This window comes from Cervus canadensis, chromosome 23 (genome assembly GCF_019320065.1).
Source record: "Cervus canadensis isolate Bull #8, Minnesota chromosome 23, ASM1932006v1, whole genome shotgun sequence".
Classification (NCBI taxonomy): domain Eukaryota; kingdom Metazoa; phylum Chordata; class Mammalia; order Artiodactyla; family Cervidae; genus Cervus; species Cervus canadensis.
In genome coordinates, this window is record NC_057408.1 from 21,012,902 (window position 1) to 21,156,126 (window position 143,225).

The window sequence follows — 143,225 nt, forward strand, 5'->3', positions numbered from 1 at the left end:
AAGAACTGCAGCCAGAAGGCTGGCTCCCAGTTTTGCATACTGGAGCCCAGGTACGTTTGTGCTCAGGTGTGAAGTCATGTCCGACTCTTTGTGACTCCAGGGACTTGTAGCCCGCCAGGCTCCTCTGTCCAAGGGATTTCCCAGGCAAGAATACTGGTGTGGGTTGCCATTTCCTCCTCCAGGTCATCTTCCTGACCCAGGGATCGAACTCGCATCTCCTGCGTTGGTAGGCAGATTCTTTACCACTGAGCCACCAGGGAAGCCCAGGTATGTTTAGGCTCTAGCAGTTTCTCAGCAATGACAAGAGACGGAGAAAGGTGTTATCTGACAAAGCACTGATATTCTTAGCGTGTCAGAACCAGTTGGCCAGTGAGGCTAGGTTAGTACCTAGACCTTGGAGCCTGTCCAAAAGATGGAGGGTTGAGAGAGGCTGGAAGGTTATCAGTTGCAAACAGGAGGGCAAGGCTGCTTACACACCCAGAGGTCAGGGAAGTTCTGTGCTCTTGGAGCTGAGTTTGATTAACTTCTGCTAGTTACTCTTTATCTATGCCGAGCTGCAGTATCTCTTGACTTCAGCAAAGCCACCCCAGACCTGAGCCTGTAGACTCTCCCAAGCTGGTAAAGTTTACTTGGCAGTAAGCCCTCCCTAAAAGCTTTCCTTTTAACAAAAACCTGTAGGTCTTAAGGGCCCTGACTGACACTCTCCTTCTGGGAAAATCGTGATTATTTCAGTATTCAAGACTTACCACTGAGGCCAACGATAACTAGAGAAAGCATATTTCTCTTTCCTCTTGGTGTGAGATTGGTCACTGATTTGCCCCTAGACACTGAAACACTGGATATCTCATAGGAGAATTCCCAACAGATACAACTGGGAACAGCTCAATGTTTTTGGCTAAAATCCCTGAAGACAATAAAGAATCTGCCTGCAATGGAGGAGACCCAGGTTTGATCCCTGGGTCAGGAAGATCCCCTGGAGAAGGGGAGAAGGGAATGGCTACCTACTGCAGTATTTTTGCCTGGAGAATCCCATAGACAGAGGAGAGTGGTGGGTTACAGTCCATGAGGTCACAAAGAGTTGGACGCAACTAACGCTTTCACTTTTTATAAATTAGAACAAAACGCTTTAAGGGAAATCATTGCCTTTATCTCCAATGCTGTGACTGCTTATTATTTTTCAGAATCATCTCTTCTGCTCATTATGCCCATTCTTGATTGCTTCTTTACTTTTCAAGTTCAAACTGGATTCCATAACACTTTGATTTCTCTTCTCATGAACCTGTTCCCACCAGAGTCATTGTGTGGCCCTCTTCACTTATGTCCCTCTTCTGTTTAAAGCTGAGTTGTGTCCAACTCTTTGTGACCCCATGGACTGTGGCACCATCTTCCAGAGTTTGCTCAGACTCACGTCTGTTGAGTAGGTGATGCTGTCCAACCATCTTATCCTCTGCCATCCCTTTCTCCTCCTTCCCTCAGTCTTTCCCAGCATCAGGGTCTTTTCCAGTGAGTTGGTTCTTCACATCAGGTGGCCAAAGTACTGGACTTTCATCTTCAGCATCAGTGCTTCCAATGAATATTCAGGACTGATTTCCTTTAGGATTAGGTGATCTCCTTGCTGTCCAAGGGACTCTCAAGAGTCTTCTCCAGCACCACAGTTAGAAAGCATAATTTCTTGGGCATTCAACCTTAATGGCCCAACTCTCATATTTGTACATGACGGCTGGAAAAACCATAGCTTTGACTATTCAGACCTTTGTTGCAAAGTGACATCTCTGCTTTTTAATACACTACCTAGCTTTGTCATAGCTTTTCTTCTAAGAAGCAAATGTCTTTTAATATGCTTTTAACTATAACCCTGGGAAACACAATTCAAGAGCTTCCAGTAACAAAACCTAGATCTGTCTCTTAGGAGACCAGCCTCATCCTTCTCTATGATATGATATGGGTAGGATTGACCCAACTCCTAAATCCAGGATGATTAATTTTCTTGAGCTAAAAAAAAAAAAAAATCCTGTCTCTTGGCCATAGTGGGAAAATATTTTGCACTATCAGAACCAAAGAGGCAGAAGAGCTGTTTGCCAGTGATAATGGGAAAGCGAAACTCCTTCCCTCCTCTGTGTGAGCACACACTTCTGTGTGACCACTTCTCTTCTCCTGAATGATAGATGTAAAAGTGTATGTCATGGGCTGCTGTAGCCATTTTGGCATCATGAGGTATCTTGGGTCCTACTGGGGTGGAGACTCATGAGGTCTGGAATTGAGCCTGTGCCCATGGAAGAAAGACTGAAAGGACTGAGAAAATCTCCATTCTCGGAGACACTGGCTGAGTTGCTGGATCATGCCTCTCTTTCAGATCTATCATGGGGCTTTTCTTGAGGTTGGAAGCCTATGATATTGCTGATAAATTGACAGATGTTGACCTATAAGAATGGCAGTTTCTTTTGGTTCAGCGTGAGAGTTGACATTCGTAAATCCCTTTGAATGTCTAAGTCAGTCTGAGGTGAGCTGTAGCTAAGACAGGCTGGAACTCAGAACCTCACAGCGAGGAGATGCCGGGTGCTGACCACTCCAGGACACCTGGTGGCTGTTGCTGCCACCAGGCCCCCTACTGCTGATGCCCAGGTGACACAGAGATGCACTGTAGCAGCGATGGCCACGGGCTGCTTGGCTGACGCCCAAGGCGGGTAGATGAGGGGCAGGCTCGCACTAACCGACCCCAGGTTTCCGAGAGCCCCTGCCCAGGAGAATTTGATTCAGAGCAGATCTCAGCCCAGCTCAGCAAGTCAGAGTGAATTCACTGGCAGGGTCCTCCTCCATTTGGGGAATGTCCTCAGACTCAGAGGACGAGGGGGACCACAGCTATCTTCGAGAAGAGTTGTCTCTGCCGTGAATGTTGCCTCCTCTTAAACATCTATGTGGCTGAAAACAAGCATGCATGCATGCTAAGTCACTTCAGTCATGTCCAACTCTATGACCCCATAGACTGTAGCCCACCAGGCTCCTCTGTCCATGAGATTCTCCAGTCAGGAATACTGGAGTAGGGAGCCATGACCTCCTCCAGGGGATCTTCCTGACCCAGGGATCGAACTTGCATCTCCTGCATTGGCAGGCTGGTTCTTTACCACTAGCACCACCTGGGAAGCCCAGTTGAAAACAAGTGCCTTCCGGAAATGTATTAGGATGGATGGCGGGGCCTCCAGGTGCCTGCAGCTGTTTGGATTTTTAACTTTAAGAGAATATTTGGGAGAAGCCAGAAGGGATTTGGGTGCAGTGAGGTAAGTCGGACCAACGCCAAGCTTGCTGGCTGAAGGAAGGTTTTTGTGAGTTAGAACATGCATACTTCAGACAGTTGATCGTTTCTCCTCATATTGCTCAGTAACTTGAGACCATAGTTTATCAGTGTTATTAACCCATGGTGTTTCCTCAGGGAGCAAGTATTTGCTTAACTGGGGGAAGAGGAATTAAGTCAGAGTCTAACCTGCTGCTCCTCTGTCGCGTGTGTCTGTTTTACCCATTTCTCCCGACGGCGCCTCCTCTGTTCCTGGCCGAGCTGACGGGGCCCCGGGCAGGTGGGATACCCTGAGGGGCGCTGCACCCCGGGCCTCTTCACTTCTGCCCCTCGCTGGGGTAGGAGCTGGTGTTCAGGAGGGACGATGCCTGCTCCATAAGCCAAAGAAGGCAAGTCCTGGGCTTTTCTCAGTCCAGCCAAGGTCTGTGAAGGTTCTAGCACTTCTTGCTCTCCCAGTCATCAAAGGGTGGCTTGAACACAACCACAGGGTGAAACACATTGTTGGCAAAGCCGCCGAGCCCAAACATTTCAAATCAAGGGTTCTTTGGTTTCACGATTTCATGGTTCTTTCTCTCAAGACAGGGAGATTGAATTAAACTCGTTTATTATTATTTATTATCATCGAAGATGGTCCCCTTGCTCTCGATGACATCAGTTTGTCTGTTTCTACACTCTGTCTCCAAAAAAATTTGCCCATGCTCCTTACTGAGCCAAAGCAAACAGGAGACAACTCAGCTTGTCGGTGCACCTTCTGGTGGGCAATCTCTTGCATTGCCAGGGCCGACAACCGGGGGACTATTAAAGTCCTTAACCACCTACTCCTGTGCATCGTACTAAGTTGCTCAGTCGTGTCTGACTCTTTGCGACCCCACGGACTGTAGCCCACCAGGCTCCTCTGTCCATGGAATTCTCCAGGCAAGAGTACTTGAGTGGGTTGCCATTTCCTTCTCCAGGGGATCGTCACAACCCAGGGATCGAACCTGTGTCTCCTATGTCTCCTGCTTTGGCAAGCGGGTTTTTTTTAACCAGTAGTGCCACCTGGGAAGCCTAGTTTATTCTTAAGGAGTCAAAACAAAGAATTGCACAGAATTATACTATTAAAGTGAGAATCAGATTCCAAGCATCTCTCAGTGTTCCCCTTTCCGAAGTGGAGACAAGTTCCCAGAATTCAGCAGTGTTTGATACTCACATGAGGTGAGTCTTCTCCTTGTAACCTTTTCTCCTTAAAAGCAGAACCAACTCCTTCCCTTGCACTGCTTAAGCTGCCTTTGATTCTTGTGTGAGCAGAAGAGAAGAAAATGATGTATTTAATACCCAGTGTTCCTGCTCTAACAGTTGGCCTTAAGTATAACCAAATGAGAAAATAATAAAGCGACCCTGCAAACTGTAGCTTGCCTGGCTCCTCTGTCCATGGAATTCTCCAGGCAAGGATACTGGAGTGGGTTGCCATTTCCTTCTCCATGGGATCTTCCTGATCCAGGGATCAAAGCCAGGTCTCTTGCATTGCAGGCAGATTCTTTACCAACTAAGCCACCAGGAAAGATCCTATATATATATATATAAATGTATATTAATGTCATGTATACATGTGTGTGTTCGTATCTTTCTCCCAGCTTCCAGCGGCTTGCCGGCTCTGATGGTCTTGCTCTGCAGAGTCATCCCCCGTTTCTGCCCTTATCTTCATACTGTTTTCCATGCATGTGTCCTCCCAGGCCATCTGGTGAGGACGCCAGCCACACCGGATGGGGTGCCAGCCTGCTCCAGCTTGACCTTGCCTTGACTAATTGTTTCATTTCCAAACAAGTTCACACTGGGGGTTAGGACTTCAATATATGAAGTTGGGGAGAAATCACTGCACCCTGAGCCATTGGTAAAGTTAATATTGGGCCAGAATTTCAGGGAAAATGTGACCCAGGGCCCATGTTTTTAACTTTTTAGAGCAGAAAAGTAATGTGCCAGAAATTGGTTTTACCTCTCATTGGGGGAAGAAAAGCAATGAAAATGAAATGGCTACTAGATCCAGACGGGCTTGTCTGTCCTGGGAAAGTGGCCCTGGGGCAGTGCCCAGAACCAGCTCGTGCAGGGGCACGGCGGGAGGCAGCCAGTCTGGACGTCGTCTGGGGAGGGACGTGTATAAAGCTCTTTAATGTGGGCACTTCGGAGGTCATCCCACTCTTTGGGCTCCCTCTGCTCCTACATGTCCTCACGAAAGCCAGGGGGGCGGAGAGCAAGGCCAAGAGAAGCACAGGACCCTGGTGTGAGCTGTGATGGGGAAACAGCTCCCAGGCGAGCAGAGCACTGTGTGTTTTGCACGTGGTGAAGCGCAAGGACTTGGCAGTGATGTCAAAGTGAAATTATGCCAGAGTTATCACAGCTCAGGCGTGCAAAAATGGAGTCAGACCACCCCTGAGGATCTGGACTCAGACACATCTCTGCACCGCTGAGAACCTCAGCTGTTTTCTGTGAACGGTACCAAGGACACCCCCAGTCACACCTGCCAGCTGCCACCTGGCAGTCTCAACGTCCCCTCTGGTAACTCCGCAACCACTGCAGCCCCCCACGGGCCCCGACTTAACAAGCACCCTCACTTCTTGCCAGATCCAATGATAATCCTTAATAAATAACTCTTGCAACTGAAATCTTGTGGTTTTTGCCTTTATAGACAACCCCGCTTTTTTTAGTCTGGCAGAACGCAATCCAGGTGCTTCTTGAACTTGTGTATCCATGGCTGTGGTCCTAACAAACTCCAAAAACAAACACCTTTTTATTTCAATAAGGTCTCAGTTTCTGAAATGTTGGTTACCAGCAGACAGGAGCCCAGCATGAAACCCTGTGCCCATCAGGGATGGTGTGCGCCTCAGGTGGTTGTGTCAGGGTCTGCTCTTCCTTCTCAGTTGAAAACCTCCTCCCAGCTTGGCGGTGGCCTTCCCTGCCTTCCCAGGGCACATGACTCAGCACACCCTGGGAAGAGAGCTCGGCCAAAGGTGCTGCGAGGCTTGTGGGCAGAGTCAGGCAGGCCTGTGGGCACGCCTGCTCTGTGCAAGCCCAGTACACGTGGGTGCCAGCTCCAATCCCAAGGTCACGAGTCTAGTGAACTGAATTTTCAGTCTTTACCTGGGAAGAAGGGGCGTTTGCAATGGATACAATGCGGTGTAAATAGAGCCTCAAGCTCTATGTTGAGTCTGTGATGAACAAAGACTTAGAAGCCATACCTCCTCACCATCACTTCTCAGGCCAGCACTGCAGCGGGCTCAAACAAACAGGCCTCACCAAAACTTCCTTTCCTCTCCAGGCTGACGCTGAGGGGCAGGAGCTGAGTCAGGGCACCTCAAAGAGAGGGCCGGGAAGTGAGTGCACAGGATGGGGCCCGGGCTGAGAGCCTGGAGCAGGATCAGAGATGTCTCCAGGGGACCGCGGCTCCCTGTTTAATTCTGTCCTGTTGTCTCTTTGGGGCCATTATTTGCCCAGTGAGTTTGTCCGCAGCCCTTGTCTTGACTTCTGGACCGTCTGCTTTGCGTTCTCCAGTACAGATGCTGGGAGGACCTGTGTGCCTCTGCTGACTGTCGACTACCGTCTCTGCAGATCATGAATGAGCCCTCCTGGGTCGGGGGATCTCTGTCCAAACCATGGCCCTGGTTGCGGAGAACAGCCCTAGTGCTTCTTGGTGGCAATGCACTGCCGCCTCGCGGTACTTCGGCCATGAGAGCAGACCCTTTTTTCTTCTGGCAAAACTGTCCTCAAGCATTTCATGTATTGAAATAAATATTACTGTTTAATTATGAAGTGCTTCCATTTTATTTTCCCTTCATATTAGATTGAGGTTGTTATGATGATTCTTTCCGAGAGTGTGTAAGTGCTATCATCTAGGGATTACTTCAGATTAAGATAGCATCACAAAATCTTAGTTTTAAAAGGGTGCATAGGTGCAAAGGGTCTGATTGAAGAAGGAAATAGTGACCCACTCCAGTATCCTTGCCTGGAAAGTCTCATGGACAGAGGAGCCTGGCCGCTACAGTCTGTGGAGTTGCAGAGAGTTGGACATGATATAGCAACTAAAACCACAACTTGGGGTCTGATAGCATTGAGAACCTGTAACTCCCGTGTCTCCTAACATATAAATGTAAATCATTTCATTCCAAAGAACAATTGCATCTTTCCTCATGTTTCAGGCGTTGACCCTAACTTAGAGACACCTGTCAAGTTTTAGGGAGATTCTTCCACCAGAATCAACATGGAAGTAGTGAGCCTGTGTTCATGTACAGTGGGTGCAGGTGAAAGGTGCAGGTGTGGGATGTGAGACAAGCTCCTTGCAGCCACTCTGCTGAGCTCAACTGGGGAAGCGTGCACCCGGGGCATTAAAGAGGAGCTGGGTGAGCCAAGAGCCTTTGGCAGAGACTGCATGCCCGTTTGATTTTATCTTATCTGCTAGGTGTTTATTTGCTCTGGATTTCTGCTCTGCCATGTAGACCTTGGATAGAACCCTTGGTCATGAATTATCACGACTTCTGGTTCAGAGTGGGTGTGATTTGCTGGACTGGGGAAGAGCCGCGGAAGCATCTGGTGCAGAATTCAGTCCCTCTGCTACATGGCATTCTTACACTTGCATTCCCAGAGCCTTCTCGCTCATTTCTGCGTGTTTGGGGTAATGATTCTATGGAGCAACATGCGTCAGTCCCTGAGCTGAGCACCCCTCCCCTTTGTGACGACCCCCATCTGTGTGCTCCAGTGGACACCTGCACCCCCGGTCCTCAGCCGCTCGAAGACAGTGCTTGCTTCCTCCCCTCCTTGCCCCAGAGACGAGACTCTTGGCGGGCAGGAATATCACTGCCGGTCATCTCACCTCCCTGGGAATGCCACAGGGTACCCTTGGGTCACATTTGCTTTCTCCACATCTCTCCACAGAGCAGTTTGTGTCAAAGTTTACCCATGCACACCGAGGTCGAGGTGCTACTTATGTGAGCCACAAGCTTCCTTCCTGTTGGTCTGAGGTCAAACCACCCATGACGATTCTCTAAGCCCCAAGCAACCCTGTTGGGTCAGCCTTGTGGGGTGGCCCCTCTGCCCCCCAGAGCTTGCCTCTGAAGTGCACGCGTCACCCTGACAAGCCTGCGAGGAAGCAGGAGCCCAGACAGTCCCCAGGGAGTGCAAGTCCTTGGAGTGGGTTCCAGCATTTCCTCTGTGCCCTCTGTGCCTGGCGGAAGCAGGTGGCCATACCTACCGTTTCCTGACTGCTGCCTGCTAAGCATCACGCCTCCATCCTTTCACTCCAGCCTCACAGCAACCCTGCAAGCCCAGTTAGCATCTCACAGAGAAGGAAATGGAGATTCAGCAAAGCTCAGTGACTTGCAGAAGGTCCCTCAGCTCAGAGGACCCACGCGTGTGTGTCTAATGTCATCGCTCTGGCTGCGTTCAGGCTTCTGGACCCGGCTCTGCTCTTGGCATCCTGCCCCCTCCGGTTCCCAACATCTCTGTGCTCCTTCCACCCTGGCCTGGCTCATAGGAGCTCGTACATTTATTCTTTACTGGTAAAGGAACTGTGATGAGCTGCTATCTAGAATAGCGGTATCATAAAGACCTCCAGAGCTACAGTCCAAGGGATCACGAGAGAGTCGGACACGACTTAGCGACTAAACAACAACAACAACAACAGAAGATCTCCAGACACTGCTGGCCTGGAGAGTGTCATAGGTCAGTCTGGATAGGGCAGATGTATGATTTTAAGTTGTGGGGAGCTTGATAGTCTGTGCTTTGTTGTAGCTACAACTGTGTGCTTATTTATATTGAAATTATATGTGAGAGAAGAATGTGATGGGTTAAAAACTATGTCCCCCGGAAAAGACATGTTGGAGTACAAAGTCCCAGCACCTGAGGATGTGACTTTATTTGGAAATAGGGTGGTCGCAGGTGCCATTGTTAAGATGTGGTCTACTGGAGAAGAGTGGGCCCTAATCCAGTACGATCTGTGTCCCTATAAGATGCTCTCGTGGAGACAGACCGAGGGAGAATGTCTTGTGCTAATGAAGGGAGAGAGAAAGTGATGCAACCATAAGCCAAGGAAGACAAATGCTGCGGCAGTCTCCCGGGCTGGGAGGGGGGGCCCTGCCCTGCTGGGCTCAGACGGAGCACAGCCCTGCCCACACCTCAATTTTGGACTTTTGGCCCCCAGTGCTCCAGGCTGTCCGTGTCTGTTGTTTTAAGCCCCTTTGGTGTGTGGCCTCTTGTGACGAGCATCTCCAGGAAACTAGATCAGGGAGAAACGGGGCGGTGTCCCGTTTGACTCACCTGGTTAAGAGAGGCCGACCCGCCCTGGTTCTCCAGAAGGTTAACCGGTCATGCATGCCTGTGTGCCCACGGACCTTGGCCTCATAGCATACCCAGATATTTACACAGTAGGAAAGATTCGAGTAAGCCTGTTAATTAAATAAGAATGCACATTGAAAGGCAATTTGAAAGAGCATTCAGGTTTGTTTGAAAGGTTGTAAAATGAACTGAGGTGTGTTTTTGTTTGTTGACGATAAGAATGGTGGTAATGTGATGCTTTCTGTAATATGAAGCACCACAGAGAGGGCAGAGGATCAGAAATGCAGGCTGGCAGCCACACGGTAGAAGCTCATGGAAAGGCCCTCCCTGATAGCTTTGGAAACGAGGACTTGGGTTTTCCTGTGATCAACGTGCACCAGTTCCTTGGTGCCCACCTGTCAACTACCTGCTGGGACCGCCTTCTTTCAGCTGAACCCACATCAAATTCCTAGAGTTAGGAATGCCTCTTTCTTCCTGCCCCTTTGTCTGGGCCTTTCTCACCTGCTGAATGGCCCCCATGTGCCCTTTGATCATACTTCTCACCACCATGTCACCCACTGGGTTAATCACGCATCGGGTTGCTGGGTAATCTCTCCTGGACTAAATGTTTCTCATATATTAAGAGCTAATTTGGCAATCAGCCATATCCAAGATGTGGGAATTTCTATAAGAACCCAGTTTCTTCAACAAGTAAATGGGATTAAAAAGGAAGGGGAACTATCATGGGTTAAAACACTCGTAAGAGATAGACTCGTCATGTTCGCTTAGATCTTAATTTAGATCAACTATGAAAAGACACTTTTGGGATAACTGGAGAAGATTAAGCATAGACTGTGTGTGTGTGTGCTATGTTAAGTTGCTTCAGCCATGTCCGACCCCTATGGACTGTATGTAGCCCGCCAGGCTCCTGTGTCCTTTAGAGTGGGTTGCTAAGCCCTCCTCCACGGGAGCTTCCCATTGACTGGGTACTATTAGGTAATCAGATTATTGCTTTTTGTTTTGTTGGAGATGATAATGGTGCTGTCCTTAATTTTGGAGATGCATATGAAAATATGTCTAAAGTGTGCTTGAAAATTTTCTTGCTAGAAAGTATAAGGGAGCAAGGCGTGTGGACAAACTAAGAACGGTGGGTAAGATCACACAGGTTCTTGCGTGGTTGTGTGTGCCTGAAATTTTTCAAAAGACAGTGGTTTAAAAAGCACACATGAACCGTGTGATTTTTTTTTAAGGTTTTCAAAATAATATTTATTTCTTAGAAGTTAACATGTGCACAATAGGAAACCAAAAACACAAGAAGCAAACAGCAAACTCACTCATAAGCACAGCAGTTTGCCATCTGGTGTGTCCCTCTAGGGCTCACGTGTGTATTTTCACAACTAAGCATCCATTTTTATGTAATTAAGACCACACAGTTATGGACCATGCTGTTTCACGTATTATGAATATTTACCATCTCAAAGCCCCAAAGCTGTGAGTATCCTGATAACCAAGAGTACTCTTGGAGCTAGGTCCAGTCCTTACTCTCTGAAATGCTGGAGGGGAGGTAAGAGGAAGGCGAGGGGAAGGGCTCTTGGCTGATATTCCCGCATCTAGAAGACACTTTAAGGCTGCAACCATAGGTCTGTACGTGCATTTTTGTAAAGTGCCTATGTTTATTGCGGACAAGGGCCACATGCTCTTTGGTGCCAGGCTGCCGCAGAGCGTGCGTGGGCATCCTTGAACTCATTTCCTCGATGACGGCAGAGCGCTCCCTATGGTTTCCACGAGTGTCCCAGAAGGTTCACTGCTCTGTGTTTTAGTTAAAAGATGCTGGTGGCTTGCTGTCCAAGGTCACAGGAAAGATTCAAACCCTAGTGACCCGTACGGGGGTTCAGATATTGATAGCTCCATCCCGGAGGGATGTTTGATCCTGGCGATACCTGCGCAGAGCCATGCTCTTTGCACCAGAAACCCAGTCCTTTATCACAGTGTCTGTATTGATTTTCTCCTCTTCGCCTGAACTCTAGGACTCTGTGTTCCTGGGAGAGAACCGTGTTTTATCATGCTGGTTCCGATAAAAGCTGACCCTTGGAAAGGACATCCCCAAGATAGAGATGCACGAATTTGTCCAGTCGTTCAAGACATTGTTGAGCACTATGTCCACTGAAAGACCTAGAAGCAAGTACGCCTCGAAGCAATGAGCACACCTGCACCCAGACCTTGGTGTCGAGTACTATTTCCCACCAAGAGGAGCCAGCCGGACTCCTTGTAGAAATGGCTGATTTCAGAGCTATGACAGCGTAGATTGCATGAGTGTGGGGTACCTTATGCCACAAAATAAGGAGCGATTAAAAATCAAGATGGGTCATGTCGGAAGGACTTGGGAGCCTACTTGATGGGATTTCATTGGCCAAATCTAGCTCGGTTTCAGTAGCCAATTAAGCACAGTAGTGACTTATTAACTGTTTTAAAAATAGCAACCTTCAGGCCATAATGATAATTAAAGGATAAATAAATGGGAGAGAAAGGAGGGTTGCAGGAATGCCCAGTGCTGGCCAGTGACGTGTGAGGAGTGTCAGCCATGGGCCATCGTGTGCAGCCATCATGGTAAAGACGGACTCAGGCAAGAATTCCTGCTGGATGCTGAGTCTAAGGGGAGGTTTGTGAGGATCAGCACACGTGCACCCATTGCAGGGGAAACCAGTGGGACCATGTGTGTGTGCTAAGTCACTCAGCCGTGTCCGACTCTCTGTGATCCCATGGACCAAAGTCCCCAGGCTCCTCTGTCTGTGCGATTCTCCAGGCAAGAGTACTGGAGTGGGTTACCATTCTCTCCTTCAGGGGATCTTCCTGACCCAGGGATCAAACCTGGGTCTCCTGAGTCTCCTGCACTGGAAGGCAGGTTCTTTACCACTGAGCCACCTGGGAAGCCCGCAGGGGAACCCTGCTATGGGGAGCCGGGTGACGCCTGATGGGTGTTGTCAGAGAGGGGCCAGTGGCCACTGCACGTCTGCAGTGAACACAGCACTGCTCATGTGGCTCACCGGCCAGAAAGGTGGCCAGCCTTAAATGAGAGCAATTCTATTCAAAAGGGAGGAGGAAATTATTCTTCAGAAACACAATACCGTAAAAGATTTTTTTTTTTTAAGCTACTGGAATGCTCCAGGGTAAAGGTGACTAAGGAGACACAGCGTATGGATGAAGTACCAGATGCTGGGTGCTTGCTCTGCTGGAGGGAAAAGTGCCATAAAGGGTGTCGGGGGTCTGTTGGCAAAATCAGAACACGGATGGCGCCCTGGCAGGCGAGGTGGTGGCAGAGAATGCAGTGTGTCTCCCGGTGGCTGCGGGATGTCACGGTGGGCCTGGGTCTGCTGCATGCTTGCCGGAGCTGCTGCCAGGAGGGGGACAGCCCTGTCCAGCATGGGTCCGCACCCCATGCTCTCCTCCTTTGACCCCCACCTCGTGTCTCTGTCCTTCCCAGCCAAGCCCGGCTAGGCCGCTCTGCTTCTCCAGGTCCCCATGAGCTGCCAAAAGGTGCAAACTGCTCACTCTTACCAGTTGGTGAGCTAAAGGATATTTTCTTCTAGCACATTTGACATTTCTTCAGTGAGTAGTTAATGATTTGCTTCCCTGGCTTTGTTTTTTATGATTGAGTCTTTTTCTTTTGGTGTCCTGGGTTCTCAACGTATTTGTTTCTGAAATGGCATTTCCGATGCAGAAAGTGTATATAATCAGAGTGTGTGGTTTTCATTAATAAAAGGGTTGTCTTTCAGTCATGTTGTCATCACAGGACCAGGCTACAGCACCCCTCACTTAGGGTGGCCACACCGTCCAGGGAAGCTGGGGCCTATACTTTCTGGAGAATGGCTGGGCATCACAGCAGATATTCACTGGTGAGGAGGCCTCCATGATACCCAAATCTTTGTAGAGGCCTGGGGCTCCCAAGCCTAGGAAGGGCAGAGGGCAGAGGGCAAGTATCTGACCATGTCCTCCTAACCTCCCTGGCCGCTTCTCCTTGGAGCTGTCTGTTTCCTGCATTCTCTGCCTCTGGGATGTTCTCTGGCTCTGCCTTGGACCACGGCTGGCCAGCTGCTGGGCAGGCTCGTAAGGCCTGGGAGGCAATCTCCTAGGAGCGGCTCCATCAGGGCCAGAGTGGGGCCCAGCACCTCCACCACCTCCTCTCGGCATGGGACGATGCTAAAGTGTGACGTGTGTCCTCGCTGAGCCCTGAGGCCCGCACCATGTCCCCACTTCACTGTCACAACCTTGGCTGCCTGCCTGCCGTTCCCTGGCTCACCCCCCCACATTCACTGCTTGTTCTCGTGGGCTCGTCCCAGGATCGACCTCCTGGGACCTCCTAGCCCAGTTTCAGATCATAGGCTTTGATGGCAAAAACCCAAGCTCACAAACTCAAGTTCCATCCAATCTGTGTCTGTGCCAATGTTCACCGAGTTGATCTTTTCATTTTCCTTTTTAGAAATAATCTTCTAAACAAACCGCTCAATAAAATCTTAATTCATATTAAAAAAAGATATCATAGGGCACATTAAGCTACTTAAGAAACATTTGTGAATTGAAAGCAAGGATGGAGCTTCCCTGGTGGCTCGGGAGTGAAGAACCCACCTGCCAACGCAGGAGACGCGAGTTCGATCCCTAGTCTGGGAAGATTCCACGGGCACCTGGGAGCCACCACCACTGAGCCTGAGCTCTAGAGCCCGGGAACCACCACCACTGAGCCCATGAGCTGCAACTACTGAAGTCCTGGCCCTCGAGCCCATGCCCAGCAACAAGGGAAGCCAGCTCAGTGAGAAGCCCGCTCACTGCAGCTGGAGAGCAGCCCCAACTCCCTGCAACTAGAGAAAAGCCCGCAGAGCAACGAAGGCCCAGCACAGCCAAAAATAAATAAAGAAAGCCAGAATGTTCATATGAGCCCTTTATACAGTGCCAAGGCATAATGCTATGTAATATTATTTTATGACAATGACAAGCCATCTGTAAATATTCTTCCAACAAATATTTTAGGAGCTATTCTTCTCAGCTGTTGGGTTATTAGAAATTGATTTCAAGGATTATTAATTTGTGACTGCTTCACATATATTGCCTGGTTGATGGAAGATGCCAACAGAACTTGACCACGTGACACATCACCTTTGGAACTATAGGAATCATCAGTCTCTAGAAAGCATGATGACTGACCAGCACCTTCTACTCCTTGGCGCTTTCATCTATTGAGCATGTATTTTTCAAGTGCTGCTGTGTGTTTGAACCTTTCGTTTCTAGAGACCCGGAGCTGTGAGCACCTCGCGCAGGTGGTGGGCGGGTGCAGGAAGGGAGGGCAGTGGCGTGGGACCCCTACCATCACAGATGTTTGCCCCGTGTTCCAAGAGAGCCCAGGATGAGAGGCAGATAGATCAATAAATGCGCGTGACACGTAGGATTAGAAATACTGTGTGCTTTCTTCCCAAACGCGAGCCTGGGTTGTCCCAAGTCTGGCTTCTCAAATTTTTCATTTGAAGTCCCATCTGTCGCAGTTGGGATTAATATTTCAAGCCCTCTTGCGACACAGCTTGGGCTGGCGCAATCGATCGCTTACAGGGCGGCCTGGCCTCGGGGGGCATCGGGCAGGACTAGAGGGCTGTTGCCTCATTGTAATCTCCTGGGCTTCAAGTGGGAGCACACATCTTTTTCTTGGCAACCGGCAATGGTTGAAACAGGAAGGAGTGCTGGACTTAGGAGCGAGGAGAGATGGGTTTTCAGTGTGGGCTTTGCCCTTGACCGTGTGACCCTGGGCAGCAAGCCACGCCCCTGTTTGGGTGCAGATTTCTTCAGTGGCAGAGCCCTGGGTGGTGATGAGTGCCCCTTGTTGCAGAAGGGCCTGTCTAGGGAAAACATGGCTGACAGGTCTCCTCTGCAAAAGAGAAGAAATGGCAACCTAAAGCCAGGAATCGCAACGCTCTGTGTGCCTTTGAATGTAACATTTGAGACTTCTTTCTCCTGAAGATAGACAGTATGTCACTTGTAGGTGGCTCCTTATTAGACGAGGTCACCCTAAGACCTCTTGCAGCTGATAAGTTTGACCTCCCCTCACCTCCCCAGTCTAACCTCTGGTAGTAGCAACGGTTTTTACTTGAGATACTTGGAATGTCTTGAAAAGATATGCAGAGGGTTGCAAAAGAGGTGCTTGGGATCGGCTTGCCAGGGCAAAGTTCTGGATGCACCTGTGAACTGGAAGGTGCGTGGGCGAGGGGGCTGGCTCATTCTACCTCTGCCTGGAGCAAGTCCACACTCCCCTCCCAGCTGGACTACAGGGATCCAGTGGACCCAGAACCTCACATCGGGAGTGGTGACCTCCTTATCTGACATGGGTATTTGCTTGTTCGATTTTACCTTTGCCGTGTTTTCTTTGCCCTTGACATTTATTCACATTCAGTAGTTCTATTTACAAGTCACAAGAGTTCATTTAGATGCATCATGGCAAGTCCTTGGGGTGGTTGCCCGTCAGAACCTGTTTTGTGAGCACGATCTGCATTACGTACCTGGGTTCTACTCACCCTAAGCCTGCCATGCAGGGTACGGGTCCTTGGCAGTTTTTGCTCTCAGATTTCTTTCTCATATGTTCCCTGTTCAGCTCTGTGTCACTTGGGGCTGACCCCGACTCCATTTCCCAGACTCTCAAACTAGTCAGTCAATCCTAAGGGAAATTAACACTAAATATTCATTGGAAGGACTGATGCTGAAGCTGAAGCTCCAATATTTTGGTCACCTGATGCAAAGAGCCAACTCATTGGAAAAGACCCTGATGCTGGGAAAGATTGAGGGCAGAAGGAGAAGGGGATGACAGAGGACGAGATGGTTGGATGGCATCACCAACTCTATGAACATGAGTTTGAGCAAACTCCGGGAGTGAGTTTTCTTCTTAGTGAAGAACAGGGAAGGCTGGCGTGCGGCAGTCCATGGGGTCGCAGAGTCAAACACAACTAAGCAACTGAACAAGAACAGCAGAAAGGTGATTCAGTCAAAGGGGATCAAGGTCGGAGACAGACTGAGCAGGAAGAAGGGACAAGCCACCGGGACTTTTCTCCCCATGTTTCCTTGTGTCTCAGGCAGTGGCTACACTTTCTGGCCCTGGCTTTCTGTTGGGCAGGCCTGCCATGGTTCCTACCTCTCTGGGCTAAACCATAACCTGTTGTTTGAGTTGGGATGCTGGTTGAGTTTAAGGGTTTGGGATACTAACTAGAGGCTACATTCCACTGATGTGCAGTAATAATGATCACGCAGATGGTGCTGGAAAGCTTCTGAAATGACTGTCCAGTTCTGAGCTGGAAGTCTTGGGTTAGGCACAAATCCAAGAGGTCACTCAGAGGTCAGCGTCAAAACAGCGGTTCATTTCTTGTAGCCATAAGGAGAGCCTGGCTGCGGATCAGGCCCAGTATCTAACTGTGTGGGCAGCAGAAATGACAACCAGGACTTCCCTGGGGGTCTAGTGGTTAAGAATCTGCCGGCCAATGCAGGGAACACGGGTCCGATCCCTGGTCTAGCATGTGCCCCCCTGGTCCACATGCCGGGGGGGCAACTGAGACAGTGAGCCGTAACTTACTGAGCCAGAGCGCCAGAGCCCGCGCTCAACAAGAGAAGCCCCTGTGGTGAGAAGCCCTCCAGTCTCAGCAAGAGAGCAGCCAGCCCTGCTCACTGCAAGCAGAGAAAGCCCGTGAGCAGCAACAAAGACCCAGCTCAGTCAAAAATAAGTGAATAATATATTTAAAAAAGAAAACCAAATGACAGCCACAGTAAATCCCTTATGTTAAATTTGGGGCACTAGTGGGAAGAGGAAGGACCCAGGGATTTGGGAGGGAGACATCTGAGTGGACTCAACCAAAAACCCTGACCACCCCTACTCCGATTCCTCCAGCCTGTCTCACTAGATTTCTCCCTGTCTGAGGAAAGTAGGCTTTCCTGCATAAGGACTGTGTGCTGAGGTCTGTTCTTGCCACCTGCCTTTGCCTCCAGACTTATAACCCCAGTGGGTCCCAGGATCTTTGTTCCCTGTAAATGCTTGTCAAAGGGTCTCTACTGCAGAGAAGACTCAGTAATAAGTGGACAAGATGGTCTGTGCTGTGGACCAGCATCCTCCTCCAGCTCCGTGGAGGCTCAATGGGCCAAGGGATGGAGGTTTACGACGGCTCAGCACAGACATCCTCTTTTTCAAGGCAACCTGGGTACCACCACCGCCAAGGGCCCAGTCTGCCAACAGGACAACCATGAATGGAAGCTATTGCCTGGTAACTGTTGAGGACAGGGATGAGAGGCATTGCCGGAAACCTAGCAGTGAGTTACTGATGTTGTGCTCAGCTCATCATGACTGGTTCTTCCCAAATGGAAAGGCATCCTTTCTGGGTATGGGTTTGTCCTCCCTGACTGAATTGCTTACGTGAACTTCAGACACCCCTTGCCCAAGGTCCTGGAACCCTGCATGGGGACCTTCCTTCTCCCGGTGAGGACATGTAGCCCTGGGCTCCTCTCTTCTCACCCTCCAGTCAATCATCACGTGGCCCTGAAAGAACAGAGCAGCCTGGCAGGCAGCCCCTTGGGAAGCTGGGTACCATCTGACAGGATATGGCAGATGTCTTAAGCCAGTAGATGGGTTGATGATGCTCTTTGGCCCTCAGTCTGGGAACCACAGGGTGGGACCTAATGACCCACAAAAGAGTTCTTGCTTTCTATTCTTACAGCTTTGAAATCTGCTGGTTTAGATGCTTCAGTTCTCATGTCAAGAGAGGAAAACTTCCAACAACAAGTGATAAACTGGGATAAACCATAGTGGAAAAGAATATGAAAAAGAATATACATAGATATGTATAACTGAGTCACTTTCCTGTACAGTAGAAATTGGCACAACATTCTTTGTTTGTTTTTATTTTAATTGGAGGCTAATTACTTTACAATATTATAGTGGTTTTTGCCATACATTGACATGAATTAGCCTTGGGTGTACATGTGTTCCCCATCCTGAACCTCCCTCTCACCTCCTTCCCCATCCCATCCCTCAGGGTCATCACAGTGCACCAGCCCTGAGCACCCTGTTTCATGCATCGAACCTGGACTGGCAATCTGTTTCATATATGATAATATACATATTTCAATGCTTTGGCCCATTTTTTGATTGGGTCATTTATTTTTCTGGAATTGAGCTGCAGGAGCTGCTTGCATATTTTTGAGATTAATTCTTTGTCAGTTGCTTTGTTTGCTATTATTTTCTCCCATTCTGAAGGCTGTCTTTTCACCTTGCTTAGAGTTTCCTTCATTGTGCAAAAGCCTTTAAATTTAATTAGGTCCCATTTGCTTATTTTTGCTTTTATTTCTATTACTCTGAGAGGTGGGTCATAGAGGATCCTTCTGGGATTTATGTCAGAGAGTATTTTGCCTATGTTTTCCTCTAGGAGTTTTATAGTTTCTGGTCTTATGTTTAGATCTTTAATCCATTTTGAGTTTATTTTTGTGTATGGTGTTAGAAAGTGTTCTAGTTTCATTCTTTTACAAGAGGCTGACCAATTTTCCCAGCTGCTGCTGCTGCTGCTGCTAAGTCACTTCAGTCGTGTCCGACTCTGCATGACCCTATAGATGGCAGCCCACCAGGCTCCTCTGTCCCTGGGATTCTCCAGGCAAGAACACTGAAGAGGGTTGCCATTTCCTTCTCCAATGCATGAAAATGAAAAGTGAAAGTGAAGTCACTCAGTTGTGTCTGACTCTTCGCGACCCCTTGGACTGCAGCCCACCAGGCTCCTCCATCCATGGGATCCTCCAGGAGTGGGTTGCCATTGCCTTCTCTGCACCACTTGTTAAAGAGATTGTCTTTTCTCCATTGTATATTCTTGCCTCCTTTGTCAAAGATAAGGTGTCCATAGGTGCATGGATTTATCTCTGGGCTGTCTATTTTGTTCCATTGATCTATATTTCTGTCTTTATGCCAGTACCATACTGTCTTGATGACTGTAGATTTGTAGTATAGCCTGAAGTCAGGCAGGTTGATTCCTTCAGTTCCAGTCTTCTTTCTCAAAATTACTTTGGCTATTCTAGGTTTTTTGTATTTTCATACAAATTATGAAATTATTTGTTCTAGTTTAGTGAAAAATACCATTGGTAGCTTGATAGGGATTGCATTGAATCTAGAGATTGCTTTGGGTAGTACACTAATTTTCACTATATTGATTCTTCCAATCCATGAATATGGTATATTTCTCCATCCATTTGTGTCATCTTTGATTCCTTTCATCAGTGTTTTATAGTTTTCTATATATAGCTCTTTAGTTTCTTTAGGTAGATTTGTTCCTAAGTATTTTATTCATTTCATTGCAATGGTGAATGGAATTGTTTCCTTAATTTCTTTTTCTGTTTTCTCATTGTTAGTGTATAGGAATGCAAGGGATTTCTGTGTGTTAATTTTACATCCTACAACTTTACTATATTCATTGATTAGCTCTAGTAATTTTCTGGTGGAGTCTTTAGGGTTTTCTATGTAGAAGATCATGTCATCTGCAAGCAGTGAGAGTTTTACTTCTTCTTTTCCAATCTGGATTCCTTTTATTTCTTTTTCTTCTCTGATTGCTGTGGCTAAAACTTCCAAAACTATGTTAAATAGTAGTGGTGAGGGTGGGCACCTTTTTCTTGTTCCTGACTTTAGAGGAAATGCTTTCAATTTTTTACCATTGAGGATAATGTTTGCTGTGGGTTTAGCATAACACTCTAATCAACTAGACTTCAGTACAATTTTTTTTTTAAAAGGAAAGGGGTCTGCATAAAACTGGACATTACCTCAATCACCACCTGACTGTCTTGAATTCCCTGTGCCACTCAGAGCTTCAGGTCACATCTCCCCTGTATCTGGCCTTACAGGAGAGATTCTAGATAAACTTTCTTGATCTACTCATTCACCAGTAGAAGGTTTCAAGGTGGACTAATACTATGTTTTGATCACCTGGGGAAGAGGGTTGAAATTAGGAAAACTATTAATAAGTCTTAGCATGAAAATACTTGAATGCAAAAGAGAAAGTAGGTTAATTAGTAATTAGCAGCAACAGGTGTTTAGAGCAGAAATGGGGAGAAGGTGGACACTTCTATTGGTTCATGTTTCTACAATACGGTTTGGAGGGAGGCAAACTTATATGCAGAGTACATCATGAGAAATACTGGGCTGGAGGAAGCACAAGCTGGAATCAAGATTGCCAAGAGAAATATCAATAACCTCAGATAGGCAGACGATACCACCTTCATGGCAGAAAGTGAAGAGGAACTAAAAAGCCTCCTGATGAAAGTGAAAGAGGAGAGTGAAAAAGCTGGCTTAAAGCTCAACATTCAGAAAACTAAGATCATGGCATCTGGTCCTATCACTTCAGGGCAATAGATGGGGAAAAGGTGGAAACAGTGGCTGACTTTATTTTGGGGGGCTCCAAAATCACTGCAGATGGTGATTACAGCCATGAAATTAAAAGATGCTTACTCCTTGGAAGGAAAGTTATGACCAACCTAGATAGCATACTAAAAAGCAGAGACATTACTTTGCCAACAAGGTCTGTCTAGTCAAGGCTATGGTTTTTCCAATGGTCATGTATGGATGTGAGAGTTGGACTGTGAAGAAAGCTGAGTGCTGAAAAATTGAGGCTTTTGAACTGTGGTGTTGGAGAAGACTCTTGAGAGTCCCTTGGACTGCAAGGAGATCCAACCAGTCCATCCTAAAGGAGATCAGTCCTGGGTGTTCATTGGAAGGACTGATGCTAAAGCTGAAACTCCAATCCTTTGGCCACCTCATGCGAAGGGTTGACTCCTTGGAAAAGACCCTGATGCTGGGAGGGATTGGGGGCAGGAGGAGAAGGGGATGACAGAGGATGAGATGGCTGGATGGCATCACTGACTCATTGGACATGGGTTGGAGTAGACTCCAGGAGGTGGTAACAGACAGGGAGGCCTGGCATGCTGTGATTCATGGGGTCGCAAAGAGTCAGACATGACTGAGTGACTGAACTGAACTGAACTGAATCTTCCTGATGTGTGGGAGGCCTGAGTTTGATCCCTGGGTCCAGAAGAACCCCTGGAGAAGGGAATGGCAACCCACTGCAGTATCCTTGCCTGGGAAATCCCATGGACAGAGGAGCCTGGCAGGGTACAGTCCATGGGGTTGCAAAGAGTCAGACACAACTTAGCGACTAACTAACAACTTGGAGCCAGGCTGCCTGAGCTTCGAAGTTGGCCCTGTCCCTTGCCAGCAGGTGACATCAGGTGATTTGTACAGACTCTGTCTGAGTTTCCTCTCTCATAGAACAGAGGTGGTAACAGCTCCCACTTCCTCATGTCGCTGTGAGCAGTCAGTGAGGGAGTTCATGTAATGTGTTTGGAACATCATTTAGTGGGTATTCAATAAATGTTTTGGTGGTAAGGTGATGTTCATATAGGCACAGATTGTGGGCTAGAATTGTCACATGTTCAGATTGATGAAATCTAAATAATGAACCATAGTTTAGAAAATAGTCCTTGAAAGTATGTATGATTTACCTGCAATTTTTGTTCATGTGTGTTTTGAACGTGGTACCTGCCCTATTTTAACAGCTTTATCGAGATATAGTTCACATGCCAGTGGATGCTCTATTTTGAGAGTGGAAAATATTCTAAATCTGGAGTCCTGGCTAAGATTGCAATAATAATACGGTTATTGGACATGCACATCTAAAAAAAGAATTTCTTTTCTATATCATTTCCCACAGTTAGAACTACGTCTGGTTATTTTGATATATAATTTCATTTTCAAAGGTAACATGAATTACACTGCAAGCACTAGTTCAATTAAACATTTTGTAATAATTCACCTTTATATCTCTCCTATGAAGATCTTTTATTTCTGAGTGCTTGCAGCATAATCAGGCTTCCCAGGTGATGCTAGTGATAAATAACCTGCCTGCCAATACAGGAGACATAAGAGATGCTAGGTCGATTCCTGGGTTGGGAAGATCCCTTGGAGAAGGAAATGGCAACCCACTCCAGGATTCTTGCCTGGAAAATTCCATGGACAGAGGAGCCTGGGGGGCTACAGTCCATGGGGTCATATACGAGTTAGACATGACTGAAGCAACTTGGCACACACAGAGCATAATACAATTATATCATCTTACTGATGAATGTTTATAAGAAACTAAGTAAAATCATTATTAAATATTCAGCATTTTTATTATCAAATGTGGGTATTCATTTTCTTAAGTTACTTTTGCTTCTAGCACTGAGTGGAATTGAGCCGACATGAATAGGAACGATTTCACAGTTCAGTGAACCAAACTAATGGGTCTTATCTTTTCCATGCTTTTTAATTTCTATCATTCCAATGACATGGTGCCCTCTTTTGATTATATGTCATGGACTTAGAAATAATATTCCCATTTCACACAAATGGTATAGTTTTTCTGATAGATGCCATTTCTCACTCTTCCATACCAATTTATTTTTGGTTGACTACTCAAGATCTTAAGACAATTGCTCTTTGGAAAAGCAAAACTAAATGTCTCACAAGTCAACTCCTGCTGATAACACCCTGGTGTCAATGAATCTGCTACTGTCCTCTGCCTCCTCCTCCCATTCCCCCAACCCTGCTGCCCTTTGCATGGAAGCATTTTATAGAATGGATTCCCAGCTACTCAGTCATAGCCAGTGAAAGATAAATTTTTTACTAGTCTCACAACTCTGAGAAAAAGTGAGTTGCTCACTCCCAGGAAAGTGAGTTGCTCACTCACTTAAGCATATGAGCTTTTAATCTACAGGAAACTTAGAGTATGGGTACTATGCCATGTGTCTCCTTGTTAAAAAGGAGAAGCTGGGTGTTAACTGTCTCAGTCACTCTGATGAAGAAACTGAAGTTCTGAGAGGCAAAGTCACCTGATGGCAGTATAAGAAGGTTCCCAGAAAGGACCAGGTCATCTGAGCAATGGATCCCCAGCACTAATCATAAGCCCTTAAATAAGCTAGGCATGCCTTGAATGACTGTTGAAGGAAAGATGTTTTTGAATCGCTGCTTTCAACATAGAACACTGTCAAATAAAAGGTCAAAAAAAAAAAAAAAAAGAGTTATGTATGATCTGACCCCCAGAAGTTGTCTTAAAAAAATAACCCCCCAAATCAGCTTACTTACTTGTCACTTGGATACCCATATGATGGATGTCTGTGCCTTGCAGGTGAGAACCATTCCCACCTTCACCCAACAACTTGCCATTTATTTGGGGGTGGTCCCTGCTCCCTGCCATTCCCATTCCAACCAAATGTCTCTGGCAGAATTGTTGGGTTCCCATTAGGGCCACACATGGCTGTTGTTGTTGTTATTATTACTGCTGTTCAGTCGCTAAGTCACATCTGACTCTTTGCGACCCCATGGACTGCAGCACACCAGGCTCCCCTGCCCTCCACCTCCCGGAGTTTGCTTCAATTCATGTCCATTGAGCTGAAGATGCTATCTGACCATCTCGTCCTCTGTCGTCCCCTTATCCTCCTGCCTTCAGTCTTTCCCAACATCACCGTCTTTTCCAAGGAGTCAGTTCTTCATATCAGGTGGCCATAGTGTTAGAACTTCAGCTTCACATCAGTCCTTCCAATGAATATTCAGGACCGATTTCCTTTAGGATTGACTGCTTTGATATCCTTGCAGTCCAAGGGATTCTCAAAAGTCTTCTCCAGCACCCACTTTGAAAGCATCAATTCTGCACTGCTCAGCCTTCTTTACGGTCGAACTCTCACATCCATATGTGAGTATTGGAAAAAGCATAGCTCTGACTACATGGACCTTTGTTGGCAAAGTGATGTCTCTGGTTTTTGATACGCTGACTAGGTTTGTCATAGCTTTCTTTCCAAGGAGCAAGCGTCTTTTAACTTCATGGCTGCAGTCACCATCCACAGTGATTTTGGAGACCAAAAAAGGAAAACCTGTCACTGCCTCCACTTTTTCCCCTGATGGGACCAGATGTCATGATCTTGGTTTTTTGAATGTCGAGCTAAGCCTAGGCCATCTCCTAGGACATTCTGCTGAGGAGAAGCCAGTCACCTGTGGGCGGGGTCGTGACCTCCCTCACATTTGGCTGTTCAAGCCTGGATTCCAGGCCTTTTTCTGTTTCTTTTGTGCCTAAGCTTGCTGATCTGGTTCCGGACATTCGAAGCTAAAGCCTAACTTGCACAAGATTAGTTACACACAGTGTCAGTTTATTCCTGAATAGCACCCATGCATGCATCCAGACACTCAAGAAACGAGTTAGCACTTGGGAGGTGAGCCGATATTGGGGGCTGGCGGGAGGTCTGAGCCAATATTGGGGGGCGGGCGGGGGGGTCTGAGCTGTGTGGTACCCTGGCCGCAGGGCCTCTGAGAACCCTGGTTCCCAGGCCTGCATCACTTGCCACCTTCCAGCATGCCTTTCTCTAGAATCTGTGCTGCTCACCACCCTCCTAAACACATTTCCTAGTGTAACAACAGCCTTCTTAATTTAGACATATTTTTAAAACATACTTTAATTTTTTTTCAGCTTTACAGCAGTGTAGTTGATGAAGAGGATTGTTAGATATTTAAAGCGTACACAGTAGTGACTTGATATCCATATACACTGTGAAAGGAGTCCCTCATCTAGTTAGTTCACCACCACCTCATGTATTTATCTTTTGTGTGTGTGAGACCATTCCAGCCCTACTCTTTCAGCACATTTCAATTACACAACAGTGTTGTTTAGTGTGGTCAGCATGTTGTACACTTGCTCCTCAGATCTCATTCATCTTATTAGCTGAAAATTTGTACCCTTTAAAAACCAACCTCTTCTTATTTCCCCCAACCCCCAGCCCCTGACAACCACTTTTCTGCACTGTTTCTGTAAGTTTGACTTTTTTATTTTTGATTCCACATATACATGATATCATGAGGTATTTAGGCTTAGACTTTACTTAACATAATGCCCTCAAAATCCATCCATGTTGTCACCAACAGGAAAAGGCGCTCAGCATCACCAACCATCAGAGAAATGCAATCCAAACCCCAGGGAGATATCACCTTACACCTGTATGGATGAATACTATCAGAGAGAAAAGAGGTAACAAGTGACAGTGTGAATGTAAGGAACAGGGAATTCTGCTGCGCTGCGGGTGAGAATGGATTGGTGCAGCGACTATGGAAACAGTGTGGAGGTTCCTCAAAAACGTAAGGATAGAGCTGCCATTCCAATTCTGGGTATGTACCTACAGGAAATGAAAACAGGGTATGGAAGAATTATCCGCACCCCACGTTCATGCTGTGTGATGCACAACAGGCAAGAAATGGAAACCTATTTTCCAGGGGATGAATGGATAAAGAAAATGTGGCACATATATACATACAATATTCCATTACCATCCATGGAGTTGCAACGGGTCGGACACAACTCAGTAACTAAGCACACAGCACATGTATGTAGACACGATAAGCATACACATAATGTAGAACATATACATAATATATAACACATTGTATAACATATATAATATATAACATGAAAAGTGAAGTGAAAGTGTTAGTTGCTCAGTCTTGTCCGACTCTTTGTGTCCACATAGACTGTAACCCACCAGGCTCCTCTGTCCATGGGATTCTCCAGGCAAGAATACTGGAAAGGGTTGCCATTCCCTTTTCTAGGGGATCTTCTTGGCCCAGGGATCAAACCCAGGTCTCATGCACTGCAGACAGATTCTTTACCATCTGAGCCATGAGGGGTATAATAACACATATTATATATAACATATACATAACATATACATGGAGAAGGCAATGGCACCCCACTCCAGTCCTCTTGCCTGGAAAATCCCATGGACGGAGGAACCTGGTGGGCTGCAGTCCATGGGGTCACGAAGAGTCGGGCACGACTGAGTGACTTCACTTTCCCTTTTCACTTTCATGCATTGGAGAAGGAAATGGCAACCCACTCCAGTGTTCTTGCCTGGAGAATCCCAGGGACGGGGGAGCCTGGTGGGCTGCTGTCTTTAGGGTCACACAGAGTCGGACACGACTGAAGTGACTTAGCAGCAGCAGCAGCAACATATACATGATACATAATAAATATAGTACATATATAATATATATTATATACATATATAATGTAATATTATTCAAGCATGAGAAAGAAGGAAATCCTGCAATTTGTGAAAATATATATTTTTATATTCAACTATTTAAATTATATTTTAAGTGAAATGATTGCTTCCTAAAGATATATAAGGAGATGTTAAACTTATCTTTCTTAGATAATTTTCTTTCAGAAATATTCTCAGAAGGTACTTGAACTTTTTCCTGAAATGTAGCTACATGCTAACTTTCTTCTCAGACTGATTCGTGGTTAAACCATTTCCAAACTCAAAGGAATCTAAAACTCCAACTTATCTGGATGTATTCTTTAATAGAAACTCAATATAAGGAGGCTCTGCCCTCATCAGTGCACGAGATCCACAAAGCTAAGCTGCCGCATTTAGAGATTTGCCTGTGTCCTGAATTTCAGTAACTTCACAGTTGTGACTTTTTGTCTCATGACTTTTGTTCATAAAAGAACTTTCTTTGGGGAAAACTTTCATAATTACAAACTATTTAACTACCACCAACTTGTGGAGGTGGTGGTGTTTTGGGGCTCCTGTGTGAAAATGTTAATCTCTCAGTTCTGTCTGCCTCTTTGCAACCTGGTTAGCCCGACGGGCTCCTCTGTCCATGGGATTCTCCAGACATGAATATAGGTGTGAGTTGCCATTCCATTCTCCAGGGGATCTTCCCGACCCAGGGATTGAACCCGGGTCTCCTGCATTGCAGGCAGATTCTTTACCATCTGAGCCACCAGGGAAGCCCCAAGACTTGGACTCCTGCTGCCGTGGAAGCCAGCACTTGAAGAGGACTTGGAGATCATTGGGCCAGCATCCCTCGTCTTACCTGTCACTGGAAGCTCGGAGGGGACAGGCCCCAGGTCCCTCTGCCATCACAGGAGAGGACAGTCAGCTCAGCAGCTTCCTTCGGCTCATCTCCAAACTCCCCGTCAAGCTGGCCAGGACTTGGGCCCATAGAAGCATCAGGCCACCAGCTCCAACCTGGACTCTCTCCCATAGGGAAAGCAGCATGGGAGAAGCAGCCAGCAGCTATATGTAACTTGTGCATTTTGGATGAGATTGCTCCAAGCCCGGAGCTCTCGCCTTTGAGTTCTCAGGTGACAGCAAGGCTATCAAAGTCCTCTCTGAAAGTATTTAGAGCCCCAGTCCCTGGGGGAATAGGCAAGAAAAGGGAAGTTGACACTCAGTAAACATTTAATTACGCAGTCACTGTTAATCCTCACACCCAGCCTGTGAACGAGGTCACTACATGAGTTTCTCACGGCTGCCCTAACAAAGTGCCCCAGGGAGGCTCACTCTTTCACAGCTCTGGAGGCTAAAGTCCCGAATCAGGGTGTCTTGGGGCCGGGCTCCCCCCAAGGCTCTGGGGAGGATGCTTTCTGCCTCCTCCACTTCTGGTGGCAAATCCTGGGTGATCCTAGGCTTGTAGACACATCACTCTGGTCTCTGCCTCCTCCTCTCCCTGTCTCTCTGTCTTCTCTTGTCATAAAGACACCAGTCGTTGGATTCAGGGCCCTCCCTGATCCAGCCTGATCTATCTTACATTGCATGTTAATTACATCTGCAGAGACTCTATTTCTATATAAAGCTACATTCATATATCCTTTTGGGAGACACAATTAACCTCCACAATTACCATCATTTTACAGGTGAGTAAGCCTCTGAGGGCTCCCCTGCTGACTCAGTGGTAAAGAATCCACCTGCAATGCAGGAAATCCACTTTCAGTCCCTGGGTTGGGAAGATCCCCTGGAGAAGGGAATGGCTACTCACTCCAGTATCCTTGCCTAGAGAATTTCATGGGCAGATGAGCCTGGCGGGCTACAGTCCACGGGGTCACAAAGAGTCAGACACGACTGAATGACTAACACTTTCACTTCACTTACATTAGATACTTGGGAAGAAAATCAGAAGATCTATGCATTTGAGTTTTGTGAACAAAGATAGAAGTGGCACCTACTGTCTCCCCTCAGACCCCCGGCCCCAGGGAAGACCCGCTAGCATTCTGCTTCCCGCTGGCCCAGAGCGGAAGGTGGAACTCCATCCCATCCACCCAGCCTCTGCTGTTTTATGGGGCAACCCCTCCCCCAACCCCCGCTCCTGGGCGACGGGGTCGGACCTTCTTCTTTCTCAGCACTTCTCCCCAGTTTCAGGGTCTTATCTCCTTTACAACCTGTCTGAGGTGCCTGAGCAGTACTGGCACAGAATCTGGTTGTTGTGAAATAAGATTATTACAACAAGACACGTTTTTCCTGTCTCCTTCTGCTGACTGTCACTCAGCACTCATGACTGAGATGACTTTTACTTCTCTCTCCAAGGAGAAAGTAACAATAAAAATGATTGCTGGCACTTGCTGAGCTGGGCGTCCTCTGACTGTGGCATACCTGCTCCCTCCTGGTCCTCCTCCCCAAAAGATTTGAAGCGATTGCAAATATCCTGGCTCAGAGATGAGGAAACAGAGACTGAGGAGCTTGTTCCAAGCTTCTTGGGTCATAAGACCTTCAGGCTCCATGCTTTTACCAGTACAAGGCTTCTTGTGCAGGAAAGTGACATCTTCCCAGCCTCTGAGGTGATATCTACTTCGTTCTCCTCCTCACTCCAGTAAAATAATTACGAGGGGATGTGTAGAGTTCGTTGTCTGGAGTTTTCCAGAATGGCATGCCAGTCGAGCTTGCCTTTTCCTGCACTCATTTCTGCCTTCTGGTTCTCCACCCAGACAATAAAAATCCCGGCTCAGAGCTCTGAAGGGAGCAATCTAGAGGAAGAGCCGACATCTCCCGCCTCCACCCCCAACCCAGGGCATTTGGATTTGAGAGAAGACAGTGGTCAGTGGGTCCAGAGTTCTCAAATCAGCGGCATGCATGTCAGCTTTGTGGGAAGCGGGCAAGACAGACACTGAAAAGTGAGGGCTCTGGCCCCCTTAGCTGCTCTGTAACCTTCACCTCAGGGCTTGCTCCTATCCTTCAGCCGTGTCTGACTCTTTGTGACCCCGGGGACTGTGGCCCGCCAGGCTCCTCTGTCCATGGGATTCTCCAGGCAAGAATACTGCAGTGGGTTGCCATTTCCTCCTCCAGGAGATCTTCCCCATCCAGGGATTGAACCCGCATCTCTTATGTCACCTGCATTGGTAGACATGTTCTTTACCACTAATGCCACCTGGGAAGCCACACAGCAATGGACTGGAAACGCTTCTGAAGGGTGCCCCAGGTGGGCCTGAGGCTTTTCCAGCTCTGCTCTGTACTTTCTAATTCAAATATTAGGAGTTTCCTTTCTTGGAACTTTTTTTTTTTTCAATTTTAGCTGCACTGTGAGGCATGTGGGATCTTAGTTCCCTGACCAGGAATCAAACTGACGCCCCCTTCATTGGAAACTCAGAGTCTTAACCACTGGGCTGCGAGGGAAGTCTCTCTTTTTAGAACTTGATTGCCCCAAAGTGGAGTAGAAATAGATGAAATATTAAAAACTAATCCCAGGAACAAAGAGCCCATCTTTAGAGGGATAAGGATGCTATTTTAAACCTTGGAATGTAGCTTCTAGCAGTCTCCATTTTCTCTCTTTGGCATCTAGCTCCATCACCAAAGTTTACCTCTGGCAGCCCTGGAACCTTCCTTATCAAGATGCCTGTTGAATATTAGACAGTCACACTCAACCATCATGAACTTGTTCATGGGATGAGCTAAGCTGAGCTTCCTTTAGGAGAGTGTCAGCATCAACGGAACAGATTAATGGTGTAAATACAATTTCAAAGGTGTTTCTAACACTGAAGAGATTAACGGAATGTTTGCAAGGGTGTCAGAGCATAGTTTATCATGGGGTGCCACTTGCCAGTGTATTCATCAGCTCCAGTCTCCTGCAGCTCTACTGGTAGGTATACCTTGATTTTAGTTATTACAGATAATTGACATGGGGCTTCCCAACAGCTCGGCAGGTAAAGAATCTGTCTGCAATACAGGAGATTCAAGAGACCTGGTTTCCATCCCTGGGTCGGGAAGATTCCCTGGAGGAGGACATGGCAACCCACTCCAGTATTCTTGCCTGGATAATCCCATGGACAGAGGAGCCTGATGGGCTAAGGTCCACGGGGTCACAGAGTTGGACACGACTGAAGTGACTGAGCAGATAGACATAAATGATAGTGATTACCCTGGATGTGTGCTTGACATATGTCACTATCATTCTCCGACTTTTTACTACTTCATATCACCTTTTCTCCAGTGCCTTGCCTTCCGTGTTTCCCAAACCGGACTCCTCTTTCACAATCTTGTCCTTCTTGTCCATATTCAAAAACTTGCTGACATTTTAAAATCAACCTTTAACTCTCCTGGTTTCTCAGAAACCAAATCCTGCTCCTTTAGCTGCTGAACACCTCCTCTTTGGGGGCGGGTCTCCACAGTGGCCACACCCACCGACCCTCCCGACCCCACCCACCTCCTACTCCAGACCCCGCCCACTGCCCTTCCGGCCCGCCCACCGACCCTCCCGACCCCGCCCATCGCCCCTCCTGTCCCGCCCACCAACTCTCCAGACCCCGCCCGCGCGAGAAGCACCCTCCTTTCCTGTCTCCTCCACACAATTGCATAACGGGACAAAGGGACACAAAAGGGACAACACGTGGATCCGAGTTTAAGGAGCGTATCTTCTGCATTGTGTCCAGAGAGATGCCCCGGACATAGGCCACCTGGGCCTCCCTGGCCCCCTCTGCCCACCGCCCCCCTCGACCCCCCACTCACCTCGGCCCTCCAGCTCTCCCCAGAGGGTGTGAGTGGTCTCTCTGGCAGGCCGGGGTACCTCGTGGCGAGGGTGGGAGGGGTCCCTTCCCAGCCCTTTCCCACCCCCCGTGGTGTCCACTGGCCCCTAGGAACCGCTTCCTGCCAGACTGAGTCATTCTGTCTGATCCCCTGGGCCACCTGTGTGCCTCTGGCTGCACTGGGGTCCTGGGGTCCCTGCGGGCTGGGGGCGGTGGCTCTTTGTGTCACCGCTGACATCTGAGCACTGCTGTGTGTGTGCTCAGTCATGTCTGACTCTGCGACCCCATGGACTGTAACCCTCCAGGCTCCTCTGTCCATGGGATTCTCCAGGCAAGAACACTGGAGTGGGCTGCGCTGCCCGCCTCCAGGGGATCTTCCCCATCCAAGGATGGGACCCACGTCTCCTGCATTGGCAGGAGGGTTCTTTACTGTCTTAGGCACCTGGGAAGCCACTGAGCACTAAAGCTGCGTGTTTATCTAGGTGACTGTCCCCAGGCCCTGCTCCCCAGGATGCGGGAGTTTCAGGCCTGAACACTGAGAGGAGTGCGCTGGGCCCAGCACTCACAGAGCTGGACTGTGCGCCCGAAGTCAGCCCCCTTGGGGACGCCCCTTCATCCTCATCAGCTCGGTGCCCTCAGATCCCTCCCTGTGCAGTCTTCAGGAGCAGGACCTGGGGGGCTCTGGAGGCTCCACCCCCACCTTGAGGGGCTTGGCCAGCATTTCTGCCACCCTTCTCTCCTGCTGAGAACCCAAATCCCCAGGGTCAGGAGGTGGAGAGGCACCCCAGCCCATGGCTTTGACAGATGAGGGCCAGAGCCTGACGTCAGACATGGTTTTCAGGGGCGTCTTCACCCCCAGGCCCCTCTGCCCCCGTTTGCCATTCTGGGAGCTCCTGGGGACAGAGAGGTTAGCTGATACCTCCCAGGGCTCAGAGCTGCCTTGATTGCCCTCTGATCAGAGCTGGCCCCGAGCCCAGGGCAGAGGTGAGTGGGACAAAGGCCAGCACCCGTTCTTTTCATTGGCAGGCATTTTATTTGTTCAACGACTTACCAGTTACCTCCTCATTAGTCCAAAGGGAGGAGAAGGCCTCCCCCTTCACCAAAAGGACCCAGCTTAACACCCACCAGATTCAGATTCCTCTGGCTTCTCAAAGTGGGAGGGGAGGGAGATTTTTAGAGAAAAACATGGCTTTTGGAGAAAATACATTTTGTTTTTATGCTTTCTTTAAAATTAAGAATTTTTTTTAAAGGGTTTCAAAAAGTTCCATTTCTTACAGTGCTTGGCAGGTCCCTTTAGATTTCTGATGCGGTCAGGTCTTGGGGATGACCCTGGTTTGTTGTTTGTGTGTTTACTCTGATAAATCCGATGAACAAGCCTCTTTGGGAGAGTGTGGGGGTGATTACAGACCCTCTAACTCTCAGCTGATAAACACTGGAGTATGTAGCTCACTCCACTTTGCACAGGAAATGCACGCACATTGCTTTCATGGGGTCATAGGTCATGTTCCCTCTTTGCTCCTGTCTTTAGCTGACTCCCCCCGCCCCCCATAACTACAAGCACTGACTCTCTCTCACGTGCACTGCCTTATCCTGGGTCTACCCTGACGCTCACCGTCCATTGCTATAGTGAATTCTTTATGCTTCTAATCTGTCTGCTCTCAGAGAAAAGGACTGAGTCTTGCTCAGTTTTGTGACCTCACTGTCCAGCACACTCTTACAGAATGCACACAGCGTTTAAGCATCTGTTGAGCACGTGGAGGCCGTGTAAATAGCTTTTGTTGTTGTCCAGTCGTGTCTGACTCTTGGCGACCCCATGGACTGCAGCATGCCAGGCTTTCCTGTCCTTCACTATCTCCTGGAGTTTGCCCAAACTCATGTCCATTGAGTTGGTGCTGCCATCCAACCATCTCATCTTCTGTCACTCCCTTCTCTTCCTGCCTTCAATCTTTCCCAGCATCAGGGTCTTTTCCGATGAGTCGGCTTTTTACTTTACATTTAATTGAACTTCCTAGGGGTTCTTAAGGTTGAAATGAATACTATATATAAAACGAATACTAGAAGAACAAACTCTTTAAAAGACAATCTAAAAACGGTTGTCTTAAAAGAATGCCTTTGTAATTATCAGTTTATTGTATTTCACGAAGCTGAGATTCATTTTGGTGGGTGTCTGTTGCCCTCTAGTGGCTCTAGAGGGTTAAAGCTCGGGAAACGGCCCTCAAGATGGCCGTTCCCAGGACACGTGGGCGAGAAGGACAGGAGAGATGGGGAGAGAGACGTTTGCAGCGGAACGGTGTGGTCATCTCACACAGTAACTTGGCCTTTTATACAGACTTCTTAACACTCTTCCTCTGCTTACAAAACAAAGAAACAGAGACCGCAGAGCCTTAGCTGCTGGGGAAGCAAAAACCAGAGCTCCCTCTTCCGGGCATACGAAATTCTGAACAGCTTGGGGCCGCTTCCGAAAAAGGGCAGCCCACACCAGTGAGGAGGAGTCCTGTCTTCACCGGGTGACTCATCTCGCCTCTGGATCGACAGAAAGGTAAAGATAAGAGTTACTACTCTGTGTGTGTCTGCTTATTATGAACAGTTTTCGGTTCACTTTCCATTTTCTATCATGTGGGGGTCATTATTTTTAAGCGGCTTATAATTCTGGGTCTGGGGAAGTTGCTTGTGAGAAATGGAATCTTTCCTGCTGTATCAATCATCAGTGTTCCAGCCGCAACTAACGATGAGCTGGTGAGCCCTGAGGGCACTCTGGAAGGAAAGAATACCTGCCCTCTAGCAGCCATCAGACTGCAGCCCCTCCCCTAAGGTGAGCCTCCGGGAAAGCAGGTTGTGAAAACAGAGTTCGCTGGCCCCGGATAGCTGAGGTGCATCTCAAAGGACTGATTTCAGAGAGCCCGGACTCTTGCATCTTCCCATACAGAGAAAAGTCTAAATTCCTTAGGCTCAGACATTTAGTTTTCTTTAGTTAACAATAATCTTTTGATGTTCTGACTACCTGCCCTTGAACATTCATTGGAAGGATTGATGCTGAAGCTGACACTCCAATTCTTTGACCACCTGATGCAAAGAACTGACTCCTTGGAAAAGAGCTGCATGCTGGGAAAGATTGAAGGTGGGAGGAGAAGAGGACAACAGAGGATGAGATGATTGGATGGCATCACTGACTTATTGGACATGGGTTTGAGTAAACTCCAGGAGCTGGTGATTGACAGGAAGGCCTGGGGTGCTGCAGTCCATGGGGTCGCAACGAGTCGGACCCTGAGCAACTGAACTGAACTGAACTAAACCTGCCCTTTGTTGCAAAACTCCTACGTAACCTGGCTTTCTCCTCCTCTTCTCATTGGAGTGGTTCTCCCAGGGTCACTTGAAATGCTGCTTCTTGGGCTTAAGTCCTAAAAATTCCCAGCCAAACACACACACACACACACACACACACCAAAAAACCTCTCAACTTTTCGGTTCTGAACATCTTTTAAGTTCGCGTTTGTGTGCCTAGATTCACTCTCAGTGCAATCAGCGTGTCACTGAGTCCAAGCTCACTCTGCTCACTGGGAGACAAGGTGTTGAGGCAAGGAATATGACTTTATTTGGAGAACCAGCTGATTGAGAAGATGGCAGACAAATGTCTGAACATAACCATCTCACCTGGGTTTGGATGCCAGGTTCCCTTATGGATCAGAGATGGGGGAAGGTGAGGAAACAAAGTAGAAAGGCCATCAGTCTTGCAGATATCTCCTAGAATGGCAAACCTCAGGCAGGAGGATGTGTTCCTTCCTTCCTGCCATCCACAGGTGGACTGGCTTCTGAACAAAGGCACTTTAGCTGAACAGTCAGGCAGAGAGGCAGGATTCTCTGAGCCAGGCCATCATATATGATTATAATAACAGCAGCAACGATAAAGTAAGTCACACAGTTCCAACAGGGGGTCAGAACTGGCTTCTCCCTGGGTGAACCAGCAGTGTGCTCTTTCCTCTGAGGACCCGGGGAGGAGAGGGAGCCCCTCTCCTCAGACACAGCTTTGGGGCGGGGCAGGGAGATCCAGAAAGGCAGAGATCATGGTAAATGACATTTTTGTGAAATATATTAAAAGTAAAAATAAATGCAAATTATCCATGATAAAGAAAACTATTGGTGCTCTAGGTAAAGACGGGATCAGCTGAACTGACTTTTCTTTCCACTTCGGTCTCCAGTGTGGCTGGTGCACTGCTGATTTCTCTTTGTTTTTTTTATTAGGAAAGAGGAGCTTCCCTGGTGGCTGAAATGGTAAAGAAACTGCTGGCAATGCAGGAGATCTGGGTTCGATCCCTTGGTTGGGAAGATCCCCTGGAGGAAGGAATTGCAACTCACTCCAGTATTCTTGCCTAGAGAAGCCCATGGACAGAGGATCCTGGTGGGCTACGGTCCATGGGGTCATAGGAGTCAGACACGACTGAGTGACTAACACCTTCACTCCACAAGTGGTTAAGGGCCCAGCCTCCAGTACCTGGGTTTCAAACCAGGTGCTGCTACTTACTGAGTGCCTGATGTTGGGGGACGTTCATCATGTGAGTCCTTAAAAGTGAAGCCTCATTGGTGGCTGGGTTGGAATGGAGGAAAGGGAGGATGGAGGAGAGATTCGTTCGAGGTGGGAGAGGGGCATGGCCCATCTTGCTGACTTTGAAGATGAAGGGCAGGAACCAGGAGACTCGGGATGGGAGTGGCCCCTAGAAGCTGGGAATGGTCCCCAAATGACAAGCTGCCAACCCCCCAGTAACAGGAGAGAAAAATAAGGGGCAAAACAGGAACAATAAAGAGAGCAAAAAGACATGCGTGCTTGGTTATTTCAGTTGTGTCCGATTCTTTGCAACCTGTGGACTGACTGTAGCCCGCCAGGCTCCTCTGTCCATGGGCTTCTCCAGGCAAGAATATTGGAGTGGGTTGCCATTTCCTCCTCCAGGGGATCTTCCCGACCCAGGGATCGAACCTGGGTCTCTTACCTCTCCTGCATTAGCAGGCGGGTTCTTTACCACTAACACCACCTGGGAAGCCCACAGAGAGAGCAAGAAGACGTGTGCTGGCCTTTACATGGAAAGGATGCGGGGGAGTTGCGGGTGGTGAGCACACCCCGCACCCTTCGGCGGACTGCGTGCTTCAGGGGGGTTTGCTCTGTTCTCTCCCCGCCCCCGCCCCTGTCCCTGGCCCCAGTTTGGGGACCCTGGCTCTGGACCCTCATGTATATTTTAGATGTCTGTCAGGGCAGCAGGAGATTCAAAGTGCCTCAAAATTAAAAGCTTTTTATTCTCTTGCTTCCTCCCCCCCGCTTTTATTACATACAAATTTGGCATAGAATACCATGCCTGATGCGGACATGTAATATTTAATAAACAGCTGTTGCTTTTTCTTTTGCTATCCCCATGTGTTAAGATTTTAAGGCGTCAGTGTATTTTATGTGCCTGTTAAAAGCTGAATTAACAGCACTGTGTGTGCTTAGAAGCCTGCGACAACAGCCAAAGGGCCGCCTCTGCTCACCCAGTTCCATAGCCCCCGGTGCCCTGGGTTTCAGTCTCTGACCCTGCCCAGCCCACAAAGCCCATTTGCAAGAAAGGGAAAGAGACCCTTCTTCAATTAAAAAAGGTTAATTTGGAATACTACTTTTTTAGATAATAACAGTTAAAAAAACATAAAATCAGTCTATGTACATTATATGAATCAAATTGTTGAACCCAATAAGAGGTTTAAAAAATTAATCAAAATAATTAGGAACTCAAAGTCTCCAGGATATAATAATTAGCTTCATATAGTTTATCCATTTTTCCATTTTCCAATATTTTGTGAAATTTGTCAATAGTAATGGATAAGGAGAGCTTCCCTGCTGGCTCTCTGTAAAGAATCTACCTGCAATGCAGAAGACACAGGTTCGATTCCTGGGTTGGGAAGATCCCCTGAAGGAGGAAATGGCCACCTGCTCCAGTATTCTTGCCTGGAAAGTCGCATGTACAGAGGAGCCTGGTGGGCTACAGTCCATTGGGTCACAAAGAATTGCATATGACTATGTACGCACACACGCACAATGGACAAGGAAGTAGATGGTAGTAAATTCAATCTCATCCTTCGTTGTGTTTGACCTTGGGACATGTGTTTTCCCTGACATTTCACTTATTATCTCTAAATAAATGATCAATCCGGTTGAAGTTACGGTAGATGGGATGGAAAAGACAGCAATTGATGGTCGTGAATATAGTGACTTGATTGTAGCTGACTCTTGAGACAGCATGTTGTGGTCTGTAGAGAATTCCAAAAGTACGAGATAGAGGAGGGTCGTTGAGAAGCAATTTGGAACCACAGCATATTTCTGAGCAGAGTAATGGCATACTCAGAAGGACAATAAGCAAGTTGTTTACGTTTTGGAAACTACAGGAAAATGCTTGAGTAATGTTATAGATTCAATTACAACCACACTGACAACTCCTTAAACTCCTTAGGCTCAATGAATAATGACTGTTTGAATCCAAGAGTATCCCTTTAGGGTAAATCTCTACTTACAGGAAAGAGTTTGATATAGACACAAACTCAGGAGTAGATCTAACAGTGGAAAATAATATATGACATGAAATTTAGGGAGCCCAGCCCTAAATGTTTGACTTGCCAGAAGCTGCGTCATTTTGAATCAGGATTCAACCACTTAAGTTTTACCCAATAAAAACCTATTAGGGACTCCCTAGACGGTAAGGCGGAGAAGGCAATGGCACCCCACTCCAGTACTCTCACCTGGAAAATCCCATGGACGGAGGGGCCTGGTGGGCTGCAGTCCATGGGGTCACGAAGAGTCGGATACGACTGAGCGACTTTACTTTCACTTTTCACTTTCATGCATTGGAGAAGGAAATGGCAACCCACTCCAGTGTTCTTGCCTGGAGAACCCCAGGGACGGGGGAGCCTGGTGGGCTGCCGTCTGTAGGGTTGCACAGAGTCATACGACTTAGCAGCAGCAGCAGCAGACAATAAGGAGGCAAACTGTAACCGTGAAAGGAGGCTGTTGAACAATTAGCTGGGCAGACAGGATGCTTGGGCTGTTACCTGGAGTCATTACCCAGGAGTCCTGTCCAAGGATGTAAAAATTTCATTTAAAGATATTTCCCTTTATTAAAACACAGGAGCAGTGAAACTTTCTACTGGCTTTCTGGAGACCAAAGGAAAGAATCTTACTTTGCTTGATTTCTCTAAGGCAGAAAATACGTTGTGCGTTGTCCTCATTGAGTCACGATGGCCCCAGAGGGTCTCAGAATGGCAACTTTAGACAAATAACCCTGGAGCTCTGTTCTGTGGTGGTGGCCACGGTGACTAGACCCCTGATGGAGGGACTGAGGGGAGTTAGGAGGGTCAGTTCTCCTGAACACCCCCCACCCCCACTGGCCTGTGACTTGTAGCCTATGGCCTATACTCCTGTGCCTGGGTTTAGGGTCTCAATTCCACAAACACAAGTATGATGGGCTTTTGAATGGAAGAGTCAATGAACTGACTACAGAATGGGGGTTAGTGAGATGCAAGCAGCTTGTTAGGAAGAAGGAGGCATGATTATAGTTTTGGAGAGAGGTTTAAAGATTAAAAGAGGTAGGTTTTAGAAGAAATAAACTAGAAACAATTAAAATATTTAATTCAGTACCCAAGCTAATTCAATGGTAAGTGATAAAGTTAAATTAATTTAAAAGTATGACCTTGAAAAGAAATATTTTCTCCAGTTTCATCATAAAATGTGGCCTAGGGAGGGCAGCAGGAGCATCGTTTCTGCACATCCCCCCGCCCACCTCCAACTCGCATGCGCACACTCGGTATCCACAGCTCTAATATCATAGTGAGTCCACCACTGCTCCTGGCAAGGTAATCCTCTCCGAACACGGGATCTCAGTGACATCAGGACAGGACAGCTAGCACAAAGGGCTTTCTGCTCATCTCACTGCAACAATTTGAGCATCACAGAGAAAGCAGCACCCTTAATTCGAGTAAGATACAGTTTTGAAGGTTTGCAAACTTGTAATGACACTCAGGAAAGAAAAGTTAATATCAAATGCACCAAACAGCGCTGTGAATGCAACAGGGCGTGTTTGATTTTCGGTGGCCTTTAGAAGTCGGGACTTGGTGCATGAGTGCACTAATGGCTGTCCTTCAGGGTCCCTGTCTGTTTATGAGGCACAGGTGTGGCCCTGTTCGGCAGCGTTGCCCAGGTGAATGAGCCTAAACAAAGCTGGTTATGTGATGGTGGAGTCCCTTGAGAGCCTATTTCAGTGATGATACAATATCGTGATTAGGTCAGACAGACCTAAAGCCAGTAAGAGGGAGTAGGCATCCGTGTATGCATTCGTGTAGGGGCTGCTGGCAATTCCCAGGGAAGCAGAGGGGAGTAAAGAAAGGGGGTGCGTCAGAGGGTTCACTCCTGAGAGGGAAAGCACGTGTGGTCTCTTTCCCAAGGTCACCTGCCCTGCAGAGGGGAGGGAATTAAAGATGCCTTGCCGTGACATCCTGTGCAGTGGCCCAAGGGCGTGCTAGTGTGCTGGACAACACGTTCCTAGGGGATGGAGGGAGACGTATACCAGATTAAGAGGAGAAAGGGACAGAATCTGATGGACAAATTCTGCGATGCGCGTTCAAGTTCTTTGTCTCAAGAACATCCAGACACTTGCTCCCCACGGGGCTCAGCTTCCCTGGCTGGGTACTGTGCCCGGCTCTTGCTTCTAATTTTTCAGCCTTCTTATTACTCTCCACCATCTGTTCCCCAAAGCTGAAGAACATTTGTGTACAGATGAGGATTTTCCTCAAGTGAGGCAGAGCAGACAGCAGGCCGTAAATATTTTATGCTTTCCAGGATCATTTTCTTGCAGAGTATTAAGAATTCACGCCAACAGTTGGTAATGGGTTATCTGAAGAATGCTTTGCTTAGTAAAGCATTCATCTTGGTAAAGGATAGGAGGAAAGGACTTGGATAAATTCAGAGCTGAGGTTTCAAAGAGCTGCAGCGTCATTTCGCTCGTGGTGGCAGGCTCACCTACCTATTAACAACACTTAAAATTCTCCTCTTGGACTATTTTTCTTTAACAGCTTTTGGGGAGCTTCTGACTTACGGAAAAGTGGCAAATATGTGTAGTACAAAGAACTCTTTTTTTTTTTTTCTATACCATCTGAGACTAAGCTGCTGACATGTCACATTACTTTCACATCCTTTAGTGCATATTTCCTACAAATAAGGATATTCTTCTACTTTAATGTGCTGACTTATATCCCCCCAAATTCATACTGGGGCTTCCCAGATGGCACAGTGGCAAAGAATCTGCTTGCCAGTGCAGGAGACGCAAGAGACTCAGGTTTGATCCCTGGGTCAGGAAGATCCCCTGGAGTAGGAAACAGCAACCCACTCCATCCAGTATTCTTGCCTGTAAAATTCCTTGGACAGAGGAGCCTGGCTGGCTCATCGGGCCGCAAAGAGTTGGACATAACTGAGCAACAGAACACACACATACAAATTTGTATGTTGAAATCCTAGCCCTCAGGACCTCAGAACATGACTGTATTTGAAGACAGGATCTTGAAAGAGGTTGTTGTTTACTTGCTAAGTCGTGTCCAACTCTTTTATGACTGCATGGACTGTTGCCTGCCAGGCTCCTCTGTCCATGGGATTTCGCAGGCAAGAATGCTGGAGTGGGTTGCCATTTCCTTCTCCAGATCATCCCAACCCAGGGATCAAACCCATGTCTCCTGCGTTGGCAGGTGGATTAAGAGCCACTAGGGAAAGAGGTAAGTTAGAATGAGGCCATAAGGGTGAGCCCTAATCCAACGTGGGGTCCTTACATGTAGAGGAGGTCAGGACGCAGACACCTGCAGAGGGAAGATCAGGAGAGTGTGGGGGAGGCGAATCTTGCTTTTCGCACACAGTTCTGCCCTGAGCAATTGGTGATATTTGCTCCCATCTGGTGGCTCCTCGGACGCTTGGAGGATGCGTGAGTATGGCATACGTATGGTTCTGGTCTCCAGTCCCGAGTTGTGCAGGAGAGGAGTCCAGTGGGCTCAGCTGCCTGTCCTGCATCCCAGCATGCCAGACACTGAAGTCTGGCCCGTCTGGTATGGACTTATTTTCACTGTCCCTCGTCTCCTGCCTGCCAGGACCCCTCCCAGCTCCCCCACTGTGTCAGATACATCTTTATTCTTATGCTAAAATTCTTAGGGTGATCCATGCTGCAACATTTTGAGAATTTATGGCAATGAAAGGGAAGTAACATGCCTGATCATATGCTAATCGGGGAAGGAAATTATGGGATATCTTTTCCTTCTTAAAAAAATTATTTTTAATTGGAGGATAATTGGTTTGGAATATTAGATCCTTTCCTTTTAAGGTATATTCCCTTTGGGTAAATTATGAGGTAGCTCGGAGCTGCTATATAATGTATTATTGTAAGTCACTATATTGCTCACATCTTCAATTAAAATAGTTATAATTTTTGCTGCTCTCCAAGTATTTAAAAACCAGGATGGGTAGCTATCACTAACTCGAGGGAAGGTCATTTAAGAAAAAAAGATAGCTTTTTTTAGTGGCATTTGGTAAAGTAGAAGGGGGATGAAGGGCATATTTTTCTTTAAAAATATGCTATTGCAGCAGTTTTGTTTAAAATACTTTTGTTTAAAAATACACCGTGTGTTGATTTTTCCCAGTTTCTCATTTCTGTGTTGTTCCTTTGCATTTTTAAAAAATATTTAGTTTTATTAACTTGACATTCTTCCCTTTATAGGTAATTTATGTCCATTAGCTCTGGTTTATAGATACATTTTCTGTTTTCTTTTTGGCCACGTCTCATGCGGGATCTTAGTCCCTCACCAGGGACTGACCCGGTGCCCTCTGCCTTGGAAGGGGAAAGTCTTAACAATTGGACCACCAGGGATGTCCCAATCTTTTGCATTTTGACCCTGCATACTTGGGTTACATATGTTAGACTGTTCCTGGAAAATAAAACTGAATTCTTGTGGTCACACATTTCCACTGTATAGAAAAATGTGGCATTAATTTCAGAACTTCAAGTCCCAGTGTGTATCGCTGGTTTTGAACAAAGGCAAGTAGACAGAGTGGTGACGGCAGACCTTGCCTACAAGCCCCCTAGTTTCCAGCCTCATATTCAGCTGGACGTGCGTGTTCACCTCTGACCCTCACGCTCCTTGGTCTCCATGTCGCCAGCAGATGCATCGACACTCAGAGAGGTCAAGTGAGATTGTCCATGTGACTCAGCCATGTCAGGGGCAGAACAAGAATTCCATGTACGGGTCTCTGTAGCTTAACAGCTGTGCCCCTAGATACTTGACCGTAAGACATTTGCAGATTTCCCACTCATAGTTTAACACTATCTTGATTTTCACAGCACTGTCAAGATTTCCCAGACTCTTCTCCCTAAAGAGTGGAAATGTGGCTTGTCTGATAGTTGATTTCTACAATGTTTTTGCAGCCAAAAGCCTCCTGGAGGAGCATCTTTCCTTCTCCTGCCAGCCGGACGGCTCAGTGCTCCCGGCCCAGCGATTGAGTGGGAGTGTGAGATTGGGGACCCATCTCCCCGACTCCTCAAGTGGCTATTGATGCCCTCTCAGCTGTGAAGACAACCCGAGGCCAGGACCAAACCAGAATCCTACAAGTAAGATCCTAATAATGAACAAGGCCAGTGGGAGAAGAGATTTATAATGGTAAAAGATGTTCTGTGCAGAGTGTAGTGGGTGAGGGAAGATTTCATAGCACAAAGAAACCACTTCTCCTTTTCAGGGATGAATCCGGACCCTAAGTTGAACATGTAGTTGAACTCGATGACAAGGTTTTAAAACAGACCCAACTCAAACACTTCTCCAAATAGTTCTGCTCAATGTAATTTCAAACAAGGTATTTGAACGGCATATTAAAAATGCTTCAGAGCTAAGGGTTTATTTCTTTTTCCCTCTGTAAATTATTCTGACCAAGATAGAGAATCTAATTAACGTAAACCTTTTAATTACATTAAACAGTCCTATATTCCTTCTTGTTCTGCAAATGTGCTCAGATCTGAAGGCTGTTCTACAAATTGTCACATAGTGTTCATTTCTTTGAATACTGCTTCATAATGTCACAATTTCCATAAAGTGCCAAAGGGTATTTCTAAAGTCCCTTGCAGGTAAGTCGAAAAATTACTGCAGGGTATCCCTCTGGCAATCCAGTCACAAGGACTTCATGGTAACTTCTATAAAAGGCATTAAGGTGGACAAAGACCTGAACTATTGAACTCAAGCAATTCACGGCAGTTTGAACCTGACAACTGGGTGACTGTGGCCGTAATCTACTGTTAAATCCCTTTGCTTATCCTAAACATGGTCTCTAATGTCTGATCAGCTGGGTTATAGGGCACTGAAATCATTGAAGAGTATCATCTGTGGTTTTAGGGTTTTCAGGGAAAGAAAGAGTCAGCTCTACCGAAGTCAGGGTTTGGGGGCAGCTTGTCAGTTATAGCCTGCTCCCCGGTCCTCGTTGACACTTGGCTCTGAAGGGCTCCTCCAGCACCTGGGGGGCAGGGAAGGCTCGGCTGGAGGCTGGAGGACAAGGCTCTGTTTGCTGCTTCCCTCCGGGCCTGCGGGGAGCCCGACAGAAGTTTCATTCCAGGCGACCTTCTTTGCTCTCACCAGGAACAGTCAGATAATTGACCTCTGCTGCAGGTTAATCGTCCTTCCCAAACTGAGCCGCCGTCTGTGAGCTGGTGTCTATTAAATGACCGCAGATGTCGTGTTGGCAGGTGGGAGCGGAGCCTTGGGATGCGTGGCTGGGGAGGGAGGGGCCAGGACGAGACATGTGAGTTCTGGAGAAATAGCTGTGTGAGCGCAACCCGAGGCAGCATTTCTCAGGGCCACCGGCATCCGCGGTGTGTGAACTGAGCCCCTGCTAAGGCTGTGTCCCGAGGAAGAAGATGGCCTGGTTAGAAAGACACCAGCACATACAGGAAACTCAGTGACAAGCTTGCTAAGCAGTGAGAACCAACGTGGGCTTTTCCCTGGCCCATTGTTCAAGGTTTATCTGTGTTACTTGACTATGAATCCATTAAGAATGACAGATTCTTGGGCCCTGTGATGGATTAAATGATGCCCCCTAGTTGGGTACTCAACTGATAAGACTTATCTTCCGATCCAGAGACCCAGAGATCCATCTGTGTGTGTGTGTGTGTGTCTATGTGTGTGTGTTAATTGCTCAGTGGTGTCTGACTCTTTGTGACCCCATGGACCAGAGTCTGCCAGGCTCCTCTGTCCATGGGATTCTCCAGGCAAGAATACTGGAGTGGGTTGCTATTTCCTTCTCCAGGGGATCTTCCCAATCCAGGGATGGAACCTGGGTCTCCTGCATTGCAGGCAGATTCTTTACCATCTGAGCCAAATAAAATAAACCAGTATTAATAATAATACTAACGATGATGCTGTCATGCTTGATAAAAGACAGAAATCAACATTTTTATAACTCTGACATGAAAAATAATAAACCTGTTACAATCCAATTATTTGAAACTACTTGAAAAACAAAATATTTTGATGTATTATGTGCACTTTACATAACTATAGGTTAGATGAAGTGAAGTCGCTCAGTCGTGTCCGACTCTTTGTGACCCCATGGACTGTAGCTTATCAGGCCCCTCCGTCCTTGGGATTCTCCAGGCAAGAATACTGGAGTGGGTTGCCACTTCCTTCTCCAGGAGATCTTCCCAACCCAGGGATCGAACCCGGGTCTCCCACATTGCAGACAGACGCTTTACCATCTGAACCACCAGGGAAGCTCATAGGTTAAGATAAAAAGTAGATATTAATGACCATGACATTTAGCTTAATAGCTTGATGGTTTTTATCTGAATTGCTCCTAAGCAAAACTGGGAGCTTCTGCGGGCAGCCCATCACACACAGTGGCTTCCTGGAAAAACCGAACAGCTGGTCTTGATTGCGCCTCTTCGGTTCCTTGAGAAATCAACACACAGGCCTTCAGTCTCCTCTGTAAGCAGGAAACGGCAGGCCCCACAGAGCACACATTTGTTTTGTAGCGTTTCCTCCTCTCTGTGACAATGCTGACAATTTGCTGAAGTAGATGAACGTCCCCATGTCTATGTTCCCACGTGGCAGGAACAGTGGGTGAATGTGAGTAACGAGTTCTCATCACTGAGGCTCCCCTGGACTGGAGTGTCATTACTGCCAAGTCACTTGCTTCTTCTCTTCCTCCACTGCTTTTCTGTCTTCTCCCCGTGACTTGATACATGACTTGATCATGGAATTCTCCAGGCAAGAATATTGGAATGGGTTGCTGTTTCCTTCTCCAGGGGATCTTCCCGACCCAGGACTGAAACCACCTCTCCTGCATTGCAGGCAGATTCTTTACCACCGAGCCACCGGGGAAGCCCATGATGTTGCCACGTGTACCAAATATAATATGTGCAATACATGCCCTGACGGATTCTAGTTGCCAGAAATAAAGCCAGGATCTCTCAGTTCAGTTTAGTTCAGTTCAGTTGCTCAGTTGTGTCCGACTCTTTGCAACCCCATGAATCGCAGCATGCCAGGACTCCCTGTCCATCACCAACTCCCGGAGTTTACTCAAACTCATGCCCATCAAGTCAGTGATGCCATCCAGCCATCTCATCCTCTGTTGTCCCCTTCTCCTCCTGCCTCCAATCCCTCCCAGCATCAGGGTCTTTTCCAATGAGTCAACTCTTCGCATGAGGTGGCCAAAGTACTGGAGTTTCAGCTTCAGCATCAGTCCTTCCAATGAACACCCAGGACTGATCTCCTTTAGGATCGACTGGTTGGATCTCTTTGCAGTCCAAGGGACTCTCAAGTCTTCTCCAACACCACAGGTCAAAAGCATCAATTTTTCGGCGCTCAGCTTTCTTCACAGTCCAACTTTCACATCCATACGTGACCACTGGAAAAACCATAGCCTTGACCAGACGGACCTTTGTTGGCAAAGTAATGTCTCTGCTTTTTAATATGCTATCTAGGTTGGTCATAACTTTCCTTCCAAGGAGTAAAAGCGTCTTTTAATTTCATGGCTGCAGTCACCATCCACAGTGATTTTGCAGCCCAAAAAAATGAAGTCTGACACTGTCTCCCCATCTATTTCCCATGAGGTGATGGGACCAGATGCCATGATCTTGGTTTTCTGAATGTTAAGCTTTAAGCCAACTTTTTCACTCTCCTCTTTCACTTTCATCAAGAGGCTTTTTAGTTCCTCTTCACTTTCTGCCATAAGGGTGGTGTCATCTGCATATCTGAGGTTATTGATATTTCTCCCAGCAATCTTGACTCCAGCTTGTGCTTCTTCCAGCCCAGCGTTTCTCATGATGTACTCTGCATATAAGTTAAATAAGCAGGGTGACAATATACAACCTTTACGTACTCCTTTTCCTATTTGGAACCAGTCTGTTGTTCCATGTTCAGTTCTAATTGTTGCATCCTGACCTGCATACAGGTTCCTGAAGAGGCAGGTCAGGTGGTCTGGTATTCCCATCTCTTTCAGAATTTTCCACAGTTTATTGTGATCCACACAGTCGAAGGCTTTCACATAGTCAATAAAGCAGAAATAGATGTTTTTCTGGAACTCTCTTGCTTTTTCGATGATCCAGCGGATATTGGCGATTTGATCTCTGGTTCCTCAGCCTTTTCTAAAACCAGCTTGAACATCTGGGAGTTCATGGTTCATGTATTGCTGAAGCCTGGCTTGGAGAATTTTAAGCATCACTTTACTAGCGTGTGAGATGAGTGCAATTGTGTGGTAGTTTGAGTATTCTTTGGCATTGCCTTTCTTAGGGATTGGAATGAAAACTGACCTTTTCCAGTCCTGTGGCCACTGCTGAGTTTTCCAAGTTTGCTGGCATATTGAGTGCAGCACTTTCACAGCATCATCTTTCAGGATTTGAAATAGCTCAACTGGAATTTCATCACCTCCACTAGCTTTGTTCGTAGTGATGCTTTCTAAGGCCCACTTGACTTCACATTCCAGGATGTCTGGCTCTAGGTCAGTGATCACACCATCGTGATTATCTGGGTTGTGAAGATCTTTTTTGTACAGTTCTTCTGTGTATTCTTGCCACCTCTTCTTAATATCTTCTGCTTCTGTTAGGTCCATACCATTTCGGTCCTTTATCGAACCCATCTTTGCCTGAAATATTCCCTTGATATCTCTAATTTTCTTGAAGAGATCTCTAGTCTTTCCCATTCTGTTGTCTTCCTCTATTTCTTTGCATTGATTGCTGAGGAAGGCTTTCTTTTCTCTCCTGGCTATTCTTTGGAACTCTGCATTCAAATGGGAATATCTTTCCTTTTCTCCTTTGCTTTTCACTTCTCTTCTTTTCACAGCTATTTGTAAGGCCTCCTCAGACAACCATTTTGCCTTTTTGCATTTCTTTTCCTTGGGGATGGTCTTGATCCCTGTCTCCTGTACAATGTCACAAACCTCTGTCCATAGTTCATCAGGCTCTCTATCAGATCTAGTCCCTTAAATCTATTTCCTACTTCCACTGCATAGTCATAAGGGATTTGATTTAGGTCATACCTGAATGGTCTAGTGGTTTTCCCTACTTTCTTCAGTTTAAGTCTAAATTTGGCAATAAGGAGTTCATGATCTGAGCCACAGTCAGCTCCTGGTCTTGTTTTTGCTGACTGTATAGAGCTTCTCCATCTTTGGCTGCACAGAATACAATCAATCTGATTTTGGTGTTGACCACCTGGTGATGTCCATGTGTAGAGTCTTCTCTTGTGTTGTTGGAAGAGGGTGTTTGCTATGACCAGTGCGTTCTCTTGGCAAAACTCTATGAATTTGACCATTTCAACTAATTTTTCACTTTGGCATGCTTCCTTTTAGTATTATTTTAAAAATTCCTTAGATCTTCAATCCATGGAATGGATACATGCAAAACATTTAGTGAGGTCTTTGCTGTTAACTGTTTTTAACAAAAGTTCCCCATAAATTCCATGAAAATGGGAAAGGACAGGAAGAAGAGGAGAGGCATTTTACAACTTACCAGAGATCTTAGAAATGATGACTGTAAAGAGAAGCACTGACTAATCCTTTCCTAGGTTGGGTGGGGAATCTGGAAACGGCATTTAGTGGAAGAGGAGCAGATGCCTCAGCAGGTCCTTGGGGTGTCAGGGGAAGTGGGGGGCACCTTAGAAGCTCTGTGTACATTACTGCCTGCCCCAGCATCAGATGCCTGATGGTGAAAAGACATACCCAGCGTATCTGGTTAATGCAAACGGTTATTCTGAGCTGTTTATGTTGGAGTTTTTGAGTAAATGTGTTAGTCACTCAGTCGTGTCTGACTCTGCCACCCTATGGACTGTAGCCCGCCAGGCTCCTCTGTTCATGAGGATTCTCCAGGCAATAATACTGGAGTGGATAGCCATGCTCTCCTCCAGGGGATCTTCCCCACTCAGGGATTGAACCCAGGTCTCATGCATTGCAGGCGGATTCTTTACTGTCTGAGCCACCAAAATAGTCACACCATTTTCACTGCAGTCAAGGAAATATTTTACCATGAAAAAATTCTTTTTTTCCCAAAAGTGCACAAAACTCTCTAGGGTCAAATCAATAGACATGTATCAAAGCATTTACTGTGCTTACACTATCTGTATGATCAAAACAATTTTTTTTCTTTGCATTTTGTTAATAGGACTTCCCTGATAACTCGGTAGAGAATCCACCTCAATGCAGGAGATCCTGGTTCGATTCCTGGGTTGGGAAGATCCACTGGAGAAGGGGTAGGCTACCCAGTCCAGTATTCTTGGGCTTCCTTTGTGGCTCAGCTGGCAAAGAATTTACCTGCAATGTGGGAGACCTGGGTTTTTTTTTGTTACATATGAAGTCTTTTACAAGCTGTTCTTTTGCTGCAAAACCATCTTTTGCTGATGTGTGTGTGTGTGTGTATATTCTGAAGAGCAGTATTGATGTTTTCTTTTTTCCAAGACTGCTCCTAGAGAAATTTCAACCTTCCAGAGGCATTAGATGCACATTATTTTGGTTGTGATTGCTTTACTGATCCATGAATGCTTTCAGCTGTGCCAATACTGTGTCCATGATTTTTAGTCTTCTATTTCTTAGGGCTGGCGTGCTAAGACTTCAGCAGCTTTTAAAGTCAGCTTCTGAGAACTATGTTGTCTGTGTTTTAGAAGTATGTCTAGATGCTTCTAAGGCTTGGGTTCAAACCAGATATGCTAAGAACTGAAGGTACAAAAATGAAAATGATACCTTAAAAGGCACTGTAAGGTTGAATGCATGAATGAGAATGCCTGTTTCTGGCTCCCAGTAACAGTAAAAAACAGTAGAGCCCCACGTCCCCCATCCAGCCGGCCCCATGAGGCTGTGAGGACTTGATGAGACCACACCTGGCAGGAGGTACTTTTGGCTGCGCAGGTGTGTGGTCAGGGCTGCAGAAGACTGACGTCTACCTCTTGGTGTGCTGTAAATTCATGGTCAATAACTTCAGGGCAAAAACAATGCCTTGTGACCCCAATTCTCATAGAAGACTTTTGAAAATGCCACTGAGGGGAGGACAAATCCTACCCAACTAAGTGGTAGCTTCCATGACTGCTTTGCCAGGAAAGAAATATGAGAGGCCTGATTAAGAAAATTCCAAGTACTGAGAATGTTTGGTAGCAAAACACAGATAAAACATCTTAAAACGGCTAAATCTCAAATATTTTCAAATGTTCATCTCGAGTCTGATTCCAAAATAGATGGAAAGAAGCTGCTTTGGGCATCTTTTTAATCAGTTCAGTCGCTCAGTCATGTCTAACTCTTTGCAACCCCATGGACTGCGGCATGCCAGGCCTCCCTGTCACCAACTCTCAGAGCTTGCTCAAACTCATGTCCATCGAGTCAGTGATGCCATCCAACCATCTCATCCTCTGTTGTCCCCTTCTCCTCCCACCTTCAATCTTTCCCAGCATCATGTCTTTTCCAGTAAGTCAGTTCTTCTCATCAGGTGGCCAAAGTATTGGAGCTTCAGCTTCAGCATCAGTCCTTCCAATGATTATTCAGCACTGATTTCCTTTAGGATGGACTGGTTGGATTTCCTTGTAGTCCAAGGGACTCTCGAGAGTCTTCTCCAACACCACAGTTCAAAAGCATCAATTCTTTGGCAGTCACTTTATGGTCCGACTCTCACATCCATACATGACTACTGGAAAAACCATAGCTTTCACTAGACGGACCTTTGTGGGTAAAGTAATGTCTCTGCTTTTTAATATGCTGTCTAAGTTTTTCATAGTTTTTCTTTCAAGGAATAAGCATCTTTTAATTTCATGGCTGCAGTTACCATTTGCAGTGATTTTGGAGTCCAAGAAAACAGTCTCTCACTGTTTCCATTGTTTCCCCATCTATTTGCCATGAAGTGATGGGATCGGATGCCATGATCTTAATTTTTGGAATGTTGAATTTTAAGCCAGCTTTTTCATTCTCCTTTCATCAACAGGCTCTTTAGTTTCTCTTTGCTTTCTGCCTTAAGGGTGGTGTCATCTGCATATCTGAGGTTATTGATATTTCTCCCAGCAATCTTGATTCCAGCTTGTGCTTCATCCAGCCCAGCATGTCATATGATATACTCTGCATATAAGTTAAATAAGCAGGGTGACAATATACAGCCTTGACATACTCCTTTCTCAATTGAACATCCTTTTATTAGTTTCAATTTTATTTCACAGATTTCATACAACATAAAAAAGCACTGAATATTGAACTCTATTTTATTTACATGGTGTAAAACTTTTAATAACAAAAATTTATCATAAAAGATGTTAAGTAGAGCAGAAACTCTGCCTGTGACCATTAATGCAAAGATTTAACATAAAGTATGCTCTATTTCATGATTTTTCACTCTAGGAGAAAATCTCTAATTCAGTTTGTCTAAATGTAACAACTACCCAGTGGCCTTCACTTTTATGAGCTTTACTCCCTCCTGTTTTATTCAAAACAGAGGTTGGCCAAGGCTGAAGATCAGAGCCTGCCACACCCATCAGGAAACACAAGCTTGCTTGTTCTTCTGATTGTCTCAGGATCGATTATCTTCAATGACAATAGTTCTAGAATAGGGTTCAAGTTCTACAAATATATATCGAAATTCATATTCACCACTTTCTGGGTTCTGGGAAAACACAAAAACATAAACGAAAGAGCATCAAGGCCTTACCCTCCCCTTGGCACTTCCCATGAGTCCCGGTTCAGGACGCCCGCCCCCTACGGCTCACCTCCTTCACTTCAAGATGCACGGTTCCCTGCTTCCCAGGCTCCGAGCCCTGGATGTAGAACTTCACTCGCATGTGTTTCAGCCCATCTTTTACGTATTCAATAAAGCTGTCAAGAAAATGAAAGAATGCAAGCCTGACTTCCTCTCACTCAAGCCTCCCGCAGCAGCCCCAGATCCCGGCTGGCCCCGATACCTAACGTGCTGCCTTCGGCCTCGTCGTGTCACCTCCCCGTAGCCTTTGACGGGCTCGCCGAAGACACTGATGACCTGGGGGACACAGACCAGGCCTGCTCAGTCAGGGCTGTGGTTTTTTAAAGTTTCCTGGAAAAATACTTCCTGACAAACCAAGTGACCCCACGAACTGCAGCACGCCAGGTTCCCCTGCCCTTCATTATCTCCCAGAGTTCACTCTAGTTAATGTCCATTGAACATTTTTAGCAACATTTACCCAATGGTGTCTAATACTAAAAGTTATGAGAGTAAAATGATACTTTAGTCACTAAACACACATATAAAAACAAATGACTATTTAAAGCAAACCAGATCGAGGGGTAGGAAACCATTATTCCTAATAGGAAAACACACAACGAAGTGGAAATGAAATTTTTACCGAACTAAAAATGCAAATATTTTGGAACATTTTCATAAAATACAAATTTGATATGAAAGTAAAACAAATATTGCTTTAACTCTGTAAATAATTGTTTGTTGAGTATCTTCAGTATCAAAATTTTCAGACATAAATAAAAAGAAATAGGTAAGATGAGACATATTAAAGAACTATGTAGTTGAAACAAATGGGACAATTCTTCAAATAACTCACTATAATAAACATGTCAGTATCAGAACACTAGAATTTTCTGTTTTTCAATCAGTCACAGTGCCTGGCAAAGAATAGACCCCTAATAAATGCTGACAAAATCAAATTGTTAAAATTTAATTATTCTTTGTAGAGCTCGTTCAGGCAGCAAATTAAGTTATAAGCTTGAAAACATCCCACTCCACATTTATTCAGGGAAGTTCTGTTTTGTTCCAAATGCTGAAGATCACTGAATGGCTAGTTTGTGAACAACACAGCAACTCTTCATCTCTTCCAACATTTAATATGCGACTGATCATATTTATCATGGTAGCGTGTAAAACGTGTCTCGTCAGGTACAATTAGGTTTCCCAGGAACTACAGTGGGAACTTCCTTATTTCCTGCTGAGTTTCACTCAGAGTGGCATCTCCCCCACGGCTCTCAGATCGCCCAAGTTCACTAAGAAGGAAAGATGTCAGAAACTGTTAGCTCCTGAGGCTTCCATGCTGACGGGCCTAGACACTGATGGAGCATGTGGAGGTGGTGCCCAGGGAAGCTCAGGGCTGGGCATGGATGCTGACAGACCTAGGCTGGCCTTCCTGCTCTCCCCAGGGACTGTCTCTTTGACATTACTCCTTGGTCTATACGAGAAACAGCCCTGCGATTTATGATGCTATATGCCATATTCTTTCAAAGTACAAGAATTAAGCTTTCAATGAATTCGATTTTTCAAAGCTTTCCACCCAGGGAGTAAGAAATCTGGGCCTTCACAGGCTACACTGCCTTTCTCTCTGTGACTGGAAAGCCCTATGGAAAACTTCCTTCTCGATGGGATCCTTTAAAAAAAAGAAATCAACGCGGCTTTTCTGCGCCTGCCTACTCCTGGAGTGTAGTTCAGGCAGGCTGTGCTTAAGACCTAAGATCTGGAATCAGACAAACTTGGACTAGGTTCTGGCTCTCCCTCTTACCAGGCTTCCCTCGTGGCTCAGAAGGTAAAGAATCTGCCTACAAATGCGGGAGACCTGGGGCTTGATGCCTGAGTAGGGAAGATCCCTTGGAGAAGGGCATGGCAACCCACTCTAGGATTCTTGCCTGGAGAATCCCATGGACAGAGGAGCCTGGTGGGGTACAGTCCATGGGGTTGCAAGGAGTCAGACATGACTGAGGGACTAACACATTCACTTTTTCCCTCTTGCTGGCTTGGTCCTCTTAGCTTTGTTACTGACTCTCTTTAGATGTCAGTGTTCTTCTGCACACAGGATAGAGACCGCACCCGGCAAGAGTGGTTCTCCTGAGTCTGAGCACAAGTGCTCAGACCCTGGGCAAAGTGTGTGGTGCAGACTATGCTCTCAGTAAGATCCAACAATTCCTCCTATGATCATGAGGTCATGAATCAGGTTTTTAAAAAGACTGGACATTTACTGCATGAGTTTAATATGCTGGTATAGTCTAAGCTTTTACAATTAGAATTGAAATGTCCCTGTATGGACCTCTGGGTGCTGCCCATAAATCAAAGCATTTCAAGTAGCAAACAAAGAGCTAATGACACAATCACAACCCAACCACTCCGATTTATTATTACATAAATTTCACCAGTCTCGGAACCACTATGTGACTTCTGCCCACCACTCCCCCGGTTACCCCAACGTTTTTTCCTCCCTATTGTCAGAGTCTGTGTAACTCAGTCTTGAAGACTAACCTCGGGATGCGATCTGCACTTTTCTAGGGCTTTCCCATATATCTTATTCGGACTCGATGAAGAAAAAAGTTCTCTGAAGATCGTGTAAAACAAGCCACCTGAAAATCACAGAAAAAAGAGATCTAGCAAAACAAGAACAAGACAAATGGAGAGTGAAAAAGACATTCAGGGGGTTTATACTTGCTGTGATTTCAACCTGTAATGGTGATTCCAATAAGCACCACTATTAAGTAGGTAAAATCTCTTCCAGCTTCTTTCACTGTAAAGAGAAAACACCCCTGGTTACACGTGTGAAGGACATGAGCCGGATGCTCTTGGCTTCACCATCTCCAGCAGGTGAAATGTGGGTTTGGGATACGGGAGGGGTCAGCGCATGTTCTGGAGCAGCTGCTGTCAAATCTGCACATCAGAATCACCTGAAGAGTTATTTGGAAAGAACAACAGCCGACTCTGGGAGCAGGGCTGAGGAGTCGGCACTTTAGGTACTTGATCTTAATGCCTCCTTAGTGTCTAAGATGAGGAAATCCTTTGCTCCAGTTCCTCTGAACCCTTCCACATGAAGTGGCAGCTCACGCCTCCCAGTTAAAGGCTAGCTCTTCCTCCTGCTTGAAGACCTGGTGGGGGCTTCCACCTTGCAAGACACATGCTCTGGCCAGGGTACAACATAACTGGAAGGAAGGAGGAAATGGGCCACCCCACCCCTGAAGCGGCCAGAGGCCCCACCAGCAGAGCCAGCTATATCCCAAGGGAGATGGGAAGGGGTGCAAACAGAGACCGGGACGAGTGGGAGCTGGCCTATCAGCACTCTCGGATCGAACAGTGAAGTCTGACAAGTAGCCTGGGAGCTGGTGCACAGCTCGGCTCACGCTGGGAAAGACGGAGTGAGCGTGGGCCACGTTAAGTGAAGCAAAAATGACAGCACTGCCACGGCGAGCTGTGGGTGTGGTGGAGGGGGTGTCACACACCAAGGCCGGCTGACTGAGGGGGGGCCTGGAAAACACTGCTCACAAGGTTATAGAAGGCGGTGCTCTGACAGCCCTGGGGATGGCCCAGCACTGAAGCCAGGTGGGAACAGTCACCGCAATGAACAGCTCGGTTTCTGGACCTGAACAGCTCTTCACTCCTGGCATTCACTTACCGAAGGAAGGCCCACTCCATCAGGAGGCACTTGAGCAAGTATAGATTCCCCTGGTCCTTCACCAGGGCGCCTTGGCCGTTAACTTGGTGACCCTATGCTGGAAAAGGGGACACTTCAAGGTCCACTGGACAGAGTCTGAGCTGACATCAATAACTAAAGAATCTCTGTGGTCCCTCTGTAAGTACCTGTGGTGGCTATGTAATATAAGAGCCTGGCATGTAAGAGGGTCACAGCTACCCAGCTGGACTTACCAGATGGTCATTTCCCTGATTTTCAAAGTATAACTGGAACGGCTATACTCAGTTGTCAGCAACAATAGTCCCTAAACTAGGTCCTTTGAGGTGCACTGCCCACCATACTGTAATGAGTAAAGTCCAATGGAAGCCTCTAGAACTGTCTCCCACTGATCAAAATAGTAAATAAAAAACAGCACTGCATCTAAGGGCCAAATGTGAGAGAGAGCGCAATTCTTAGAGACTAAAGACAGGTGTGGTTGTCCTAAGAGGTAATGGCGTGGCTATTAGGAAACTGAAATTAGAAATACTCACATTCAATTTTTAGTTGTGTGAAACTGGGGAAATAAGCCTTATACATACTACTGAGTCCTGTCTGAAAAAGTAAACGGTGAGATTCAAATGAGATGAAGTAACACCTGGGAAATCTACTTGTCTGCTATAAAACATTAAACAATGGTTAGGTTTTATAAGCTCTCTCCACACCAAAAAATAAAAGTTGAGAAAAATCTTACAGACATTATTCAGCAAAGTTGTATCAAAATCAGCCTTCAAAGGTGAGTTTTCAAATCTGGGAAGAAAATTGCAGGCCTATCTTCTCTGCTTCTGAACTGTGTTGAACGGTTCTACCTTTTAATTTGCGTGAACCGTTTATTCTCGGCTCTGAACTCAAATAAAGGGCGTTGGCAGCTCCCGTCACGTTTGCTGAGAGACTGATCGCTACACGGAATCCCCTTTACCTTTTTGTGACGTCGAGAGGACGGTTTCCCCGCCCTGACTCCTGTGCACAGACACTTGCTTGCTCCCGTCCTCCTTCGCGCTTTGGGGGCTCCGTCCTTGCGTCCAGATGGACCTCTGGGTGACTCCCCAAATACACCTAGGTCGCGCCGTCGCCTTCTGCTCTTGCAGCCCCCATCTCCACCTGGGCTCCGTCTGCGAGCAAGCTCTGTGAGGCACGGAGTGTGGCAGAAACCATGGCTTCCCGGGGCACCCGTGCAGCCTCTCCGTGCACCGCACAGCTCGCAGGAGAGTGCAGATCATGTTCCTGGAAGGCCGCCCCGCTCAGGGAAGACGCCAGCTATGAAGAGCAGACCTTCGCGACCGGCCACACACCCGGCCGGGCGCGGAATTGAGCGTCGCGTCCACACCGGTGACGCTGCACGGGCGTGTTCGGCAAAAACGTTAGCTCCAGCTGCGTCAATCAAGACAGAACGTCTCCGGAAAGGAGCTGACGCCCACTTGCCCTTCCCTTCGGCCCTCCTTTCACTGGACTGAAAGTACTAGGATTCCTTTCTCCGCTGACATTCACCCGATCCTCACCAGGCCCCTTGCAAAGGGACCTGGAAGGCCGCTAGGACTCCTGGGAGTGGTAGTTCGAGGGCGGCACTCCTGCCGGAACTGCCGCGGTGCGGGACGCTCAAGGACTACATCTCCCACAGTGCAAGGCGGCCGGGGCGCGCGCCGACGCCTCGGGGCTTCCCACACGCCCCTGCGCGGGCACCGCCCGGCTCGGCCTGACAGGAAGGCGGGGCTTTGTTGGTGGCGGGAGGGATGGGAGTCCCTGGCACTGCGAACTTCAGGAACTTTTAAAAATCAAGTTCGCGATTACAAACCGCCCGTCCCGGTGTCTCTCTAGAAGAGACCGTGCCAACTGGGGAATTCTCGGTCTGACTGTGGCCCTGCTGTTGCCTCTGGGCAGACGATGTAGCCTTTTCGTTTGGTGTTCTTAAACAAGTCGGGCAGGAAGCAGCGCAGACTACCCCAGAGCTAGCAGGTGGGGAGGGCGAAGCCGCTTCAGAGCCCGCCCGGGCCACAGAGTGTGGACTACCGTCTCGCCTCCGCCAGGCGTCCTTGGCGTCGGCGTCAGCGGTGACGCCGTGCCCCCGGAGCCGGCTGACAGGCGGAGTTGTCCTCGGCCCCGCCCCCAACAGCGCCTCTGCGCACGCGCCAGCAACGAGGGGGCCCAGAGGAGGAGCGTCGGCGCTGGGTATCCATGGCGACCGGACGCGGCCGGCTCCTGCAGCTGCAATGGCAGTGCCTCTTGGCGCGGCCCCAGCCACTTGGCTGCTTTGGCTCAGCTTTCGGGAGCCCCGGGGCTGCCGCGGGGCGCTCAGGGTTCAGGTGACTCTCCGGGGGTGGGGTGGGGTGGGGTGGGGGAGGGCGCCCGGGAGCCCCGACGGGAGTAGCCCCTCACTCCCCCGCCTCCCTTTCTCTTTATTTTCATTGATTCCGACCTGTTCGCGGGAAAGGTCTGGAAGGACGAAGAGAGGAAGTGTCTAAAACTTGGAAGCGTGGGGTTACCCCAAGTCACGGTACAAGTCGAGGAGCTTCCGTGGAATATTCTGTCTCCTCGGTTCATTCAGTTAGTGGGCCCTGGGGGTACGGGGTCGTGCGAGCCCCTAGACCCAGAGCAGCCCTCGCAGAGAGCCGCCGCGTGGACGCGCCCACCTGCGGGGGCAGGTGCGAATCTCCGCGCTCCCGCGCGGGGTCGCCGGCACGGCCCCCCTCCGAAGCGTGTTCCCGAAGTTGTTTCCTAATTCTGGGGCCGGGAGTCAACTTTTGTCCTTTTTATGACTTTAGAAAAGTCGATAATACTTACCAAAACATAATCAATTTTCTCTCCTGCCCCCAGTTCACGAACGGAGGACTCAGCCCCTAATCAGGTAACGCTGTTAGGCAGGCTGGTCTGGGAGCTGCACCTCCGCCATCAAGGCAAGATTTGTGTTTCTAAGCAGACCCTGGGTGGATGCCTTTTGTTAATAGACATCCCTACGTGCTCGCTCCCTGATTCTTTTCTGCAGTCTTCCTGTCCAAGCGGAGGAGGGGTGTGTGTGTGTGTGTGTGTGTGTGTGTGTGTTCTGGTGATAGGGGGCTTGTCTTCGCGGAGGAGGGTGTGTGTGTGTTCTGGTGACAGGGGGCTTGTCTTCGCGGAGGAGGGTGTGTGTGTGTGTGTGTGTGTGTGTGTGTGTGTGTGTGTGTGTTCTGGTGATAGGGGGCTTGTCTTCGCGGAGGAGGGTGTGTGTGTGTGTGTGTTCTGGTGAGAGGGGGCTTGTCTTCGCGGAGGAGGTGTGTGTGTGTGTGTGTGTGTGTGTGTGTGTGTGTTCTGGTGATAGGGGGCTTGTCTTCGCGGAGGAGGGTGTGTGTGTGTGTGTGTTCTGGTGAGAGGGGGCTTGTCTTCGCGGAGGAGGGTGTGTGTGTGTGTGTGTGTGTGTGTGTGTGTGTTCTGGTGACAGGGGGCTTGTCTTCGCGGAGGAGGGTGTGTGTGTGTGTGTGTGTGTGTGTGTGTGTGTGTGTGTGCTGGTGACAGGGGGCTTGTCTTCCCTCCAGTTCTCTCCGGGTACCCTGGGCCTGAAGGGTGGTCCTCTTCTGCAGTCACAGAAGGAGATTGGAGGAGTGAGGTGGGGAAGGGGCAGGGCGCAGGAGGTGGCAACTGCTTTCCAGAAGGAACTTCAACTTAACTCCAAGGACAGTGGCTAGCTTCACAGAGTGAGTGGCCCAGGTGTTGGAGGAAGTATCCCTGGTGCTGTCTTCATGTCTTATTACATCCCTTTCTTTCATCGTGAGCTGTTCTAGCTGCTCTGCATCGGTCTTCCCAGTTAGATTGCAGGGTGGAGGAATAGTGCTAAGGACCGTTTGCATTCTTGGAGACTCTCTTTTTGTTTGTAGATCTCGATTTACGGATATAGAAAGTCTGCCATATTATGCCTTGTAATAAGCCAGATGTCTGTGTTTAAGCATAGAAAAGGATTCTGTTACTAAGCAGTGACTAACACTACACGACTACTACTTACCAGCTCAACTACTTAAGGTGTATTTTTTTCCCTCTGAATCTCCTGGACTGTTCCGTGTCCATCCTGCAGGGATCCATTACCCCTTTTACCCTAGTTTCAGAAGCAGGGCCCCCCTCCCTAGGTGTTACGGTGATAGTGGTTCTTGAGAATAACTGTAAACGGGCTGCATATCACAAGCCTCGTGACACAATGGTGACAATGCCTGCAAAATTTCTATTATGTAGGAGAGAAAGACAGGAATTTAAAGTAGGAAGATTGAACTTTAAATCAATTTGCCACTGTTACTAAAATTAGTCTTTATATATAAGGCTTTGTTAGTGGGAAGCAGGATGATTGTTACATGATGAATCTTCTATTACTTTGTAAGTTGAGTGAACTTCTTGTTGAAATGATGTAATTAGAATGCCTGTAATTATGCCTGGCATGGAAGTGTGCATGGCAGTCTGTGATTTGGTGATATATAAATTCTTTTGGTCAAGAAAAGTCAGATCTTAAGAATGGTTATAGTCTAAGTAGGTGGTTATTTTTAATGTCTCAAGGCAGAAAGAATTAGATTTTCAGAAAGAATCACACAAAGTGTTTAATATGTTTAAATCTTTTTAACACAAAATATGAATTTGTATAAATAAATATCTTAAACTGTAAGAATATCACAGAAAGCTGTCAAGTTGGCTTAGTTTCTGCTTGGTCTAATTTCTTTGATTTATCAGATATTAAGAATCAGGCCCAGAAGGTAGGTTTTTAAAATACTGAACTTAATTCAAAGCAATCAGGTAAAGTTTGTCACGTGAAAAAAAAATCGGTTTTAAACTAAATGTCATCTTCCTAGTTATAAAGCTTAATGTGCACTGCTTAACTTTGTAGCCATACAGAGCTTTATGCCATGCGTGGGACTTCCTGATGGTGGACTATGTAGCCCTGTAGAATGTGCAGTTAGTTTATTTTATGGAGAAATGCAGATGTGCTCTCAACAGTAAAGTCCATAACGATAAGATGTATGGTGACACAGACGTCACTGTTAATTACCTCGTTAGAGCCTTAGTCTTCTGCTCTGGAAATGAGGGGCTTGGGAGATCTAGTTTAATCACGGAAAAACAAAACAGAAACAAATAGCCAGTGGGTAGGGGATTCCTTCTTGACATGGAAAACTAACATAATAGCTTTGGGGAAAATGTTAAATAACTGGTGGGTAGTATAATACATTTTTATAATAAGACAAACACTGATAAGTTACCCATTAGAATGCAATATTTGCATTAATTTTTCATATTAAATACAAGGTTTCAAAGAAGTTTTGAGCTTTCTGCAGGGTGTGCTCCCAGATTTTGGAAGACCTGGAACCCAGAATGCTTGGGGGCCTTTGAGAACAAAGGCTCCAGCCGAAAGGATGTCTTTTTGCTATGAAAACTGTGCTCCCAAACCTTCCTGTGTTTGGGCTTCTCAGTTTTGAAATGAGAACAACAACCCTCCCTTACAATTCATTACATTTTCAGTATACAGGAAATATTAGAGAGTACACTGTGTTCTCTCCAATCTTCCGGCTTCTATTTAAAAACAAGCACCACCAAAAACTCTGTAATCCCCTAATCTTGTGAATCAGATGTATTACCAGTTAATACCTTGTTATCTTTCCTTGCAGACTACTTTTCTTTGTGTGCATGTGTTTGGTTTTTTCCTCTGAAGAGAGAAATAGAAATATAAGATTTTGTAGTGTATGCTGATAGAATCTGCATTTTTGATCAATGTGTTATTAATTTAGCAAATATTTATTGAATGCTTTCTTCATGCTGGGGGTGTTGTGGGTGCCGAAGAACAGGCAGTGAACAGAACTCATGCAGACGCCCTGCCAGCACAGCCCTTCCACCCCAGTGACGGTGGGCGAGTGAAATGTGTGGTGTCTAGTGATGTGTGCTAAGGAAAAAAAGGGGGGGCATCGTGTGTGTGTGTGAAGTGCAGACTGGAGTTAGAGGGCATGGCTGGAAGATCTCAGTGAGATGGTGATGTTTGAAAGAGTCAGACGCGACTGAGCAGCTAGGCAGGCAGGCACTGTGTGTAGGAGGTGAAGAAGCCAGCCGTGCAGATGCTATGAACTTGTTTTTATGCAAACCCTCCCACCTGAGTTGCAACTGTCCGTTTTAACTGGCTGAATGTTGCCTTTTTATGGAGGCCATGGGAATGAACTGATCCCTGTCTGTTTCTAGGGGCTTCTTCCCTGGTGGCTCAGTGGTGAAGAACCCACCTGCCAGTACAGGAGATTCGGGTTTGATCCTGGGGTCAGGAAGATCCCCTGGAGAAGGGAATGGCAACCCACCCCAGTATTCTTACCTGGAGAATTCCATGGACAGAGGAGCCTGGTGGGCTACAGTCCATGGGGTCACAAAAGAGCTGGACATGACTTAACAACTAAACAGCAACAACCAAATACTGTTTCTAGTACTTTTCCCAGTGTAGGCAACTTTGAGATGAATGTTCCTGAGTGAATCCTTTGCGCTCTTTTTTTTTTTTTGCCTTGGGATATATTTCTAGACCTGAAGTTCTTGGCTTAAAAAAATACATGTCTTCGAAGGATCTCGACATTTACTAGGACTTGACTTTCCCTGCGCTTGGCACCAATCTGTGCTCACAGTAGTGAAGGAGAATGTCTGCTCATCTGTAGCCAAGCCAGCCTTATCATCGTTTATTGGGTCTTTGCCAGTTTGCTAGATTGAAACTGATGGATAGATCTATTTTACTTTTCTTTGGTTTCCTTGGAAAGGCCTAGGGTTATCGTTTTGATTTTTTTTCATCTTTTGATTGAAGAAATACATAATGGCAAAAAGCTGTTATTGCTTTTTTACTAATGCTTCTAAACAAATTTGTATTTGGTCAGCCACCACAGCAGTATTCATTTAAGTTATAAAATATCTGTGAGAGACGCTCCTCAGTCATCTGTCAATAGTATCTACCTGTGTACAGACTCTCAGACTTCTGGGCACACTTGTGTAGGGGTCTAAATGTAACCCAGTGAGGACTTGATAGATATTGTTATTAAATGGAAGAGTAAAAAAAAATCCTTCAAAGCTTAAGTAAGCTTAGAAAGCTTTGTCTCCTTAAGGTGTTTTCTTTGAATAAGTCACATAGGTCATCTAGAGTTTGCAGGATTGGTTAGCTGCTTAAAATAAGGAATGCTTTAAAAAACTGTGTGTGTAGTGTTCAACTGTGTATTGTGCCCGCCTCTTCCGTTCTTCCCAAGCTCATGTCTACCCAGAACCTGAGGACGGCCTTTATTTGGAATTGGGGTCTCTGCGGATGTCGTTAGTTAAGATGAGGTCACACTGGATCAGGGTGGGTCCTAAACTGAATGCGACTGCTGCTGTGGATGGAGACACACACACACGGAGGGAAGGCCGCCTTGTCAGGAGGGAGCAGGGGTTGGGATGAGCTCAGCTGCCATGAGACACAGGACACGGAGGACCGTCAGCGCCATCAGAAGTTGGAAGAGGTGGGGACGGAGTCTGTCCTAGAGCCCAGGGAAGGAGCATGGCCCTCCCAACACCTTGGTTTTCCTGTTTGGCCCCTAGGTCTGCGAGACGATACGTTTGTGTTGTTTCAAGCCACCCTGGTTTAAAGGTGCTTTAAGTCATGTTTGCTCAGTTTCTTCTGACTACGATTCCCTGGACTGTGGCCCGCCAGGCTCCTCTGTCCGTGGGCTTTCCCAGGCAAGAATCCTGGGGTGGGTTGCCACTTCCTTCACCAGAGGACCTTCCCAACTCAGGGGTTGAACCTACGTCTCCTGCATGGCAGGCAGAATCTTTACCTCTGAGCCACCTGGGAAGCCCACTTTGTTAAGGCAGCCCTAGGAAATTAAGACAATTAGGAAATTGTCTTTTACTTCTGGTTGCCATTATAGCAAGATCAGTGGACTTGAAGCTTGTTGGCTATGGAAATCTTTGCTTAAACAAAAATGTCAATAGAAGTATAAAAATTACTGCCCAGGTGGGATTCTCTGACTAAAGGGGGAGAGGGCATTGCGAAGCTTTCCAAAGGAGCATCTCACCCTGCCCTCTCTGGCTCTGCGTTTCTGCACTGGGCCAGGAAGTCAGGTAAGATGACGAGCACCTGACTGCCTCCTGCTGCATGAAGCTGGGATGGAGAGGCAGCAGGATCTGGAGCGTACTCTGCCTCTCCTGGGCTGAGATGCCAGCGCACAGAGGATCACAGTGTGTCCTGAAGGCCTGCCGTGTGCCAGCCAGTATGCTCGTTTCTGAAGAGAAAAGTCTAGCCCGGGAAGAGAAACTTGTGCTCTGGCTGCTCAGAAGCACCTGGGGAATCGTCAGGCTATTTGAGTGCTTGCTGGCATGTCCATCCTGGCATGTGTGTCTCCATGGCGGGCACCAGGTGATGCCAAGTCCGTGGGCAGCACCATCCCCAGGCCTCCTGAGAGCAGGCTGTGCGCACGGTCAAGGGCCATCCTCTGTCCAGATCTGTCCATGTGGACTTCATTCTTCCGCTCCCAGAGAGACTGTTGCCTTGACTTCCAAGTTCTTGGGGTCCCCTCCCTTTGCCCCCCATGCAGTCATCGTGCATATCTGTTAGGAAAAATGGGATGGGGTGATTAAACCTGTGGTGAACAGAGTGTATCCTCAGAGCTGTAGGGTTGGTGAACCAAGCGTGTGGATACCACATCTCTAGGTTCTAGTGGCTTCTGAAATGGTATGCTGGCTGGGAGGGTCAGTGAATGGTGTGTGTGTGTGTGTATGTGTGGCAGTGGGTGGGGTGAGGGGGTCACGTGTGTGGGGAGGGCAGGTGAAGAAGCAGGTTCTAGTTCTCCGCGGGAGAAGCAGCGTGTCCACCAGGAGCTGTGAGCTTGCTGGCTTTGTGGGCATCTCAGATCCCTGCCCAGCTGCTGTTGAGAACGGCTGGTCTTGGAGTGACTGTGATGAACATTGATTTTAGTGGGTGGGTGTTTGGTCCTCCTGCCGCTGTGACTGCCGGAGCCAGAACTGGGACCGCTCGTTAGCCCTCTAAGATGGGCACACCTGGGACGGTGCCAGATCCAGTTCAGGAATTTAAGTGTTTTTTTTTTTTTTTTTAACTCTGTTGATGTCAACTTTACTGTTTTTCTATTGTGTTATTTAAACTGGACAGTTGACACATTTTATCTTTTCCCTTTTTGTTTCCATTAAGTATGCTTTTTTTAAAAATGTATTTATCTTTGATTGGAGAATAAGTGCTTCACTGTTTCCACTAAGTTCTCCCTGTAGCACCTTTTGATGGGCTGAAGGTGTATAAAACGCAGGAGAGTCAGCCCAGCCTTCAGGTTTGCTCAGGACACTGAATGTCTGACTGCCCCCCCCAACCCTCCCCCTCCTCCTGTAGATGAAGTTTCACAGGGAGTGGTCTTTGGAGTGTATGAATCCTTTCTGTTTCACAGAGGGGAATGGACAGTTCACCTTTGTAATTTGTATTTTCCACGTCTGCTTTCAGAACGAGGCCAGGCGCCACGCTGCCCGCAGGCCCCGCTGCCCTGAGTCGCTGTGCCCGGCAGGACAAGGCCTATGGGAGGCCCCACGCTGGCTGCTCTGCGTCCCTGGACAGGTAAGGGGCGGAGGTGCTCTGCCGCAGCTCGGGGCGGGGGGCGGGGGGGCGTCATTAGAGAAAGTTTAGTGCCGGATACCCCAGGTTGCTATTTTGAGCTAAGAATAGAAGTGTGCGGGGAGAAAGTACAACGTGGAGAGCGGGCTGTGAGTCACCACAGCCTGTCACTGTCAACATCAGACTAGTTTCATGAAGCTGAACTAGTAAAAGTGACAAGTGCATTTAATTTTCCTTTTTAAAAAATGTTCTTCACAATTACTCACTTTCCACTTGCTAAAGACCCTTGAAAAAGGAGAAGGAAGATTAGAGTGTGTCCTTTGGAAAGCTCAGGAGGTCTCTGGCTTACTTGGCTTTCAGGATTTGGGGAACCCCTTTGTGTCATGTCAGGTTCCGTTCTGTGACCCTCAACAACAAGATCTTAGAAATGGAAAAAAAAATTTGCTATTTGAAATTGATGCTGAAATGCCTGTGGCTTCCTACTGGACTACCCGCCCCTGAGGCAGCAGCCGTGCACTCTGTCCTGTGCAGTCCTGGGAAGTCGGCGCCCCCAGGGACGTCTCACAGGGAGGGGCGCGGGCTCCCCTAGTCCACGGTGCTGCAGAGCTCGGATTCAAACAGAAAGCCTGAGTGCAAGTTTTGGACTTTTAATATCGCGTCGTAACTAGCTCAGGAAACAGTGTCCGTACTTGTACTGTGTTTTTAAAAAGAAAGGAAAAGTAAAAAAAGAAAGATCTAACTAAGGACATGGATTTAAACTTTAAACCATACGCTCTGGGAATTTTTTTGTTCATTCACTCAGTCATGTCTGATTCTTTTCAACCCCATGAACTGCAGCACACCAGTCTCCCTGTCCTTCACCATCTCCTGGAATTTTCTCAAACTCATGTCCATCAAGTCGGTGATGCCATCCAACCATCTCATCCTCTGTCGTCCCCTTCTCCTCCTGCCTTCAATCTTTACCAGTAGCAGGGTCTTTTCCAATGAGTAGGCTCTTTGCATTAGGCAGCCAAAGTATTGGAGCTTCAGCATCAGTCCTTCCAATTCAGGATTGATTTCCTTTAGGATTGACTGGTTTCATCTTGTTATCCAAGGCACTCTCAAGAGTTGTCTTCTTATTCCTCTCTGGGAATAGACTCTGTCATACAGCAATCTGATAGGAGAGCTAGAACAAATAGCGCTTCAGCTGATCTGTCCATGGATACCCTAGGGCCTTCTCTGAACTAAACGCTCTGCTTGGGGAAGGAGGCAGTTGGTGAGCTACTCACATGTGTTCTCATGAGGCTTCCAGTCTTGTGGAGGACCCAGATTAAAACAAGGAGTGGATTATAAATTGGGGTACGTGCCGTCCAGAAAGCAAATGGACTCTAATCCAGGTTAATAGGGTGGGATGGTCAGGCAAGACTTCTCTTGAGGAGCTGACATTTAAGCTGAGAACTGAACACGGAGATGAAAGGGCCTGGAGAAGAGCCGGCAGAGAGGGGCAGTGTGGTGGGGGGGTGGGGGGGTGTCGGCACCTGCTGCTGGAGCGGGTGCTGGGGGCTGGGCGAGGGAGGCCGCCTGCGGGCCCAGGGGCGGGGCTGTCCGCTCAGAGCTCTGATGCTATTTGCTTTCTGACATTGCCTCGTTCACTTCTCTGCCTGAGGAGGCGGGAAGGAGAGACACCCAAGAGCTGCCGTGGGAGCCCCGGGCCTGTCGCACAGAAAGGGCTGCTTGCGTTGGGAGATGAACGGCCAGGTGTTTTCTGGAAGCTGCTCTGACTCCTCTCCCCCCGCCCCCCCAGTTTGCCCTCAGAGGTCCTGCTGAAGATCCTGTCCTACCTGGATGCAACGGCCCTGCTGTGCGCCGGGTGCGTGAACAGGCGCTTCTATCACCTGGCCAGTGACAAGTAAGGAGCAGACTGTGCGTCGCTGCGTGCCCGGTGGCATGGTGAGGGAAGTGGTGAAAACTAGCAAGAGCTTTTGAACCATTTTCGAGAATTTAGAAGAATTTCAAGAGTGGTTTCAGACAAATGTCTACCAGGTGAAATTTTCAAAGGTTTTAGGAAAGGGATACTCTTTGCACGAACTGGAAAAGGTCTCACTTGTTCTCGATGTAGCTGTTGGAGAAAGTGGCCTCAGGCCTGTTGTCCGGGAGGACTCGCTGTTCCCCAGAGGTGGGCAGGCTTCCCCCGCAGCCTGCAGCAGCCGTGGGACCTGCCCTGACCAGCCCCGCTGACCCTGCCGGGCCTTGTGGAGCAGACCCCACAGGAAGACAAGGGAGGGGCTCCCTGAAAGCCGCCTGCCATGGGACATGCTTGGTGCAGGGGCACGAGGGGAGGGGCGGGGAGGAGGGAGCATGCCCAGGGAGCCTCTGCCCCGGGGGAGGAGGCCTGCAGAGCCCCCGGGCTGGTGGGGGGTCCATGGGACGAGGGGTGGAATCCCTTCTTCTGTGCTGTTGCTGTGATCTCTGTCGGCGGCTCAGAATGTTGTCTTGAGGCTGAGAAGTGGGCTCCCCCCAGCTTCTGGCGAGCTCGTGGGGTCTTGGCTGTGACACCCCTCTGTCTTTACCATCAGAAGGTCAGACAGGTATTGGTCCACATAGGAGCCCAGTGTCAGCCAGGGCAGAGCACGATGGAGGGGAACTCGGATTTCAGGGCTGGTTTACTTGGTGAGGGGGTGGGGGAGGGCTGTGGTGTGTAGACACACCTGCACAGTGCTCCTCAGCGTGGGACCCGCAACAGCTGCATCAGAGTCAGTGGGAAAGGTGAAAAAGGTATCGGACCCCTGGTGTACATTTCTGCAGATTTAAATTCTGTGTTCTAGAATCTGTGTTCAAAATTTTTCCAGCCGTGTTGTCATAATAAGAAGGGGACATATTCCATTCTCTAGTTGGTCAGGGTGGTTTTCTTATCCGTGAACTTAAAAAAGCTATTTCCTGTGTGAGAAGATATGTGTCAGTATATATGCATAGTTTCAGGTCCTGAGATAGTTCGAGAATGAATGGAAAGCAACTTTTGTGTGTCTCTTCCTTAGTGACCCTCAGAGAGAAAGACATTCTCCGAAGCAGAGAGCAGTGAGGCATTTTTCAAGGAGGGGGTTGAGTAAATGACCAGAACTGTAGCTCCTTGGGGGTTCTTGATTCAAGGACAGAGCTGAGACTGTTCAGATAGACTCCTAAGCCACGAGGTTCCTAGTCTCTGCCCCTCTGTCCAAGGTCTATGGGGTGCAGGCTCTGTGCTGGGAGCCTCAGCTGTAGTTAGGTTCTTTGCACTTTTGTTGTCGGTTATCTGTCCACCCCACTTTCTTGGACGTGGTTGTCTGTAAAAATCTGAGCTTCTTATGAAGTTACCCTCGTGTGTGTTCTCTTTTATGGAGGAGAGTCTTAGTGGGATAAGTTGAATTGTATTCTTAAGAGTTACAGTCTGATTTCACAGCCATACTTCATAAAAGGACATGTTAAGAACTGAATAGGTAAACCATGAATGTTCCTGAGAAGTTGGTGGTACTTTTTGAGCTTTGTTTGAAGAGAGGACAGGAGCCGTCCCGTGGCCAGTTACACTGCTGACTTATGGGGAGACGCATCACGAGGGTGGGGTCTCCCTTTGCCCCTGTTGCCTGGGGGGCAGCCCTCGGCATGAGCCCGGGGCTCTGTGGTGGGGGGGGTGGGGTGGGGGGAGGTGTCAGGGAAGCCTGGATCGGGCTGAACCTGGCTCTCTCCAGTGCCCAAGAAACACTGTTCATCAGAACGTTCAATTGGCCCTGTTTCCTGAGCAAACCTGAGGGAATTCTTCCTGTGCTTGGCTCACAGTCAGATAGCTCTTGCCCTTCAGTCTGCTCTAGCTTTTTAACCAGGTGGGGCATTTTGTGATTAAGAAATGAATGGTTTTGGGTTTAGGGACTGTCTAAAAGCCTCTTAAGCTTGACCTTTGTGTTGTATAAATAATGAAGTGGAACAATATACGTAATACTGAATATTTTAATTGTGTAGGATGTTTTTTATTCTCTTGAGGCTCCACTGATGGTGCATTAGGTGAGATACTGTGTGTGAAAGTGGTGCATCACACGAGTGTAGGGTGGTGTGACCAGCCAAGGGTGTGACGTCACCACCCTGCCCCTCACGCCCCTCCCCAGACCCGTGTTCTGTAGTCTGTGAGCGCCGGAGCTTGTGGAAAATAGAACGAGCCGCAGTCCCTGTGGCACACAGGTGGGAAGTTTGGGGTTCAGTGGAGATCTTGCTGAAGTAGAAGAACACTGAAGTGGAGTGACCTGAGTAAATCAGAAGAAAGCACGGACAGGCATTTCTGCAAATGGAGTTTTAGGAAGCAAGCATCTCCTCAAGGGATTTTGGTGAAAGAGCTCAGGTTACCTGGATGTTCTCAACTGTTTTGCATCTCAACTCATTATTTTGCATCTATTAGCCTATGTACGAAAGCCTATAAAATTATGAGCTGAAACATGAATACTTTAAGACAGAAACCTTGGAGTGAAATGATTTTGTGAGGGGAGAAATGACTAGAAAAACTCATACTAGAAAGCAATGTTGGTAGCAGGTAGGGGTCTGCCTGCCTGTTAGTTTGTTAGGAAGTCCTGCATGGAGTGTTGAATCGCTATGCTATCAGAAAAGGCTGTCCCCTCCAGACCTTCGCCTCCAGGAGTCCTGCCTCCCAGGCCTCCTGCAGATCATCCTTTTCTGCATTCAACAGAAATGCAGAGACAGGAATTAGTCAATAATTAATTATGTAAATTTCGCCCTTCACACCAGGAAACCGATGCTAACTCCTGCCTTAGTTTCCCTGCGGGGTGCCTTTCCTTCCTGTTGGAGAGTGTTGGCGAGGGGAGCCCCCGGCTCAGCCCCCATCGTTGCTCCAGACCCTCGGGCTCTGGGTCAGAGGGGTGTTGGAATTCCAGTGCCACGGCTGATGGGTGCTCTGGATGTGGATACGATTGTTGGAGCCCGTGTCTCGGTGCTGCTGAAGAGTCAGGGACAGGTGGGGGTTGAGGCGGTGAGGATTCAGTGGTGGTTCTGTCACCAGTGAACACAGACCTGGGCAGGGCACCTTGCAGCTGGGCCTCAGTCACATTGTCTATTCAGTCGTAGCCGCCACCTCCTGGGTTTGCTGGGAGGGCGAAGTGAGTGAGTGCTTGTGAAGTGCTGAAGTGTGCTCAGAGCTAGTGCTCCAAAACGTTACCTGTTGTCAGGTGTTATTAATCATCTTCAATTTATCCTCTTTGTGCAAGCAGTTCATGTTCATTGTTAAAAAATTAAAATACATGTCAGTTGCCATCGGCATTTCTCTCTCTGTGTATATACATAAAACTGCTTTCTGATCTTTTCAAAGACACGCATGTATACAGGCTAGGAAGTCACATTGTGTACCCTTCTTGCTTTCTCCTATGTTAGACCTTTTCAATTATTGGTGTAAGAAGGCAGCTTTTATTTGGGATGACACCAGGGTAACAAGATCGCTCATTTCCCTCAGGCCTGGGAAGCACGCTTTTCCCATTAGTATGTGTTTCTAGAGTTAGTAAATCTAAAACACTAACCTCACACAACAGTTCGTGTTGACACTTGAGCAGCTGTGAACGTTTAGCTTGACTTAGTCATGGAAATAACTAGATAACAGTTATTTAACTCATTGTTAAATCATGTAAAACAGTTCTGTGTTTCTCTAACATATTTGTTACAGGTGTGTGACAGTGTCTCTTAGTTAACACATTTGTTTCCTCTCCTCCCCCAGTTTTATTTGGATCAGAATCTACTCAGCTGCCTTTTCACCTAAAAGATCTCATTGGAGAGTTGATCCGGCAGAGAAGACAGACTTGTCTGTGAACTTACTGTCAGCAGGGGATAAAGAAGCTGGATATTGGAAGAAAGAGTATCTTAAGAAACAGATAGCGTCTATAAAGGCGGCTCTAGCGCGGGTTCTCAAACCTCTGCACCCCCACACAGGCCTCCCATTGAAGACCAAGGAGGCCCTCAGGTGGGCCTCACTTTAGCAAAGAAGGATGGCGTGAGCCCCGAGTGCTGTGTGTGCAGGTCGCACGCGTGGTTTACATGGGGAGGGACTGTTGGATGTTTTGTGGTCTTGTGTACCTATAAAATAAATGGTATTTTCCCATCCCACATATATGGTCCAAAGGTTTCACGTGGCCTGGTAGTCGGCTCTAATAAAGCGGGAGATGCAAGGCCCTGCTCAGCGGGCAGAGCCTTAGTCGTCTTCACCTGTGTGTCGCCGGCTCCTGGCACAGAGCAGCGGTTCCACGGGTGTCTGTGAGGTGAGGGGACAGGTCCCGAGGGAGCTGCTGTGGCCTGAGAACTCAGACCAGGCGTGTTCTGGAGCTTTAGATGACATGTGGCAGACTTCGTTTTTATTTTTTGCCGTGAGGCAAACACTCTCGCTCGCTTTTCTGTCTTCAGAATGTCTGGCTTAGGCTGGGTGATCATACTGAGAGGGGACGATGGAAGAGAGTACACCATGGAGCACGCACACCTCTCCTTCAACGACTCCTCCGTCACGGTCATGTGGTACAGCAAGGCCTGGCCGCCGCTCGCCACGCTGTCCACCTTGGACCTGTGTGGGGTGACGCCGGTGTTCATGGGCCAGTCCAGGACCCCCACCAGGATCAGGTACGTGCTGGGGGCCAAGGCTGTGTCATGGGGAGCGACTCTTGGCCTGCTTTTCCTTGTTAAAAAATATTTTGATTTGATTGCATCTGCAAGCCTTCTCTTTCATTCTGGATTACTATCAAATAGGAAAAGAAGGGGCTTACGCATCGATAAGCTCATTGTTGTTTAGTTGCTCAGTCGTGTCCGACTCTTTGAGATCCCTTGGACTGTAGTTCGCCAGGCTCCTCTGTCTGTGGGGTTTTCCAGGCAAGAATACTGGAGTGGGTTGCCTTTTCTTTCTCCAGGGGATCTTTCCGACCCAGGGATTGAACCTGCATCTTTTACACTGGCAGGAAGGTTCTTTTCCAATGAGCCATCAGGGAAGCCCTATCCATGGCTTAGGGAATGGTTTTCTCGTGACAGTTTCCTGAATGATAGATGGCTGACCCTCTGAGGTTTTTCATTTTAAAACCATTCTAATACAGAGACATATAAAATGATTATATTTCCCTTCTTTAGTAGGTGATACAGTAGTCATAGTTTAAACATTAGACTGTGTAGTCATTCACTATTTTGTCTGCTTTTCTATTGAGCTCGCTGGTTGTGTCGTCTCCTGCAGGTGGCTTGCTGCTCCATGCCTCCACGCTCTCACCTGTGAAATGGGGTGAGGATGGCTGTGACGTAGTGTTTAATGTGTATGGCTGCTGTGAAATCACAGAATTTCACCATCCAGTGCGCACATCGGGTCTTACTGCTGCACATACATCGGGTCTGATGTGTCTTATTGCTGGTGCTTACGGAGTCCTTATTATTATTCTGTTGTGAGGCAGCTGTGCCGTGGGTTCACACTCATTCTTAGGCTTTTGGTTTTCCCAAGAACTCGGTCCTGCTTACTTTTCTAAGCTGGATTTTGTCACGTGTGGCATCCCGAGCTCCTGGATCTCCGTGTGTGGAAATGCAGAGGTGGCGGCTGCCTTCTCTGGCATCGGTTTCTCTCACGCCCCCAGCCCCTCTGACCTCGCAGTGCGTTGTTCTCACTGCCCTTCGAGCTGCAGCCCCACCACGGGCTCCGCTTCCAGCCCCTGCCAAGGGAGGTGTTGAAATCTCACTGCAGCATCTGCCTTCTGCTCAGTAGAACCGCCTTCTTTCCAGGTGTCCCTGGATGCAGACACGATTCTGCAGTTTGTGGCCGAGCCGCTTGTCTGTGGTCCTGCCTCCGGCGCTGGCTCTCTGAGGGCTGTTCCAGTGATCTCTGGTCCGGTTGTCGTGCTGTGACCGTGGGGGTGTCGTATTCCTAGTGCTAGTGAGTCCAGGTTTTATTGTATTCCAAAAATATTCTTACTACTGTGAAGGAAAACATGGGCATCACTTCCCTTGGCTATATTAACTAAAGATAGTTTGGGAACAGCTACTTTTTTGGAATGGTACCTTTATCTGCATGAATCTCTGAAATTCTACCTGGTATCATTGTGGACCCCAGATTTTTCTACTGCCCTGTTTAGGTTTTACGCACCGTGAAATTGTTTTCAGAGAGTGAGTCTGCAGCCTCTGTACCCGTGTGACTGAACAGTACGTACTGGCACATCATGAGATTATGGTTATAGGGACAAGGACAGAACAGTGTGCATCAAAGTAAAACGCTCCTGAAAGTTCATAAATGGGTGGTGTTGAATTGTAAACTCACTCAAAGATATGATGTTCCTGAAATTGTTATCCAAGTCAGGAATACCTGATACTGCACAGTGACAGAAAGCTAGCACTCACTGTGAAAATTCATTTAATGTAATTTATTTCCATTAAAACTCACTGAACTTCAGCCGGCATTTATTTGATCCAGGATGCTGAGCAAACTGAAAGTGCTTCTCAGGAGTCTGTTTCGATCGACTCTTTTATTGTAGGTTTGTGAGCAGATGCATCCATGGTGCAGAAATGAAAACCCTTCTGCATCTGTGTGACAGCAAAGGAGAGACATGGTGATTTTTATTTTGTTTCCTCTATGAGGATTTTTTTTAAAACAATGAAAGCCTTGTTTATGTGATTTCCAGTTTGCACATCCCTGTAACACGTGCCTTCCTAGTCGGACGGGTTATGCTGTCTGTGTCTCTGGTGTTCTTCAGGGGATGCTCTGCCTCCCGGACTTCTGAGAAATGTTGGGTCACCGTCAGCCTTAGTTTCTGTGTCAGGGTGAATTGTAAGGCCAAGGCCAACGGGGACTGGCATGGCCTCTGAGGTGTCCATCAAACTGGTCTGGAGCCGTGGTCTGAGGGCTGGGGCGTCAGGCTCCTTTCGGGGTGTTTTCCCAGCCCCACCCACTTGCATCCATGTTGGTGACATCATCGCAGTGGCTGCCGCCCCCGAGCCCCTCGCGGTGCCGCGTGCTCTAGGGAGGGGCTCTTGTGTCATCTCCTGCCTGCCCTCCCTCCCCGGACACCAGTGAAGTCACGCTGAGACAGCGTGCAGGGTTGGAGCTAAGCGTTCAGCTCTGGTTCTCCTAATTCTACACTCGGTCTCCAGCCTGGTGTTCAGCTTCCCCCAGGGTATTCGTCCCATGCTCGGTGTATTTTTAGATCCTTGCCTCACACTCACGCTCACCTAACCTGTGTGGTTCTTAGCACAAGAAGCTGGATGAGGGGCTCGGCTGGTCAGGTAGCCATGGAGGGGTCTGGTTTCCACACTTAGAGCCCCTCGATTTCAAAGAGTGCATGGTGGAACACCGTGGTTTTTACGTGCTTCTGCCTAACGGACATCTGAACACCCGTGACCAGCTGGCGTGTGTCTTAGGTGCTGGAGGGGCCCCCGGGGCCCCCCTCTCCTTAGAGAGTTCCCTCTGATTGGAGCTGAGCTGTGTTAACCGGCCACCGAGTCCTCCTCTCCCTCCCGGTTTCCTGAATTGCCTCCGGGAATGACAGACACCTCTGTCCGCAGCGATGGAGCAGGGGGATCAAAAGATCCTTCTGTTGATCTGTGGGCAGTAGCGCTGAGCTGTGTTCTCTTGCACATAGGAGTTACTTACTCTCAGATTCTGAATCGTAACAGAGTTCACGCTGCTTCTCGTTCATGAAAACCCTTGTGATTTTGGTTTAAATTTATTTTCTGATGTTAACAATTTCCACTGTTTCTGAGTTGTTCTTGATGATAACTTGAAGAGGTGACTCTGTTTTCAGGTAGACCAGTGGACCGCTCCTTTTTTGTCACTTAAGGGATTTCATCTTCTGCGTTATCGAGGGCCGTGCTTTGGGACTCTGCTCCTGATGGCGGTGGTGTCCAGGCTTATGAGGACGGCCCTCCTCTTGCCCCTGGGCGATGGTGCCGCTCACTGCAGCGAGGGCAGGGGCTGGGGAGAACTCTGGGTTTACCTGGTTTGCTTTTTATTTATGCAGGTTGTCTCTCCCTATGAGCTACCTGTGCATGGTTAGATGTTCCTAGAAGTCTCTCTAGACGCACTGAAGAGCGTGGGCAGCACAGGCCAGCCAGAGCTCATGTTCCTCTCTGCTTGCTTTGGCATGACGTTCAAAGGCCCCGATGGCATTCTCTGATCACCAAGTACCAGCTGAGCCAGCTGAGTGAGTCCAGCGCAGTGGGCGGCGACAGGCTGACACGGGTCTTCTGCCTGCCCCCCGGCCTCGTGGTGGGGCTCTGGAAGGTGAGCCCAGCGCGCACCCGCCCCGAGGCCTCCCGTCCACACCCCAGTCGCTCCCCTCGCGTGTGGGGCAGAGGGTGGGTCCCGTTCCTGCTGCCCCCTCACGCCTTCACCTTCCCGCCCAGGTCCCACTGCTGCCCGCGCCCGAGGTACAAACCCTTCCTGCCCGCCTGCTGGGTTCCCATCTCCCTGTGATTTCCCAGGACGTCCTCTCCCCTCCAGGCAGTCCATGCTCCTGCCTGCCGCTCTGCCGAAGCTTCTTCCTGCCCGTTTCACCCCGGGGGCTCACCGGTGTGTCTGCTTGTGGCAGGGGAGCAGCCCCCAGGCGTTTCCTTTCCAGCCTGCCAGCTCCTCCTCATCCCCTGGGCGGTTGTGGCAGTGAGGGGCGACAGTGTCCTGTTCCCCACGCGGCCAGGCCGGCTTGCCCCTGTGGCTGCGGCCTATGAACAAGCTGATTGTGAGAATGGTTCACACGTGTCCCCGATGACTAGGCAGAGCCCGGGCCCCCACGCCAGCCTCCAGACCTCCTCTCCCCTCATCCCGCCGTGGCCTCTGCTCTTCCTCACTCCCTCCCTCCGCGCATGGTGACTGTGGACCATGCCGCACATGGCTTGCTCTGGGCTTGTGAGTCGGTCCACCTGGGTTGGCCACACAGGTGCCAGGACTCTGGCTGACCCGATGGTGGAGGTCTCTTTATCTGTGAAAAGCCTCCGAAACGACCTGGAATTAACAGTGTATATTCTCACAGTCACCATACGTCACAGGGCACTCTGATGTTTCACGGGTGCAGGGTGTTAATGCTTTTGGCTCCACGCGCTGTGTGTCTCGGGTGCCTCGTGGTCGTGCCCTCACTGTGATGTCTTAAGTCTTATCAGATGGTGATGGTGAATTAGCACCACGGGGTCTCGGACGCTGAGACACCACATCTCTCTGTGAGATGCCGGTGCTGAGATCAAAAACAGCGACCCTGTAAACAATGAAAATATTTCCACTGACACACGTTTTCTTTTAATTGCCTTTGCAGAGGGAGGAGGAGCTGGCGTTCGTTATGGCAAACCTGCATCTGCACCTCCTGGTGGAGAGGAGCATGCTGGGGTCGCCTGTTGTGTATGTATCACCGTGCAGTTTTGTACAGTCAGCATAAGGGAGTCTGAGGTGAAACCGTCCTAACATTCTGAGAAGAGCTGCGAAGATACCCTGTTTTTAATCAGTAGCCGCAAGCTGACGGGCATAATCATGCAGCTTTTGCCAACGGTTACTGGGTTACCTGCGAGTAGCCTCTGCTGCACTCTCTAGGGCTCGGGCTGGCGCGCCGTGTGGGATGCGGTCTCTAGACCAGGGCAGCGCCTTGCAGTGCGAGGTTCGGGCGCTCTGAGACGCCGCCCGCTCCTGGCGCTGCTCCGCGTGCGCGTATTGCCACGGCAGGCAGCCCCTGGCCCCTGGGGTCTGAGCTCCAGGCGTGGGCTGTGCTGTCCGTTCCTCGGCTCCTCTCACCGCCCGGGGCCAGGGCACCCGCGTACCGACCTGGAAAGCTCCCAAGTGCGGCGCCGTTCCGCACGTTAGCTGCTAGCGTGTTTCTTCCTGGCTGAAGGCTCATTCAGCGTAGCTCTGGGTCTCCTCCCGGGGGTCCCTGCGCTGCTGGTCTGTTGTCCGGTGCGTCTACCTGCCACACAGTCAGCCCTCTGAGTGCCGGGACGACCCGGAGCAGAGCTGCTGTCCGGGCGGCTCCCAACCACGTTGCGTCCTGGCGGTCTGGGGGTGCCCAGGGAACATGCAACTTTTGCCCGTTTGTACAGAAGTTGAGAAGAGGAACACGTCCGTCCTTCTGAGCCAGTGGTATTGAACCCTGTCGGAACCCGCAGAGGGCGGGCGGCAGCTGGCGTCTTGGAGGGGTGCTCGTTTTTCGGGAGCCTTTCCCGTGGAGCTCCTCCTCTGGGCTAACAGACTCGCGCGTGTGTTCTGCCCCTCAGCCCCTACGAGCCGCCGCCTCACGCGCCCGTCTCGGACGACAGCCCCGAGCGAGGACTGCACGGCTACCGGCTCCACGTGGACATGCACAACGGCGGCGTGTCCTGCCTCTGCGGCTCCTTCTGCAACCTCTCCGCCAACAAAGGTGAAGCTCAGTGAGTTTGAGTTTTTGTTTCGGTGTGAAATTCAAAGACTGGAGAGGCGAGGGAACCACTTTTTATATGAGAGTTAAGGAAGGCCCCTGAGTGACCATGGACCCGTGTCCTTCCTGGCCCTCCGCGCCCTCTCCCTCCACAGACCCCTTATCGCAGGCTGTGGGGCTTCCGGGTCAGCCCTACCCTCTCCAGTTGCTGGCTCTGGCTCCATCTTCCCGTCCCCCTTCTCTACCTTCTGGAATATTCTCTGCTCGCCCTTTCCACTGGTACCTCGTGCTTTGCCTGACCACTGTCCCCTCTCCCACCCCGACTTCTTCCTTCTCAAAAGAGTGTGGTGAATGGGGTGGATGGCCCCCACAGGGCCCGTGTGGGGCGTGCCCAGGGTGAGGGCAAAGGAGCCTAGACGGGGTGGACAGGAGGCAGGGGGCGTCACCCCCCGGGTGGGGTGACGCAGACTCCTGCCCTGGTTCTCATGGTTCCCACCTGGTGTCCTTCCTTGTATCCTGTAAATTTGAACTTAGGTGTAGAGACTTGCATAGACTCAAGTTTCACACTGGTGGTAAGGGGGAAATTATATACTTCTTTTCTGAATGTTCTATTCCCCCAAATGCTTTCACCTAATGGATTTGACATCCATTAATACTCCCTGCCTGGGCGTCCCAGGTGGCGCTAGTGGTTAAGAACCCATCCCCCAGTACAGGAGACATGAGAGGCTTGGGTTTGATCCCTGGGTCAGAAAGATCTCCTGGAGGAGGGAACAGCAACCCACTCCAGGATTCTTGGCTGGAAAATCCCATGGACAGAGGAGCCTGGTGGGCTACAGTCCATGGGGTCACAAAGAGTTGGATACAACTGAAGCAGTTTAGCAGCACGTTAGCAATACTCCCTGCCTACATCATCTTTTTGTAGTTTAGAAAATCACGTCATTCTGTCGGCATTTATTAGCTGAGCTCTTGTAGAGAACTTTTCCCCTCATTAAATGGGTGACTTCCTGTAATGGCAGGGTAAATGCTTTAACCTTTCTCTTTTAACCACCAATTTGCAGATTACAAAATTGATGTATTTATCACCTGCTATGGTAGAAACAGTTTTGAGGACACTCTCTCCTGTTTTTCTTGTTTATTGTCACTTTGGACTCTTGGCTTTTTATGCACTCAATAATTTATAATCAGTTACAGACATTATTCTTTGTGAAGCTAAACTTGTCCCCAATTTGGTCACTGGAATCTACTTCAGGTAGGCTTCTCTGCCTGTTCATACACTTCCTTCTTCTCTGAGTCATCTTTGCATTTGTCTCAAGAAGATTTCTAGGCTTTCCTGTGGGTGTTGGCACTTTCATTACACTTATGAAGAATGTATATGTTAACCTAGGGTGAACTGACATCTTTGTTGTCTATTTGTCCCTCCCAAGTATGTGGAATGTCTTTCAGTTTGTTCAAAAATACTTTTATGTCTTTTGGAATGTATCAGAATTTTCTTCATACTCATTTTGCACATTTCTTAAGATTTTTAGTAACTATTTCCTTTGTCGTGTCTGCTATATCTTCCAATTGTTTTGTAATGTCTTTGTGTGGTTTTGGTCTCAGGTGACTGCTGATCTCATAGAATGAGTTGGGAAATGTTCCCAACTCTTGAATTTTAGGGAGGATTTTGGATAGAATTGGCAGTAGTTTTTTCTTAAGTGGTTGGTGGAATTCACCTTTGAAGCCATCAAGTCCTGGAGCTTGCTCTGTGGGAAGGTTTTTAGCTACACTGTCAATTTCCTTTATCGATGTTGGGCTGTTTAGGTTATCTGCTGCTTCTGTGAGCTTTGGTGTTTTGTGTCTTGCAAGTAATCTGTCTAAATATAAAGATTGATGAGTGAGTTCATCAGTGAGTGGGTTCATTGATGGGTGGGTTCATCAACAGAAGAACAACCCTGCTTCTTCTGTTGTAAATTTCTCCATGAATGTTTACCAGATGATGGGTACTTAAATCCATTATTTTATTGGTGGTTTAGTCACTAAGTCATTTCCCATTCTTGCGACCCTGTGGACTGTAGCCCACCAGGCTCCTCTGTCCATGGGATTTTCCAGGCAAGAATACTGGAGTGGGTTGCCATTTCCTTCTCCAGGGGATCTTCCCCACCTAGGGACTGAAGCTGGTCTTCTGCCCTGCATGTAAGTCTCCTGCATTGCAGGCAGATTCTTTACTGACCTAGCCACCAGGGAAGCCTGGTCCATTATTTTATTAGAGATTATAAAAGGATGATCCCTTAATTGTATCATTCCTTCTTCATCTATTATTAGCATTTGATAAAGACGGGTTTTCTTTTGTCAATTGTTAAGTTACCATGAAATATAATTAATAGAGGAAAGGCATGATACATGCTTGATTCTTTCTTGATTTACATACAGCATAGTAATTTATGCTATAATCGTCTTTGAAGATGACTTATAAGTTTTCTGTGCTCAGTTGCTCAGTCCTATCTGACTCTTTGTGACCCCATGGACTGTAGCCCACCATGCTTCTCTGTCCATGGTTTTCCAGGTAAGAATACTGGACAGGGTTGCCATTTCCTTCTCAAGGGAGGTATTATTGTTAATTCATGGATTGAAAGAGCAGAGGTTATTTATTTTGGTCCATTTGAAGCCATTGTTTTATTATTATTGTGATGTTCAGACTGTCCTGTCATGGGTCATCTGCTTCTCTTCTTCTGACATGACGCTAGTCCTCTTTGGTAACTTGCTTGTGTTCCCAAAGGATGAGACGTTTCAATCTCACTTTGTCTGTTTCCCACCCAGACCTGGTCTTGGCCATTTCCCCAGGACCTCTGTTTCCGTTTATTTTTCACTATAGACTGTGGCATTTAGAGATAATAATCTATAGCCTAAGGACACCTGTTGCTCTTGGGTTTTCATCTCTTCTAGGGTTTTCACTGGGCAGAGCTGTGAGGTTTGTAGACTTTATAATATGTAGAAATAAATTATGCATTCATTTAAAGTAAAGATCTTGGGGTTTTTAATTCACCTATCATTTTTATATACTTGTATTTATTTTCTAATGCTGAAAGTCTTTGTTCCAAACAACATCAAAATATATAAAATTTCAACCCCCCCCCATACTGATATTACTAGTAATAACCTATTGCATGTTAGGGCTTCCGTTGTAGCTCAGTCAGTAAAGAATCTGCCTGCAATGCAGGAGATCTGGGTTTGATTCCCGGGTGGGGGTTTGATTCCTGGGGAAGGAAATGGCAACCCACTCCAGTATTCTTGCCTGGAGTAATCCCATGGACAGAGGAGCCTGGTAGGTTACAGTCTATGGGGTTGCAAGAGTTGGACATGACTGACTAAGCACACATTACATGTTATTTTAATTAAGATTTTCCTTGTGGCTTTTTATGTACTTAAGATATATATATCACATTAGAAAAAGTTAGGTCACCTAAAATAATTCTGCTTTGTGTGGTTATGCTATCACCTTGATACACAGTTAAGGTGATTTGTTTCAGTTGACTTATTTTTCAGGATTGCTTTGCTTCTGTTTTTGCATTAAGAAATTACATACCACATTTACATGGTCCAAAGTTGAAGTTATAAAACAGTGTAGTTCAGAGACGTTTACTTCTGCCATGTTTCTTCACTTCTGTTCTTTCCCTCCCTCCAAAGGGAATCCTTCATGTTAGTCTAAAGTTTCTTCTTTCAGTGTTTCATTTTGAATACATAATGCTATATATTAATATACGCATATTTCTCCCAGTTTTTAAAAATGAGACATACTAGACTCCCTTTGAAGTTACTTCATTTTTTCCAATTAATAAGTTATTCTGAAGATTAGTTTTTAGAGTAAGATACAGGTCTTTCTCTTTGTTTCCTTCCCCAGTAGCTCAGTTGGTAAAGAATCCGCCTACAATGCAGGAGACCCTGGTTCAATTCCTGGGTCAGGAAGATCTGTTGGAGAAGGGATAGGCTACCCACTCCAGTATTCTTGGGCATCCCTTGTAGCTCAGCTGGTAAAGAATATGCCTGCAATGCGGAAGACTTGAGTCCTATCCCTGGGTTGGGAAGATCCCCTAGAGAAGGGAAAGGCTACCCACTCCAGTATTCTGGCCTGGAGAGTCCCATGGACTGTATAGCCCAAGGGCTTGCAAAGAATCGGACACGACCGAGCGGCTTTCACTTGTTCATGTCTTTTTCTGTGGTTTCCAGCCTTTGCTGTTATAGATAGTGGTTTAGTGAATATAAAGTGAATAGGCTTGTTCACATATCACTTCACGTCTTGTCAGCTTGTCTTTGGGAGACTTTCTTAGAAATAGGATTGCTAGCTCAAAGAGTACATTGAAAATGTAATATTGAAAGATACTGGCAAATTCCCCTTTGTGAGAGTATTTCCAACTTAATGGGGAATTAAGTTAATAAAATATATTGTCACTAAATACATTTCTTCTAGGTTTTTGTTATATGTCCTCTTGAGTTTCTTTCTATTCCTGGATTTGTTGGATTTTTTACAAAAATCAGGAATAATTATTAAATGTTATGAAATAGCTTTGGGTAACTATTGATGATTTCTTCTCCTTTACACTATTAACATAGTAAATTTCATAAATACATCTTCTATGGGAAAGTTAACATCCTAGAGTCCCTAAGACAAGCTCCTGTTCTCATATATGTGCTTATTTAAAATACTAGTTTTAGTTATTTGGTTTCTAGTATTTTCCATTTAAACTCAAACTATAGTTTTCAGTTTTTTATGTTTTAAATTTGTTTCTTTTTCAGTTATAAGCAGATTTTCTACTTTTAATTGAATCAGTTTTAAGATTGGTATAATTTCCTAGAAATCATCTGTTTTGGGCTTTATTTTGATCTTTTCCTAGCTTTTTGAGTTGACTCCTTAGGTTGTTTAACTTTCAGATTTTCTCCCCAACACCCCCCCGCCCCCGCCCCCAGTTCCCTTTGTGCCCAGAATCTTGGAGTCTTGAGGTTGGAAGGAATTGAAAGGTGATCTAAAGAATGATCCATTCTGGACTTGAAATTGCTCTGCCCAGAAACAGCCCACCTGCCTTTTTTTCTGCTTTTCATTGAGCCCAAAGTAGTTTCTCTGTCCGTCCACCCATTTACCTTGATTCTGTTATTTAAAGGAGAGAATGAAGTCTCGCCCCTTTCCCTGGGGCGCACTGTTGCGGGGCTGCTAACATGCGCACCTGTTCCCAGGGCACCGTGTGCATGCCCGGGGCTGCTGCTGTAGAGGGCCTGGTCTCGCACTTCAGGGCTCCAGCCCTGGGCCCTTGGGTGCCCTTCGCGTCCCGCCATCCCAGCCTGACACAATCTCTCTTCTCCAGGGGCTGGGCCCAGGCCCGTGTCGGGGGGGCTGCTAGGACTTCAGAGGAGAGGACCCCCTGCTCCTTGTTCTCGGGGAGCACCGCGTCCTGCTGACCACACTCTGCGCCCCTCATGCCTGAGCTGTGCCCTTGATTGTGAGGAGGCCAGGATGAGGGTGGCAGAGAGCCTGGGCGGGCCCGAGTCGTGCCTGTGTGAGTCTTCACGGTGAGCCTGGGGGCTGGGCACTGCGCCCACTCACGGGTCACTGCGCCCACTCCCGGGTCACTGCTCGAGCGGCTGAAGCGTGTGCTTGGGGTGCCCCGGCTGCGCCCCGGGCTGACTGCGGGGCCCAGGGTCTCGAGCACTTGGCTGCTGTCTCCTGTATGCGGTACTTTGCAGCGACGTGCTTTCTCCTGCGTGTGACTGTCTTTTCAAGGCGATGGGCTCGCAAGGGTGTCAGGTGGGGGCCCTTCTCTGCTGGAACGCTGACGTACCCTGAGAAGGTGAGATGATTGTTAGGTCATGAAGGAGGCTGAGTAAAGGAGAATGGCAGCCTGCGATGGGAGCAATTCAATTTGCCTTTCATCTGTTGTTTTCACCGTAAGGGACGTTTTCCCCATAAGGCTTCACACGACACTCTTGCATGTTTCCTCTGCCTGTGGTTCCGCGATGTGGACCAGCAGAGGGTGCTGTTGCCATCAGAGTCGTCATCCCTCTTTACCAGAGTACAAACCCACACGTCCTCTAGGTTTGTGAGAAATGTGCTTGTGGTTCCAGGTGGTATATTTAGTCAATTCCAGCTCTGTCATTGCGTGAGGGGATGACAGCACAGTGCCCCCGTCAAGGGTAAATGTTTTATCCTCACGGCCCTAGAATTGCAGGGCGCTGAGCAGCCTGGCCTGACTTCGGAGGCAGCCTGCAGGGAGCGGCAAGACCTTGGGCAGCTCGCACCTCCTTCCTCCAGATCCTTGAGGTTTTTCTCCTCTCCTGACTTTGCTCTGTATCCTCGCGGTAGAAAATCTTAGCCATTAAAATGACAGCTACGCCCTTAGTTCTGTGAGTCCTCCCAGTAGGTCCTCTGGGTCTTGGGGACCCAGTGCCAACCATGTACCCACAGCTGTAAAAGTACAGAAGTCATAATGTGCCCAGGGAAACTCAGCCCCGCTCCCCTCCCCAAGGCCGTGCAGTCACATAGGATTGTGACGGCACCTGCCGAGTGCTGTCTGCCTGAGAAGCGTGTTGGAGCCTCAGCACCCAGGGCTCTTACTGGGGCTGGCCATGTGGGCACCCTCTGCCAGCCTCACCCACATTCCAGACTCCCAGGAGGAAAGGTGTTCAGCATGGATCACGTTGTCTGCTCAGTCAGAGAGGAATGGTGAGGTGGGAATCCTCCTGAAACCCGTCTCCAGACCTCAGCCAAAGGCCGGCAGGCTTTCTAAGGGTAGTCTTGTCTCAGGATGCCAGTGCAGTTCACCCACCGGAGGAGCAGACAGGAAGCGGTCCAGTCGTGTCTTTGAAATGTAAATGGACCCTGAAAAGGAGCACGTTCAGCAGTGTGAAGTATGAAAGAATGTGTATTTTTTGATCTTAGTATCAAGCTAATTATTACCAATTTTCAGAAGCTGGAGGAAAAAGATTTTGCACAGTACAGCGTGTTGAGACTTATTATCAGTGTTGAGACTTATTATCAGTGTTGAGACTTATTATCAGTGTTGACAGGGAGAGTGATGGTAAAGAGGCAGAGGAAAAGAATTTTTAAATAACAAAGTATGCTGCTGGTGTCATTTGAGTTGTTACAAAAATGCATTTAAAAATTAATGGCTTTTTCCTTTTATGGGATTTGAAAATTCTGAATATGTGGACATTTGTAAAGAAGCAAACAAAAATCGCCCAAGGACAACCCTTGTTTCTCTTTTGGTTCATTTTCAAATCTCTAGCTGTGTTTATATTTGTGGACCACATTGTGGGAGCAGTGCCTGCTTTTCCCCCACATCACTAAATAGCCTTTGAAAAATTAGACTTTGGGAAGTTTATGACAACCTGTTGTTTGGTTTTATCATGCTTTATTGACCTATGCTCCTTCTGTTGGGCGTTTAGGTCTCCTTTTCCATGATTACACCGCTACTATCATGAGCATTATTTTGAAAAACGTTTGGTAATTTGAGAGGTGAAAATGACATCTGATTGTTTTAAGTGTGCAAACATTGAATGTTAGGTTGATTGTTTAAAAAGCCCGTGGACTGTAGCTGAGTTTGGCGGTTACTGAAGCACTGTCAGGTGGGCTGTTTCAGGGCACCTCAGCTGTTGAGGCTGCAGGGGCACCTGTCACGGGTGTGTGACCTGTGGCAAGTTGAGAGAGGAAGTGAGGAGTGTCCCAGGAGAGGAGGGTATGTCAGTGCTGTCTGGTTTTTGTGTTTCTTTCCTAACTAAATTTCCAGTTGTTTGTGTTTAATTGGTTCCACTGTTTTAAGTGTTTACTAGATCTATATGAGTTATATTGGTTGCAAATATTTTCAACATTTTGTCTTTTGCCTTTTAAGTTTTGTACATGTTGCTTTGGATCTCCCCCTCACTAAGTTTTTTTTTTTTTAAATATTTATTTATTTTGCCAGGTCTTAAATGTGGCATGAGGAATCTTGCGTTGCAGCATGTAGGGTCTAGACCCCCCCACCAGGGATCAAATCATGGCTTCCTGCACTGGGAGTGTGGAGTCTTAGCTACTGGACCACCAGGGAAGGTCCCACTCAAAATTTTTCATTGTATATCATCAGTCCTTTAGAAAAAAGTCCTTTAAAAAAAAGGACTGTTGTTTCTTCCAAGATTTTTACAAGTAAAAAGCACCCACGTGGCAAGGCCAGGCGAACATTCACCTATGTTCCCTTTCGATTATCTCCCTTCGTTTTGTAAACCCAAGGCTTCCCTCAAATCTCAGCCCGGTAAAGAATTCGCCTGCAATGTGAAAGACCTGGGTTCAATCCCGGGCTGGGAACGTGATCACAGGCAGCCTGCAGTTCCCTGCCTTCCCGTGAGGCTCTTTCTCTGCTGTGGGCCGGCCCCTTCTCCCTGTGACTCTACCGGGCAGGAAGTTTGTCCAGCTTTACTTGTGGATTTTGTTATGAAAATGTGTCCCTCCCCCAGCGTCCTGTTTCTTACCAAAGAACTTTTATCGAAAACATCTCAGTTATTTCCATCCATTTATTGTTTTAGATGTATTTAAAGTAATCACTTGGCCAGATTTTAAGTGTCTTATTTGGATTTTGATCAGATTTGTATTGAATGTGTACATTGATTTGGAAGGAATTGATGTGGTTTCATTCAGGGCTCTGGACTTTCTGTTAAGTTTTCTTCCCTCTCCTTAGGAGAAATGTTTGTTACATAGGTCTTTGACTTTTTTCAACTCATTTTTGTGTCATTGTGAGTGAATACTCTTTAGGTTATATTTCCATTATCTGTTACTAGATTCGTTTTATATCCTTTGGAGATTTTGTGATGTGCTTTTCATTAAAATGCTGATTAAATAATTAATGGTGCAGTACTCTGTAAGGCTCAGTAGAAAACAGTGAGGGATCTGAAAGAAGTTATGGGCCTGAGAAACTTTTACTCTGCAAAAGTGTAGGGTTGTTCATCTTTTGAGGTGCAGAAACTGTTTAGCCCAGATAACCTCTTTTTAAGAAATTCTACTTTAAATTTTTTATGGTTTGTTTGAGATATGTTTCTTATATAGTATGTTACCCCATTTTTATTGGTTGTGATTCCAAAAATAGATAGTATTTTGTTTCCTCTGTTCCTTAATACTAATTACTTTCTGTGTTTCTAGGTCGAATTATCCTGTCTATACATTTATGGTAACAGGAAGGCATTAGAAATTGTTTAGTATTTTCTAGGTGGTGATTATCTAGAAAAATTACAGCAGATAATTTTCATAGCATCTTTGTCAGTGGTGATGGTTACCTTTTCCCTGTTTTGCACATTCGGTGGCCCATTATGGACAAGTCAGCACTACAGACTGCTGTCCACTCGGCAGTAGGACATAGACCTCCATGTAGTGTACGTCACGGCTCGTTGGGAGTCAGTGGTCTTTTCCCTGACGCAGGACGGGCGATGTGATTTGTGGGGCCCTGTGTAAAATGAAACTTTGAGGCTCCTTGTGAGAAAATTATTCAATTCAGAATGGTGACATTAAACCAGGAGGGTCCTCTGCAGATGTACAGGTTGTGGCCCCTGAAGCTGGCGAGCCTGTCCCCTGGCCCCTATCTGCCCCAGCCTGGGGACCCAGGACCTGTGTGAAGGAGCCTTGAGGTTCTGAAACTATTTATCATTGTTTAGTTGCTCAGTCGTGTCCGACTCTTTACAACCCCATGGACTGTAGCCCACCAGGCTCCTCTGTTCGTGGAATTTCCCAGGCAAGAATACTGGGGTGGGTTGCCATTTCCTCCTCCAGGGGATCTTCCTGACTCAGCGACAGAACCCACGTCTCCTGCATTGGCAGGTGGATTCTTTACCACTGAGCCACCTGGGAAGACTTACATGAGCCCTTTTCCTCCTCTTTTACATTTCTGGCCTCTTTACTTCTGTTTGAGATTCTAACTTCATGAATGCCCAGAAGTTCCTTAGAGAAAATCACAAATACATGTCCACTGGGTCTGTCAGATTTTTTTCTTCATGTTCAGGGACCTGGTCTGTAACTGCATTTAGCTATTTACATTTTATGTACATCAGGGGTTTGAAATAATAGACATGTCTGAAGATTATCTGAAGATAATTATCTAAGAAAAATAGCAAAGCCGTGTGTATTCCAGGGGAGATTTACTTTAGACAGCTGCTAGGAGATTTTCTCACCTTAAGAATTAGTGCCATTGTTGTTTGATCATTAGAGTTGTTCCTAATTACTACTTTATAGCATCAGGTCTCCGCAGCTGTAAATTGTTAACACTCTGTGGCATGTATTTCTAGGTTTATGGGGTCTCCCTCTCTCTTTATCCAAAACTTGCACAGACACCTGAGAGTTGCTTCCGTTCCATTTATTTGTGCTCCTGAGCTGGTCTCCAGATGGTGATCAAGGGTTCTGTCTTGTTCAGTTTATCTGTTTAGTTAACCTGTGCTCTGCCGTCCTTGCCTCAGGCAGTTCTAATCTAACTGAACCCCCACATTCTGTGTTTTTTGCTTTAGGAAAAAAATCACTGGTCTCTCCTCCCCACTGTCTTTACTTCCCGCTTTTTCTGTGTTCTGTTTATGATGCAAAAAATGAACTCTAATCATAGCTGAGAAATGAGAACTGTTAATAGTAGTGTCATTAATATGCCACAGAAGACCTGACCTTTATTCCTAGAGACTAGGTTATTTCAGGAAAGAGATCAATAGTCCAGTATCTTTAAATGTTCAAGAGTATAGGGCTCTCCTGGAGGCTCAGATGGTAAAGAATCTGCCTGCAATGCTGGAGAGCCGGGTTCAATGCTGGAGAGCCGGGTTCAGTCCCTCGGTTGGGAAGATCCCCTGGAAAAGGAAATGGCAACCCACTCTAAAGAGCTGGACATGACTGAGTGGCTAACACACAGGGGTTTAGGAAAGGAAGAGATGAACGCAGTTAGAAGGGTGCTGTCAGCCGCAGAGGTGACTGGTAAGCTCCCTAAGGCACTGGGGGATGAGGAAGCGAGGACTCAAGTGGGCCCTGCCCGGAGTTACAGGTTGGATGGGAGAAGCAGGGCTGGTGCGTATGCAGAGGGGCAGGCCTTTGGAGGAACACTGATCAAGGTAACAGCTAACCCTTGAGTGCCTCATTTTCTGTAACTTTCCCCTCTACTTTCCAACTTAGAGGAAATTACAGGAATAGTTCAAGAACTCCCATATACATTTTTCTTTTTTTAATGATAGATTAGTCTTGCTTGTTCTAGGACGTCATACAAACGGGCTCGTACAGTATGTCCTCGTGTGTTCAAACTCTCAGCATAGCGTCTTTGTGATGCAAGGGTGATCGTCATTCCTATTTATTAATAAATTGTATTCCATTGAATAAATACACCAGAATTTGCTCACTTGTTTTTCTGTTGCTACAGAAGGAATTTGGGTTGTTTTCTGGTTTGGACTGTTAGGAATAAAGCTACTATAGAATTCTTAGAAAGTTTTTTTTTTTTTTTTTTTTTTTTTGTGGGCATACATTTTTATTTCTCTTGGCTAAATACCTAGGGCTGAAAAGTTGAATCTTAGGGCAGATTTATGGATTTAAAGTTGACAATTTTTTTTTTTAATGTATAAGAAATTTTTATGTATTAGAAGTTACCAAACTTCAGTTTTTAGACTGGTTATACCATTTTACACTCTCATCATCTGTGTCTGAGTGTTCTGTTTGCTCCATATCCTGGGCAACCATTGATGTTATTAGTCTTTTAAATTTTAGCTAATGGCTGACAATGGTAAGCACTTTTTCACGTGCTCATTATCCATTTGTATATCTTGTTCTTGGAGTGTCTTTTAATCCTTGTGTCTGTGTATTTTGTCTCTTTATTCCTCAATTGTTAGAGTTTTTTATATATTCTGGGTAATAGTCCTTTACCAGATACATGTTATGCAAATATTTTTTCCCAGTCTGTGGCTTGCTTATTCATTTTCTCGGTGGTTGTGGTTTAGTCACTCAGTTGAGTCTGACTCTCTATAACCCTGTGGACTGTAGCCCTCCAGTTTCCTCTGTCCATGGGATTCTCCAGGCAAGAATACTGGACTGGGTTGCCATTTCCTTCTCCAGGGGTCTTCCCGACCCAGGGATTGAACCTGGGTCTCCTGTATTGCAGGTGGTGTCCTGCGTCGCAGGTGAATTCTTTACCAACTAAGCTACCAGGGAAGCTCCTCATTTTCTTGGTGGTTTTAGTGATTTTACCATTTTAGTGATCAGAAGTTTCTCATTTTGATGAAATCTCATTTTTCTTTTTTGTTTTATGGTATTATTTTCTGTTAAGAAAATAAACTTCAGCACCAGGTTATGGAGATATTCTTTCTTCCAGCTGGATTATGGTTTAAGTCTGTGAACCATCCTTAAATAATTTTTGTATGAAGTATGAGGCAAGGGTTGAGGTTCATTTCATTTTCCAAAATGAATAGAAAGTTGTTCTTACACCATTTGTGAAAAGGCTTTCTTTTCTCATTGAATTATTTTGATGTTTTTGTCAAAAAATCAGTTGCTTGTAAAAGTATTGGTCTATTTCTGGACCCATCTGTTCTACATTGTTCATCTATTGATCTTTATATTAATACCACACTGTCTTGATTGCTTTAGCTCTTTAGTAATTCTTGAAGTCAATTATTTTTTTTTTTCAAGATTGTGTGGCTATTTTAGGCCCTTAGCATTGCCATGTGAATTTTAGAATCAGCTTGTCAAATCTTATTTTTTATTGATAAATTAGTTATTAAATACCTGCTGGATGGTATATGTATGGCTGGATTCCTTTGCTGTCCACCTGAGACTGTCAGAACAGTGTTTGTTAATCAGCCATACCCCAGTACAAAATAAAACATTTAAGAAAACACCTGCTGGGATTATGATTGAGAGTATTAAGCCTGTATATCAAATTTGGGTAAATGGACATCCTCACAGTCTCAGGTCTTGCAATCCATGAACATGGTGCATCTTTCTGGCTGGCAGTAGACTTAACTCTTTAGATGGATTATTATTGTTGGGATAATACATAAAAGTGCTTAGCGTGGCATTTATAATGACCCATCCTCTAATGTTACTATTTACTGTTAGTTCCATTAATCACACAGCTTTATAAAGTACTTACTGTTCGAATCTCCTTTTGATCGGCTTGGAGCTTGACCATGGTCACACTGCTAGTAAATGCCTGGGAAGGGTTTGAAATGAAGTCCTTACGACTCTTAGATCTCGTGTTTGTAAGCACATGTCCTGAAAGCCAAGGGTAGTGAGCCTTGTGTTGTATTTCTCTGCGGTTTGGGGGTAGCCTTTATGTGTTAGCCGGTTAAGGTTAGACAGGATCCAACAACAGAGTTTATTCCGAATGGTTTACGCGTCGGAGGAGTTTAATGAGGGTGTGTTGGCTCACAGTCTCCCTGGAGAGCTGTAGCTTCTCCCGTGAGAGCATCACCCTGTCACACCAGGAGCTGACCCCAGAGCACTGCCTGTGCCCCTGGCCCCATCCGTCAAGGCAGCTTTCCCTTCTCTGCCCCCACCTACTGCTCAGACTGACCCAGGCGAGCAGGGATGCGCCCCAGCCAGGAGCCAGGCCACTCACCCCCGGTCACAGGAGGGCTGGGGTGGCAGGCAGGGACCCCAGGGGATCAGCCATGGTTGGGGGGCTGCAGCTGGTTCCCCAGCATGTCTGGTCTGTGCGTTCATACTTTCTACTCTGTTGGTAGTAAAATGAAAACAAAGCCTCTTGAGAATCTAAACCCACATTATACATTCTCAGCTAGTATTTAAACCAATGGGTGATCCTGTTTCCCTGATTTCATATCCATTTTAATCTGTCGTAACATGTCATGTAGACACATGACATGGTCTGGGTTGCGTTTCTGCCGCTTCCCTGCTGTGTGGCCTCACGGAGGGTGCTGTTCACCTCTCTGCTTTCTCAGCTATGAGCTCAGAGACGCACAGTGTCTGATGAGTAGTCCTGTTCTGGGCTGTTCTTTTAAGCTGCTGGGCACACAGTGCCTACCTCATGCCTGGTGTACAGGAAATACGCAGAAGCGTGACCCGTCTCACGCACACTCACCGTCACACCTGCGTCCTGTGTGCAGATCGCTTACATGGAGGGAGAGCTTCCCCGTGTTCCGTCTCAGAGGCGGAAGCGCTTGCCGGGGTCGGTGGGGAGAGCGCTGACCGTGAAGACGCCACAGTGTCCTTGCTGGTCTCCAGGGGGGATGCCTGGTGATGACGGACGAGCAGCGGTCCTCGCTTCCTGGAGACATTTCATGTTTACTGACTTGGACGGATGCCACTGAGCTGTCACTGGCTGTGGTGCCTTGGAGTCCACTTTCTGCTGTGGCCCGAGGACCGGCCGGCAGTCCCCCGCGTGGCTGTGCGGTGACACGGGTCTGAGCAGGGCCACGTCTGCTGGGAAGGATGGCATTGCCTCGCCTCCCCCGAGGCCTCGCTGGAGAAGCCGGCGAGGAGGGACCTGGGCTGCCCCGTCCTTGGACCGGAGCCGCTGATGTGCCCCACGGAGCTGGAGCCGCACTGCCCGACGGCACTCCGCTCAGAGCCTGTGTCCTGCCTATGTGAGGACGCTGTGCCGAGTTCCCAGAACCGGACTCTGGCTCCCGCGGCAGCTCAGCTTTGGCTTTCTTTTGTCCTGTGAATGAAACGGCGTGGGGTCAGAGAGCTTGTGCTCTTCCTGGCTGTCCTCCCGCTGCTGGCCTGTGACTCACACCTCACGCTCGGGCAGGTGTGGCCTCTGCAAGTGAAGGCCCGTGACCCTGTCATGGGTGATGCAGCCTTAGCAGGACGCGTTACAGTGGGTGCAGGAGGGTCTGCGGCCCCGCGGGCCCCAGGCGTGCATGCAGCCCCACCGTGACGGCCCCCGCGGTCAGGCTGCTCGCAGGCTGCTCAGCGCTGGTCTGCATGGCCCGGGATTTCTGCTTGTTTCTCCGCTTGTGAGGACACACTGTGCGGGGGCTCCTTTCCTGACCGTATCCACGGTCACCTGCTCTCCCCGCTCCTTTCTCTGGACATCTCTCTCTCCCTCACACTTAATGCCCTTTCTCTGCACTTTTTGGCCCCTGTTTTCTTAAGCTCCACCGCTCTGTTTCCCCACTTTCCTTAGGTTTTAGGTTAGGTTTAGGTGTTAGGTTTTATCAGATCAGTGGAACCCCTGGTGATCTCTCAGCGGCCTCTCCATGGTGACAGGGTGCTGTCTGGGTTCACCCCAGGGGTCTGTCCGTCTCTCTGGTGAGACACGCTCATTTCTCTGTCTTGGGAATGCGGGTGCAGATGCTGGTGCCCTGACCTCAGCCAGATGCTGGGGTCCCTCTTTCCTTCCATCTCCAAACCCAGCTCTTAGATCCACGAGGCTTCTTTATAGTGGCTGACCCGGGAAATGGGGGCTGACCTGTCGTCCTGCGTTGGTTGGTATATAGTAATTTTAAAAATCTTCAATCTTTCCAGGATGCCTTGAAAATGAATACATGAAGCTCAGTGTGATAAGTTTTAAAAATAATACAGAACACCTACCTCTTATTGGAAAAGTTGGCCTTTCTTGGAAAACTAATAGTTTTGATGGCTGTATAAAGGTAATTTTTTTTCTTAAAGTACTTGGTCTCTGTATCATTAACGTGTCTGATGATATGTATGTGTGATGCTGCTTTTAAAGTCCTAGATTGATTGATCTGGTGTCGGAAGAGTCGTGCACGTCTTCTTACCACTGACCATCAGTTGATTGACTTATCCAACGCTTACTGAGTGCCTTTTATTTTCCACTGAGCGAGGTGGGTGGGTGGCACTCAGCACCGTTTCTGAGCGTTGTTGATTGCACCCACGCATGCGTTCCCTCAAAGCCCTTTTGGCTGTTTGTTTTATGGAGAAAGAGTGGAGCTGTAGGTTGCACCAGGCAAATCGCATTTACTCAAAAACGTCTTACTCATACACCCATTTAAAGTATATTGCAGTTCCGTTCCAGCATACAGATATTTCCTTGAACAGTTAAATCAGAATTTGCCTCTGTCACAAACCAGCCACACAGCCGGGAGGCTTGATGTGGCTGGGGGTTGGTCCGGGGTGGCGGAGGAGCGTGGTTCTTGCAAAGTCTGGCTCCTCCTGTGACCCCTGTGCCTGTGGGCGCCCTGGTTCTCACTCCTCTCCTTCTGTATTTTGTGGGGTGAGCTGGATTTTCACGGGATGGTTCTGCTGTGGATGCAGAGGCCCCCAGTGAGCTGGCTTTATCCTGCCTAGGAGCATGGAAGCCTCGTCACAGGGGTGAGGGGTGATGACCGAGGCCAAGAGCCGCGTTGTCGCCAAGCATGAAGACCACCTTATTATCACTAAGGCGTCTCCCTTGACCCACTTGCTCTTTACTGTGATGAGATGTTTTATTAATTGTACGTGTAAACAGGTATTTAAGCTTCGGCAAAGATCTGTCATACACAAAAGAATATTGTTTCATTTCTTTGGGAGCGCAGGCCAGGCTTTTTAAAATGGGTTCAGATGAGTCTTACAGAAACATGTATGAGAACATTGAAATCACAGTAGATCTTGAGGACCAGGAAAGGCAGAACATCAACTTAAAGGGTCAGGAAGTCCACACACACTGCACGTGCTGTTCCCTCCTCCTGTAATTTTGTTCTCTTTCCTCTTCTCCCTCCTCTTTCACATAATCCTTCATGACGAGGCTTCATCTCACCGTTTACTAAATCAGGTCCAACTGGGATTGTTTTGCTTGCCACTTATGAATATTTGTGTTTATTTTGTAGAGTTGCTCTATAATGGACTTAACTCTTTTGGAGGAGTACGGGAAACCCTTCTGGTGTTTCAGCTCCCCGGTTTGCGTGAGATGCTGTCCCGGGCCCTCTCACGGCCCTCATTTCTTGGGGGAGGCATACTATGTGGACTACTCAGATTCGGAAGGCAGGCTGCACATGGAGCTGGTGTGGATCGAAGAGACGGAGGAGTACTTTATCGTCAGCCTGGCTCTCTACCTGCGGTTGGCAAAAGTAAACCAGTGGTTTGGGACAAAATACTAGCAGCAGCAATCGGTGGCAAATTATTATTGCTGTTTGTTTTCATTGGACTAACTGGTTTTGTTCTTGGTGTTTGTCTTGAGTTAAAATAAAGCACTGGTCTGTTTGGTGTTGTCTTATTTCACATTATAAATTATGATTCCTGGGTCATTTTAAAGTTAACATTTAGAAGATTAAGTTAAATTTTAAAAACATGAAAGTAGCACATCACAGTGGAAATTCATATAAAATAAAAAAGGGAAATACTTACTCTTCTCTTGCCCTTGCACTTTAAAATACAAGAAAATGGATGAGACTGGAAACTAGTAAGTTTTCTCTTGAGGGTGTGTGTGTGTGTGTGTGTGTGTAGAATAAAGATCATGTGACCTGATCTTTATAAAGGCACTGTGTGTGTGGGTGTGTGTTGGGTAAAGATCATGTGACCATTGTATGTATGTGTGTTTGGGGGGGTTTGTGTTGGGTAAAGGCCATGTGACCACTGTATGTATGTATGTGGATGTGTGTGGGGGGGTATGTTGGGTAAACATCATGTGACCACTGTATGTGTGTGTGTGGGGTGTGGGGTGTGTGTTGTATAAAGATCATGTGACCACTGTGTGTGTGGGGTGTGGGGTGTGTGTTGGGTAAAGATCATGTGACCACTGTATGTATGCGTGTGGGTGTGGGTTTGTGTGTGTGGGGTAAAGATTATGTGACCACTCTATATGTATGTGTGTGGGTGTGTGTTGGGTAAAGATCATGTGACCACTGTATGTATGTGTGTGGGTGTGTGTCTATGTGTGGGGTAAAGATCATGTGACCACTCTGTATGTGTGTGGGTGTATGTTGGGTGAAGATCATGTGACCACTGTATGTATGTGTGTGGGTGTGTGTCTGTGTGTGGGGTAAAGATCATGTGACCACTGTGTGTGTGTGTGTTGTATAAAGATCATGTGACCACTGTACCTATGTGTGTGGGGGTGTGAGTATGTGTCTGTGTGTGGGGTAAAGATCATGTGACCACTGTGTGTGTGTAGGGGGGTAAAGATCATGTGACCACTCTATATGTATGTGTGTGTGTGTGTTGGATAAAGATCATGTGACCACTCTATGGATGTGTGTGGGAGGGTATGTGTTAGGTAAAGATCACATGACCACTCTATGTACGTGGGTGTGTAGGGGTGTGTGTTGGATGAAGATCATGTGACCACTGTGTGTATGTGTGGGTGTGTGTGTGTATTGGGTAAAGATCATGTGATCTCTGTGTGTGTATATTGGATACAGAGGATTTTTTCTTTATAGGTTAGAACCCCAAATAAGGAAATACATTTAAATCTGAACTTCATGGTGTTCATTAGGATTAGAAAGTGCTTTATTCATGGCATTTAGCAGCCACATTAGTATTCAATAAAGGAAAGTAAAATAGACAAATGACCTGCTTCACAAGGAAAGATGCATGTGTAATCATCTGAAGAAATTGTCATTCCTTAGAAGAGAGAAGTGCGGCGCACATGCCGTTCAGACAGCAGCTCTGCATCTGTGGTGTTGGAAGCAGGTTGGTATGGAGAAAGAGGGCCGCTCTCCTTTCCCCAGCTGGACGGCACCGGGATGGAACGGGGAGCCGGGTAGTTGATGGCAGCACCGTGGGGGCTCAGTTACTGCACTTGTCTGCATCACAGCCGGCTGGTCCACGAGTGCACCCCAGGCTCCATCCATCCTCGGCTGTTTGCTGCGTCCGTGGAAACTACTCTAAGGGGCATACCAGCAGCGGGGGGAGCTCGCTGGAGGCAGGGGTTGGTGGGTGAGCGAGTCCTTCCCATCTGAGCTAACGTTGGAAGGGAAGGTTAGAGGGAGGGGCCGGTGAGGCACTGATAGTCAAGGCATCTCATCAAAGCCCTGTGCTCACCACCAAGTGAGGCTGGAAGACTCACCCTTGGCCCCACTTGCCCTCTCACGGGTCTGAGATAATACCCAGCTTTGGGCAGCTCCTTCCTCTCGTTTATCTCCATCTTTCTAAGTAAAGATCTGTAGCTGATTCTGGTTTTGTTGGTTTTAGCATCTATTGACTTATGGTCGATAAAATCTCTCTCTTTTACAGCAGCCGTCTCCCCTCTTGCACCATACCAGATAATTCCTGCAACATAAAATCCATTGTTGTTATTTGTTACTATGTAATATTGTTCCTGGTGAGGCTTCTCTCTTCTACAATCTTATTTTCTTGGATTAGTAATTGCCTTCTTTTGTTGACTTGTATGGGTTTTCATTGAACCTCAAGTTTTCCTTAAAGGTCTCTCCAGTGTTGCATGTGTTGGCCAATTTTTCAGTGTATCCCACCTCCTCTCCCACCCACACAGGCTTAAATATATCAAATACTCTCTAAATTCTACTGTGTCTTCCCACTAGGCTCGTCCCCTGAGTTCTGCCTCTGCTTCAGTCTAAATGTCTCTGTCCAGCCCTCCTGGACACCCCTCATCCTGAGAAGTCTCCTGTGTGCATCCTGTCTATGGAATCTTGTCTTCATTCTTGATTTAAAGTTGACCCTTGAACAGCACCTGTGTGGACCCTCTGCATAGTTGGAAATTGGAGTATGGTATAAAGTTGCCCTCCCTGTCCTGGCTGCCTCAGAATCTGCTCATTCACCCCACCTCAGATCGAGCAGTGCATAGTAGTAACTGCTGGAAAAAGCCCAAGTGTCCGTGGACCCACACAATTTGGACCCACGTTGTCAGGGGTCAGCTGTACATCTTTTCAATGGCACAGGTTTTCCTGTAGGTCTCGAAGGAAGTGTCACAGGAGATGCTTTTGAGGTCCATGAGTTTCTGAAAACCATCTGATAGTTTAACTGGGGACAAATTGTAAGAGGTAAAATGTTTTCTCTTAGAACTTTGAAGACAGCTTTTCTTGAGCATTTATCCTGTGGTTGTCCATGAGTATCTAATGCTCTTTGGGTGGATCTTCCTTTGTGTATGATCTGTAGTTTTCTTTCTGGAAACTTTTGGAATTTATGCTTGGTGTTTTGAAATCTCAATGTGATTGAAGTAGGTCTTTATCTTTCATTATGGGTCTTTTTAATCTCAGACTTTGTGCACTTCAGTTATGTATTAAAAATGTCAGTTATTTTCTCTGTCCTATTTTTCCATTCCTTTTATTAATCTACTGTCATCCTTTCCGGGTGGATCCTCTGAAGCTTCTTACCTTTTCCACCTTGTCGCTCGTAGTCCTTTGTTTTGCTTTCTGTAACAGTGTCTTGGTTTTCTTTTTCAACCCTTCTGTTTAATCTTTTTTTTATTGTGATGACCAGGTTTATACTATACACGAATTCCTTTTCTAGTTCCGTAGCTGCTTTGCAAGTGCAGTCTTTCTCTAAGGCGGCTGGCAGACTCTCTGTGAAGGGCCCAGTGGTGGCTTCGGCATTTGTGGAGCACATGGTGTCTGCTACGTCGACTCAGTGGTGCGACCGAGCGTGAAGTCAGCTCTGGGCCGCCCGCAGGGGAGGGGCCCGTGTTCTGCGAAGCCTTGATGTACCTGAGCAGGTGTAAGTCGAATTGTCCCCAGGCTGTAGCCTGCAAGCCTGCACACAGGTTCTAGGGTTATCAATTTCAGTTTTCAAAACAGTTTCCAGCTTCATTCTTTGGCAGAATCACAGCAAGACTCATCAGTCGGTGCTGAGTTTGTGGGTGACACTGTGATGAGAAGCGAGGTACTCACAGAGTCTTGGAGGAGAGGATGAGTCCACAGTGGAGGAAGCTGGACAGGCCACACCTGGACCCAGTCTCCTATCACCCCTCGTCCCCTGTGCTGTGGCTGGGTGCTCTGCCCAGAGGAAACCCTTTGCACTCCGCCAGGGCCCCTGCGAGTGCAGCCTCTTCACCCCACCTGGGCTGCTCGGACCCCCTCCCCACCACTGCAGGTGCCTGCCGCGCTGGACCCTACATCGTGGCTGTAGAAATGGACATGGGGGATGGCGGATTTCTCAAGGTTTAACGTGCAAACCTGTATTAGTTCTGTACATCATGAATGTCCACAGATACGCCCAGTGTAAATAATTTAGTGCTATTGGGGACTGGCCCATCTTAGTATTACATGCATTGAGATTACATTAACAGCCATTAAAAAAAAAGCATTTACTAATCATTACTGCTTTGTCAGAGAGAAAGTCTTTTTGTCTGCAAAGCAAGAGGATTTATTATGCTGGAATATTTTAAATACAAAGAGGAATAAGAAGCAGGGCTCATGGAGCTCAATCAATTCAAGTGAAGTAACAGGTACAAACTCTTCACTATGCAGTTGGCAAGGGAATCAAGCGTGAGTTACATGCAGAGAAATGTACCTGCCACGGGCGTGCAGTTGACGGGATATACTTTTATTTCAAGTGTACTCTGTGTAAAATTTTGTCTGATTCAAAATCAGACCAAAGATCTGACTGACCTTGTTTATTCGCTTAGTCGTGTCGGACTCTTTGAGACTCCATGGACTGCAGCACGCCAGGCCTGCTTCCCTGTCCTTCACCATCTCCCTGAGTTTGCTCAAACTCATGTCCATTGAGTTGGTGATGCCATCCAACCATCTCACCCTCTGTCGCCCCCTTCTCCTCCTGCCTTCAATCTTTCCAAGCATCAGGGTCTTTTCTAAAATCAGTCGGCTCTTTGCATCAGGTGGCCAAAGCATTGGAGCTTCAGCATCAGTCCTTCCGATGAATATTCAGGGTTGATTTCCTTTAGGACTGACTGGTTTGATGTCCTTGCTGTCCAAGGGACTCTCAAAAGTCTTCCCCAGCACCACAGTTTGAAAGCATCAATTCTTCGACTGACCTTGGCAAAGATGGATTTTATAGTGACTTGATAGTTACCTATTATTAACATCTCTTTATGAGTCTAATGATTATAATTGCTGCAGAAAGAAAATGCTCACACAGGAAGATCACTGTGTGCCAAGTGTTTTTCCAGTTTGTAAAGAAACGTGCCTTTAAAAACTGCAGGCACATGTTGGTCCTACACACCGGGTACATTTTGTCTGTGGAATAATACAGCATCCAGCTTCAGCATAGGACATCATCTGTGGTCTCCTGGGGCTTCAAGGAATAACAGCTGGATTTTCTATGAGCTCCTGCTAGGCATGTCCTGGGCTGCGGACGCCCCTGGGGCTGAAAGAGGGAGCATAGCATGCCCAGAGGAACCGGGTGGGGATGGTGGTGGTAGAACACGGAGGTGCCGTCCAGGTGGCTCAGCGGAGCATCTGCCACAGCCCAGAGGTCGGGAGAGGAGCGGACTGGTCCGGGGCCTCAGTGGGCTAACGGGACAGCTACAGAGGGGCCCTGCCTCTGGCGGAGCGTGAGGACCAGGCCTCGGGCCTCGGGCTTGCACATCCTCCATTTTAGGTCCACGTGAAACGATGCTTTGCTCTGGAAAAGGACCCGCAGGATGAGTGCCTGCTCTGAGAACTGTGGAGAAACTGGGGAGTGCTCTCGGAACATCGGCTCTCAGAGTCTTCCTGAATTGGCCCGGCCGTAGCCCCGACCACTGACCTGAGTTACCCTCTGACTTCTCTCTCCAGCCTCGGGGGGACACAGTGAACTACCCCGGGACCTGCCCTGAAGGCAAATGTGCGTGTTTGCTGATTGACATAGAGTTATGTCAGAGTGAAATAGGTGTACAAAATACATTCATTGTAAATGTCTGCTTCAGGAAAGTGTCTGTGGACTTGAGAAGAAACACCTGTGATCACTCCCTGACTTAATGCTGCCTGGGGAGAAACATTCACCAAGATTAATAATAAAAAACTTTCACTAAAGATCGGGAGCTTATTGTGTACCAGGCACTGTGCAACAAGCTTTACCTGTAGCTTTTTTTTTTTTTCCCACTTATTTTTATTAGTTGGAGGCTAATTACAATATTGTAGTGGGTTTTGTCATACATTGACATGAATCAGCCATGGATTTACATGTATTCCCCATCCTGATCCCCCCTCCCACCTCCCTCTCTACCCGCTCCCTCTGGGTCTTCCCAGTGCACCAGGCCCGAGCACTTGTCTCATGCATCCAACCTGGGCTGGTGATCTGTTTCACCCTAGATAATACACATGTTTCGATGCTGTTCTCTCGAAACCTCCCACCCTCGCCTTCTCCCGAAAACCTGTGGGGCAGATGGTACGATGATGACCTCATATGGTGAGGAGCCGAGGCTCAGAGGGTAAATACCCACAGGTACATAAACCATGACTCACCCCTGTCTGAGCCGGCGCCCTAACTGGTGCCGTGTACGTGTTCTATGTTATACCACATGTCCTGTGGCTCTGGGAGGCAGAAGGACCATCGGGGACATGTAAGACCTGAGAAAATGTCATCAGTTAGGTAGCTGCTGCTGCTGCTAAGTTGCTTCAGTCGTGTCCGACTCTGTGCAACCCCATAGACGGCAGCCCACCAGGCTCCCCCGTCCTTGGGATTCTCCAGGCAGAACGCTGGAGTGGATTGCCATTTTCTTCTCCAATGCATGAAAGTGAAGTCGTTCAGTCATGTCCAACTCCTTGCGACCCCATGGACTGCAGCCTACCAGGCTCCTCCATCCACGGGATTTTCCAGGCAAGAGTACTGGAGTGGGTTGTCATTGCCTTTTCCGAGGTAGTTAGCATCATGTAAATAAATACATATAATGAAGCCATTTCTGCCTAATCCAAGGATACAGCTGTTTAAATGAGTTACGCCTTTCCTGAAGCAGACATTTAAAACAATGTATTTTGTACACCCATTTCATGCCTTGGAAGAAAAGTTATGACCAACCTAGACAGCATATTAAAAAGCAGAGGCATTATTTTGCCAACAAATGTCCATCTAGTCAAAGTTATGGTTTTTCCAGTAGTCATGTATGGATGTGAGAGTTGGACTATAAAGAACATAAAGAACGCTGAGCATCGAAGAATTGATGCTTTTGAACTGTGGTGTTGGAGAAGACTCTTGAGAGTCCCTTGGACTGCAAGGGGATCCAACCAGTCCATCCTAAAGGAAATCAGTCCTGAATGTTGGAAGGACTGATGCTGAAGCTGAAGCTTCAGTAATTTGGCCACCTGATGCGAAGAACTGACTCATTTAAAAAGACCCTGATGCTGGGAAAGATTGAAGGCAGGAGGAGAAGGGGACAACAGAGGATGAGATGGTTGAATGGCATCACCAATTCAATGGACATGAGTCTGAGTAAACTTCGGGAGTTGGTGATGGGTAAGGAGGCCTGGACCATGGGATGGCAAAGAGTGGGACACAACTAGGGAATTGAACTGAACTGATGCCTGAATCAGTGAAACCAGTACATACCAATGGAAAGACTGAGAGTAACTCAGTCACTGCGAAGAAGCCAGGGAGGCAGGGTCTGCTCTACCATGAGGAAGGCTTGGTGTAAAGCCAGGAGGTATGAGGCTGCCCCTTGGTGCAAGGCAAGAACAGACAAATGCAGCAGAACACAGAACTCAAGAGACGCGTTTGATGGTGCAGGTGGCTCAGAGCAGAGGAGGAGTGGCTTTAACAGCTGATGCTGGGACAACTAGGTGGCTGTCCGGAAGCAAAAAAAGTGGACCCACCACACCACACCCAGAAACACATCCCTGCTAGACTGTAGATGAAAATGTGAACAGTAAAATAAGAAAGCTTCTGGGAGACAGTATGAGGAGCTTCCCTGGTGGCTCAGTGGTAAAGAATCCACCTGCAAAGGAAAGGGACTTGGGTTCGATCTCTGGGTTGGGAAGAGTCCCTGGAAGAGGGCATGGCAACCCACTCCAGTATTCTTGCCTGGAGAATCCCATGGACAGAGGAGACTGGCCGGCTACAGTTCATGGGGTTGCAAAAGGGTCAGATACAACTTAGCGGCTAAACAACAGCAACGACAACCACTATTTTAAAAAGACAGCCTGGGCAGTATTTCCGTGTGTTGAGGTCCCTGACAGGCACTGGACTCAGGCACCCTTTTGAACTCTTTTAGAAACACGATCCTTATTGTCAAGGGAACACAGTCTCTTTTCTGATAACTCTTGCTAAGTATCCCTCCCGTGTCATGCCGACGCCTGCCTCTGAGTACCTGTGGAGAAGAGAAATGTCACTCATCGGCCGTAGTCCCCTCCCCTACTGGAGATGCTCAGAGTCAGCCTGATTCCCACTGGGTCCTCTCGGGGTGGCTTTTACAGGGAAGCTGAGGCGGGTCTCAAAGCATCAACCAAAGAAAGTTGGAATCTTAGTAATCTGAGCTACTAAGGGGATTTCACTCATGGATGATTATGCCCATGAGAAAAAAGGGAAGTCTGTTTATATAATGTATGCATAAATAAAGCAGAGTATCTGGACTCGACCATTTCAGCTGCAGTGATGTTTTGATTGCATACGTTATTAGGAAAAATTCAGACTTGGTAGAAAGAGAAAACCCAAAATATGACTGATAGTAGCTAAATCTTCACATAAGAACATTAGACTTGGAAGAAATAATGAGCTTGTAAGAAAATGCTTCGTGGCAAAAAAAAAAAGTTAATTTGTTAAATTTGATAGGGACCCAAAAAAAATCAAGAAATTAAATTTGTGCAGTGAAATATGTATGGAAAGGGATTGCTCCTGATGAAAGTGAAAAAATGCACAGTTTGCTTGGGTGTTCTAGAAAGCTGATCAAAGGATTATGCTGGTTTAATGGCATTTAATGTTGCTAAATTCTAAGGGAAATGTTTTTATTGGTGAATAGAGTCTAAACATCCTCAGGGTTAAAATGATGGGGTGAAAACATTCTGTATTGATTTAAAGGGTTGAGTACCTCTTCACTGCAGCATGCTGTTAAATTCTGATGCCACTGGACTATGGCGCCTGCAATAATAATTATTTGATCTTTTATCTACACACAGTCTACACCCCAGGGGTCATCTGTTGCCCCTCATTCTTGTGCTTTTCCAATGCACATTGACCTCTTACCTCCGGTTAGGGCAGAAGAAATTGCATTTGTCATGGAACAAGATACTATCTCAAACAGATTTACAAATGCCATCCACCCATTTTCCCAGAATGAGATCCTTTGTGTGAAAAGATTCTGTTGGCCATGGTTCCACTGCTGAATTGCTCATTTGCCCCATGATCTCCATTCTGCTTAAGTGGAGTGAACGGTCAGGCGAGAGAGGTTTGTTTCTATAGCAGCTCAGTGGCCAAGCTGATGCTTCAGTTCACGACATGCCCTCCATGCGGCCCTGACAGGTTGGCCTGATGCCGGGTCATCAGCTGGACACGCTCTTCTCTCTTGCACGAGAAGATGATTATGGTACATTTATTACTACTTTAACAATGTTTTAAACAATTATTTTATTTATTTTTGGCCGTGCTGGGTGTTCGTTGCTGTAGGTGAATTTTCTCTAGTTGCGGAAAGGCGGGGCTACTATGCACGTGTGGAGTGCTGACTTCCCTTCTTGTGGAGCACAGGCTCTAGAGCCAGAGGCCTCGGTAGTTGGGGCCCACAGGCTTAGCTGCTCCGTGGAGCGTGGGATCTTCCCGGACCAGGGATCAAACCCGCGTCCCCTGTATTGATGGGCGGATTCTTAACCACTAGACAGACCACCAGGGGAGTCCTATAACTACCATTTAAAGAGATTCTCAAAGCTTTCTGTAGGAAAAAGTTGCCAGCTGGAGAAACTTTGTCTCAGAGGGGAACAAAAATGGAAAACCTTCCACACTGGTATTAGGAAAAGGTTAAAAGTTTCATTCTGGAGGCAGAGAGCAGCGTGATGTCATCTCACAGGTTTATGTCACCATCGCATTTATTCCCCAAGGGCATTGTTACGTTAGAAAGTGTAACCATGCATCTTCATCACTGTGATTTATGTTAAAACCTAATCGCAACAGGGAACATTACTTCTGTGGGTGGAGTGTCCCCCCGCCAATCTGTGGATGCTTGGGCCTTGAAGGAATTTATTCCCTTAATGTTCTGTTTGGGACTGAAACCTGGCCCCATGTCAGGAGTTGAGTATGGCTCCTTGGACAGAATACTGAGTGAAAGGGGAAGTGTTAGTCGCTTAGTTGTGTCTGACTCTTTGCGACCTCATGGATTGTAGCCCGCCAGGCTCCTCTGCCCATGGAATTCTCCAGACTAGAATACTGGAGTGGGTTGCCATCCCCTTCTCCACGGGATCCTTCCGACCCAGGAATCAAACCTTCACCTCTTACGTCTCCTGCATTGACAAGTGGGTTCTTTACCACTAACGCCATATGGGATAATTTTCTGGGAAAGTATTTCCTGAGAGCTCTGAGCTGTAGATCAAGGCCACCAGGGATTCACCTGCAGTGTAAAGTCTGACAGATCACCAGGTGGTGAGTGGAGGAATCCTAATGGACCTTAGAAAGTCTCGGGGACGATAGGGCCCAGTGGTGAGAAACACAGGAGAGGCCCCAGCTGTGATAGAGGGGAGAGACCTGCTTCTGTTCAGACTGCCCCTCGTTCCACTCAACACAACAAATACTTAGTGCAGAGCGGCTACAACTTATTACTTGCCTCTTTACAGCATTTACGCCACTGCAGCCTGGAATGAAATTTGTCTGTGATTCAACAGTAATTTCTCTGTTTTCACCCTTCCACGTCTGTTTAACTCAAAGATAAGGCTGAAATTCTCAGAGCTCGAATGAAAGTTCCCGGACAGCTTTCAATGAGCCAGTCGAAAACTCCCCAGGAACGAAAGACAGGCTCCTAGCTCTGTTCTCCACTTGCTGAACTGGAATCTTAGTGAAGTTGTTCCCTGGGAGGCAGTCAGCGATGCCCACCTTGGGATCGGAAATTCGATATATATATAACACACAGCTGCAGATGGCGCTGAGCCTGCCGCGTCATTCTCTCCTTCCTCCTCAGCCACCGAACCAGGAGAACTGGAGAGGGAGGCATCAGCCGTGTGGACGAGGGAGGCAGAAGGCAGCTGAGAACGGCCCGTTTCAGGAAGTTGAGAGCATCGTGACGGCGCTGCGGCTGCAGTGTTCTCGGGAACCATCTGGGCCCCAGCGCGCGTGTGGAGGCTGTTGTATCCTGGTTCCAACTCTGCGGTTCACCTTCAGAATGACCTTGAGGATGGCATCTAGAAGAGAATGCTGACTGGGAGAGCGCCCTCCGAAAGCCTGCAGACAGGACATGTGGAGCTGATGAAGCCTTCAGACTTCCTTAAAGTTTGCCAAGGGCAAGATACATGGTGATGTCATCCCTCACAGAGCAGGCAGTCAACGAATGTCCAGTCCAAGTGCATTTGTAGAAGTGAATGCAATTACCATCCTATCCCCACTTGACTCAAACAATTAAACCACTAATATCCATTAGAAAAGCGGTGCTTTGTTTATGGGATGAAGCAAGCTATTTTTAGAAGCAAATGAATGCTGGAGATCGCGCTCCCAGCACGTTTTGCGGCCACGTGTGTCCAGAGGAGTTAATGGCTTCGTTTTGGGGAATGTGGCTTTTGTGAAATTCCTCAGCCAGAGCTGGTCTTTGGAAGATGTACATAGTTGGGATGAGCTTTTCCTGCGAAACATTGGGATGAGTCACGTTTTCTCCACCTGGGAACCTTAACAGCTGATGTGCCCCCACTCCGGCACCTGTAGAACTGTCCCACCGTCTACTAATACCAGACTGGGCAGGAGCTGGAGAAGAGACTGTGAGCCTGACAGCCTGTCTGTGTGTGAGACGTAAAGAAATCGGTAGTTAAATGCTGACCTCTGAGTTTGCTGCTTTCACTTATTTTTCTCTACAGCTTAACACACAAGATCAACTGAGATCACGGGCGCGGTGCGCTCAGTGGTGTCTGACTCAGCGCGGCCCCAGGGGCTGCAGCCTGCCAGGCTCCTCTGTCCTTGGGATTCTCCAGGCAGGAATGCTGGAGTGGGTTACGGTGCCCTCCTCCAGGGGATCTTCCCGACCCAGGGACCAAACCCCTGTCTTTTACGTCTCCTTCTGGCAGGCGGGTTCTTTGCCACTGCACCACCTGGGAAGCTCCTTTCCTGCACAGAAGTAGGTTTTAAACAAACCTGACTTGGGAAACACTAGACTGTGAAGTAGATACATTAGGGTGAGATCTTTTTGCCTGGTGAGGTGCTTTTCACATTATGAAAGAATTCTCAAATGTTTGACTGTTTTTCCTCCCCAAATTGAAATAGACTTTTTAGATTGCTATGTATTATAAAAGAAATAAACACTTTTGGTAAGAACTTTAAAAAGTACACAGCAAAGTACAAACAGGAAAATAAAAATCACCCTCAAATGGGCAGGTAGAGAGAACAATAGCAATGAAAAAGCAGTACCAATATGACAGAAACTCACAAATATGAGAACATTAGGAACTAATCTAGTTCAATAGAAAAGTTTTTTTTTTTTTTTTATTAGTTGGAGGCTAATTACTTCACAACATTTCAGTGGGTTTTGTCATACATTGATATGAATCAGCCATAGATTTACACGTATTCCCCATCCCGATCCCCCCTCCCACCTCCCTCTGCACCCGATTCCTCTGGGTCTTCCCAGTGCACCAGGCCCAAGCACTTGTCTCATGCATCCCACCTGGGCTGGTGATCTGTACACAACAATTAAAAGCATTTTTAAAATTGTAAATTGTAGCAACATATAGAAATTGCATGAAGGAAAAATGCATGGACTGATAATTACTATAATTCAAAATCATGACTGACGCTCACCCAGTATTGCCACAACCCCTGAGGCCTCAGTGCGTTTCCCATCAAAACACCTTCTCTTTTCCCTAAAGATAACCATTGTCCTGACTTTAGGTTATTACGTTCTTATTTGTCCTCATACTTTAATAATCTAAACATGCATTGCTAAATGCTTTAGTTTTGTCCATTTGTGAACTTCATGTGAATGTTTTGGATGGAGGTCCAAGGCATGCCAGTAGGACTGGGAAAGGGGGAAAAAATGAATAAGGACTAGAAAGAAGTAATCAAACTGTTATTGGTAAATGATATGACTTTCTACGTCAAAAACCCACACTAACCCACTGAGAAGTTATTAAAATTAGAAACTTCATTAAGGCTTCTGGAAAAATATCTGTGTGTAAAAATCAACTTAATTCCTTTAAAAATCAACAATCAGAAAGTTTAATTAAATAATGCTTTATTGTAATTGCCCCCAAATTCACCCAAATAAAAACAAACTATATGGTACTTGGAGAAAACACCCAACCAAGGATATGTTAGACCTTTCTGGAAAAATCTTACAGCTCTCTCAAAAGACATCAGTAGAAATGTAAATAAATAGAGAGTTATCACTTTTATACACAGAAAGACTGACTCTTAATAATGTCAGTTCCCACTGAATTAATCTATAAATTCAATACCATTGAAATCTAATTGCAAGAAAAAAAGTTCTACTTTATAAGCTAATTAAAAAGCCATGTGGAAAACTGCAAGTTTAAGAATGGAGAAGGCAAGTCTGAAGAAGCAGGTAGCGGGAGATGCTTTGAAGATTTATTTTGTAGCTACAGTAATTAAAACAGTGTGGGAACTAGCTCAAGGGCAAAACCTTGATTTATAAACACACAAAACTGAGAACACAGAAGCAAAATAATGCACAATGGACACAAGTTAATGGCAAGGTAGCCATAGAAATCAGGTAGGGAATATGGACTATCTAAAAATGTGCTGGGACTATTGGATACCCATTTGCAAAAAATCAGAATTAAAATTAGACACTCTGCACAAAAATATATCCTAGGTAGACCAAAGACATAAGCAAACTTTCAAATTTGAAATGAAAACATCAGAGAATATCTAACCTTGGTATAGGGATGGATTTTAAATGAAAAACATAAAAAATACAAGCCATAGGAGAAAATGAGGATTAAATCAATTGTCTGTAAGCAAAACTTCCATTCATAAAAAAATGAGAAGACAAATCAAAGATTGTGAGAGGTTTGTAAAGCATATAACTGATAAATATATTAAAGTATTTATTGAATATAAATGTTTAAATATATTTAAGCAAATATACTTATTTTAATTATATTTAATATATTAAAACTCCTTCAAAGCAATAAGCTTAAGACCAAAAACTTGATAGAAATTAACAAAGGGTATAGACAGATGTCCGACTCTTTGCGAATCCATAGACTGTAGCCCGCCAGGCTCCTCTGTCCATGGGATTTCCCAGGTAGGGATGCTGGAGTAGGTTGCCATTTCCTCCTCCAGGAGATCTTCCTGACTCAGGGATTGAACCTGTGTCTCCTGCGGCTCCTGCGTTGGCAGGCAGATTCTTTACCACTGAGCCACCTGGGAAACACTATAGGTAGAGGAGTCACAGGAGAGGGACTGCGGGTTGACACTGAACACATGAACGAAGAGCCTCATCATCGGGGAACTTCAAATTAAACCCAAGTGAGGCACCAGCTCACACTTTCCAGTTGGCAGTGATGAACAGTTCTGACAGCTCCAAGTCTTGGTGAGAACGTGGAGACTAGAAACGCATATGGTCCGCTGGCGGTTGATACAACCACTTTGGAAAGTAATTTGGCGTTTCTCATAATTTTAAACATTTCAGACTCTATAATTTAGCAGTTCTAAGGGTCTTAGAAAAGACCCTGATCTGGGAAAGATTGGGGGCAGGAGGAGAAGGGGACAACAGAGGACGAGACGGTTGGGTGGCATCACTAATTCAGTGGACATGACTTTGGGTGGACTCCGGGAGATGGTGGAGGACAGGGAGGTCTGTTGTGCTATGGTCCATGGGGTCGCAGAGAGTTGGACACGACTGAGTGACTGAAAAACAACAATTTAGCAATTCCATTTCTCAGTATGTGTGGAAGGGAGACTAGTGCACAACGAGAGATACTTAATATTTATAATGGTGCTGTTTGTGATAGCACCATTGGAAAAATTGGAAAAATCCTGTATGTCCATCAATAGGAAAATGAACAAAACATTGGGTATATTCATAAAATAAAACACAATACACCAGTTAAAATGAATGAATCAGAGCTACATGCATGAACATGAATAAATCTCATAGACATAGCATGAGAATATGATACAATTTATATAACATTTAAAAATCTTTAAGACCAACTTGCATATATTTTTGGAAGTATGCATTCATTAAAAAATGCCTTTAAGGCATTAAAAACATGCATAAGAATAATACACTTCAAATAAGTGGTTAAATTTGGGTAGAGAGAGATGAAAAGGGTTAAGGGACTGAGAATTCTTCACAAAACAGTGATATAAAGACAATATGGCAAAATAGTAAGAAGTGACCAAGTGACTATGCTTGAAATATTTCACATGTCAGATAAAACTGTCATCAATATATATCATCGTATCTCCATCCATATCTATCTATCTATGCATCTATTATCCATCATCTATGTATGTTAGATTTTAAGATCTCTACTGTTCTTTCTTAAGGACATACGATATTTCATAGACACACTACATAGTGATTTCCAGATTGTAGTTTATGTAAAGTTTGAATGCTTTATTTTTATTTATTTTTGTAAAGAGATACATATGTATGCTTTTATTATTTTTTAATTGGAGTATAGGTACTTTACAACGTTGCGTTAGCTTCTGCTGTAAAATGAAGTGAATCAGCTATATATGTACATATATCCCCTCCTTCTTGGATCTCCCACAGAGAGATGTAAATATACATACACCTGTAATCTCATTTACTTCATCAGCTGGAAATTCTGAAGGACACTGTGAAAGAACAGAAGTGCTTGGAAGTCTCTTCCTCTGAACCTCAGACAGCCCTCCTCCCCCAGCCCTTCCACGCCAATCCCTCACACCTGAAAGTCTGAATAAAGGATGCTGTGAACATAACAAACAGAATGACTGGATTGAAGAGGTGTCTGTGATCCGAGTTTGAAGATATAAATTTATATAGATTGTCCAACAAGAGGACAATGAGATTGCTGTGATGTCTTTTCCTCTGTACATGAGATTATCACATATTAGACTACACTAGGTCCCTTGTTCTTTGATTTGAAGAAATGACTCTATGTAGCTTTAGAATGGAGGCAAAACCAGGTATAATCCTGCTGTGAGCGGGTGACCAGAGGTGTATGACCGGGTCCTTAGATCTCATACTCAGAACTCTGCTGTCGCTTCCAGGCGTGACCGGGAAGAACCACAAAACCTCATGAAGACAAGAACTGCCCTGAGTCACCCGGGGCCCGTCCTTCCTAGGTGCCAGTTTGCAGGGCCCGCTTCGGTGACGGAGGAATCTGGGCTTGTTATAAGCGCTACACCATGGCTCAGCTCCTGCTGCTCTAGTTAGAGATGCATTTCAAGGGCATTTGCATCAGTTCAGGAATCTTGAAATGAGTTCTGAAAATAGGACTCTGCTAGAAGGGGAAAAAGTGAAAACAATGACAGACTTTATTTTCTTGGGCTCCAAAATCACTGAGGACGATGACTGCAGCCATGAAATTAAAACGCTGCTTGCTCCTTGGAAGGAAAGCTATGACAAACCTAGACAGTGTATTAAAAAGCAGAGATATCACTTCCCTGACACAGGTCTGCATTGTCAAAGCTCTGGTTTTCCCAGTAGTCATGTACAGATATGAGAGTTGGACCATAAAGAGAGCTGAGCAATGAGGAATTGATGCTTTTGAGTTGTGGTACTGGAGAAGACTCTTGAGAGTCTCCTGGACTGCAAGGAGATCAAATCAATCAATCCTAAAGGAAATCAACCCTGGATATTCATTGGAAGGACTGACGCTGAAGCTGAAGCTCCAATACTTTGGCCACCTGCTATGAAGAGCCGATTCATTGGAAAAGACCCTGATGCTGGGAAAGATTGAGGGCAGGAGGAGAAGGGGATAACAGAGGATGAGATGGTTGGATGGCATCACCAAATCAATGGACATGAGTCTGAGGAAACTCTAGGAGATGGTGAAGGACAGGGAAGCCTGGCGTGCTGCAGTCCATGGGACCACGAAGAATCAGACTCAACTCAGCGACTGAACAACGACAACGCTGCAGTAGAAAGATGGGAATTTAGATGAAAATATTGAAAAACATCTAATATCTGCCCCTAGCTTTCTGAAGCTCCTAGGGCTCCCTTTCTCATTCACCAGCCATTCCTACTGCAAGTGCAGTATAAGCTGACGCTAGAATTGGGGTGCTGGCTCCCCCCAGGGAGAGTCCTTTACCACATCTGTTTCTGGGTGCAGCTGGGAGGCTTGGTCGAGCATCAGATGAAGAGCATTGCTGAAGGGGAGAGGCAGATGAGATATCTGAGCAGCTTCCCTCCCCCTGGAGCCCCGATAAACCACAGTGCCTGGCACAGAGTAAAAGCCCAATAAAATGTAATTAATGAACAAATGCATGAATCCATTGTTAGTTTGCAGCCACAGCCTGACTTGGTTTACTGGGTAGCATGTTCCTGGCTGTTATTTCTGAACATACAGTGGCCTGTTTTTACCAGCTTGGCAAGTGTTTTTAACCCTCGTACTTAGTGCGGTCGAGGAGATAATTTCTATTTAATATTTGAAAAGCCAATAGATGTCTTGGGTGGTGAAGTCCCAAAGCTTCGAATTTATAGCTTTATTATCCATTGTCTCCATGTTCCCTTTGACTTGGCCTTTGGCTCGCATCACTGTTTGCTCACTGTGACTCAGAGGCCCTAAGGCCCCGGAAAGAGTAAATGCAAGGATGCCTCCAGTGGGCAGGCGCCTTGGGGAGGATAAAAGCATTTTATAAATTAAAGGTGGTGGCCTTATCATTTTGATCACATGTTTCAGTAGGAGCATGGGAAAGGGAGAATGTCCATCATTTGCAAGACCCACAAGGTGGTCGGTGTGGGGAAAAGAAAGGGCAGGAGGAGTCTCCACTGGGCTGGGCACAGAGATGTCAGCTGAGCTGGGTTTGAGGGGTGCTTGGCGGGGAAGGATTCCCACAAAAGGTATAGATTGAGGAGTTTTAGACCCCAAAGGAAAGCATCTTTACCCTCTACCTTGGCACTTTGCCTGTAGGAGAGAGAAGGGGGCGGCAGAGGATGAGATGTTTAAATAGCATCACTGACTCAGTGGACACGAGTTTGAGCAAACTCCAGGAAATGGTGAAGGACAGGAAAATGCATTCTAAAGCTCCCATTTGCTTCAGGGCATAGACCGAATCCTACCACACAGACAAGACACAGTCCAAACCCTCAAATTCTGCACACTGTACAATAACCAGCACAGAAGAAACCCACAACCAGAAGCCATCTAATATTTGGGTAGTTAACTGAAGAAAAGCTGTGGTTTTTCCAGTAGTCATGTATGGGTGTGAGAGTTGGACCATAAAGAAAGCTGAGCACAGAAGAATTGATGCTTTTGAACCATGGTGTTGGAGAAGACTCTTGAGAGTCCCTTGGGCTGCAAGGAGATCCAACCAGTCCATCCTAAAGGAGATCAGTCCTGGCTGTTCATTGGAAGGACTGATGTTGAAGCTGAAGCTCCAATACTTTGGCTACCTGATGCGACGAGCTGACTCATCAGAAAAGACCCTGATGCTGGGAAAGATTGAGGGCAGGAGGAGAAGGGGATGGCAGAGGATGAGATGGCTGGATGGCATCACTGACTCAATGATGGACATGAGTGTGACTGAGCTCCGGGTTTCTTCTCTGAGTGCAGGTTGCAAGTCTGCGTTGTGTTTCTTGCGTAAACCACAGCACAGTTCATCAGCTGTGGTTTCTAGTTCTGGTTTCTTTAACACAGATTGAGAACTTAACGATAATTGCAAAGGGGTCTAAGTTCAGCATCCCTCAAAAAGCAGTCATTTTTGTTTCTATTGGCAGAGAGTTAGGCTAATCTCATTCCTCAGGTGATAACGGATCTATAGCAGGTCCGTACACGCCCCTTTCTGGGTTTTACTCTAAGGTGTCACTCTATCACCCACATTACCTCATGCTGTATTATAAACTGTTACCCCTCATCACCTGCTGTCGCCCCTGGAGACCCTTATTCTTGTTGATTACTCTTAAATATACATTTATCTTTGTCAAATAGATGGTGATTTTTGTGTCTTTAATTCACCTGAATGGTGATGCTCCTTACTTTTTTGGGATCATCTAGGGCTTCTCAGGTGGCACTACTGGTAAAAAACCCGCCTACCGATGCAGGAGATGTAAGAGACTCAGGTATGATCCCTGGGTCGGGAAGATACCCTGGAGGAGGAAATGCCAACCCACTCCAGTATTCTTGCCTGGAGAAGCCCATGGCCAGAGGAGCCTGGGGGGCTACGTCCATAGAGTTGCAAAGAGTCGGACAGTACTGAAGTGCCTGAGCACATGGGCATTCATACTACCAAATGTATACCTAGTTTTCAGCTTTTAACTAGAGTGCCATGATGCAAGCGTGTATTTTTGTGCATATTTCTTTGTTGTTGTTGTTCAGTTGCTAAGTCATGTCCAACTCTTTGCGACCCCATGGACTATAGCACGCCAGGTTCCCCTGTCCTTCACTATCTCCCAGAGTTCCCTCAGATTCATATCCAGTGAATCAGTGATGCCATCTAACCGTCTCATCCTCTGCTGTCCCCTTCTCCTTTTACCTTCAGTCTTCCCCAGCTCATTCCTTATTTATAGGCAACACATCAATGATCTCATGTTGTGAAACAAAATATCCCAAATGTCTATGCCTTGAGTATTTTACTTGTTGGTGATTCTGTGGGGCGGCAGGTGGAGGGCTGAGACGTCCTCCAGGTCTTGTCAAGGGTTCCTCGTGGGGCTGTGGTCTCCTGGGGACCATGAGGTTGCTCCCCTGGGGCCCCACGACCTAAGGCAGCATCACCACCATGCTGACTGTCCACTGGGCTACGCATCCTGGCCCCTGGCGGGATGTTCAAACCTTGATGCTACTTTTAGAGTCATGGGTGCTTATTGCCAGGAAGTGTAACCTGGTAATTGTGTAGTATAATCACCAGAGTCAAAAACTTAAATTTTTTTTGTAAAACAGAACTTCAAAATTACTCAAATTTTTTGTAGGAAATGGCTCATAATTATGCCCAACACATAATTTTCTGTATTGTCACCAAAATGATCAGTCTTGATAAGAAGTTATTCTTACTTTCAGAACTTCTGCTGTGACTACTTATTACCAGACTCCATAAGGAGTGATTCATATATCTATATAAGACTTATTATAAGTAAAATATCAGCAGTTGAAGTAGAAAAATTCAAAAAAGTTTGGACTGCTTCATCTTTACTTGCTGGGTCATTTGTTTATTCACCAAACTCATCTATTCAGCAGATGTTTATTGAACACTATTTTGCACTGGACTATAGGAAAAACATAATTGGATAAAACAAGTTGTTCTTCCAAGGAAATAATAATCCAGATGGAGGATGTGAGATGTCCCTAAAAATGATAATACCAGGCAAAGCCAGAAAAATGCCATAAGGGATTTTTTGACCAAGTGCTATGAGCCTTGAAGGGGGTAAATGTTTTCTTCTGGCCATGAAGGGAAAGGATTAATATTTATGAGGAAGGTAGTGGATATCAAAGATCATTTATCTGGATCTTAAATGATGTACTCTGCTGACGGGTGAATATGAAGGTCAGAGGAAGTGAGAACGAACTTCTGGTGGCTTGGGGTGAGGGAGGGGTGCTCACGAAACTGAAAGTGGGCAGCAAATCCAAAGACAAACACGCTGGGAACGTGCAGACGAGTTCAGAACAAACTGCAGAGAAACACCAGTAAGGCACTTGGACATTTCTCTGTAGAGAAAGGGGAACCAACACAGCTTTTTAGGCAAGAGAATAATGTGATCAAAATTCCGTCTTAGAACAATTAATTTGAATGAATCTGGGCTTTGCTTAAAGCTTCTTTCTGAGGTGGAAGGAACTGAAATTGAGCTAAGGAAATGCTGGGAAAAAACGGTAGAGGGTTCTCATTAGTGGGGAAGCCGATGGTCTAAGAGAATGTGGCACCCACACTAGGATGGCCACATTATTTGCTTCAGGGTCTGGTCGTCACTGGTGACCATCTTGTTTACTTACGTGTTTCCTTGTTTAAAGTTTGCTTCCTCCTCCCGACTAGAGCAGAATCTCAGGGATCTCGTCCGCATCGTTTGCCTCGGTGCCTGGAACAATGCCACACACACATGAGGCAATCCTTCATTATATTTTGAAAGAGTCAAGATTAATGGAATATCAAAAAGGTTAGAATGAAGTGAATCTCAGTTTGATTTGATTTTCTCCAGAAAGAGTGAGTTTGGGGACCGATAGGGAGAAAGGTCTAATTCTTGTGTAGAGTTGTATGTACCATTTCCAAAGTACTTATGACTATTTTATTTATATGAAAGGCAGTCATTTATTCATTGGACGTTTACTGAACAGTTGCTCTGGGGCAGGGTTGTGCTGTGTGCTCACAATTGTCAGACAGTTGCTGCCATCGAAGCCCTCACAGGCTGATGGAGAAAACCAGAATGCACAGAGAATTATAATAGACCATGTCTATTAGTCAGGGTTCTCTGGAGAAATAGACCTGGTAGGATAGGCACTTATATAAAAAGGGATTGTATAATAGAGAATTAACTCACATGATTATGGGGGTGGAGATGGCCCAAGACCTGCAAATCCCCAGGGTCAAGACCCAGAAAGAGCTGATGTTTCAGTTCGAGTCCAAAGGCTGGGAAAAAACCAGTATTCCAATCCAAAGGCAGGCAGTCGGTGGAGGGTTGCTCTTTCATTCTGTACAGGCGTCCAGTGCCTGTATGAGGCCCAGACTCACGGGGAGGACCGTCCACTTTACTCAGTGTTCTGGTTCCAATGTTCACTGCATCCAGAAACATTTTCATGACATAGGCAGAATCGTGTTTGAGTAATTGTCTTTGCACCCGTGTCCCAGTCCAATCAACACATGAAATTAGCCATCACAGGGTCTACTGTTATGACAGAGAAATAAACTAAGGTCCGCTCAAACTAATTCCATCTTGGGCAATTGGAGAAGGCTTTGGAAAGTAGGCAGCAAGGGAAATAGTTGCTTGATATTACTGTCCTCTCTATTTTTAAAGGAGGAGATAGAAATTCAGGGAGATTAAGTCACTTCCCATCACACAGACAGAAAGTGATAAAGCCAGGAGTCGAGCCCACATCTTCTGGTTCCAGATTTTATGGTTTTGCATTATCCAGAATAAGCAACTCAAAGAAAGAATTATATTTAAAGATGGTGAAAGAACATCCAGTTTAAAAAATGATTTGTGATTCAAGCTGTAGCTCAGTTATACCCGAAGCTGCCAAAGGGACTTGGGAGGGTCACTTTAAAGTCTCGGAGGGAGAAGCTTTCTTCGACTTCTCAACGCCCACCAGCACAACCCCTGAGATGGCGGTGGGACGTGCAGGGGTGGCCGGTGGCTTTGTTACTCGGGGTCTCACACTCATCCTGGTTTCCAGGTGAGTGAGGTAATGACATAGCAGAGTCCTGGGGCTCCCGAGTGTAGGAAGTGGGCCTGGAGATGCTGGGAAGTGTTCTGAGTACTTGTCCCCCCAACAAGCTCATTTCCTGGGTGCTTCTGCTTGATGGTCTCCCTCTAGCCTGGTTTCCCTCAGGCATTTTAGCTCTTGCCCCTCGTGATGTTGGCAAGCGAGTGGCTTCTGGGTGTGAGACGTGTCCCCCGCCCAATCTCCCCACCCCTATAAGAACTTAAGCAGGCGGTACCAGCACAGTTGTGTCCAAGTGGATTTTTTTTTTTTTACTTTTAATTCAAACTCTTAAAAGTAAAAGAGAAAATAATGCTGTGAGTCCACCTGGGTCAGGGGCAGCTCTTGCACGATGCAGTGTCTGCGAGAGCCACCCCCTAACTCAGGCCATGGTGGGATTCCAAGGACGCAGTGGGTTCAGCAGGACGCTCAGGTTTATTTCCACGAGAGTCCTACTCTCGACTTCCTTCTGTCTGGGACTCCACTGTGTTTACCCCATCAGTGACTGGCTGTGTCCAGGCCTCATTACCTGCTCTACCCGGGAACACCAGGCCACTCGCTGCAGGGTCCTCCAGAAAGCACGATGACCTGCCAGACACCAAGTGCATCCTGTTTGGTACTGCTGAGTTTCAGAAGGAAAGAGGACGTAACCTTCGCTCCCCTGCATCTGCAGGCAGATCACTCTCAAGGCTGTTCTTGCCGTGGGTTTTCAACTGCCATCTGAAAGGCGTGTTAGTCATCTTAATAATGTGAATTAATCACAAGCCCATCCTGGTGGACAATATCGCAATCAAAACAACAGAGTCTGAAATGTTCCAGCCAAAATGAGAACTTATGAGCATAGCTTAACTCAGAAATATTGCAGCTGCAGTCAACAAGCTTCCAATCAAAAGAGACTCACAAGCCATATCTGAGATTTTCTGTCTGTTGAAAGTGCTTTTGTCACTAAAGCGGTATCAGCAGTGTAATTTCAGACTCAAACAAGGAAGAGAATTACAGTAATTAAGGACATACTGTGACCAGAACACTTCCAAGCAAATGATACTGTTGAAGTTATAACTTTCTGAACCAAATGAATTCTGTCTTATATATCAATTTTTGAAGAATGTAATTGTTATTAACAAGATATCATTTTCTTTGATAATAACTTGGTCTTTCCATAAAAGTGAGTTATTAGAATAATCAGAAATTGCATTAGAACCTACAATATAGAGATGATACAGTGTTTTCTTCCATTTCTGACATATTTGATGCTTTTCAAAATGTGCCTATTCTGTTTTTTTCAACTTGTGTTAAATTATACAGGAGTCAAAAACTACCTCTTTGGTTTTTTGAAAGATTTTACAACTCTTTTTTGGAATGACCGTGCAACTTTAGAATTCTGTGTTCTCTTTATCCAATCATGGAGTTTAATAGAAAAGAACAGAAACCAACATTGACCATGTACTAGGCACTATGGAGATGCTTTCAAATGATGCAATTATCTCAGGAATTTGAGAATTAGTTCCTATTACTGAAAGTTCATAGCATAAAATAAGTTTTAGAAGTTTAATCGGGTTGAAATGCTATTTTCCCAGTTAATGATTTGCCAAGAAGCGGCAGTTTCATATAAACATAGGTAGCAAATATAAGTGGCAGGTACAAATGCTCTAGAAACGTGGTCCATCCATCCATGTGATTTTAAATCAATGGATTGTGAAATTCTTCTGTCAGAAAAATTGATTATGACTCTTTAGGCCCTACTCTAAAATTACCCCTGTCATTGTGTATTAACGTGTTCCTTCCATCCTGTGGTTTTCCTCGTGGGGCGTTTGCCCTTGGCTGTCAGATGACCTTGTGTATAATGTGGTCGGGGCAGCAGAGTGCAGGCACCACGGGCATCTCACCCTCACGAAGGAAGTTCTAACCCTCTGTGATGAAAGGCAAACTAAAACACCACCGAGAGGCCATTTCTCATCCGCCAAATCAAAGGAGACTAACTTAAAAACACACGGCATCCTTAGCTCACAAGCGTGGAGACCAGCACCTCCTCCACTGCTGGTGGGAGGGGAGTTGGGACAGTTTTTGGCCAAGGTGGTTTGACTAGAACCATCAACAACGTTTAACCCTCGGAGGCTCTCACTACATGTCCAGAGTTCATCCAAATGATGGGGTGACGTATTCGTGCACAGATTTGTGTACAAGAGCGCTCATTAGACGGCAGGTGCAGTGGGGACAATGGGGAAGTCGCCTGCCTGCCCGGGGTCAGCGCGTGTGGCCCCACAAGGACACACCGTGGAGCCACTGAACACGTCACCTGACCGAGGAGCACGGAGAGTCCTGCAAGTGGAAATGCTTCCAGAGACACACGCAGGGTCTAGTACGCTCACAGGCACGCACCCGTGTGTGCGGGGAGCGCCTGTCCCCGGGTACCGGTCGGCCCCAAAGACGCAGCTGCCGTGAGCCCTGTCGGTGTGTGATGCCTCGTGGTCCTGCAGCGTGACCGCACTGGCCGCGGTCGGGTGGGCTGCTCAGGTGACTGTCCAGCGGGGGCTGGGCGTGGCTGCCAGGCCCGGAGCCTCTGCCCGCAGCTCTGGGGCTGTGGTCCCCCTGCGTGGCCTCTCCAAGGGCTGGCTGACAAGTCTCAGCATCTCAGTGGGCCAGGGTGGTTGGGGCTTTCACATGGTGACGCTTCACTCCTCCCTGGAGAAAAGGTGGAACCTTCCAGATTTCCTAAAGCCTAGACCCAAAGCTGGCACAGCACTGCCTCTGTCTGATCCATGCGTTGGGTTGGGCACAAGGCCAGATTGTTCAGTGGGGGTGGGGAGTGCGGGAGTGCACCTCACAATGAAAAGAAATTGATGGCAGCCACCTTTGGGGGCTATCAACTGCAATGCACACATGAATTTTGTTTTATTATTTATTTGTTTTTTTAAGGTTTTACCTTTAGGTCTATGAACCATTTTGAGTTAATCTTTGTATATCCGTGCAAGGTCTGATCAGGTGGTGTTGCTGTTTTTTTTTTTTTTTTTTGCATAGAGGTATTCAAGTTTTCTAAGGGCTTCCCACGTGCCATTAGTGGTAAAGAACCCACCTGCCAGTGCAGGAGATGTAAGAGATGTGGGTTCGATCCCTGGGTCGGGAAGATCCCTGGAGGAGGAAACGGCAACCTACTCCAGTATTCCGGCCTGGAGAATCCCAGGGACAGAGTAGCCTGGTGGACTATAATCCATGGTGTCGCCAAGAGCTGGACACGACTGAAGTGACTTAGCACATTCAAGATTCTAGTGCCACTTACTGTCCTGCCCCATGTGGCATGCAGGACTGTAGCTCCCCCACCAGGGATTGAATCCACATCCCCTGTATTGGAAAGTGGAATCTTAACCACTGGGCCACCAGGGAAGTCCCTCCATGTGAATTTTAAAAGCCATCTTCTCTGATGGTGTGATTATAGCTTTATATGCATATTTTCTGTATGCTGTCTGTCTCTCTCAGATTATTTATGCTGAATTTCTACTTTATCATCATCAAAAACAATAAAGGAAAAAACCCCAAATCTTCACTATACCAAATTATAAAATAATAAAAAATTATAGCCACGAGGGTGAATTGACGTCTACTGCATTGATGTAAAAATGCATCAGCATAGCCCTTGTTTTCCACAAGCTCTCCTACTCAGGCCTGCATCTTGCCCTGGTGACCACGACTCTGAACGTAGAATTCTACGTGGAGATGAGCGTCCTGGGGAGTCACTGGGGGTGGGCGATGTTGGGGAGGCTGCTAACAAACTCTTTCATTTGGAACTGAGCTCCTCTCATAAACAGACAGCTTTTGAGATAGAAGATATTCACATTAAATCATACTACATGATTTTTTTATGAGTTGAAAAGTCAACACATAAAAGTCATAAATAATGATAATAGTAATATTAAATGTAAGTCAGTCAATGAAATTGTCTCTCTATCCATCTAATGAGATACAGTCTGACACCAGGCTTATTGGTAAGAGTGGAAAAAAACTCTGATGATATTAAGTTTTGGCAAGTTTGAGGAGCAGGAGCCCTTTATATACTGGTGGTGAGTATAAAAATTGACCCATTCACTTTCCAAATAACTTGGATAAAAACATATACCTTTTGATCCAGCAATTCCAGTCCTGGACATCTAGAGAAACACATATACATACCCACCGGGACACATGCATGACTATGTTCATGGCAGCATCGTTCAACACTGCAAAGCTTTGCAAATAATCCACCAGCAACAGAGTGGACACATAAATTCTGGCGTGCTCAGACAGGAGTGGAAACGAATTACAGGTACACATATCAACATGAAAGGACCTCACAAGGTTGTTGTATCATTTGCTAAGGACTGGGCAGCTTCAACAATAGGGATTTACTGTCTCACAGTTCTGGAGGCCAGAAGCCCAAGCAGGGCTGGTTCCTTCCAAGAGCTGCAAGGGAGGCGTCCACTCCAGCTCTGCCTCCTCGTCCTACAGATGACAGTCTTCTCCCTGTGCACCTGACCTTGGTCTTGCCTTGTCTGTTGCTGTGTGCACATTTCCCTTTTTTCTAAGGTCATCAGTCAAACTGGATCAGGGCCCATTCTCCAGAACTTACTTTCACTTGATCACTTCTGTAAAGACCCTCTCTGTGCGTAAGTTCACGTTCTGACAACTGGGTAATTAGACTTCAACATATGAGTTTTTTTTTTTTAATTATTCATTTATTTTTATTAGTTGGAGGCTAACTACTTCACAATATTGTAGTGGTTTTTGTCATACATTGACATGAATCAGCCATGGATTTACATGTGTTCCCCATCCCGATTCCCCCTCCCACCTCCCTCCCCACCCGATTCCTCTGGGTCTTCCCAGTGCACCAGGCCCGAGCACTTGTCTCATGCATCCAACCTGGGCTGGTGATCTGTTTCACCCTAGATAATATACATGTTTTGATGCTGTTCTCTCGAAACCTCCCACCCTCACCTTCTCCCACAGAGTCCAAAAGTCTGTTCTGTACATCTGTGTCTCTTTTTCTGTTTTGCATATAGGGTTATCATTACCATCTTTTTAAATTCCATATATATGCGTTAGTATACTGTATTGGTCTTTATCTTTCTGGCTTACTTCACTCTGTATGATGGGCTCCAGTTTCATCCATCTCATTAGAACTGATTCAAATGAATTCTTTTTCATGGCTGAGTAATATTCCATGGTGTATATGTTTTGCGAGAGTACAGTTAAATGCATAGCAGTCATTTTTTATATTTTATAATTAGGCTATGAATATTTATTTGTATTTAATCAAAATATGTACATCAGTCCACCACACTGAGGAGGATGTCCGTGACTTTCAGAAGATTCTCAACAAGGCCTATGACCTTTAAAAAAGTTGAGAAAGAGTTGGAGATTAGAAGTGGAACTTCTACTACTAGTTTTACCACTTCTGTTGCTGGTGATACCAGAACTAGGAAGAGTTGTTAAATGCTACAGAAGCTTATAAGGAAAGCACATAGATTGTATTTATAGGGCATTGAAAAAACAGGGTGCCTCTGTTGGAAATGGTTTATATGTATTACTGTGGGGAGTTATTTTAATAAATCACTAGTCATCTTCCTATCTTTGAGAAGGATTATATTTAAATCATTTCAGATATATAGTTTTCCAACTTTCCATGAAAAGTCTCTTCTAGTATATCACATATCACTTGACGTACTTGCCTTTAGTATGTGTTTCTGGACATAGGAAATGTTTAGGACAATTTGCGGAAAATCGCATACGCTCCCTGATGCATCCTCCCGCCCAGGGGTCTGCCTCGGGCCACTTTTCTCAGTTGTGTGTGCTTGTGTGTGTGCTCATTCACTCGGTCGTTTCTAACTCTTTGCAATCCCCTGGACTGTGAGCTGCCGGGCTCCTGTGGCCATGGGATTTTCCAGGCAAGAATACTGGAGTGGGCTGCCGTTTCCTCCTCCAGAGGCTCTTCCTGACCCGGGGACTGAAACTGCGTCTCTTGTGTCTCCTGCATTGGCAGGTGGATTCTTTAGCAAACCCAGGACAATGACCTTGGCTCTCGTTCTAGTCTACACTATTACAGGCAGGTAGGACCTCCTGGGTCCAGGCCTCTACCTGTGAGCAGTACTGAGATGAGGGGTCTTTGCTTTGGGACTTCATAGATTTGTTAGGAATGAATGAATTCACACTCTAAAATAAGAACTATATAATTTTACCATATATTAACTTAAATATATATTTAACAAAACCCTGTAGAATTTTCCAGGGGTTCTGATAAAAATAGAATGTGATTTCCCTAATTACCATAAATTAGGGCTAAATTAAAGGGTGTGGAGTAGCCGCTTTACTGAACGTGCTTTATTATGGGGGCTTTATTGAATGTGCAGCTTTCAGGGGTGAGCCCCATGGCCCTGGGAGAGGAAGAAGGCAAGTGTGTCCGAGCTGAATGGTCAAAAATGCATTCACATGGCCTCATGTGGAAGCACCTGTCCATGTTTCATATGCACAACCACCATGAAATTCACTTAGTATTTACACATTGTTTTAATTTACAGCACACAGACCTCTGGAGAATTCTTGGCTGTTCATTGCATATTTATCAAATGGAAAAGCATATGAGTCCATTAATACTGGGTTGGCCCAAAAGTCTGTTTGGGTTTTTCTGCAAGCTCTTAGGGGAAAACCCAAATGAACTTTCTGGCCAACCCGACACTGAAGAGGAACCTCTCTTTGCAGCTGCGCTGGGTGGGAAAGGCTTTTCATGTCCGTGGCATCCTGGAAAGGACGGAGTCCTGGGGGAGGGCTTGGGAGGAGGAGCCTCCCAAGGACCAGGCTGTCTGCTCACCCCGCTGGTCCTGGCCCTGCTTCATCCTGGACTCACTTGTCAGGACCTGAGGCTCCTGCTTCGCTCCTCCGGGTCTTTCCTGGAGGACGGCGTCAGCCCACAGAGATGCTGTGAATGAGGAGTAATCGAGAGAGGGTGAAGGGGAGCCCAGGTGTACCCCACTTCTCTAGTTTGCTCTACATTCAAGAATCAATCTCTCAGCTTTGTCTATGCAGATGGCTCTTTACATTCTCACTAAATTCACAGAAAGTTCCTAGTTCGCAAAATCATGTACATTCTCATGCATTATATGCGCAATAAAGAATAAATGTACTTGCTTTATGGATGCAGTAGTTGTATTTCAGCCGAGAAAGCTCTTTCTCAGCTGTGGGGAAGAAACATCTAAGAACTAATGTCAGAAAAAAAAAGAAGGAATTGTGTCCTTTGTTTTAAACTGAGTGTTTGAAACACATGAAGTACTGAAAATCGCTGTATTTTAAAATAAATCACGGTGTGATTGAATCGTTGCTAATCTAGAAGAGGATAAATTTTGAGTGGCTCCCTGCCACTGACTCTGTTTAGTTTTAGGATTTACTGCCTTTTATTATCCTTAGAGTATGAAGTCTGAATAAATTCCCTCCAGACCTGAGCCCTCTGCCTTCTAGGTTATTTTGCTCCCTTATAATCGCTCTTAGAAGAAGGATAAATAAATCAGACATTTTCTGCTGTATGGGACGCATGTTTCGTTGCAGAATCCGGGTGCTGGACGCAGCGGGAGCTGTGTGTCCGCAGTGCCCAGCATGGTGTTGACCCGCAGGCTCCAGATCGGTGTGGTCCAGAGAACTCACCACTCAGCCGAGCTGCACAGCCGCAGTGAGGGAGGGACCCGGCGGGGCTGGAGGAGGGAGGGGTGGTTCGGCATCCACTCATCAGACAGGACACAGACGCAGGGCATCCCAGGCCAGCACACCTCGACCTCGGCCCTCAGGACGAATGGCTTGCCTTGCTGAGGCAGCTGGGAGGACGGCCGGCCCTCCACCTGCCCACCGGCTCCATGGAGGCTGCCTTTCATGACAATTCCTCTTTTCATCCTAGAAAAATGATGCCTGTCCTGGCCCATTTCTTTTAATGGAAGCTCCTTAATAGCCCTGAAACAAATGATTGTTTTGCGAGCAGCCAGCTCTGAGGGGCTCTCTCTAGGAAATAAAACCGAGTGATGGGAGGGATCTGTGGTCCTTACCAGCCCCGCTGCGAGATGAGATCTGGGTAAGGAGGGAGCTGGGACTTAGAAGTGGGAGCCTCTGGGAGACAAAATAGTTAGACCCTCGGTCTGATCGTAACACCCACGGGTAAACAAGAAAAACACGACATGACATTTTGCAGTGGATTTTCTTTTACTATTATGACAGTGGTGGTTTTGTCGCTAAGTTGTGTCTGACCCTTGCAACTTCATGGGCTGTGGCCCACCAGGCTCCTCTGTCTATGGAATTCTCCAGGCAAGAAAACTGGAGTGGGTTGCCATTTCCTTCTTCAGGGGTGAAAATGCATACTTAATGACAAGTAGATAAACCGCTGATCAGAAAGACTGGAGTGCCACTCCCATTACAGTGTGATATTACAGTGCTGCCTAAAGACATTTTATAAAGTAAAAAGTGTTTGAGGTTTAATTTTATAAAAGTCAACACCATTCAAACCAACATGATTATTTGCTGGATTTTAGCTTTTTGTTTCCTCAGAAGTGCCAAATGAAAAAGAGAGATTGTGTGTTCACATTTCAGGGGCTTCCTGGGTGGCTCAGCGGTGAAAAATCTGCCTGTGCTGCAGGAGATATGGGTTCGATTCCTGGGTTGGGAAGATCCCCTGGAGGAGGACATGGCAACCCACTCCAGTATTCTTGCCTGGGAAATCCCATGGACAGAGGAGCCTGGTGGGCTACAGTCCTGGGGTCACAAACGAGTCAGACATGACTTAGCGACTAAACAACAACAACAACATATTCACACTTAGCTTGTATGAACTGCTGGGCTGCTCAAAGCCATCCGTGCAAACTTTTCCATGAAGGGGGAGATCTCAGAGATTTTAGCCTCCACAAAAAGTGACTTTAGAGGCCTCTTTTCCTTGGGGCAAGGAGGCACTCTGTAGGTTAGTGTTCACACCATCGGCTTCTGCATGGAGGTTCTCACTCCTTGTCAGCAGGTATGGCTTGAACCATCTCTCAGATTTACCGCATAAGCTGAGGAGCTTTGTGTTTCCACTTAAATGGAGTTTCTTAGGCAAGGTGGAATCATTTTAGGCCGGGGTTTCTTGTTGAGGTTGCTGACCCCACTTAACTCCGAGGAGCACAGTTGGTGGCCCTGCAATCATCTCCCCGGCTGAGGAGACAGACCCACCGGCTCTTTGTCATAATGAGTGTTTCGCAGGGCGTGATGGAGGTGGTGGGAGGCAGAGGGGGGATATTTATGAAGCGTCTTGATTGACTCTTTGCATTTATTTTCAAGTGGCAACTCCAGCTACCTACTGAGACAGATTGCTATTTATGGGAAAGCCTTATTTTTGGAATTTTCTTTTTTTTTCGAAAAGGGTAGGAGACTTTAGCGCCTTGTTGTTTTTCTTTTTTGGTTGTTCTTGTTCCTAGAGAACCTTGTCAATGTGATGAAGGTTTGACAGAGGGGCAAGTTTCAGCCAGGACTCTAGTGTGTCGTTAGAGCTGGGAATTAGAAGGGATCCTGGACTCAGCCATCCCGACAGTTGTCATTTTAGAGACGGAAAAGACGAAGTGCAGGAAAGGGCCCCCCTGCACTGCTGGGCAGATGGAGAAGGGGAGACGATGCTTCCCGACCCTGGGCCACTCTGACTCTCACACCCTCCTTTCCCAAATCTTAGCCTGGTCCTTCCCCACAGGCCTCCTCCCCTGCTGCCTCTTTCAGACTCTTTTAATGTTGCTGAAGCCTGGGCCAAGCTTCTTCAACTGGTTCTGAGGATCTCTGGGGACCCCTAGCATTTGCTTCAGATGCTCAGATGCACCATGAAAGTCCTAACGTGTGAAGTGTCCATCGGGGTTGTCAGTGGTGCACTTCTCAGGAGTAAGGGTCTACAGCATCCACTATATTCCCTCAAGGTAATCTGTGACGTTAAAAAATGTAGCCACTTCCATTAGGAAGTTTCCTGAAGTAGGGGGAGGTTGACGAACTCTGGTCCTTTCTTTCATGTTCTCAGGTAGCTTTTTACTGACGCTGACGGTGGCTCTGTGCTTCGGTCACTGGTTCTCTGCGGTTCTGGTGAAACAGCTGATAGTGTTATCCCTTGTCATGTAGCCTTGAGTTTGTTGTTGTTCAGTTGCTCAGTCGTGTCCGACTCTTTGTGAGCCCATGGACTGCAGCACGCCAGGCCTCCCTGTCCTTCACTATCTCCCAGAGCTACTCAAACTCATGTCCATCGAGTCGGTGATGCCATCCAAACATCTCATCCTCTGTTGTCCCCTTCTCCTCCTGCCCTCAATCTTTCCCAGCGTCAGGGTCTTTTCCAGTGAGCTGGCTCTTCCCATCAGGTGGCCAGAGTGCTGGAGCCTAGAGTTTAATTGATCTCTGTCAGTCTCATCCCGTTTGTCCCCTGGAGACAGTGTACCTCACCTGATATTGAAGCATCCTTAGGAAAGGATGCCACTATCTCCTGGGTGAACCCCAAAATGGAATGTCCTGGAGGAGGCGGCCCACGGGACCAACATGCCTGATACCTTCAATCACTGAATGTGTAGGAGGCTCACTGTCAAACTGGTCCAAAAGCACATGGGAGCCTTGCTTTAACGGAACCTGGCATTTGCCCCAAGAAAGGACGTTGCAGGCAGAGCCTCACTTGCGCCCTGCAGAGCGTGATCACATGGACACCACTGCTGAATGGCTCCCTCACGTGAGATGTGATGTCACTTCCCAGCTGCCAGGTTTATGGTTCCCTTCAGATATTTCTGGCTTGGATTCAAATGGATGAATCAGAAACTTGTAGCTTTTGGTCTTGGCATCAGTTTCTTTACCATCTCAAAATTATCTCCAAATTTTAAAAAATCTTATTTTCTCCAGAATTTAGACATAAATTGTGTCCTTCTTTTTATAATCTGTACAGGCATCTTAGGGGCTACAAATGAGTGGATGAAATTCCAAATATCTCTTTTCAAAAGTGCCGTGGACTCATTCCAACCAACCACTGACAAGGATTCGAGACCCTCCTGTGTATCAGGATTGCACCGATGAAGAAAAGATTGGCTTTTAGATAGCGAGAGGGATAGTAAACGTGTGTGTGTGCATGTGTGCTCCGTTGTGTGTGGCTCTTTGCAACCCCATGGACTGTAGCCCATCAGGCTCCTCTGTACTTGGAATTTTCCAGGCAAGACTACTAGAATGGTTTGCCATTCCCTTCTCTGGGGGATCTTACAGACTCAAGCATCAAACCTGCGTCTCTTGTGTCTCCTGCATTGGCAGGTGGATTCTTTACCACTGGCGTCACCTGGGAAGCCCTAGTAAGCATGTAAAACACATAAATAAGTAGAAATAAGTAAATAAGATAATGCTTGATAATGGTAGGTATGCACCAGTCCTTGTTAGCAAACAGCACAATCCGTCAAGTGAAACAGAGAAGGACCGTGCCTGGCTGCTCTGCATCCGCTGGACGACGGGCGGGGTTTGGGTGGGAGCAGGGCTCCATGTGGCCTCTCGCTGCCCTGGACGTGCGAGTCCACATAGCCCCCTCCAGCCCCCCGGCGCTGGCCCTGCTGAGGTCAGGGGCGGAAGTTCTGGCTCCTGGGGGGCAGGAGAGAGAGAACTGTTCCGTCCCCCACCCTCAGCTTCATAGCTGATGTCTTGAGTTTCCCCCAAAGTAGGAAGGGTATTGGGAGATGCCAAGTGATGTCTCAGACAGCGGTTCGGGGAGTTTCAGAGTGTTCAGGAGAGGGCCCATCCCTAGGATGGGTGACGTTTGAGCTCAAGTCCAGGTGGTGGGAGGATGCAGCCAGCTGAGTCCAGAGAGACCAGACACGGAAAGGAGCAGGTGGGAAGAGAGATGGGGAAGGGGTAGAGCTGGGGTCCGGGATGGGCATCTAAGCAAGGAAGAGGCGGGGTGAGGGGTGAAGTCAGAGGCTTCAGTGTCTTATCACGGGGGACTTGCAGATTCCTGCACGAGGCTTCGCGTTCCCTGCGTTTGTGGTGGAAACTGTTGGAGGTTTAGATGTCACTCACTCTGTGAGGGGAGCGCTAACCAGAAGCGCTATCACCCTGATCTCGGGGAGACAGGCTGTGGCAGCTGCCTGCATGACTGCGGGTGGCACCTTGGAAAGAGAGTAGATGAGAAAGCGCGGTCTGCGTGTGGGGGGAGGAAGCCCGCAGAGGCTGGGGTGGCTGTGTGTGTGTTGGGGGGGTGGGATCAGTAGCTCATTTTCAGCCATGCTGGATTTAAAAAGACTGTTAGCATCTCAGGTGGGAATGTTAAGGATGCAGATGGATGTATGAATCCGGAGCCCAGGGAAGAAGCTTGGGGATTCAGATTAGAGAACCCTCATTTGAAAATGGTGCTTCAAGCCACAAAACAGGACATCAGCAAAGAGTGTAGCCAGAGCTGAGCGGGGAGGAACACGCCAGGGGATGAGGGTCTCCTGTCCTGAGAAGGACGCGGCAGACGGGAGGGGTCACAGGTGAGTTCACAGTCACGTGGCGTGCTGCTAGCTGCACGACATTTTTAAAATAAGGAATTCAACAAGATTTGCATTGTTTCAAATAGGCACTGCAGAAGCGTTTTGAATTTTTTATTATCACGAAGTTATTTCCCTCCATGAATATTATTTATTTATATTTATATTACATTTGCTTCCCAAGAAGCGCTTGAGGCATTTTGATATAAAGTGATATTTGAGGAAAACCATTAAACTAGAAAATCAAAGTGATAAGGAGAGCAGAGGAAGCTAAATGCTGTGTGTGCTTGCGCACTGTACCCGGTTACCGTGGCTGAGTATCGCATTAGCTGTCTCCCAGCAGCCAAAATCAAAAGGAACACATTAGGTTATATGACTGTCTTTAGCTAATACGAAGAAATGCCTGGATGTAAGGGAGACAAACTTTCTTCCCAAACACTAAGGAGTAAGTTTCTCTTGTGTCATCCCCTACATAGTGATGGATAGCATGCTTATGAAACAACAGTACCATCGTATTTTATTCCTACAGAAGTCTTTGGAGGTGGATCCTACTATTTCCCCATTTTACAGATGAGGAAACTGAGGCTGGGAGGGGGTAAGTACATTGCTCAGGGTCACACGGCTGAGAGGAGGTAGAGCTTGGATTTGAACTCAGTTCTGTCTGAGGCCAGTCTCTGAATACTCAAGGCCTGGGCCATGCCATCACCGGGCTGTGTCATCACCACGCTGGTTTGCTTTTGGCTGCATTAGGTCTTAGCTGTGGCTCATGGGTTTAGATGCCTGGAGGCATGTAGTATTTTAGTTCCCAGACCAGGAGTCAAACCCGAGTCCCTGCACCGGAAAGTGGATTCTTAACCACTAGACCACCAGGAAAGTCCCCCATTTCTGTCCTACTCATCCACTGCTTTATTTCCATGATAGTATTTCTTTAAATATTGCTCCAAACACTTCTAAAAAAATTTTGCATGTCACCATGCACATTTTACATATTTCCACGTGCTAATCATTAATAAGATAATTTATTTTTCATGTACAAAATCTGTCCAAGAACAGAAGACAGTGCTTTATCCCAGCTCATTTATCCCCACTTTTGGGACCCATTTAACCTTTTTCCACAGGGCTTAGGAAATATGTTTTGAAAATACTGTATGTTTTAATGGGGCCAAATATTAGAAAATATCATAGGATTTATCTTATGATCCAGCACTGTGATTTCTCTTGGGTTTGGCTCTAGGTGTGAAAGCCAACACTGTGTTTTATTTCTGAGCTTCACTGATGTTTTATTCCGGCTGTAATAGAATTTAGTGCCGTGTCCTTTTCTCAGAATCTTAATAAACAACCGGGATCAAGTCGCACCTCATGAGCGGTTAGTACGTCCTGACTCAGCAGAAGCGCCTCCATCTTTTCGGAAAGGCAAGCATTCGGCTGTCCCACAAGCTGGTGATGCTGCAGATAATTCAGAGTCGGGAATGGAGCTGGGTCCTCGGCATCAGGGAGCAGCGAGGCGATAACTCTGACAGCCTCTTGAAGACGTGTACATCTTCGGCCAATATCTTAACATCTTCCAGCTTAGTTCCATCAATGAATCACATGATTGCAGTTCGGCGGGTTAGGCCTCAGTATCTAGCGGTTTCTAGAATATCTAATGTTAACATGATGTACCTTTGAGAGAGGTTCAGAGTCCTGCGTGTCCCCACACATCCCTGCCCAGCGTGCCAGCTGCAAGGACTGCCTGGCTCCATTTCTGGAGCTGGTCACCCAGGAGGTGGAGGCAACCCCAGCATCACCCCCATGCCACTGCTTGGGGACGATCTGCCCTGGACCCCCACACCCCTCATGGTTATGAAACAGCTGCATTTTCTCCGCTGTCACATCCACATCCCAGACAGGAAAAGTAGATGAAAAAGACAAAGAAGGAGGAAGAGGGAAGGAGAGCTGGAGTAAAAGGAAATGAGAAGTGTCTATTTCAGGAGAAAAGTCAGAAACATGCAGCACATCTCTGCCTGTTGGCTAGAACTGAGCATGTGAAGTATTCGGAGCATCTAGTTACATTGAATAAAAGTAGGGTTTGCCCGTAAGAAAAGAGAGACTAAGTACTGAGTAATTTATCCTTAGCATCTTCAAAAATGCTAGTGTTTATGTAACTTTAAGAACTACCCTTTAATAGACATAATCATTCCCTTTCTGTAGATGTAAAATAAAGGGGCTCAGCTGCTCAAGGTCACACTGCTGGTAAACTGGAAGCTAAGACTGAAGGACAGTCTTTCTAGCTCCATCCTGTCATTGCCAGTAATATTGTACCACTGCCAATGACCCTAGACTCCTCCAAATGAGTCTAGCAACAATGATTTTTTTCCAACACTGTTGCCCTGGTCTGCTCAGGCTGCTGTAACAAAATACTGTGGACTGTGGTTAAACAGCAGGAATTTATTCCTCACTGTTTGAGGGGTTGGAAGTTGATTGGGCTGCCAGCATGGCTGGGTTCTGGCCAGGATCCCTCTTCCTGGCCTTCTTGCTGGGTCCTCATAAGGCACTTGGGGTGAGGTTGTAGCAGGAGGTGGAGGGAGAGAGTTGTGGAAAAGAAGCTTCTGGTCTCTTATAAGGGCACAAATCTCATCATGGGGATGCTACTGTCATGATCTAGTCTAAACCTAATTGTCTCTCCTAATACCATCACGGGCTTCCCCAGTGGCTCAAGCGGTAAAGACTCTGTCTGCCAATGCAGGAGACCCAAGAGACTTGGGTTCGATCCGTGGGTCAAGAAGATCCCCTGGAGAAGGGAAAGGCAACCCACTCCAGTATTCTTGCCTGGAGAATCCCATGGACAGTGGCGCCTGTTGGGCTACAGCCCATGGGGTCACAAAGAGTTGGACATGATTGAGTGACTGAACACACACACCATACCATCACATTAGTGGTTAGGGTTTCAAAGTATGGATTTTGGGGGAACACAACCATTCAGGTCAAAACAACACCCCCCCTTTTTTTTTTTACAGGTTAAGACACAAGAGCTTTATTGAAACACACACACAGATACACAAATGCAGGGAGGGGGAGATGTTAGGTCAGATACTTAATATCTCTAAAGTAGTTTTATTATAATTTCAGTTATTCACATCTTATTTAGCATTTGATTAAAAATATTTGTCATTCTGATTAACATCCAGTGCTATTTCACTGTTTTGATTTCCATTTTTCATGTTATTAGAATGTGATCGTTGCCATGTATCTATTAGCAATTTGCTTCTTTTCTTTTTCACACACCCTACTCATTATATTCTAATGGGTTTATTGTATTTATCTTAAAGACTTGCAAATGTTCTATATCCATAGCAACCACTCTTGATGTGATATTAATCCAGGTACTATGGATGGATGTATTTGATGCCTTTTGGCATGAAGACTTTTATACTCCTACAGACATGGTAAGATACAACCACATGAGAAGGTGATTCTTAATTACCCAAGAAGTCACGTTATCAGAGTTTAGGGAAAAGACTGTCTGGGTTGGTCTGGAAGGCTTCAGAGAAGAAGTGGGATTTGATCTGGACCTTGGAGAATGGTCTTCATAGAAGAACAGGGAGAGGCATTTAAGGTGCAAGAAATTGTGTCTTGGTAGAAATGATGATATGTCCTTTCTTAGGACAAATCCTGAGAAATAATACTGGGGAGATTAATTATACTTCTAATGCATCCTGACACAAATAGAGACAGATGATTTTAATAAGCAAGCTGTTGGTACATTTACTGGTTAGGAATGTGGACGAATGTGAATTTATAGCCATCTCATCTCGTCTCATCTATAAATAGAAGCTCATTCTGTGGGTGGAATGGAGGGTGCAGAGCCCCCTGAGGGTAGGGGCCATGTGCTCGGTGTGGTGGTTAATCTGCTTCCGGGTCACCTGGCATGTTACATTCTGGAACCTCAGTCTGCTGGGGAACCGAGGTCAACAGCATCCAGCTTCAGAACCCACAACACACACAAAATGCCTTTTTAGTAGCAGCTGATTCTTAATGTTTTTTTTCTGCTATTCTTGTATTAACAGTCATTGCTCTGTTAAATGGGCAAATGCCCTGCTCCACTGGCTGGAGCTGATGGGCTCAGGGTGGCCGCCTGGGCCAGAAGGGCACCCGGCGACCATGTGGTGGCACCTGGCACCCCGCTTAGAGTTTTGGATCCAGCGCAGCTGCCTCAGTCCTCAGGGCTCCCGCCAGGAAGCAGGAGTCCCTCAGGCTGACGGGGAGAGTCCTGCTTTACTGCACCCACGTGGGCAGGTAGAGGGCGGCTAGCCTTTGACATTCTTGGTGCTAATGAGTTGGAAGGAGGACCACGTGCTGCTGTGTTCACTGGGCTGTCCTCCCGCAGGGCCTGGTTCTGTTCCCTGGGGACCTGGAGGCTGTCCGAGGACCCTCCTGGTTGTCCTCGACCCCTGGGGGCAGGAGGTGCAGACAGCGGACGTGCGCTGAGAGCTCACCGCACATGGTGAGCTGAGAGGTCACATCGTTGGCTGCAAGGGGGCTCCCCCTGCCCTTTGAGCACTGGAAAGGGCAGCAGCCCCATCCTGAAATTCTCAGTGGAGTCCTCAGTCTGGGACCCCCTACCTCCTCCCCTGGGAATGACTCCATTATCAAAGGTCTAGACTCATTTCTGAAAGTGTCACCTGTATGGCCCTTCCCCTTCCAGCATCTCAGGGAATATGGAGCAGACAGGGAGGTGCCTGCACTCCTGGTAATATTGGACAAGGCTGGGTGCGATCCCTGTGTTGGGAAGATTCCTTGGAGAAGGGAAAGGCTACCCCTTCCAGTATTCTGGCCTGGAGAATTCCATGGACTAAGTGCATGGGGTCGAAAATAGTCAGACACAACTGAGCAACTTTCACTTCACTTCATTAGCAAGTTATAACCAAGGGGCGCTAGTGGTAAAGAACCTGCCTGCTAAAGCAAGAGATGTAAGAGATGCAGGTTCAATCCTTGGATTAGGAAGATCCCCTGGAGGAGGGCATGGCAACCCACTCCAATATTCTTGCTTGGAGAATCCCACAGACAGAGGAGCCTGGCAGACTACATTCCATAGGGTCACAAAGAGTGGAACATGACTGAAGCAATTTAGCACATTAAGAACTTAAACTAACCAGAATCAAGAGTATTGAGTCAGCAGATGGTATTTGGGGGCCGAACACCCCCACCTCTAATGCCCCTAGTGGAATGGCTTTAGTTAAGGTGAAGGTCTTGCCATCCTGGCTCTTGGACCCTCCTCCACCCTGGACCCTTTGACCCCGCTGGGCCCTGGGCTCCTGCCTCACTTTCAGCTCTGCTCCCAGCCCACCTGCCGCTGAGGGCTCCCTGTCCCTCCGTGTCCACCACCACGCGCTGGCCTCTGGGCAGCTCAGACCACCACACTCATGCCCAAAAGCACCTTGAGGTCACACGTGGGACAGTCAGGGGTCCCTCCCTTTGGGGTCACCACCTCTTTTCCTTTTTACTGGAAGGCGGCAGATGGCCGGTGCTCACGGAGGCCCTGCTTTCTCTGTCGTTGTTGTTCAGTCACTCGGTCATGTCTAGCTCTTTGCACCCCATGGACCGCAGCATGCCAAGCTTCCCTATTAGTGAAGGACACCAATCCTTCACTATTTCCCAGAGTTTGCTCAAAAAAATCATGTCCATCGAGTTGGTGATGCCATCCAGTCATCCCATCCTCTGTGGTCCCCCTCTCCTCCTACTCTCAGTCTTTCCCAGCATCAAGGTCTTTTCCAGTGAGTCAGTTCTTCGAATCAGGTGGCCAAAGTATTGGAGCTTTGGCTTCAGCAGCAGTCCTTTCAAAGAATATTCAGGTTGATTTACTGAATAGGATTGAGTGGTTTGATGTCCTTGCTGTCCAAGGGACTCTCAAGAGTCTTCTGTAATGCCACAGTTCAAGAGTCAATCCTTCAGTGCTCAGCCTACTTTATGGTCCAGAGAAGACTCCACTTCTCAGCCTGTGATTGGTTGGGACACTGGGGTCTCCCCATTAGAGACACTCAAGAGCTTGTCTGGGTTTTCCAGGTTCTTTCTTTTCCTTGTTGTTAACTATGCAAATGTCTGCTTGTTGAGAGAAACTCAGCTATGTCCCTGAGTAGCCATGTGGAGGGACGTCCTGGGCTGCTCAGCATTGTGTGGGTGAGAAATACCCAATGCAGAGTCTATTCTAACTACTTCAGGAAGCTGTTCACAATGTTTTCCTGGGTGATATCTAGATGAATGCTGTTGTACTCCCCTGGGGGACAGTAGCAAGATGAACACGCACTCTGCTGTTGGTAACATGTCATCAGAAGATGCTGGGAAGTCATCCCAGGAAGAAGAGATGGCCCAGAAATAGTCATTTGTAAATGAAAAAAGAATGGACTTGGGTAAACGGGAAAGGATTAACCTTTTAATAAACATATTAAGAAGAGGTGGCAAGAATACACAGAAGAACCATACAAAAGAGACCTTAATGACCCAGATAACCATGATGGTGTGATCACTCACCTACAGCCAGACATTCTGGAATGTGAAGTCAAGTGGGCCTTAGGAAGCATCACTATGAACAAAGCTAGTGGTAGTGATGGAATTCCAGTTGAGCTATTTCAAATCTAAAAGATGATGCTCTGAAAGTGCTACACTCAATATGCCAGCAAATTTGGAAAACTCAGCAGTGGCCACAGGACTGGAAAAGGTCATTCCAACCCCAAGGAAAGGGAATGCCAAAGAGTGTTCAAACTACTGCACAATTGCACTCATCTCACATGCTAGCAAAATAACGCTCAAAATTCTCCAAGCCAGGCTTCAACAGTACATGAACCGTGAACTTCCAGATGTTCAAGCTGGATTTAGAAAAGGCAGAGGAACAAGAGATCGAATTGCAAACATCCATTAGATCATTAAAAAAGCAAGAGAGTTCCAGAAAAACATCTACTTCTGCTTTATTGACTACGCTGAAGCCTTTGACTGTGTGGATCACAACAAACTGGAAAATTCTTCAAGAGATGGGAATACCAGACCATCTTACCTGCCTCCTGAGAAATCTGCATGCAGGTCAGGTCAAGAAGCAACAGTTAGAACCGGACATGGAACAACAGACTGATTCCAAATCAGGAAAGGAGTATGTCAAGGCTGTATATTGTCACCTGGCTTACTTAACTTATATGCAGAGTATATTATGCTCTGGGCTGGGTGAGGAGACACAAGCTGGAATCAAGAATGCAGGGAGAAATATCAATAACCTCAGATACGCAGATAACACCACCCTTATGGCAGAAATCAAAGAACTAAAGAGCCTCTTGATGAAAATGAAAGAGAAGAGTAAAAATGTTGGCTTAAAACTCAACATTCAAAAAAACTAGGTTCATGGCATTCAGTCCCATCACTTCATGGCAAACAGATGGGGAGACAGTGGAAACAGTGAGAAACTTTATTTTTTTTTTTTTTGGTCTCCAAAATCACTGCAGATGGTGATTGCAGCCATGAAAATAAAAGACGCTTGCTCCTTGGAAGAAAAGCTATGACCCAGCTAGACAGCATATTAAAAAGCAGAGACATTACTTTGCCCACAAAGGTCCATCTAGTCAAGGCTATGGTTTTCCCAGTGGTCATGTATGGATGTGAGAGTTGGACTATAAAGAAAACTGAGTGCCAAAGAATTGAAGCCTTTGAACTGTGGTGTTGGAAAAGATTCTCGAGAGTCCCTTGGACTGAGAGGAGATCCAACCAGGCCATCCTAAAGGAAATCAGTCCTGAATATTCATTGGAAGAAATGATGCTGAAGCTGAAACTCCAGTACTTTGGCCACTTGATGCGAAGAACTGACTCATTTGAAAAGACCCTGATGCTGGGAAAGATTGAAGGCAGGAGGAGAAGGGGATGACAGAGGATGAGATGGTTGGATGGCATCGCTGACTCGATGGACATGAGTTTGAGCAAGCTCCGGGAGTTGTTGATGGACAGGGAGGCCTGGAGTGCTGCAGTCCATGGGGTTGCAAAGAGTCGACATGAATGAGTGACTGAACTGAACTGAACTGTGCCTGGAATGCTTCTTATATGAGAAAGAAAAAGAATTAAAACCTACAGATTCAGAGAGCAATCACTCAGTTGGGCCGAGGAGGATGAATGGGGTCCACGGAGATCCCAGGAACAGGGAACTTGAGCCTCGGGGAGGGAGGAGAGCCAGATGGGGACAGCACAGTGAGTCCCTGGAGACCCAGGTGGCTCCATGTATCCGGGGATGTGTGGGGCCGAGTCCTACTCAAAGTCTCTTCGCTTGATGCTCATCAGGACCTCGAGTTGTGGGCTCCAGGACCTGTGCCCACTTTGTAAAGACCAAGCCTAGAAGTGTATGTGCTCACTGACCTGTTAGGATAATTGGGTCCAGAGGGAGCCCTAGAGAGGCCTTCTCGAGTCACCTGCTCACCCTTTCGTTCCACGCATGGGGAATGTGGAGCCGACTTCTTTGTGACTAGCAGGAGGCGACAAACATGGAGATGGCGTCGGCCCCCCGCGTGGGCGGCTTTCCAAGCTAGACCCTTCCGACTTCTGAGTGTGGCTTCCCCACCCTTGAACACTGGCTTATTTGTGGGGTTGGGGTGAGACTGGTTCAGTGTGGCAGCTTTGATGGGTTAAGGAGGCATGTGGGTTTTCTGACCCAGTGGAGCTTTTTGCCTTAGCTAAGCTCATCTGGACGTTGTTTTTCTCCCTGATTTCAGAGTTTCATTCAGAATGTAGACTTTGTTTATGATTTGTTAGTCCTACAAACTGACTTTTGGGGCCAAATAATGATTATTTGCATTCTGGGCAAATGTCACTAGTTGACTGTGAAATATGAGACAGCTGGGCTGACACGATTGTAAAAGTTCACTGTTGTACAAAACAACTGCTCTTGGGCTTAACTTCAGGGCCACAAAGTACGTTGATGGTAATCACCTTGGCTCAACCCATAGACCATGAATTAGTTACTCATCAATCTGCAATAAAGTAATTTATACATGACAGTTAAAGTAACAGGAGAGCCTCGGGAGTAAATATTTTATGTGACGAATTAACCATGCGAGGTTCGCTCACAAACATTAATTCAAATCCTGAGGTTAAATTCCTGTGTGTTGCAAAGTCATTGCTGAGTAATTACCTCAGGGCAGAGTAGTGATGCAGGGCTTGGGTTTGCATTTGCCAAGGTCTCTACCACCAGAAATGAGAGGTAACAGTAAAACCAGCAACTTCGTTCTCCCTTCTGTTGTAAAGAGTAAGCGAATTGCCTCCCTTCTTTCACTCCAAACCTCCTCCTGAGGTGTCCAGTTAGCGGAACACCGGCTGCTCCCCATCAGCCTGGCAACCTCGGGTGGCAGGTTTGCCCGTGAACGTGAAGGTCCAGGAGACCTAGTGCTGCAGGGAGAATAAAGTCCCTTCAAATATCCCTGTCCTAACCCCCGGAACCTGCAGTTGCTACTTTGCACAACAGAAGGCATTTTGCTGATATGATTAGTTTAAGGACTTGGAGATGAGGAGATTATCCTAGATTATTGGGGGTAGGGGAGCATTGGCAGTATAATTACCAGGGTTCTGACAAGTGGAAAAGGGGGCAGAAGAGGAAGTCAGGCTGACACCTGGTGAGAAGGACTCTACCTGCAGATGCTGACTGTGAAGACAGAGGACGGCGAGGAGGAAGACGAGTGTTCCATGTTGTCACTGAGTCTGTGAAATTCCTCTGAGGACCTCAAGCCCTTTATTGTTACAGTCGTAGCCCCCAGGTTCCTGGGAAAGAGGTGAGTAAGGCACTGAGCAGGCTAGAAAGGAGCCGGGGAAGCAAAGTGCCCCTTTCCCTCGGCATTGAGGACTGAAAGCCAAGGCTGAGCATCACTCTGAGCCCATGGGCCAAGCCCGTTTTGTCTTCTCATTCCCCTGGGGTGTCTGCGTTTGCAACAAGACCCAGTTGTGGAGGATGCTTTGGAGAACCCTCTTGAGTCTCTGATCACTGGGAACATTGGGCCTGGAGGAATTTTATGAACTCAGAGGAATGACCAATTCAACTGAAATGATGGTAGGAGTGTTTTTAAAGGACACGATATCGCGTGCATCCAGTCTCCCGTGCCAACACCAGCCACTCAGCTTGTCCATAGCAGACCCTCAGCAGGTCCATGAGACCAAAGTTCAAGTTCATCTGAAAATTTAGCTCGATCCATTGACTTAAGGGGGTGTCCCCGATGGCTCACCACGTAAAGAATCTGTCTGCAAAGCAGGAGATACAGGATACTTGGGCTGGATCCCTTGGTTGGGAAGATCCCCTTAAGGGCATGGCATCCCACTCTAGTATTCTTGCCTGGAGAATCCCACAGACAGAGGAGCTGGTGGGCTACAGCCCCTGGGGTCTCAACAGAGTCGGACACGACTGAGCACACTGCTTTAAGGCCATGGTTCCTCAGTGCACCATGCAATTCTTCAGGAGTCGCTGGTCTCTTCATCCTGCAGTTTGGAAAAGGTAGCTTTGCCACCGGCCCTTCCTCCCATCTCAGCCGGTAAGTGCAGACGCCCCCTGCCTGGTTAAAAGCTCTCATCGCAGCTCCTCGCCTCTTCTTGCCATGAATTTAGAGCTCTCAATAAACTTTATCTTGCCTTTTATGTGGTTGCTCTTAAGTCTCTTCTGCTGTCACCAGAGACACCTTTTCAGTTGCTTTCACATCTTTTCTAATTACTCCCAGCTGTGGTGTGGGGACTGGTGTCGGGATCTTTCCTGAAAGCTGGTGATTCTCCTCTGCACCCTCTGGTGACATTGTGCTGGGATGTCCGTTTAGAGAGAACCGTTGGGCAAAACTTCACGTGTCCTTCTTGCCCTGTCTCCTGGGCTCCTGTTCTCCACACACCTGAGGGCACAAACCTCTATCTCAGAAATATGCTTCAGCTCCTGATGAAACCTAAACTGACATCTATGCCATTGTTTACTGGGCACTTTGTAGTCTGCTTCCTGTCCGCGTATTCTGACGGCTTAGCTGGAAAGCTAAGTGTCCTCACATGGACTTCACATCCTTTGTCAGGAGGGCCTGCAACTTACACTTAAGATGCTTCCAACTCCTGGTATCGTGATGGGTGCTGGGGACTCAGTCTACAGACACAGGACTGAGCATCAGCACCCCTGCTGTGGCTGTGTTCCCCTCTTAGGGTTTCACTGTGTGATGTTTTAAAATTTTATTTACTTATTTTTGGCTGTGCCGAGTCTTTGTTGCCGCGAGCAGGCTTTCTCTAGTTGGGCCTAAGGGGGCTACTCTTCCTCGCGGTGTGTGGGCTTCTCATCAGAGCACAGGCTCGAGGCACGCAGGCTTCCATAGTTATGGTACATGAGCTTTGTTGCCCCACGGCATGTGGAGTCTTCCCGGACCAGGGGTTGAACTCATGTTCTTTGCATTGGCAGGCGGATACCTAACCACTGGACCATCAGGGAAGTCCCTGCTGTGTAGCTAAAGGAGACAGCACATCCCCCAAAGAGGGTTCCCTGACTCCGCATCCTGCAAAGGGGCCACTGGTTGATCCAGTCTGACTGCCAACCATGGCACAAGTTACTCTACTTTAGAACTAGTTGGGTCTACTCCCGAATCTGAGTTCTTTGCATCAGGTCTTTAGACAGACCACTCAAGTGTCTTCAGGTAGTGTGAAGCCATACTTTGTCATTAACTGTGTAGTTCTTTCACAGCGCACCCCAGAACGAAGCCGATTAGAGTAATCTACAAGGACCGTTAACTTTAATGTGGTCCTGGTGGTAAACGCGTCTTTTTGAATCCAGTCACTTATAAACTACATAGCCACGGCTGTTTGAGGCAGCTTCGAGTCTCTGGTGTGTGTTTTTGTTCATTGCTCCCAGTGTCTCTACGTGGCTTATGCTGGCCTGCAGCAAGTTATGTCGCATTTTCTTATCTCAGAGTTTATATTGAAATTCCATATTTCACGAAGAGTATTATTGGTAGCTGTCCTGTAACACAAGTGCCCCAGGATCAAAGAGGCTTGTCGTACATTTCCTAGGGCCTCTTCTGCTCTAAAATGCATTGCCTGACTCGGCTGAGCTGGGGGGAGCTGAGCTGCCTGGTGTTGGAGTAGCCGATGGAGACCACAAACCAAATGAAAGTTACAGTTGAGACATTAATCTCTCACTGCCCTGGTATGAGCAAGAGGCTACCCCAGAGAAAGCGCAGCACCTGTTGTATTTTCCTCCATGAAGCATCACGCTGGTCACGGTTCAGGTGGATCAGCACAGATGTGGGGGTCCTCCCGTTGTAGAGGGCGCCCCAACTCTGGCAGTTTTATGCCTAGGACTGCGAGGGCCAGGGAGGGGCTGGGAGCAGGAGGTCCTGATGATGGAGTGAGTGTGCAAAAAGCCTCGAGTCTCCTCCTCCCCTCCTTCTGGAAGGTCACTCCTGGCCATTGGCCTGGGTCATCAGAATTGCAGCCTGTGACTTCGGGCTGCCCGTGCCTGCAGTTGCTCAGCGTTCAGCCTTGAAGCTGTTCCTTAACTTCATTTCTAATTCTCTAGCTATTTCTGTTCCTGTAATGGCTAATGCCACAGTCAGAGGGCAAGACTTCCCTCCAGTGCAAAGGTATTTGGAGATGCTTGCTACAAAACATTTTTCTGCGGAATGCCTATGATTGCTTCTAATTGTTTCTCCCCTGAACTGCTGTAGTTGAAAAGGTTTTAAAAAATATATACTATTGGACTTCCCTGGTGTTACAGTGGATAAGAATCTGCCTGCCAGACCAGTCAAAGTTCGATGCATGATACTAGGGCACTCAAAGCCAGTGCACTGGGACAACCCAGAGGGATGGAATAGGGAGGGAAGTTCGGGATGGGGGGGACACATGTGCACCTGTGGCTGATTCATGTCAATGTATGGTAAAAACCACCACGATCAGTTCAGTTCAGTCACTCAGTCGTGTCCGACTCTTTGCAACCCCATGGACTGCAGCACACAAGGCTTCCCTGTCCCTCGCCAACTCCCGGAGCTTGCTCAAACTCATGCCCATCAAGTTGGTGATGCCATCCAACCATCTCATCCTTTGTCGTTGTCCCCTTCTTCTCCTGCCTTCAATCTTTCCGAGCATCAGGGTCTTTTCCAAGGAGTCAGCTCTTCCCATAAGGTGGCCAAGGTATTGGAGTTTCAGCTTCAGCATCAGTCCTTCCAATGAATACTCAGGATTGATTTCCTTTAGGATGGACTTGTTGGCTCTTGCAGTCCAAGGGACTCTCCACGATATTGTAAAGTAATTAGCCTCCAGTTATAATAAATACATTAATTTAAAAGAAAAAGAATCTGCCTGCCAATGCAGGGGACATGGGTTCGATCCTTGGTCCGGGAAGGCGCCACATGCCAAGGAGCAGTCAAGCCCGTGTGCCACCACCACTGAGCCTTGCGGGTCTTAGCGCCCATGCTCTGCACGCAGAGAGCTCACCGCAGTGAGAAAGCCGCGCATTGCGATGTGGGCGCGCAGCGTGCGGCGGGCGCAGGCGCAGAGAAGCCCGAGTGCGGCGGTGAGGACGCGGCGCAGCCCAGGTAAATAAACAAGCATGTTGTTAAAATTAAAACATAGACGTGCTGTCTTTATGTATATATCCTCTGCTGGCTCTATACATGTGATAACTAGACGGACTCTCTCCCCCCAGCCAGGGTCGCGGCCAGTGTGTCCCTCACTGCACACAGCCCTCCCCACACGGCCTGGGGTCTGCGGTAATGTAAGCTCTAGTGGCCGTATTTTCTCAGCTGAAACTTGGGACACACGGCCCTGCCAGGGTGACTGTACGTATGGATACACAGGACATAATATTTCTTTCCCAGAAAACCTGAGGCATATGGTCTCCATATGTACAGAAGCTATGGCCTCTCGCGCGCCTGTTTGCTGATGAATTTCTCATCACATGAATATGTAACAATAGTAATGTGATTTTTATAGCCTTGCTGTCTGGGCCTTTCCGTTTGGAAAAGATATTCATCATTTCTGTTTATGGCCAAATTAGTTCTCTCAATTTTGTGGCCAGCCTGACATGATAAGTCATGTATCTTGGTTTTGATATTCTTCAGTGAGTATATTTTCTTACTTCTATTTAGGGATCTGTGCTCTGTCTAGGCAAAAAAAAAAAAAAAA

General features: G+C 47.0%; 2 protein-coding genes and 1 long non-coding RNA gene across 4 annotated transcripts; 2 read left to right on the forward strand and 1 right to left on the reverse strand.

Moving 5' to 3' along the window:
- Nucleotides 1–33,669: 33,669 nt before the first annotated feature.
- On the forward strand, nucleotides 33,670–49,161 carry LOC122425611. Of its 2 annotated transcripts, none has more exons than XR_006264927.1 (3): nucleotides 33,670–33,970; nucleotides 42,897–43,079; nucleotides 49,104–49,161. It is a non-coding gene; the product is annotated as an uncharacterized LOC122425611 (long non-coding RNA). The 2 variants fall into 2 exon arrangements; XR_006264928.1 differs by lacking the exon at nucleotides 49,104–49,161 and adding an exon at nucleotides 43,205–43,339.
- Nucleotides 49,162–51,090: 1,929 nt separating this feature from the next.
- TIMM21 (translocase of inner mitochondrial membrane 21) lies at nucleotides 51,091–56,922 on the reverse strand. Its single transcript, XM_043444112.1, has 6 exons — nucleotides 56,285–56,922; nucleotides 54,370–54,432; nucleotides 54,174–54,271; nucleotides 51,868–51,941; nucleotides 51,676–51,781; nucleotides 51,091–51,572 (listed from the first exon to the last, which is right to left on the reverse strand). The coding sequence occupies exons 1-6, from the start codon at nucleotides 56,583–56,585 to the stop codon at nucleotides 51,480–51,482; spliced, it is 735 nt and encodes a 244-aa protein (XP_043300047.1). The 5' UTR covers nucleotides 56,586–56,922; the 3' UTR covers nucleotides 51,091–51,479.
- Nucleotides 56,923–57,028: 106 nt separating this feature from the next.
- Nucleotides 57,029–94,345, forward strand: FBXO15 (F-box protein 15). The gene is made up of 10 exons (XM_043444111.1): nucleotides 57,029–57,665; nucleotides 64,802–64,912; nucleotides 66,693–66,797; nucleotides 70,629–70,871; nucleotides 71,309–71,518; nucleotides 75,014–75,140; nucleotides 76,162–76,244; nucleotides 77,108–77,250; nucleotides 92,672–92,796; nucleotides 93,973–94,345. The coding sequence occupies exons 1-10, from the start codon at nucleotides 57,538–57,540 to the stop codon at nucleotides 94,240–94,242; spliced, it is 1,545 nt and encodes a 514-aa protein (XP_043300046.1). The 5' UTR covers nucleotides 57,029–57,537; the 3' UTR covers nucleotides 94,243–94,345.
- Nucleotides 94,346–143,225: the final 48,880 nt, after the last annotated feature.

Bases quoted from the DNA above. Each gene is read 5' to 3' on its own strand.
- TIMM21 (XM_043444112.1), bottom strand. From the start codon at position 56,585: ATGATCTGCACTCTCCTGCGAGCTGTGCGGTGCACGGAGAGGCTGCAC. The intron at 54,272-54,369 runs GTTGAAATCACA...TGTGATTTTCAG, and splicing joins TATTGGAATCACCATTACAG to GTGGCTTGTTTTACACGATC. The intron at 51,573-51,675 runs GTGAGCCGTAGG...GTGTTTTCCCAG, and splicing joins TGCATCTTGAAGTGAAGGAG to AACCCAGAAAGTGGTGAATA.
- FBXO15 (XM_043444111.1), top strand. From the start codon at position 57,538: ATGGCGACCGGACGCGGCCGGCTCCTGCAGCTGCAATGGCAGTGCCTC. The intron at 71,519-75,013 runs GTACGTGCTGGG...TGACGTTCAAAG, and splicing joins AGGACCCCCACCAGGATCAG to GCCCCGATGGCATTCTCTGA. The intron at 75,141-76,161 runs GTGAGCCCAGCG...TTGCCTTTGCAG, and splicing joins TCGTGGTGGGGCTCTGGAAG to AGGGAGGAGGAGCTGGCGTT.